The 121,694-nt window shown below is 32.9% G+C and overlaps 5 protein-coding genes and 1 long non-coding RNA gene across 32 annotated transcripts; 4 read left to right on the top strand and 2 right to left on the bottom strand.

Moving 5' to 3' along the window:
• The first annotated feature begins 5,143 nt into the window (after window positions 1-5,143).
• LOC126721256 (uncharacterized) lies at window positions 5,144-5,718 on the top strand. Its single transcript, XM_050424310.1, has 2 exons — window positions 5,144-5,486; window positions 5,564-5,718. Exons 1-2 carry the CDS (start codon window positions 5,144-5,146, stop codon window positions 5,716-5,718), a joined length of 498 nt encoding a protein of 165 aa, XP_050280267.1.
• Window positions 5,719-11,887: 6,169 nt separating this feature from the next.
• Window positions 11,888-12,772, top strand: LOC126720446 (uncharacterized). The gene is made up of 2 exons (XM_050422963.1): window positions 11,888-12,159; window positions 12,571-12,772. The coding sequence occupies exons 1-2, from the start codon at window positions 11,899-11,901 to the stop codon at window positions 12,667-12,669; spliced, it is 360 nt and encodes a 119-aa protein (XP_050278920.1). The 5' UTR covers window positions 11,888-11,898; the 3' UTR covers window positions 12,670-12,772.
• Window positions 12,773-25,834: 13,062 nt separating this feature from the next.
• Window positions 25,835-100,432, bottom strand: LOC126720422 (TMV resistance protein N-like). Of its 27 annotated transcripts, XM_050422890.1 has the most exons (11): window positions 44,808-44,964; window positions 43,789-43,885; window positions 37,184-37,871; window positions 34,331-34,867; window positions 33,013-34,102; window positions 32,474-32,689; window positions 32,199-32,373; window positions 30,405-31,988; window positions 27,767-28,066; window positions 26,474-26,529; window positions 25,835-26,357 (listed from the first exon to the last, which is right to left on the bottom strand). In XM_050422890.1, exons 3-8 carry the CDS (start codon window positions 37,225-37,227, stop codon window positions 30,427-30,429), a joined length of 3,624 nt encoding a protein of 1,207 aa, XP_050278847.1. In that variant the 5' UTR covers window positions 37,228-37,871; window positions 43,789-43,885; window positions 44,808-44,964; the 3' UTR covers window positions 25,835-26,357; window positions 26,474-26,529; window positions 27,767-28,066; window positions 30,405-30,426. The 27 variants fall into 27 exon arrangements, with proteins under 27 accessions (XP_050278847.1, XP_050278826.1, XP_050278827.1 ...); XM_050422869.1 differs by lacking the exon at window positions 44,808-44,964 and adding an exon at window positions 100,148-100,432 and having other exon boundaries at window positions 30,405-32,373; XM_050422870.1 differs by lacking the exon at window positions 44,808-44,964 and adding an exon at window positions 100,148-100,432 and having other exon boundaries at window positions 30,405-32,373; window positions 43,789-43,905.
• LOC126720430 (TMV resistance protein N-like) lies at window positions 30,447-96,122 on the bottom strand. The gene is made up of 7 exons (XM_050422910.1): window positions 95,464-96,122; window positions 94,356-94,443; window positions 90,959-91,495; window positions 89,628-90,729; window positions 89,089-89,304; window positions 87,455-88,987; window positions 30,447-30,593 (listed from the first exon to the last, which is right to left on the bottom strand). Exons 2-6 carry the CDS (start codon window positions 94,367-94,369, stop codon window positions 87,755-87,757), a joined length of 3,102 nt encoding a protein of 1,033 aa, XP_050278867.1. The 5' UTR covers window positions 94,370-94,443; window positions 95,464-96,122; the 3' UTR covers window positions 30,447-30,593; window positions 87,455-87,754.
• Window positions 34,533-91,454, top strand: LOC126720462 (uncharacterized). The gene is made up of 2 exons (XR_007653417.1): window positions 34,533-34,681; window positions 91,310-91,454. It is a non-coding gene; the product is annotated as an uncharacterized LOC126720462 (long non-coding RNA).
• LOC126720445 (uncharacterized) lies at window positions 62,308-64,028 on the top strand. Its single transcript, XM_050422962.1, has 3 exons — window positions 62,308-62,411; window positions 62,945-63,214; window positions 63,720-64,028. The coding sequence occupies exons 1-3, from the start codon at window positions 62,328-62,330 to the stop codon at window positions 63,816-63,818; spliced, it is 453 nt and encodes a 150-aa protein (XP_050278919.1). The 5' UTR covers window positions 62,308-62,327; the 3' UTR covers window positions 63,819-64,028.
• Window positions 100,433-121,694: the final 21,262 nt, after the last annotated feature.

Raw genomic sequence — 121,694 nt, forward strand, 5'->3', positions numbered from 1 at the left:
ATGACAGTGCACAGGACCCACTATTTTTAAAAGAAGTTTATGTACTTTTTCATCTCTAAGTAGTATGTACTTAAACTGCAAGCCAATCTTTGATATAAAACAAAGAGTACCGTCCATGGCATATTTCAGTTTCAGGAAAAAAAAAAAAAAGTGGAACTTAACAAACAAGTTTATCTCCATGGCTCATATCAGTCTTCATTATATATAAGAGAAGCATGTATTGTACTAATATTGAAGTGATCATTTGTTTATAGTAGTAGTAGAAGTTCATAAGTATTGATGGCTTACATTCCTCCACACAAGCGTCACTCATACGAAGCTGCTAGTAGTAGTGAATCTAGTGATATGCATAATAGACCCTCACCAATCCCATAATCCCTTGTTCCTCAATTCAGAAGAAATCTTACTTTGAGGTTGCCACCCAAAACCTTTTCACAAAGATGTGGGAAGATCGTTTATAATTATGCAAAGCAGGCTATTTCCACATGGTTTCCTGTTGGTTTGGATCACAATCACCAGTTTCCATCTTCTGTACATGTTACCCCAGTTCCCTTGCAACTTTTTGGGAGAACAACAGGAACAAATCCACTAGTTTTGTTCAATAACAACAACAATCATCCAGGTAAATGTTATTATTTTTCTGCTCAGATTTTTTGTTTGTAACTAATTATTAATAATGGGTTTGTTGGTTTTGGTTAGTTGAGCAAGTGAGGAGTCCATGGGTGTATATAGCAGAAAATGTTGTGTCAGACTTGCTTTCTTCTTTCGAGAATGTTAAGGATGAAAAGTTGGACTTGGAAGACGTCAAGCCAAAGTTGGTTGCTAGATTTGGAAAAATTCTTTTTCATGAGTAAGTCAGCTTCTATTCTATTCTATGAGTCATTGTTTTTGTTAATAGTTCTTAACTGTTAGCCACCTTGCACATTGAAATAAAACTTTTACTATGCATGACCACATTAGTGGCAGGCAAAGGATCTCCCTTGGCTACTTTTAAGTTCTTTAAATTTCCCCTGATATCCTTCAGCCAGCTCTTGATCCATGCCTGAATTGAGCAGGCCGAATGAAATCAGCTCTAATGGACAGATCAAACCAAAAAAAAAAAAAAAAAAGCCTTTTAACAGTTCCAAACAAATAAAACCCCTATGCGTACTTAAACATAAAGCAACCATATTATATGGAAAGGACAAGAAGGAAATATATAAGAATTAGAATTCTAGTTTTATTCATTTTGAACTACTTGTCAATGTGTCATGTCTTTTATCAATGGGCTTGTACTCATGGACTTCTAAATAAGGACAACCCAGAAGCCTGATTTCGAATGTAAGAAAAGAACATGGGATAGAACAATAAATCTATATACCTTTGGCAGTAAAAGCTTCCAGTTTCAATGTTTACTTGCTTTCCAGCACATGAAGTGCTTTGTCTTGCCATTCTTTTTTCGTACATTGTAAATAATATATATATAACTGTTAGGTATGCAAGTGGTAATTTTTCTCTTCCTGACGTCTTCTAGGAATAAGCCACTGAAAATGAAAGCTAGATAAAAGAACATTTATAGAAAGCCTCTTTTTGACATCAATTTTACCAACACAAACTAACAACTAAGCCTCTTTAACAATTATAATTTTTATATAGAAACAGAATTGAAAGTTTGGAATTTTATTGAGTCTTAAAAAAAAAAAAAATTTATTTTATTTTAGTGAAATATTTTTTATTTGATAATCACAACCGCTACAAGAGGAAAAATTCAGAAATAAAACAGGAAAACACAAAAAACCCAGAAATAAATTTGACCTTTCTCTTCCTGTTCCACTGTTTTACCATCAATCAAACAGAAAATTGAACACAAACCAAAATTTAATAAATAAATAAACAAAAAACAGAGAATTCACACAAAGTATTAAATAAGACAAGAGAGAGGACCTTGAGGATGCGGTTCACGTTGTCAAGGTCGATGAGATGAAGAGAGAGAGAAAGACACAGTCCGTTGAAGAGGAAAACAGAGTCCACTGAGAAATTGTGGCGACTGGAGTAGTGTGAACATGACAATTACCCAACAACAAGTGGACTAGAAAAGAAGAACAGTGAAAAGAAAGAGGAAATGAGGGAATATTATTGGTGGGACCACCAAAGACAACGAGGTTGACCAAAAAAACCCATTTGCGTGGCTTTTTTTTTTTTCAATTATTCTCATTTGTTTTGGATCCTTTGGCTTGTATTTCTTTTAATATTTTATAAATTGCAGAACCCACCCTTAAGTTTCGGCATAATTCATTTTAATCCTCTAACATAGTTTCATTTTAGTCCTTTAAATTTTGGATTTATTCAATTAAGGTTTTTCCGTCAACTTTTGTAAAAGTTTTTGATAAAAACAAATTTGTAAAATATTTTTCAATTACTAATTGAATTTTTTTTATAAAAATTTAAAGATTGAAAAAATAGCTACAACATATAATAAAAGTTTATGAAAAAAATCTTAATTAAATAAATTTTAAAGTTTGAGGACCGAAATAAAAGAAAACAAAGTTAAAGAACTGAAATGAATTTTGCTTACATTGTATAGATTTGCGGCATCACACAATTTTTATAAATAAAATTACATATATTCAATTTACATGGAAGAATAAAATCATGAATTGAGGATACTGAACTTCCCACAACCATGGTTTTCCTCAACATCAACAGCCGAGAGTGCCCTAGGACCTAGCCCCATGATTAATGTACAATTTATACATGTTACCAAACCCACCATCACCAATTTCCTCACAAATAAACTTATCAAGCATTGCTTTGCATCATGCATTCTCTGTTATGAGCTCATGTAGTTACTCAAACCCAACTACACTACTAATGAAAACATTATCAAGATTTGTTTGTTTTCTAAATTTATGTAATTAGTTATTCTTCTTTAATTCACTTTGATGGAAGCACGTTATATATATAGTTAAAATGGTTGTGGGAATTTAAAAATCATATGTTGGAAACCTCACGATTTTCCAATTAAGCTGCAAAGCTATTAAATATATAAAATCTAGAAGAATTCATCAATTGAAGATACCCAATGAGTGTAGGGCACCCAAGCTATTTACTTGTGGAACACAGAAGGAAAAGCAACCTTGAATGAGAGAAAAGATTTTCTAAACAAGAGAGACTTTCAAATGTACACTAGGGAAAAAGTAGACCTCAAATTTGTGGTGTGAATTTAAATAGCTGAGATTTGGTTGATAAAAATCTCTTTTGTGTTTGTTTGTTTGTTTATTAACAAGCCAAACTTAAATTTTATTTTTAGACTTATTTGATAAACTAGTGAGGGGAACTTTTGAATCTACACTAAAGAAAAAGTAGACCCCAAAATTGTTGGGGAAAAATAGGAATTTGCTCTTAATTTACAAACCATGCAGCAAAATTATCCTGTTTTGAAACTATTTAACAAAATGCCCCTATTTTTTAAACTCAATTTTAACAAAATTGAATTATAGGTGAAACTCGACATTAGCAATGTCAAGTTCCATGCATATTTTGCCACTTAAATTTTTTTAAAGATATCAAGTTTTACACCAAATTTCAAAATAGGAGCATTTTGGTAAATAATTTCAAAACATGTGCATTTTACTACATACTTTTCAAATTAAGGGTAAATGGCTATTTTCCCCAAATTGTTGTGAGGGTAAGTAGTTGGGATTTGATTGATAAAAATATCTTTTTTATGTCTATTTATTTATTAACGAGCCCAGCTTAAATTTTATTTTTGGGCTTTTTTGAGAAACAAGCTCAGTACCAAAAATGGGCTTGATAAAGCTTGAAAATAGGCTTGAATAATAAGCCCAAACAATCTTTCTGCCGTGCCCCTATGATTTCCATGGTGGTACACATGGCCCACTTATATCCATTTATCTCATTTTCCATGTCTAAAAAGAATATATATATATATATATATATATATATCAAAGTATTAGAATTCTTAGATTTGGGAACCTAGAAGCAGGAGGAAGATTGAGAAAAATTATTACCTATCAAACTCAAAGACACTAACGTTGTAGAAAAGAAGAGACAGAAGGGCATCCCCACCAAAGGTTTAGTAATGGTTAGACCGAGCTTTTGCAAAACATGTGGAATGGTGTCAATGTAGAAGGGAAGACATTTGGTGAAGCAAAAGATGAACAATATGTGTGTATGGGCCCATAGAATGGGGACAAGAGTTTAGCGTGTGTGTGTAATTCAGTTTGCGGAGTTTCTATGCTTAATGAAAATTAGAGGGAGTGAGAAGTATAATTTTAAATGGAAGAAAACAACATATTATTGTGGAAAATTTACAATGGGTAAAGCAAAATTTACCCATGGAAAATTCACACACTTTCTGTCTCCTCTAGTCATGGGAGTGCTCTTAAGTCGAAAACTGGTCAAAACTCTTGTTGTTGATTCATGCTTTTTTCAATTTCTATGGTGTTGAGGTTTTTTTTTCTAGGGCCCAAACCCATTAGGAGACAACCCCAAGTCAAAGTACTTAATGTACTTGGGGCTTACAAAACAATCTTTGCGCTTCGGGACAACCATCAAACCTCATTTTTGTGAATGACCCCCTTAATGGAAAAGTTTATGTACTTTTTCATCTCTAAGTAACAATTACTTTGTACTTAGAATCTGTTTGAATACCGTTTATTGTTGAAAACTGAAGACTGAAAATTGAAAATATTATAATAAAATAATTTTTAAATGTGTAAATAGTACTGTGAGACCCAGTTATAAAGTTGATTTTTTGGAAAAAGTAGTTTGTAGGTTCTGTGAACAGTACACAGAACCCACTATTTTTAAAAGAAGTTTATGTACTTTTTCATCTCTAAGTAGTATGTACTTAAACTGCAAGCCAATCTTTGATATAAAACAAAAAGTACCGCCCATGACTGATCATAACAAAATGTTTTTTTCTTTGGATAAAAGGTAAGAAAACCAAATTTGGGAACTTAAGAAATAAGTTGAATTCCATGGCATATTTCAGTTTCAGGAAAAAAAAAAAGTGGAACTTAACAAACAAGTTTATCTCCATGGCTCATATTAGTCTTCATTATATATAAGAGAAGCATGTATTGTACTAATATTGAAGTGATCGTTTGTTTGTAGTAGTAGTAGAAGTTCATAAGTATTGATGGCTTACATTCCTCCACACAAGCGTCACTCATACGAAGCTGCTAGTAGTAGTGAATCTAGTGATATGCATAATAGACCCTCACCAATCCCACAATCCCTTATTCCTCAATTCAGAAGAAATCTTAATTTGAGGTTGCCACACAAAACCTTTTCACAAAGAAGTGGAAAGATTGTTTATAATTATGCAGAGCAGGCTATTTCCACATGGTTTCCTGTTGGTTTGGATCACAATCACCAGTTTCCATCTTCTGTACATGTTACCCCAGTTCCCTTGCAACTTTTTGGGAGAACAACAGGAACAAATCCACTAGTTTTGTTCAATAACAACAACAATCATCCAGGTAAATGTTATTATTTTTCAGCTCATATTTTTTGTTTGTAACTAATTATTAATAATGGGTTTGTTGGTTTTGGTTAGTTGAGCAAGTGAGGAGTCCATGGGTGTATATAGCAGAAAATGTTGTGTCAGACTTGCTTTCTTCTTTCGAGAATGTCAGGAATGAAAAGTTGGACTTGGAAGACGTCAAGCCAAAGTTGGTTGCTAGATTCGGAAAGATTCTTTTTCATGAGTAAGTCATGCTTCTATTCTATTCTTCTTTTTTTTTTTTTTGGGGGGGGGGGGGGGGGGGGGGGGACACCCTATGAAAATCTAATTCAGTATAATGAAAAAAAGTGAAATTATGAGGTTGGCACGAAGAAGTGAGTGAGATAAATCCAAAGCATGAGTATTAGGATGACACTTATTTGTTATGCACTTTGCTACCTCAAACCTAAGCAAGGTTGTCAACTGTCAATTCATCTTTATCTTCTGACGAAGAAAATAACTTAAACTTCATTAATCCAAAACTTTAACGATACACTCAGTCAGTTAGAGTAACAATATGATATGAAGTCTGTTGCTGGTGTTGCTACTTAGCACCTTCTCACCTTAGAAGTTCTACGTAGAGGGTGAGGTCATGAGTTTATGACTTACTGGATGCCTGTATAACTTTCAAAAAAAAAAAAAAAAAGTAAAAAAGAAAGGCATGTCTGGTGTCATTTATTACTAGATATTTGTCTCAACATTACTGAATCTTGTCATATAAAGTTATTACTGTAAAAGCACAAAGTCACACAGAGAAGTTGTCAATAAAACTCGGGCAATTTGTATCTAATGCAATTGTGCAGAAAACTTGCTTATGTAGATATGTGCCCTTCATTGTCATTCACCAAATTATAAAGGGTCTTAGTATAAACTTGTAGACAGCACTAAAAATCTAACAGTGGTGATACAGATAGCTATTCATTTCTTTCATTTCTCACCATAACCAAAATGGTCCAGTATGTAAAAAAGACAATTCTAATTCACATGATCATAGGCTTTCTCAATATCAAGACATTCATTGCCTATGGAATTGAGTCTAATCTTTATCTCCCTTCCACAAAAGCAATTTGGTACTTGGGCATTATTTTTCCTAACAGTGGTTTTAATCTATTGGCTAATACCTTTGCCAAAATTTTATACCTACAACTAACCAAATTAATTGGTTGAAAATATCTTATACTTCTAAACTCCCAAATTCTTCGGCATTAGAGTTTTAGCATTGAGAGGTTTCCAATGCTATTTTTACTGTATTGGCTAATACATTTGCCAAAAGTTTATACGCATGATTGAGCAAACCATTTTAATGAGAATCTCTTATACATCTAAATCCCATTTTCTTTGGTGCTTGAGTTTTAGCATTGAAAGGTTTTTTAAAACAGTAAAGAGGCATAAACTTCCTGGAAAAAAATTTAAAAAATCCTTCCTTCTCCACAATTCCCCAAAATGTTGGAAATATGCCATAGTGAAGTCATCCTGGCCTAGAGCTTTATCTCTAGTGATTTGTAAATGATAGTTATAAACGCAATGATGGTGATTTGTAAATGCCATTATTTAGTAGGTGTATTAGCTAGCTAGCAGTTAGTGATAAATAGGTGTATTGACTTCCTTTATTGGATTTTTGGTTTTTTATCGGTAAGTGAACATAAGCACTTAATGGGTCTTGAACCCATGAACTTGGCCCTTCACCCGATTCTTATGGCGAGAGCATCTAAGCCAGAGCTCATTGGCAACTTCTCTAATAGATTTGATGCCCTAGATTTTGGCTAAGTAGCAATTTGAGCCCTTTGGTTTCAGCCTTCTACAAGAATCCATGTGCTTGCACAAATTAGTCCAATGCCACATCTGAGTGTCAATAGATTGACAGATCAAACGATTCATTTGTTTTGGCAACAACATCTGGAACATTTCATATCCCATTTAATAAATTGTACTAAATTGTTTGAAGTAATGAATGTATTAATATTGATGTTTTGTAACTTCGAAGATTTCACATATCAAATTTGTAATAAGAGAACCCTTTAATATACTTGGAAGAGTTAAGTAGCTACAACTTTCTCATGTAGGAGTCCTTCAATTAGCGAAGAAACTACAAGAGTAGGTTTGGCTGCAGAAACTACATTGAGTCAATTGAGGAGATCATTTTACACAAATATTCCTAATTCATATATGGAAAACATTATGGGAGAAGTTGCCCAAAAGATTAAAGTTGATTTTGAAGAGGAGAAAGATTTATACCATGTACAGGTATTTCTTTTGCTGAATACCTCTGCTTATTATATTCACAATTATGCCTTTTGATTTAGTTGGCCACTGACTTCTCCAATTTACTTTCTCATTTTGTATAGTTGTCTGATGCCACACTACCAGATTCAACTATTTCTTGCAAATGCAGTGTGATAAAAGAAGACAAAAGACTTCAACTTTGTAAGGCAAGTTTTCTGCTCAATATTGGTGCACACTGCATTCAAATCATGCTTAGGTCTGAACTTGTTACCTGGGGCGCTGATGATTTGTTTTCTTCCTGTTTTATTAATTTTATGTGACAAATACATCAATTTAACATGAAATGTATAGAGTAAAAAAGATGATGAGATTAAGTATCTCCTAATTGCTGCCATTGTTTTTGGACAAATGGAATTTTTCTTACTATTTAAGGTTTGGGATTTGATTCATATGGAGAGAGAGAGAGAGAGAGAGAGAGAGAGGGATTTGGGACTAGCATTGGTGAAAAAGAAAAAGAATCTCTGATTTTTTTTTCCTTTTTCTAGTTATATTTGACTTTCCTTCCAATTGTTTATTATGTGTGATTTGAGACTTATGTTCAAATGTCACTATTCTTGTAGATTGAACTACACCAATTGCGTCATATGGTCATAGACATATCGTGCCTTGATAAAAACTTAGACCTAAGGCTGATGCTATCCACCAAGAGGACCTTAACAGCTTTCACTGTAAGTTTCATATCTATATTTGCTGCCATCTACGTTATTTTACATTATTTCAAAAAAAAAAAAAAAAAATGGTCATTTTCATCCCAAAATCTTAAAGAAAACTACACAAGGAGAAATCTCTATGCTGGAGCTTTTATGCATCTGAATCCCCCAGTTCTGGAGGAGAAAATATGTGGTATAATTTTTAATTGTCATGCATAGACGCGTGTCTCTTCAGGCAAGAAACTTACCGACATCCACCTGAGTTTCCAGCAAAAAGTTTCCTCTAGACGAACATGAATTTGGTATTTGCAATTAGAAGAAGGTTTCTATAAATTAAGTTTTAGTTTTGACTTCTAAAAGAGTTTGTTTTATGAGGTAACAGATTTGGACATGAACATTTTGGTCAGGAAATGGTTTCGCCTAACCTAAAGATTTAATTTTGACTCATTTTCTATTTGTTTATTTATTTACTAGGCTTTTAATCACAAGCTTTGCACGTGAGAAATTGAGCGTTTGATAGAAAAATAATAATAATAGTTGTGTGTTCAAAAGCTTTATACAATTATATAGGATGAAATAAGTAGTAATAATCCTTCAAATTTTTTTTAACATTATTCAAAGTGTGTAAAAAAAACAAAGCAAATATATATATACACACACACGGGAAAACAACAATAGACAAGATATAAGGATGGCACCTTTTCTTTTTCCTTTCTCGGACTTCTTGAGCAGAGGTGAAGCAAAACCTGGCCTAATTGTCTCCCAACCTTTATTTTATGGCAAACTAGAAGATGCTAGTAAGTAAGAGCAAGAGGCGTGCATTAAAAAAATCTAGTTAGATTTAAAATTATATTGGTTGAGTTAATTGCATATAATTTTTACTACAAAATGGATTATTTATATTACAAATAAATTAAAAATAATAACTTCATATCTTATGAACTTATTTACAAACTAACACAATCCAATCTCAAGTCTGTATAATTATAATGTTTTTATATATAACTAGCCGCGAACCTGTGCATTGCACATGATAATTATTTTTATGGTGATTTTATTAAATTTTTTTATATAATTTAAACTAATTTAATAAAGAGTAATGTATTTTGTAATTATTATTTTTATTTATTATAAGAATAATCATAAATGTAATATAGGAACAATCATAAATCATAAATTTAATAATTTTTATCGTACTAAAATGAAAAAAAATACAATTTTTCTCAAAAATTCAAAAGGCAAGTTAATGAAAAAATATTTTTTTTTATAAAGGTTACTTATAACATTTTGTGAATCATTAAAAAGAATATAAAATTTGGAAATTATTCTTTTAGTTTTAAACAAACTTTCTCAAACTTATTTTTTCTACCTACAATCCAAAACCCAGAAAAAAGTAACTAAAAAAATTAATAAAACTTAACTATGATTAATTGGACCAATGAGGAAAAAAATTTGTTGTTTATAATCTACTAAAGTTATTTTCTTTGCAGAAATTGTAATTTCGTCCACCCAAAACATATTATCAAATAAAAAATTATTAGCAAAATCTAAGAATTAAATTTCTATATATGCATTGTTATAAAATAATAATAATAATTAAAGTAAAATTGCGAAAGATAAAATTTGTCTCTCATCCAATAATTTTTGTTTAGTCAACCTTTATTTTTCTTTAAATAAATGGCATTATAGAGTACTTCTAATATAATTATTAAGAGTACTTTATCCACCACAAAGGATTAAAAAATAAACAAAAATGATTAAAGTCTCATAGTTTAACATCTAAATTAAGCACTATAAAAATCATGCTATCAAATTACAATAACTACCAAATTAAATTATCCAAATCATGCTATGTAGTAGAATAATATTAAATTTATATATGCTATATTTAATCCTTTATAATGCAATAGGATAACATTTAACCAAAAATAAAAACACACACACACACACACACAACAATTAAAAAAATAGATAAATAACTGAATCGCATTAACCTAAAATAGATTAAAGAATATAAAAAATTATCAATCTAAAGTGAAGATGCAAGAAAAATAAAAAATAAAAATCCACCCAAAAATTGTGTGTGTGTGTGTGTGTGTGTGTGTGTGAGAGAGAGAGAGAGAGAGAGAGAGAGATAGAAACACAAAAATTAAAAAAAACATAACCGAATCGCATTAACCTGAAGTAGATTAAAAAATAAAAGAAAATTATCAACCTAAAGCGAAGATGCATGAAAAAAAAAAATCCACCCAAAAATTTTTTGTGTGTGTGAGAGAGAGAGAGAGAGAGAGAGAGAGAGAGAACCTTTTTTTTTTTGTAAGGGAAAACTATACATAGAATCAAAGAGATAGTGACAAATTTATAGTAAGAGGGTGTGAATAAGAAGAGACAAAAATAGAAGAAGATGAAGAGAAAGATGAAGAATGATATTAATGTAGAAGGTAATGGGGAGATGAGAAGGTTAGGGAAGCAGAAAGCTGGTTGGAGAAGTATTGAGAGATGAAGAGGTAAGGGAGGGAGAAAGGTTGGAGAAGTGTAAATATGAAATAAAAAAATATTAAAAATAATTATAAAAAAATGGAAAGAAAAAAGATAATGATGTGGATGCTGACGTGGCTCAATATGAGTGCAGCAGCATTAAACGCTACGCTTCAGCTTTTAGTAATATATAGATTATATAAGTACACTTTTATACATATATACACATGAACATATAATATTATGTATACTTAAATCAATGATTGTACTCACAAGTTTGTTCATAAACACATTATTATGTTTGAGCTGACTTATTTAATAGTTGAGAGTACTTAAGCTTGAACTTGCTTCATTTACTAAATAAACAAACACAAACAAGAAATTTTCCAAATCGAGCTTGAACTGTTTATAAATTATATATAACTTGGTTCATCTACAGCCATAGTACATTTGTGTGTGCATTCAAATGCCTATGTATACATGTGAAAACAAATTATAAAAAAAACATATTTTTATCATGCTGAAGTTAAGTTTAGGTTAAAGTTTTTTGGTCCTTATTGATAGAAAATTTAAGATTCAATATATTAATTTCTTCCCTCTGCATATTTTAGTAGGAAGGATTAATTATCATCATCAATATATATATATATATATATATATATATATATATATGATAACTTGTTATTAGAAGTGGGAGAGGGGGGGATTTGAACCTTAGTTCTCCTCATAAAGGAGACCAGTTAGGCACTAAGCTACAAGGATCTTGAAATTATTATCTTCTTTTGTATGAAGAAATTGGACTAAAAAAGAAAAATAGAAGAAAAAATAGAAAAAGAAAAAAGTTGAAAACAGGGGGGGGGGGGGGATTGGACTAATCTTTACCATATGGGATAGTTTTAGCATGGTATTTCTTTCTCCTAAGAGTCTAAGACTTAAATTTGTGACCAAACTAATTTATGTACTCTCCAGGATGATGAGATGCAAAGCATTAGAAGTCTTATTAATTCTGCAATTCTAGATCAAGATGTGAAGGGTGGGTTGAGATGGCCCTTGGGGAAGGCATCTTCTGGAGGTAGATATTGTGTGGTGGGGGTTTGGCACACAATAGCTAAAGATTATAAAAGTTCATCATTGAGCCTGAAAGTGAGACATGCTGATCGATATGATTTTAGAACTTCAACTGGGGAAGCTACAAGGGAGATAAATCTGAAGCTGAAAAACATTGTCTCATTATTACAGGTAAGAAACTTATATAACTGAGATGCTTATTATAAGTGAATAAGGAGCTTAGTCCATGTAATCTAATTGAGGAACAAATGTCCAACTAGATTTGTTTTGTTACATTCTTTCGTGTAAGGACCATTCCATAACTTTACTTCAAATTAAATTTTGCCATCACATCATTAGATTATGTGTTCTATTTCATATGACTTAGATGTCATTTGCTATCAAATCCATAAATTCATACATTTAATGTTTTGTGATTTAGTTAAGTGTACTAGCATTTCATAGGAGTCCGACTTCAAAATTGCTTATGCTTCTGGTCTTTTGTTGCTTACTACAGCATATAGATACAAATTGTGATGAGTATCTTTTTCTCTTTCCTTTATTTCTTCATTATGTGTTATGAACTCCTCTTTCAATTTTCAGGATCAGGAGGTTGAGGTTAGTTCGGTTGCTGAGATGCTTAAAGACAACTTGAAATTGATATGGGATCATTTCTTATGCTGTGAACATTTTTTGACATGAAATAGCAAAAAAGGTGTTGAAAAGATAAAAACAGAAGGGACACCATCCGGAAAAGGGCAGTTTGAATATTTTTGATATGTTTATGGTGTATTTGCTTACATTTTATGGCAATTTTAAGGCAATGGGCATTGATTCAGGACTGTGGTTTTTAGTATAAGATGATATGTCATCTTGTATTGGTTAGAAAACTATTAAATCATAGGGTCTTGTTATCAATTATTATAAAAATCCAATAAACTTTGATAAAGAAAACAATTAAACCCACTTCCAAAGACACCAAATATAATCCAATTGAATATTAAACATAATTAGTTGCATTAATCTATGGGAGAAAACATTGGTATACTTTTGAAAGCTAGAAAGTATTCCAACATGACATAGGTTGAGTCCAACTCTAAGTGACAGAATGACCCCTTGTTAGTAGGATTTCGCACAATAACTTAGTTCGGTTCTACTCATTCAGTTTTTCAATCACCACTGCAGTCCAACAATCAATAGCAAAGACACATTTCACTCATAGTTAAAGCTACAAAATAGCATGCCCAAGTAAGGAGACAAAACCAAAGAGCTTTATTACCAACATTACAACAAATAAGTCCTAACAAAATAAATTGTTGTTGCCACCCAATTAGAGACCTCCCTAATTCATTCCAAAGTGCTAAATCTACTGATTGATCAACCTAGAAGGTAACATTATCCTCCTTTCCATGCACTCTTTAGATTAAGATATGTTGTCCACCAATTCCAACCATAATGGAGATGAGATCATTCATAGCAAACTAGTTGTCATATCTAAAACCTACTTAAAATTCCCAACATTTCTACAAGATTATGAAATTTGAGACAATCTATCAGCAAAAATTTAAAAAAGAAAACATTTAAAAAGTAATGGTATGTTCAAAGGACCTTGAACCTACGACTATCAGCAAATTCAAATCCAATTCAAAACTTCCTGCTCTATGAAATTGTGGATGGCATAAGCATATGGTCATGCCTACTGAAGTTTGGATTTTCAAAATTGGTGCTGACAAGTAATAGACTTTAAAAAAAAGTCCCCAGTCCACAAAGCTCCCACTTTCATGGGGTCTAGAAAAGGAGATTGGTAGGCAAATTTACTCCTAAATTTTTTTTTTTTTTTGGAGAGGCTGATTCTGGCCCAGTGACTAGTAACATACAAATGGACCAAAATCCTAATACTCACATATTATAACAAAATTAAATGATATGGCCTGCAACAATGGATTAGAACTAAAAATTTAAATCCATCAAGAAGCATGAGTAACTTAATTATCAGAGTGATAGAGATAGATTATGCAATGAAGTGATGAACATGTAAAGGCTTATTTTTATAATTTGTCTTACAATTGGAAGACCTCATCTTCCATATTGTAATTATGTGGAAGGAGGTTCCATTGGGTCTGTAACTTGTTGGTTTCATTTTTAACAATACATTTTAGGCCCAAATCCAAATCTTTGTATGGTTACTAGCTATTAATATTTTACTTGTCCACTGCCTTCTACAACTTTTTTGATTTTTTAAAAGAATAATTTTGGGAAACAACTTTTACCCTTAAAAGACATAGAATTTAGCAACAAATCAGATGATTAATTTCTTTCATCAATTCTACGTTTTCTTTGTGTTAGTTCCTATTCAAATTAGGTTGGTATCCAGTCCAATGAACGAGCATCCAAAGATGCAAATGAAACAATGCAACTTAAAAAGGAGACATACCTTGGCATCAAATGCAAAAGAAATCAAATGGAAACAGTGAAGAAGAAACTTCTTTCAAGGTTGTTTTTAGATGGAGGAATATTTCTTCCAAGTTCGATCAAGATGTTCTCATTTTCTTCGATGGTGGATGCTAATTGAAGTCAAAAGAATCATCATCATTGACAAAGTTCTGGGCCATTGAAGAATAACCCAAATCAAACCCATCACTAAAAGTTGAGCCAATTCCCAAATCTGGCAGACCCAAGTGTAAATCGGACCCATATGATGTCATATTATTTGGAAGCTCCATACTAGATGGCAAAGAAATGTGGCTTGTGTCATCAAGGACAAGGACTTGAGGAGGCTGATATTTTCTTACCATATGGTGACAGTCCATCAACATGAAAGCCCTTCAAAGGAGAGACAAACTCATTACTTGTTGTTTTAATACTTTATGAGCTGATTCATTTCTTTTCACAAGCATTTTATTAATTTTTATGAAATGCTATAAACTTTTTTGATAGGTATGAAATGCTATAAACTTTGATAAAGGAAATAATTAAATCCACTTCCAAAGACACCAGACATAATCCAATTGAATTTTGAAAAAAAACAAATGTATTGCATTAATTTTATGGAAGAGAAATGTTGTATACTTTTGCAAGACTTCCACAATTACATGGGCCGTAGTATAACTCAAAGTGATTGCATAAACCCTTGTCAATAGGATTTCGCACATCAACTTAGCTAGGTAGGATTTGGTAGTGTATTAATAATCTGACTTTTCTTTTTAAAAATTATAGTTGATTTTTCAAAGATAACTGGATTACATGTCATATGCTTTCTAATTATTAAAGCAAATCGAATAAACAAAAGTAATGAATAAATGGTCTAGAGCTTGCAAGATTTTAGAACATTGAACACTACATGATTCAGCTTGCCTTGATAGATCTAAGGCATTTTGTTCTTTAAGAGTTTAACTTAAAACACCTAAACCTATTTCAAATTTAATTTAATAGCATTACAATAGGAAAAACTAAAAGATTTACAAAAAAAAAAAAAAAGGAAAGCAAATATAGAAATTGTCAAAACAAAAAAGATGTAATTGCACAGAACAAAGAAATCTCAATGATCTTTAGCTTTTAGCAGTGGTGGTAATGCTCAAAAGCTGCTTGAAACAACTTGGCCTTCTAACCTTTTCTTTATCCCTTACTATCCCAGACTGATTATTCTTCAACAATTGTCAAAACAATGAATGAAAATTATTTTTAACTATAATGATTATACATAGGCATTGGGTTAAATTTAATGCATATAAGCAAACAACTATATTTACTAATGGCAGTATTCTAGAGAATTCTGAGTGCAAAACACTGCAGTCCAAAAGGTTTAGTTGTGTATCAGAGAGTTGCATCAATAGCAAGGAACTTTTAAGCTAGGAACTCATGGGTTCAGCGGGACAAACTCAATTCCTAAAATATATTCTTTGTATTATTTAAAAATATAAATGCTCTAAGAGAATGACAATGATTCATATGAATAAACATTTTTTTTTTTTTGGGTACAATGACACAAAGAACAAAAACAGCACTAGAATGATGATGACAACAATGAGGCTTCATGAGTACTCATTGAACCCATTGGAAATATGTCGGTAAAGTGATAACTTACTTCAAAAGCTGCCTGAAACAACTTGGCCTTCCAACCTTTACTTTTTCCCTTACTATCCCAGACTGATTATTCTTCAATCAACTGGCAAAACAACAAATGAAAATTATTTTTAACTGGATATACCCTTCCCCATGTAATTGGTTGTTTAGATGTTATGGTTCAAGTCAAAAATCCTTTTTTTTTTTTTTTTTCACTCAAAAGTTATCAAATTTATTTATAAAAAAATAAATAAATAAAAGGAAAGAAAAAAGACCCAAGAAAATTTTTATTCTTTTGGAGAAACAGGGCTAACTCTCTCATCCTGGTATCTTCTAGGAATAGAACATTCAAGAAAGCCTCTTTTTGACATCAATTATACCAATTCAAACTAACAACTATGCCTCCTTATCAATTATAATTTTTATATAGAAACAGAACTGAAAGTTTGGAATTTTATTAAGTCTTTAAAAATAAAAATAAAAAATCTATTGTCTAAAAATTATGATTTCCACACAGAAATCAAGAAACAAGCTATTGCTACAAGAGGAAAAATTCAAACATAAAAACAGGAAAACACAAAAAACCCAGAAATTAATATTACTTTTCTTCCCCTTTTCCATTGTTTTCCCATCACTCAAACACAAATTGAACACAAACCAAATATAAATTTAATATTAAAAAAAGAAAAAAAGAAACTGTGGGGTCACGTTTTTAGGCCAAGCCCAAAATGAATGGGACTTTAGACCTGTGAGCTCGATACAATGAATTTGTAGAGAGTGGACCAAAGAACTAGGCTTTAGCATATGAACAACGGTCATCATGGTACTATTTACGATCAGGTTGAGGCAGATCGGATTCTTCAGAGAGGATCGGTCCTTGCCACGGTCTAGGGAGCCTTTTCTTTTCGGTGCCTCTGGTGTGTTGGGGGTCCCCACCCTGCCCTTTCTGTCTCACTTTACTCCCTTTTTATAGTAGTTTCCTTCCTCTTGAATGGGGCCCCTAGGATAAGTACTTGTCCTATTAGCCCTTCCTTCCAGTTGTTGGGAGTAGTTGTAAGGACAGAGAGGTATGGCCGTATCAAGCACAAGGCACTGAATGTGATAATGACAGCCTTTCCTTTCAACACTTTCATTGTCCTTTTCTGCTTTAGTACTTTTCTCGCTCCGTGAGATGATAGGGAGTGTCACTACCGGTGGCAGGTTACCTCCTCCATCCTCGGCTACATTGTGCCGAGGAGGACTCTCCCCGCGGCCGAGGAGAGATTTTTCCCTTGGGCCGGGCCTTTGGCCCAATGTAGTCATCGACATAGGCCTACTGGTCTTTTACCCCACACAGAAACAGATAATTCACAAAGAGTATTGATTAACAGAAGAGTGAGGATGTGGATGGATGACGTTGTCAAGGTCGATGAGATAAAGAGAGAGAGAGGGACAGTCGGTTGAAGAGGAAAACAGAGAAAGAAATTATTTAAGGAAAGCTGAAACTGAACTTACAATTACCCAACAAGTGGACTTTTACTATTGATGATGCCATAAAAATCACCAGTGAGCTACACAATCCTCGCATGCTTGAAATAGCGACCTGCAAGAAGAAAGAAGTGACCTAACAGAGAGCACCAATGTGGTGCCGGCCAAATACCCTTCGAAGATCAAGTTAGAACTATTCTCAACTCTAGAGTGCTAGAGAGGGGTTAATTATGCATACCTTGATTTATGAGGGCATTGGGGCTTTTATAGTAGTAAAAGGTTAGCACCTCTTTCTTGGTGTAGAAGTCTTTTCCTTATAGGAATCTAGTAGTCCCAAACGTGAGGAACAAGACCTTTCCTTGTAGAGAAGATCTTCATTTATGCATGTATCTTCCAGAATCCTAGTCGCACTAGGATTCCATTTACCTTAGGATTCCATAGCGTGTGTCTCAAGTATTTTCCATCTAGGGTTTTTGCTGTATCTATCCATAATGGGCCTTTGCATAAGTTGGGCTTGCTCTTTATTGGCCCACGGACCTGGATCCGTCAGGCCCATTTAATAAGGCCCGTTAGGCTATATTTTTATCCCCTTCAACTATTATTACGAAACTTCTTATAAATTGAACTTACCAACAGAAGCCTACACTTCAATTAAAGGAATTTAGTTTTCTTTCGTTGATTTTGGTTGGGAGAAAAGTGAAAGTGATGACTCATTTGCTTTGTTAAAAAAATGAGAAGATATATATATATATATATATATATATATATATTTTTTTTTTATAATAGAAAATATTGTTTATATAAACATACTCACAACTCACAAGCCTTGCTCACACAACATAAGAAATATTTTTTTGGGACAAAATACCTTAGATGTTATTTCTTAAGTTTTTCATCTTAAAATTTATCAATGCGGTTACTTAATTAAAAAAATACACTTCCGTCCTAAGTGAAAAAATGCATTTGACAAAATTTTAAGAAAACAACCTAAGAAACAACACTTAAGTATGTACCTAAATCTTGTCCTTTTTCTATAAATGGTAAAGAATAAAAAAATTTCCAATATATATATATATATATATATATATTATAGGTAACATAAACCAAACCCATTTAACAATAATATCTCACAAACATATAAAATTAATTCAAGTGCAAATGAACAACTAAATAGGACTAAATTATCCAACCCCCCTACTCTTTTTTTTACTACATTTAACGTTTATATAAAAAAAAATTTAAGAAAGCAAAACAACCAGGAGTTTAAGAGTAGTAATAGAAAAACAAACATACAAAAGAACAAATTTACAGAAATTATTATCAATACTTACATCAAGAAGATTATAAGTTTTGACTTCAAAACACACCTAGCTAGGGAAGTTTTATAGTTAGCCTTAATCAAAAATTCGTAAAGCTAAGTCCATGTGAAATAGGATTGTTATGACATTGTACCAAAAAGAAGAAATACCTTCTCCAACACACACACACAAAAAAGATTTATATGTTTTCTTTCTCTTTTATCTAACCTGTTTTCTCTTTTTCTTTTTAATCTTATTTTATCTATGTCTAAACTTTTATATTAACATTACCTTTCCTAAACATGCTATACTAAAATTATATTTTCTCATTTATTAATTAGATTTCTTTATCCCATTTATATTTCTTTATACATTTCGTTTATTCATTTTTCAGCAATTTTTTTAATATTAGAATATGATGCAACAGATAACATAATTTTTGTTAATTTTAATTATCATGGGCCTCTAGTGCAAGATATCTTTCATTTCCTCTTAAAAAGTTGGTCTATTCCCAAGGTTCACTAGTACACCAATGGCCTCTTAATATTAAAAAAAAAAGAAAAAAAAAGTGATAAGATAGTGGCAGAGTGAACATAGATCAATGCTAATTATGTCATAATATTCAATAAAAAATCACATTATTTTATTTGTGATTATATTATGCTTTGTTACATAGGAGGAATGATTATAATTAATTGGCTTTCTTTTATTATCTTTTACTAGTTAAAGGCACGGTTTACTTAAAAAAAATATATGTAAATAAATTAAAAGATTCAAAACTATATTAATAATTAGTTAGTCACATTATAAAACATATTAATGTTATGACATATAATTAATACATACATTTGAGTAACTTTTTATGAGCACGGTGTGTAATATATAAATTTTACATATTAAAACATAAAATAATGATATACAATCAAAATAAATATGAAATTTATTTTAAATTATATACTTGAAACTTTTGCTAATAGAATTTTAGATGAAGTAAAATTTTTAATTTCTTATAGTTTAGAAAATAGATTGTTATTCATAATAAATTATTGGTAGAAGAGTTTGATCTACTTAACTATCTATTGTCACTATATTAATAATTAATGACAATTAACTATCTTTATGCATTTCGTAGTATAACCTATTACCAAAACACTTTAATTTTGAAAGGAAAAAATTGAAAAGGAATGGGCATTTTGAGGAGATAAAACATGGCATTTGACTTTCCTAATGCATAATGTAGACAAAGAAAGAATAAGTGTTAACCTTATGTGTGGAGTAAAGTTACTTGAGATGATTATATATGAGATCTTCACATGCTTTGTAACCAAATTGACAAACAAACTCTTCATAAGAGTGTCATTAAAAAGTAAAATAAATACTAAACTATAACTCTTAACTCATGAAAAAAAAAAAAAAAAAAAAAAAAAAAAAAAAACTGAAATTTGTAAACTTTTTCAAGTGCGTGGATTGAAAGTTTTAAAAGTAGATAAATTAACACTTAAATTAAAATTGATGAAAGAAAAACGTGTATTGACAAAATAAAAATTGTAGATAATTCTGTTAGGACATATGTGAATCATTTTAGGAACATATGTCAATTTAGAATTGGCTAATTCTTTGACAAAACATACTTTACTTGTAATTGGATAGATTTAAGATGTGTTTAATGCTTCAAGGAACGAGGTTTCAAGTTCAAGTGTTAAAGCCATGCAAATCTGTCTAAGAATTAAGTGACGAAGTGCTGGATTTTAAATCTTGACAGCTAGCTCAACAGATAGCATTTATCGAGGTTTAAAAGGCAGCCTTTGCCCAATGCTCGACAGCTGCTCGATAGATACCCTATCTATTGAGATTTAAGAAAATCAGTTTTTCAGATCTGATTTCACTCTAATCCGTGTATACATGTTTAAGCTTTCTTTTCTCACAACCCTAAACATATATAAGGATTATTTTAAGGGCCGTAAGAGATGATGCACTTAGATGAAAAGTTTTTTCACAAGCATATTGTGAACTGGAAACATATGCTCAAGTTCATTTTTCTCTTCAAGAAGCTACTGCGTTTGTATGCCGTAGGGTTTTGTAACCAAGGAGATTCGTGATCTTCATCGTGTGATGAACTGAAGAACTTTGCAGCCAACATCCTTCTGAAGTTGGTGTTAGTCACGTACTGAGATTCATGCAAAGGAGTAAGCCGCGTATTGAGATCCGCACATCGATTGGTTAGTCACGTACTGGAAGCCGTGCATTAAAAGGAGTAATTGTCACTACAAAACAAGTCCAATTGGGCATTGGGGTAAATGTTCAATTGTAGGTTGGTATGAGGTACTAGGACTCCTTTACTTGTAACCGCTTGTTGTGATAATAGTAGATTCTCGAGAGTGATGACCTTAAATTCACCCGATGGGATTTTGCCTCGGTGGTTTTCCCCATTCATAAATAAATCACACATGTCAAATTTATTTTCCGCTGCATTTAGTTTAATTGGTGATTTGTTTGTGCTACCACGTTTATTGCATGCTAATTGAAATTAATTAATGAACTTGGCTAATTAATTGGTTAAGTCATCACTAGGGGTCAATACATTCTTGGCCTATCAAATTTATATAGTGATGAAGAGGAAAAAAAGTTGATATCAACAATTAAGCATTTGTATCTATCCAAAAATTAATGTAGCAATAGTTTAAAAGTTGTAAACTTACTGGATTTAGTTGAAATTGCACATTAGTGGAAATAGAACTTTATATTGTTAAAATTTTAGCTAATAGAGTTTAATCTCAAGCAAACTATCTTCATAAGAGTTTCATTAAAAAGTAAAACCAATACTAAACTTAAACTCTCTTAATTCAAGGGAAATAAAAAGTGAATTCGTAAAACTTGAACCTTTTCAAGTTTCTAAGCACGATTGATGAAGATAAATAAAATAATATATTTATCTAAAAAATCATAATAATAGAAAATTTAATGATTGATAAAAATCATGTCTAACCATATTTAATGAACAGTTAATATGAACAAAAATATAATGTTAGTCTAATTTGTGGAGGTGTAAAGCTGAAATCTAAATCTTTAAAACATCATGATATTGCTTAATTATTCTCCTTTTTATTAATTAAAATTATACTACTCAAGAAAATTAATTTAATCTAATAACGCACATATAAACATAACATAAATACAAATGAAACCCTTGTTGTAGGAGAGAATACAAAATTTGATAATTCTTTAATAATTAATAGATAAAGCGTATATATTTATAGAGGTTTATATAATGGATTTTATGGATTTAAAATTGCATTTATGACTCATAAGCAAAACTTAAAAAAACAAAAAAAACAAAAACACAAAAACAAAGTAGAGAAATACATACCTGAAATAGTTTGGATTGTAGGTTTGATAAAGACTTCTACTATGGATTTCAAAAACATCAAATAGCCTAAGTAATAAGGAAAAAAAAAAAAAAAAAAAAAAAAAAAAAAAAAAAAAAAAAAAAAAAAACAAACAAACAAACAAAGGAGAGTTAGATTTCTAAACAACATAAAAATTGTAAGAGAATGAGAATTGTTGATAATGGGGAGAAAAGAAGAAGAGGAAGAAGTTTTGCCTAAGAATATATAAGAATACACGGTAAAACAATATATATATATATATATATATATAGAGAGAGAGAGAGAGAGAGAATTTTGAATTGTGAGGAAATTAGATTTCTAATCATTCTAGAAATTATAAGAGAAGAATAATTAACTTAGGATGTATGTTTATCCAAAAAAAAAAAAGTCATATAGATTGAATAAAAAAAATTAGAAGTAATTATCTATAAAAAAAATGTCAAATAGATTGATTACATTGAATATGTAGTTGAATATGTTGCTTTTTTTATTCATGTACTATGTTGTTTTTTTCACACGTAGTAATATAATTTAAATAAAAATAAAGGATTAGATGAAGATAGTTGCAGATTTTTTAATTTTATTTTTACATGTATTATGTTGTTTTTTTTACATGTGATAATATAATTTAAATAAAAAAATGATTAGATGAAGAGTTTGAATTGTAATTAAATTAATATTTTTATCAACTTAGAAATTATAGGAGAAGAAAATAAGAACAAATTTTTTTTTTAAATCTAATTTTTTTTTTTTTTTTTTTTATAATTTGGTAAAGCCACTTGGCATAACTATGGCTTCTAAACCCAACTTTTATTATATAGTATATGATATTAACTTGTGTGTAGCTTTGTACATATGCACGGGTAAAATTATTAAACGGTTCAAATTATACACTTTTTTAGAAGAAGTTCAAATTATATGTGGTATTAGCTTTTTTTTTTTTTTTTTTTTTTTTTTAAACCATACATTACACGTGACTGTTTAAATATATATATATATATATATATATATATATATTAAATTAAATTCAAATTTTATCTTATATTTAAATTCTCTATTAAAATCTTGGCTTATCATATTTTTTAATTGAATTTTAAATTTTTATTCCATAATTAAATTCCCCTTTATATATGATTATATTTTTTATAGTTTATTTATATTCAATTCTTCATTTTTTACACTAAATTAATTCATTTGGCACAAAAATTAAAAAAAAAAAAAACTTAGATTAGATAAATATATGTCGCAAAATTAAACTCCAATTGAAATCCGATTTTTACATTGAATTAACTCACTTTGCACAAAAAATAAAAAAACTTAAATTAAATGGGACATGTGGCGCAAAATTAGACTCTAATTAAATTCTAATTTGAAATCTAATTAGATTTTCTCCAGTTTTACCTATTAATATATATATATATATATAGATAATTCATAAATCTTAATAAAGATTTTATTAGTTAATTTAACTAATTTCATTCAAAAAATCAGATTCTTAGCTATAGTTAATTGGCCACTTGAATATTTTAGTATTTTAATCACTTTTGCTTCAAAATTACAGGGGCTTTGTTGAGTAATATTTCAAAGGCAAGAAGAAAGGTACCTAAGCTCCCCCCCCCCCCCCCCCCCTTTTTTTGCTTTTGTTTTCATCTTTCCATTTTTTTTTCTTTTTTTTTTGAATGAAATTTGTTAAATTCCGTTTTTTTTTTCTTTTTTGAAACATAAATATTAGATTGAAAAGGAAAGTGGATTACTTTCACCATCATGATTCTCTTTCATAACTTTATAATAAGATCATTATTGTTGTTGTCAAAAAAAATTAAGAAATAAAAAATAAAAAATGAGAATAAAAAAGAAGAAAAAGAAGAAGGAAGAAGGAATCTATGTGCTTTAAGAAATATTATCATCTCCTGTATTCAAAGACACTAAGAAAAAAAATAAAGGAAAAAGGAAAAAAAATTAAAAAGTAATCTATGCTCTTTAAGAAATCTTTCCATCTCTTCAATTCATTTCTAATAACCAAGAAAAGAAGAAATAAAATCTAGACAAAGACACTTTGAAGAGGTACACTTTTGTTCTTTTTCGTAGCATCTGAATTATTTTTTAAAATAACTATCCCCTGAATTGAATGTTATATTTTGTGTGCCTTAATCGTGTCAAATATTGCTATTAAAATTTATTACATCTAGTAAGCATAAAATGTCAATTTTTCCATTATATTTTAGTTCATCATCACTTTGTGTCCTAAAAAAATAAAATGGTGATTGTGTGTGTGTATATATTGTAAAATGGTGTTTGTGTGTGTGTGTATATATATTAAATGTAAAGGGAGGTAAAATATATATATATATATATATATATATATATATATATATATATTAGCAAAATATACTTTGAAAAGTCAGAGTCATTGCTGACTCCCTCGGTCCCTACTCCCTCAAACTAGGAGGAAACAAAATGTTTGAGACCCAAAGGCACACTCGGCCCAACCAAGAGCAGTCCCTTATAATCACCCCAATACTGCCAAGGCCATGAAAGCCCTCCAACAAAAAAACCACCCCATCCAGCCACAACTTGATAAAGCCTTGATTAGCACCAAAAAAAAGGTTGCTGAAACCTTTAGCAATCTATTATAATTTTTATGTTGACTAATTCCAAGATGGAAGTTTCATTTTAATGGTTTAAGAATTTATATTTCTTATGCAATCTATAGAATCCCTTCTATTTTGGCAAGAATTTACATTTTCTAGCGCCAGCAACTCCCTGTACATATGGGATTGCTTGCCAGACCAATTGGACTTAGTGAATTCTCTTTTACTAACCATACATGCCCATAGCTCTTGTCCATCTTTTCAAAATAAGAAGAGTCTAGCATACTCTTGAGCCCATGTGTATCTTTTCACCAGGCATCTACCTGCATTGATATGGTTGTGTTCCATGTAAACCAATTTGCACCAAAATTTTTGATAATCTGATATGGCTAAGCTATCTTGAAAACTTAGAAGGAAAGTGGATAGAAAATCTCGGACATGTTGGGTTATTGAGGAGTAAGGCAAGAACATAAACATTATACAAAGTCTAACAACTACATTAGCTTAAACTGAAGCAGCATTTGAAACTAATTTAACTATCCATTCCAGTACCCTATATTTACGTATTTAAGTATGTTACCAAAATTCCTCCTTAATACCCATATATCTTCAAAAACAGGTTCCAGTCTCCAATATATGCAATCATCTTTGAGGAGCTTTTGCAAATGTTTTTTTTCTCCATCAGCACAATGACACTGTGAATCATTTCTCTTGACTGCCATCTTCTAATACTTCCATGCAGTTAAACATTCACTTTCAGTTAAATTCTACAATGAATTTAGGTTGAACTTGAACATACAGCCTTCAAAATCAAACTTGCTCCTAAAAACCATATAAATCATAAAATATCCACTGCCACAGCCACAATAACTGCATTATGAGATTTATTTTCCGACAGAACATTCAACCATCATTCTAATCACACCCTCTTTGATTGGGGTTGCTAAGAATCAAACCAAAGTGCTCATGCAATTTGACAAGAGAAAAACAAATATGACACTTAAAAAGCATTATTAGTTTCTTCATATTAGCGTGGAGCCAATGAGGCATTGACAACTGGAAAGGACCAACAGCTATCAAGCGAAAACTATCAAATTAATGAAAGGGCGTCACTCTACTGTCGTGGCATTTAATTAGTAAAAACAGTGCCGTTTAAAGAAAGCAGAATCATCAACAACTATTGTACTATTCTATTCAACAACTGTGTTATCGAAGCTAAAGTTCATAAAGAAGTTAGGAGCAATGGTTGCTGGAGATTGAGGCTCTGTCAGAAGACGTCTGAACTCCTCTCCGGACACGAAACATCTGTCAACTGGTTCCTAAACATCTGAATGTCCTTCATCAGCTCGATCTGCCACCTCTGTGTTATTTCTATTCCACCCTCCCTAGTCCAGCTCAAACAACCAAAAATGGACCCATCTTTATGTTTACAATCAAAACTGAATGAATCCCCTCCATTTTGTTCTTCTACCCTTGCAGCTCTCCTCAAGCAGGATTGGTTGCCAGTTGGAAGATTCTATAAAGGTCTGGACTTTGCTTATTTTACTACTGTGGATGCAATCCTTTAGTTCTTAACTGTTAGCTACCTTGCACATAGAAATCAAGTTTTTACTATGCATGACCACATTTGTGGCAGGGAAAGGATCTCCCTTGCCTTGTTCCTACAAGACCAAATAGACCATAAAATAAAGACAAACGATACCTAGAAGAACTTAAGTTCTTTAAATTTCCATTGATCAGCCAGCTCTTGATCCATGCCTGAATTTAGTAGGCTGAATGAAATCAGTTCTAATGGACAGATCAAACCAAAAAAAAAAAGCCTGTTAACAATTCCAAACAAACAAAACCCCTTTGCATACTTTAACATAAAGCAAACCATATTATATGGAAAGGACAAGAAGGAAATATATAAGAATTAGAACTCTAGTTTATTCAGTTTGAACTACCCGTCAATGTGTCATGCCTGTACTAATGAGCTTGTACTTATGGACTTTTAAATAAGGACAACCCAGAAACCTAGTTCTGAATGTAAGAAAAGAACATGGGATAGAACAATAAATCTATATACCTTTGGCAGTAAAAGCTTCCAGTTTCAATGTTTACTTGCTTTCCAACACATGATTTCTACTGCATTCAAAACACCACAAAGTTCTTTGTCTTGCCTTTCTTTTTTCGTACATTTTGAAACGAAGGAACCAAAACAACACAAGCATCAAAGAGTATAAGATTCAAAGTTTGCTGCATGTTATCCAAGCTAATGTTCATAAAGAATTTAGGGGCAAGGGTTGCTAGGGATCAAAACATTTGTAAACTGTTCAATGTCCTTCACCACAGCCTTTCAATTGACCAACTCTGCCACCTATTTGTAAATTCTCATAATACTAACAAAGAGAAATCTCAAAGCTTGAAGATGCTATGAAGAAAATGCAGGACAAACTAGAAGATGCTATGTAATAGCCAATAGGGAACATTTGGAAAGCTGGAATATATATTTTTGTTGTTTAGTTTATATGTATCATTCTCATGACCCCATTTCTGATTTTTCCTTCATTTTTTTTTTTTTTAAATTGATTTTTTAAATACAAAAACATACACATTTTATTAAGAAGATGCTGTCATTTCGACCATCCAAATGGTTTGAAGTTAGAGAATGTATGGTATGTCAAGGAGGCTTTCCTGGAGTTTCTAGATCAATAATAGATTCTTTTGCTTATCAATTTATATGTAAATAGCATTCATTTTACAATGCTATGAAAAGGTACAAAGTCACTTTTCTTGGTGTTAGGACTTAGGAGCTTCAATATCTACATTAAGCTTCTGTTCATGTATAATATGTAATGGCTTGCATGCATGCACATACAGTTAATGGAATTTAATCATGAAAATCTATGGCAATATCTACCAGAGGCAGCGCCATGTTTAATTTGTGAATATCCAGAAAAAGATTAAAAAGGAAGAAAAAGCTCAGCTGAAACAACCGGCCATGGATATGCACCTTCTCTATTTTTTTCAAAAGAAGCTTGGATCCCCTACATTTCCTTCTCTCTAAAGGTCTACACTTGCTTATCTTGCTACTATCAAGACTTTTCTTTGTTTTTTGAACTGTAAGTTACCCTGCACATTGAAATCAAACTTTTACAATACAAGACCACATTAATGGCAGAGAAAGGCTCTTTCTTCAAGGTTTTCCTTGTTCCTGCAAGTCCAAATATACCATAAAATAGAGAAAAAGGACAATGAGAAGTGCTTTAAGATCCCCAAAACTCCCTCCCTTCGTCCAGCTCTTCATCCATGCCTGAATCAGGTAAGGCTGAATGAAATTAGTTCTAATGTACAGATCAAACCAAACCAGATTTCTCCAGATAAAAAGAAAAAGACAAAGAAAAATAAAAAAATTCTTTCAGTATCTTTGACTCAAAGGACCAAGTCCTCAAATGCCTTCTCAATTCTGCCATCACAAGAAGAAAATTCATATTATAACAATCATTTTAGAAGGTAATTGTAACCTACATAATTGGTTCCAAAGCTCAAGGTCTTCACTTATGGATGTGCCAGTAAAGATTAATAAAGGGCCTTCCAACTTGGTTTCGACAATTTCTAGTATGCAGCAACCATTATCCTTTTTCAACCAAATAAGCCCTAGATTTGGAATGAGGCCTTACGAGCTTGTCAGCAACACAAACAAGAATTTGTAAAATTCTCTCATAATCATTTTGGCTATAGAGTTTTCAAACTAATTCAGAATTCCACCTGAAAGTATCTTTGATTTGCCACAACATGTACAAAAGCTAAGCAATTTCATTTGACATGCCTTTGCCTTTGGGTACATACAATAAAATAAAAACCCTATATATATACTTGGATGTCTATGAAGGTGTATTATCAATTCACTATGAAATGTATTTCATCAGGCTAAAATGACAGAACAACAATGAAAATGTGACAAAACATAAATTTAGACTTAATGCACCAACAACGATAACAAGTAGCGTAGGGTTTACAAATCTAAGCAGGCTACCTTCTCCAATTTTCAACCTTGTCTACGCAATTGTTTGCCTGCATGAGTCTAATTACTAAAAAGACAAACATGTGAACTGAGTATGGATGGTTTCCCTTGGTAATGATTTGAAATAAGTCAGGAAAATTTCAAGAATATCAAGACCCCAAAGCACAAAAGTCATATGGTAAAAATTTCCATAATTAACGAGCAATGTTATGTATAAAATGAGTTTAAACTGTTAATATTATAGATCAACGGGGCAATGCAAGTGATAGGCTGATACCAGCCTTTCCATTAAGAATCGACATTACATATATTTTATTAAATTCCTGAATGTCGGAAAAAAAAAAAAAAAAAGAAATTAGGTGGAATCCAAATAAAGAAAAGAACAAAAAATCTAATTTACTAAAAGATGTGTCACTTTTAAGTGAGATTCAAATATTATTAAGATCTCACCCATGCCTTTGCACAAGCGTCACATGTGATGATGGGGTGTAAGACGTTTTCCTAACATTGGAAAACAATGGAAGCACATGGCTAAGGCCACTTTGGAACAATAAGTGTTCAATACTATCTATTATTCACAGTATTTGTCAATTTCCATTAGTGACATTGCTACCTTTTTGAACTTCTTCTTCAATCGCAATTATTAATTCATGGTGCGTATCTCTTGCATCTTCACCATTTGTTGATGACAGTGAGTAACATTATTAACTTTACGAATTTTTTCCTCAATCACAATCATAAATTCATGGAATTCTCCTTTATTCAACTTGAAAAACCTGTCATGCAAACAAAATGAGGCTGCGCTTGTGGAAGGCAGTGATGAGGGTGGGGAGGGATTCAGAGGTTGCATACTCTACAGATCAAAGTACTAGAATCCTTAGATTTGGGAAACTATTGGGAAACTAGAAGCAGAAGGAGGGTTGAGAAAAATTATTACCTACCAAACTCAAAGACACCAACATTGTAGAAAAGAAGACACAGAAAGGCAGCCCCACCAAAGGTTAGACCGAGCTTTACCAAAACATGTGGAATTGTGGGAAGACATTTGGTGAAGCAACAGATGTACAATAGGCATAGGGTACAGGATTGGAAACGGCATAGTGAAGAGTCCAAATTCTAGACATTATATCCACAAAACTAAGATTTTGATCCTACCACCCAAAGTATGGGCCCAAGTCAAGAATGGGGACAAGAGTTCAGAGATGCCCCCACCCGCTTGACAGAACACTTGGGTTAGTATCACTGAGGTCATTTTTTCAAGCAAAGGAGAGGAAACTCTGCAAGACCTCACTCTCGAATTTCTCTGCCTCTCTCTCCTCTCTGCACTCGTGGCTTCTCTCTCCTTTCCACACATTTTGCTACTGATTCCAAGCTCTGACTCAGTGTGTGTGTGTGTGTGTTTCACTTTGTGGAGTTTCTATGCTTAATGAAAATTTGAGGGAGTGAGAAGTATTGTTTTAAACGGAAGAAAACAACAATAAACCAGTACAACAAGAAGCTTTTTGTTGCATTTCTTTGTTTGTTCTAGTCAAATTGCTAGGAGTCTCATTGACAACTCTAATCAAATATATGGTGGGCAATCCATTAATATTTGTACACATGAAAAAGAAGAAAGACAGTGACTTACAGAGAAAAAAGTTGATTAACCTTCAATCACCTAGCTCTTCAGCACATTCCTTGTTCTCACTTGATTCCTCACAGTTAGAGTTACCCTCACCTATAAATTTTGTGACTCTTTCAATCCTTTTTTGGTGAGGTTCGTAATTAGAGCTTCCAGCCCCATCATAGTCATCACGAGTTCGCTTGGCTTTGTAACCTTCCGCCGCCGCCGCCGCCGCCGCCGTCGAATCGTCGAAATTAAGACCTTCGAAAATACAATTGTTTTTCTTGTATAACATTCGCAACCCGCACTTCTTTACCATTATTACTGGGACCTTCGAAAATACAATTGATTCCTCGGATTCAATTTTAATTCCAATCTGACTGAATCCATTTGCATCGCATTCGCACAATGATTTCTTCATTTCTTCCTCCCCGTAGTCTTGAGGATGAAAATAAAGTAGCCAAGTGTGATCCGATAAAGGAACAAATTTGTGCGTGGCTGGTGCGCGAGTCATTTGTTTTCCATTGACTCTCAACCAACAGGTAAGTGAACCTTCTTCGGGGATTTGGTGATGTGGATGAGAACAAAATACAGCGCAAACAGCAATCCCGATCCACTCATTACACAAAAGAGAATTAGGTTCTTGAATACTAACCTCATCCCCAATACTTTGATGCGTAAACCAGTTTGGAATTTCACTTCCAGTGATAACACTGTTATATCTGTAGGAATGGGTATCAGAGCGAGGGCACCGAAGGGAGCTTATTATCGCTGCAAAAAACTGCAATCCATTGTCAATGTAGCCTTGATTCTCAGCCAATTTACTGCAATTTTTAAGGTAGAGGAAACGCCCAAATGGAGAATTTGGTGGTGATTGATCTGGTAGCGTTTCTAGTGAGGTACAACCCTCTCCCCAAATATAATAAATATTTAATGGAAGCTTTGGCAATGATAGAAGACTCGTACAATTGTTCACATCCAACCTACACAACCTAGATAGTTGAGCGATGTTTTCCGGAAGGCAACTAAAATTATTGCCGCTTAGACATAAATATTGTAAAGAGAATAAGCGACAAATATCATTGGGGATTGCATTGAGATTGCAATAACTTAGATCCAGATCGGTCAAAGAACACAAACCCCATAAAGAAGTCGTTAACAAGCCCATGCGATTGGGACTTCTCGGCTTAAATCCACCCAAAGCTAGTGTTTTAAGAGTTTGAAAAAGAGTATTGGAATAAGCCATAAGTCCTGTGGCAGTTCCACTCACATCAACCTCTTCTACCCCTTTCTCAGTCACCAAGTTTTCTAGTAGTTTTGAGCATCCAGAAAGATTGAGATCTTCGAGCCACTTCATATTTAAAAAGGTGCTAGGAAGAGACATTAGATTTTTGCAATCTTTTAAATCCAATGAAGCAAGGCCAGTCAAATTCCCAATTGATGTGGGTAATTTTGTAATAGCAGTGCCATCTAAGTAAAGTTTTGATACATTTCTCATATTTTCTCCAAACTCTGGAATTCTTTTTAAATTTGAGCAACCAGAAAGAATAAGGATCTCAAGAAACTCCATTTCAAACTTGCTTGGAAGACTTCTGAGGTTTTTGCAATCTGTTAGATTCAATGAAGCAAGGCTAGTCAAATTCCCAATTGATGTGGTTAATTTTGTAATAGTAGTGCCATCTAAGCAAAGCCTTGATACACTTTCCATATTTTCTCCAAACTCCGGAATTCTTTGTAAATTTGAACAACCAGAAAGAATAAGGATCTCAAGAGACTCCATTTCAAACTTGCTTGGAAGCCTTCTGAGGTTTTTGCAACCTTTTAGGTTAAGAAAAGTGAGCTTTTGATGAACTCCAATTGATGGGTGCAAGGAACGTAAATTTATACAACCCTCAAGATCCAATTTCTCAAGATTTGGGATTTCATTGAAGTCAGGAGTTTCAATCAATTTTAGTGATTTCTTCAATTTGATGAACTTCAAACTATCAAAAGACTGTAAAAATCCAAAAAGGAAAATAAAAAAATTAGCTTCTACAAAATCATACGGTTTAATGAAAACTTAAAATTAAAGTTGTAAAAGGTACCTAAATTACCTTTTGTTGGAAACTTGGTGGAAAATATTTTGAAGGGTATTCACTCCAGTCAAGAAATCTCAAGGCATTAGGAAGATATTTGGGCTCATGCAAAACGTGAACGTTATCAATTATGAGCAATTTAAGATCATGAACCTTTGAAAAGGATTCAGGATTCCAATATGCTTCTTTTTGTTTATGCAACTTTAAGACTATGCCTTGAATTGCTTTTGTTCCCTAGTAATCATGAATAGAATAGATTAGTGAATTGCAAGATGTAAGATTACTAAAGCTACTCTAAGTTTACTCTTTTAAAGCTTAGGTACAAATAAAATACTTTAGGTGCAGTTCATTAGATTTCCCAAAAAAATTCGAACTCATAGTTGAATTTAATTTAATTATCCTTGAAAATGATGACATTGTATTTTATTGGTCAATCCAAGCAAGCGAGTGAATTTCATTTGGGAAACTAAAATATAGAACCTAAAGTATTGTATCTAAGTTTTCACCTTGAATAATATAATAGGATACATGATCTAGTTTTCTAAATAACTGCTTACCGAATTTTCTGTCAGTACATCATTAATGTCCTTAAACAGCCACAGTTTGCCACGTTTTCCCGGCTCTTTAGGACACTCTTCATAAACTATGTTCTTGCCCATTTCTTGAAGCAAATCATGCATCCACAAGGTAAAACCATCAAATTTAACAAGAGATTTATCAAAAAGAACCCCCAATCCAATATCTGGAAAAAGGTCAAGATAATTTAGTATTTCTACTACATCTTTTTTCTCCTTATGATTAAAGAAACAAGCAATATTTAGGAATATTTCCTTCTCTGTTTCATGTAGTCCTTCAAAACTTATTCTAAGTACTTTGAGAATATCTTTTTCAGGAAACTGTTTTAGTCTATTTAATGTACTTTTCCATTGATTGATACCTCTACCAAACAAAAAAGAACCCAAAATCTCAATAGCTAAAGGAAGGTCATTAGCATAATATACAAAACCTCTGGACAACTCTAGATATTCTTTGGGTGGATGATCTTCTTTAAATGCTTTCAAACTCAAAAGATGAAGAGATTCATCATGAGTCAATCCATTAGCCTCATATATTTCATCTACTCCAAGGGTCTGTAGCAAATGCTTATCTCTTGTTGTTATGATAACTCTACTACCTAAACCAAACCATATATGATCCCCTACTAACTTGTTTAATTGGTCTAATTGATCTACATCATCAAGAACGAGAAGAATTTTTTTATGACGTAACCTGTTCTTGATCACAAAAACTCCTTCATTAACATCTTCTACACCCATATTTTCATTCAAAATTTGAAGAATGAGTTGTTGTTGTAATCGAACTAAACCATCTTTTTCACAAACTTCCCTAACATTAGCAAGAAAACAACAACCTTCAAACTTATTTGAAATCTTACGAAAAACAACTCTAGCAAGAGTTGTTTTACCTATTCCTCCCATCCCCCAAATACCCACCATGCGAATATTGTTTGACCCTAAATCCAAACATGACTCCAATTTCTCCACTCGAGAAATTATTCCTACTAGGTTTTCGGTACATTCTGAGAATGCATAACTTAATTTATGCCACAATTTTCCCACAATGCTCTGGATAATTTGTGACTCAGGCCTGCAATGAAGAAAAAAAATATGTAGTTAGTATAAACCACAATAAATACGTTAATAAAGGGTAGAAAAGCCAATTTTCTATTATGCTGATTGAAAATTAATTGGCTCAAGACAGAACTTGAAAGAACTACAGACATGTATTTAGGTCTACATAAGGTTCAAAACAATGCTATATATGAGGTGGGTGTTATGTGAATATTTGAAAGAAAGAAATGACAAAGTGGATAACCTATCTTCTACATGCCATCCTTTGAGATTGGCTACTTCTCTTAAAGCAGTTCTCCATGCTTGCACCTTGTCCATGCAGTCCTTGAAATTTTCTTCATGTTTAGCAAAGGCTTGGGCAAAAGTACCCATTTGTTTTCGTATAGTAGATGGATCCACATCATAAAAAATTGGTAGAACCATCATCTTCATTTCTTTCATGCACCTAATGATCTTTACAAGTTCATCCAAACACCATGTAGAAGATGCATAGTTTCTTGAAAGAATGACAATTGCAAACCTTGATTTTTCTATTGCTTTCAAAAGCTCTGATGAAATAGATTTTCCCGTCTCAAGTTTTTCCTCGTCTCTAAAGGTGAGAATGCCCTTTTGTTTTAAGGCAACATATAGATGGTCTGTAAATCTATTGCGTGTGTCCTCACCTCTAAAGCTGAGAAAGACATCGTATTTCCATTGTGGTGTTGACGAAGAAATTGATGACGAAAATGAGGCAGATGGAGTGCTAATGGCAGCCATTAGAAATATATTGGCAAATCTTGAACTACAATAAAGATTAAGAAAAAAGTACATTCAATTAAGTTTAAAAGAGAAATTAAAAGGAAAAAAATGAGAAGAAGAGAACGATTTGATGTGGAGGAATACATCCTCTGTTTTCAGTTAAGTAAACAACTCTTTTTTCTTTTTTAAACAAAGTAGGCATGCAAGTGCCCTTTACATCCAAGAATCGACCTTGCAAACTTAAAATTATATAATTGTATTTATCACTACAAAATAAATGCTATGCTTTTAATAAATTTTTTCTAAGTATCAAACCTCTTGATCTTCATATATAGGATAAACCCTTCCCCATGTCAATGCATGTTGCATGCACTCATTGTATCCTCACACCATTGATCAATCACAGCTAAAATGACGCATCCTTTTAGTTTTCCCAAAAAGAATACTTCATCTATTCCAAATTCTTGGCCCTTTATTAGTCCCATAAGGTTGTCCTTTATTTTAAAGTCAATAAATAAATTTCTCAACTTTCCCTTTATTTTACCTTTATAATTAAAGACAATGCATTATTCTCTGTAAAAAAAAAAAAAAAAAAATACATAGCATTAAATGTTGTTCCCTTTAAAAGTCGGATTTTTTAATAGAACCAGTGACATTGAATGGAGGTAATAGTAATTTGATCCATTTCACAATGATTCCCTAATATGCCAACAATTAGATGTAACATAATAATAAAAATATTAAGAGAAAAACGTTTGTAATTTAATATTTGGTATAAGAGGAGAATAAGTATGGACTCATTTTTATTGTGTTGTTTGTTACATTATAGTGGTCAAATAAGTAATAATAGTCACTAAAGATTTACCATTAATGGATGACATTATCTCTTACTACAAACATACTTTTTTATGGGGAAAAAATGGAAAAGAAACCAAACCGACCAGTTTTAGAGATAGCGAGGATGTCTCAAGCTAGTAACTCATGGGTTCAGTCAGACAAAGTCAGATCATTGGTCCATTAATATGAACAAACATTTTAACCATTATGGTTATATATATATATATATATATATACTAGTCGCTAACCCGTGCGATGCACGAGAATAACTACTGAATGAGTTTCAGCGGGGGAAAAAACATCATTTTTTAGTTGCAGTAGTAAGCAAAACTACATGATTTTTTTTTTTTAAATGATATTAAAAGAAATAGCACAAAGTGTTATTAGTTCTACAAAAGAAAGAAATGATGTTTTATTTATTAGTTTTTTGTGGGAATAAATAAGAGACAGAATATTGCGTCTCTAGTTTAATTAGATATATATATATATATATATATATATATAAAAGATAGGTTGTAATATATATACCAAAAGTTGCCTATTGAAAAGTCATAACCATTCAAATTAGATATATCGAAAGTTGCTTATTGAAAAGTTATAACCCTTCATATTGGATATACCAAAATGTGTCTATTGACCGAAAATGTTCCTATTGAATGAAAAGGTGCCTATTGACCTGAAATGAACATATTGAATAAAAATGTATCTGTTAACTGAAAATGTGTTTATTACGGTGTTTTTAAATATATAACTAGCATAAATTTATATAGTCGCATGGTGCAATAAGAAGTGGTCGACAAAAAGTCTAACCTTTTGCTTTTATATTATACAAGCCCCATCAGTGTACAATCCGCCTTTTTTTTTTTTTTTTTTCAAATTTGACACATCCAAATATTGGGCTTATACTCCAATTTTTTGAAATTACTAACAATAGCTCTCATAATGCTATTTTAATGAGTCCCTTGATGAATTAGTAAAGAGGCTAACCAATAACAAAATTGGCAGCCACGCCAAAATTGAGTCTAATAAAATAGATTCAAAATATTTGACTCTATTATATTGACCAAATTTTCTTTATTCATCAAACCCATACACCTTTGCACATAAAAGGCCAAAGCTAGGGTATTAGCATTAATGACATTTTTAACTGTCATTTACATCCATGCAATCTTTCATAACATATCCATCATGTATTGCCAAATACACAGCTAACGAATTTAACAAAAGATATCAACCGTGTTTATATATATATATATATATATAGAGGGTCATGCAAACGAGTGCCCTTAGGGCACTGGTTAAGAATCCATTTTAAGAAAGTTTTAACATTACTTTTATAGGAAATAAAAAAAATTGTCAAAATATTAATTGTTTTTTTTCTTTTCCTATAAAAACATTTTTTAACTGAATCCTTAACCAGTGCCCTAAGGGCACTCGTTAGCATTTCCCATACATATTACTCATAGATTGCATGCCATTAACTCTTGCCATTACAATCTTTCACATAAGTCAAGAATCATACCTTTTATAAATTATAATGAAACCTGTTTCTTTCTTTTCCACCATTAATTAACCCAAACCGGTACAAGGCTTAGGTCATCAAACCGTTCGTGGTTTCATGAAATAAAAAGAATTAATGGCTTCCAAATTAGACATGTATTCTCATCAAATACATATAGCCAATAAATCAATTAGGCGGTTTCACGCAATAAATAAATACATATAAGTCGCCCAAAGAATCCACCAAGTAGTAACTCAAAACCAATTTGATAGTTTCATATATACTTCTTTATATCAAACTCTATTTACTGTATTCGTTTTATTGTTGCATCATGAGATTGTCTAAGGTTGTTGTTTGAAAAAGGAATAATATTAGAAAAGAATAAACCAGTTACGTTACTATGTAATCCAACATCAAAATCAATATCACCACTGAAAGTAATATTAACGCAAATATGAAAATGAATCACACAATAACATATACTTAGAACTCACGCAAATCCTTTGAGTTTATGAAACATAGTATAATGAATCACACAATAACATATACTTAGAACTCACGCAAATCCTTTGAGTTTATGAAACAAATACTGTGCTACGTTAACCCACTTTTTATTTACCATACATTTGAGGAGAGGTATTTGACCTTTAAACTTGTTTTGGAACTTTGCTGGCTGGTGCTATCAAAAAGAGAAGTCCAGTTGCAAATACTAAATTTCGGATAGAGGGAGAGAGAGAAGGGAAAGAAGAATGTTCAGTGAGAAAAATATAAAAAAAGAAGTGATGTTTTATTTATAACTACTGCCCCAAGAGTTGTGTCTCTAGTTTATAATAATAGGTATTTTTTTTTATTATGGTAAACATTTAATTGAAAAGATACAATTGTGTTGTTTCTCAAAAAAAGAAAAGATACAATTGTTGTGTTTTTAGTCATAGACGTGGAATTAATTTATGTAACCACGTGGCGCAATGAGGAGAGGTTAACAAAAAGTCAAACGTTTCAACTATTAGTTATTATTATATAGATATATATATATATATATATATATATATATATATTTATATATATATATATATATATATATATAAAACTGTTGTGGGTCAAGTCAACAATTTTTTTTTAAAAGAAAAACTCAAAACTTAAAAGTAAGATTGGATGTTATCAAATTTATTTATTAAAAAAAAAATTAAGAAAATAACAAAGTCCCAAGAAATTTTTTTTTTCAGCAAAACAAAGTAGGTATACAAGTGGTATCTCTCTTTTCCTGACATTTTTTATGAAAAACCACTGAAAATGAGATTTGAGAGAAAAGACCCTTCATAGAAAGCCACTTTTTGACATCAATTATACAATTTTTTTACCAATTCAAACTAGCAACTATGCCTCTTTATCAATTATAATTTTTATAAGTTTGGAATTTTAGTGAGTCTTAATAAAATAAAAAATAAAAAAACTGCGTCCTAAAAATTATGATCACTGCACTGAAATCAAGAAAGAAGCTACTGCTACACAAACACTATTTTATCTGAGCCAAACATTTTTTTTTTTTTTTTTGACAATCTCACAACTACTACAAGAGGAAAAATTCAGATATAAAACAGGAAAACACAAAAAACCCAGAAATAAATTTTACTTTTCTCCACTTTTCCACTGTTTTCCCATCACTCAAACAGAAATTGAACACAAATCAAATATAAATTTAATTAAATAAAAACAGAGAATTCACATAGTGTATTGAATAAGAGAAGAGAGAGGACCTTAAGGATGCTGATCACTTTGTCAAGGTCGATGAGATGAAGAGAGAGAGAGAGAGAGAGAGAGAGAGAGAGAGACAATCGGTTGAAAGAACAGAGAATAGAAGAGAAATTGTGGAGAGTATAAAATGTTGATATAATTGAAGGAGTGGAGTATTAGGTAGAAAGATATTATTATGTAAGCAAAGTTGTGACCATGACAATTACCCAACAAGTGGACTAGTAGGTGGTCCAATTATGAAACTTCTTCTTATCTTAATTACTGAAGCAAGGCATAACTAAATTCCATGATGGAAATTTGATAATTACCCAACAAGTGGACTATCATGTTTGGACTTTTGTGAAGGCTAAATTCCAAGATGGAAATTTCTTTGTAATGAAAGTTTTGTTGCAAGTATTTGTCTAAGAACTTTTATTTGTAATCGTTCATTCGGTGTAATTGAGGATGAAGACAAAAGTTTGTTGTTCACTCAACTTCACTCTACACGTTTACAAATTTTGGTCCAATGCACTTATGATCTGTCAAGCGAATATAAGAAAAAATTTCCAAGTTTGGACAAAACTCAATATTCAGTTGAGGAACAAAGTCATCAATAAGCTCATGGTGAAATTAGCTAACATTTTTGCATGAAACCACAAACCTAAATAGGAATTAGACTAAAGGCCATAATTCATTAAAAATTAATAATTTAATATACAATCAAAACTAAAACTAAAAAATAAATCTAACAAGAAAGACTGGATAAGCGAATTAAAGAAAGCCATTGGGGTCATGCAACACTTTACTTCTCCATCAATGAGCCTATAGAATTAGAGTCCCACCTATATTGGCAAGAATTTATGTTTTCTAGTGCTAGCAACTCCCTGGACATGTGGGATTGCTTGCCAGACCAATTCTCCTATTGGGTATTCTCTATTTCTAACCAAATGATTCTAGCTCTTAACCATCTTTTCAAGATGTCTAGCACAAGGTTAACCGGGTACTTACAGGCTCAGCCATTGTTAAAGCTTCAACCTTAGACCTTGAGATCGCCCCAACATTTCTTCTTATTCTTCTTCTCAGTCTCGCTCGCCCCTTCTCCCTCTGCATTTTTGCCGACTGCTGCTTTTGCATTTTCTCTTTCTCTCTGAGTTTTTTCCTTTGCACTCTAGAGTCTTCTAGTCTAATTTGAAGATGATTCACAAGTTGCTTTCTGTCACTCCCTAAATACATGCTGTCAGCCACTCTTTTTTTTTTATTTTTTATTGGGTTTAATCAATTTTTTAATGCTTTGTATGGCCACTCTTCTAGTTTTTTTTTTATTTATTTTTTTTAAATTTTCATAAATGGTTGAATATTCAAACGGGCTTTAGAATAAAACGATTTAGTGGGTAGTCAAATGGGCTTAAGCATGACTTAAGATAATTTAGACATAAGCTGTCATAAAAAGATTAAAAGAGTAAAATATTGAGCTTTAACAAAAAAATTATTTAGGTTTTCTTAAGATTTAGTATTTCTTATTTTGCCTTATGAAAGTTATGATATAAAAAAGACATTTGAAAAATATATCTCTATATTTATTTGGACTATTTAAGTTCATTTTTCTACTTTTATTAATTTAATATATTTATTTATATTTTAAATAATTATTAAATTAATTATGACATTATCACGGTTTGACTTCAATTCAACCTTAAAAACCTTAAACATCTCCCTCTTATGGTTCATTGAACGATCCGGATTTCAAAACCATAAAATGTATAACCTACCTTCTATCATTAAATTTTCTCCAAAAAAAAAAAAAAAACCTTTTGTCATTAAAAAAAAGGGTAAGTTAGATGATGAAAGTTTTTTTTTTTTTTTTTTTTTTTTTAAATCAAGAAATTTATTTTAAAAAAATTTCAATAGTAATACTAATTTTTTTTAGGAGAAGATATTAGTTTTGTTTAAGTAGGTTTTCATGTCCAATGGACTCTTAGCTCTTCGCCCTTTCATGGGCTGAAGTGAGAGTTTAAGGTGGTGGATCCTATTTTGATTTAGAGCCGTTGATAATGGACTAATCTACCCTGGATCATAGCACAAGACCGGGGGTGACTAAAAGGGGTAAAATGGAAAATCGGCACATTAATTTTTTTTTTTTTTAAAGATTTCTGAACTAAAGTACCATGTAAATTAATACAGGCCACAATCACATTACTTTTCTTTATCCCCTCCCTTTTCTCTCTCTCTCACGCTTCAAAGCTCAAGTACGACAAATTTCTAGCTCTCACTCTCACACTAGCCCATCAACATTTGATTAATTTTGGTTACCCAGTTTATAAATTTTACTTTTCTCCCCTTTTTCAAATTTATAATGGAGATATAATTATAAATTTATACTAATTTTATTTTCCATCTTTTCATTTTTCTTCTCAACCAAACAAATGAGTTTTCTATCTCTTTACCTTTTCATCCCCCAACTAAACACACATAAGAGAACACTCAAATATCTTCTATACTCTCATTTTTTATCACATTTTTATTTTAAATCCTCCTACTTTTCTAACCCTTGATTCAAATGTACCCGAGAGATAGACAACTTTTTCTTACTGTTGTGCTAAGCCTATATTATGGGCTATTATTGGAACCACCCAAACCATTTGTTTGATTGGCATTGTGCCACTGTCTTCTTAGATGGACAACATAGACTCTCAAACCATGGAAAAAACAAAAGATTTGAGATCCAAAGCACACTCGGCCCAACTAACACCCAATCACTTACAACTTAAAACCCACCCAATACTGACAAACAAACAAAGGCCATGAAAGCTCTCTAACTAAAACCATCGCACAAGCGATCCAAGGTCCAAATCCATACTCACAAATCAACCTACAACAAAACCACTCCATTTAGCCACAAGTTGTTAAAGCCTTAAAAAATCTATTAGGATTTTTGTTAAGGCTAATTCCAAGATAGATGTTTCCTTGTAATGAAAAATTTCATTGCATTTGTTAAAAACTTTTACTCATAATCATTCCGTGTAATTGAGGAACAAAGTCATCAATAAGCTCAAAATGAAATTAGCTAAACTTCAGTCTCTCTTTGGCTCATTTCTCTCATTTGGACCATTTTGCATGAGACCTCAAACCCTAATACAAATTAGACTCCAAGCCATAATTTTCTAAAAAATACAATCTTAGTACTAAATTTAAACTTAAACTTAAAAACTAACCAAACTTTAATAATGGAAACCATATTTCCAATCATAACTAAAAAAGTGATGTTCTCCAATACTAATAGAAATTGCATAAGAAATAAAGTTCAAAAATTTAAAATCTTTTTTTGACATTTCATTTAACCTTATATAAATTTTAAAATCTTCAAACACTGTTACTTTTTGAAAATCTAATGAACAATGTTATCTCTCATTTAACGTCTTTGTTATGCAAATCATTGGTTAGTAAATATATAATGGTAAGAAGCATTATAAATGAGATCATTAAAAAATAAAAGATAAAATTAGTTAGCAATTATCATTATGGAGTAGTAGTCTATGGTTTAGCACATCTAATGAAGTGGAATATATATATATATATATATATATATATAGTTTACTTAAAGGTATATGTAAAGATTCACATTTTAGGTGCGTGTGTGTGTGTGTAAAGGTTTAAAAAAAAAAGTTAAATGTAAGGTTCTAAATATATATATATATATATATATATATAATGAGATCACCAAAAAAATATTATCACGCGCAACATGTGGGTTTGCGACTAGTTAAATAATAATCACAAGAGCGAATATTTAATATAACATAGTTGGGCCCAAACTATAAGTTTATGCTTTTGGATTAAATGGTATCCCAACACCTTTCAATTGGAGTCTCCGTATTACGTAATTGCTTCTTAACTTTTGAGATTGGGTATTGGAAGCAAAGTGACATAGTCACATGCAAGCTTGCACGTATATAATACGGGGTTTCTCTCTAAACAACTTGATTGTTCTTTCACAATTTGAAGATGCCAAGAACTGTTTTGCACTATTTATTATATAATCAGATTGAAAATGTAATCTTAAAATTCAATGGATTTCTATTGTGTTATAAATAAATTACGACTTTGCAAATGGATTTGCACCATGAGTTGAGCTATGCATAGAAAGGGTTTCTGTAAGTTCACTAGTGATTTTGCTTAGTACTTGCTCAAAATCATTTTTCCATTGGTGTGCATAAACAGAATGAAAGTATGCTAAATTAAACCTCTAGTAATACATGGGTTAGCCCTGGAAAAATTGGACTCTTGGCCCATCAATCGAACTATCAAATAGTTGGATCTAGGTCCATGGTGTGAACTAAATAGTAAACAGTTTGTGGAAGTAGGCAGAACGTCGGAAACCAAACCGATCAGGTCTAGACATTATATGCATTGGGTTAAATTTAATGCATAGAAGCAAACAACTATATTTACTAATGGCAGCATTCTAGAGACTTCTGAATGCAAAACACTGCAGTCCAAAAGGTTTAGTTCTGCATCAGAGAGTTGCATCAACAGCAAGGAAGTTTTAAGCTAGGAACTCAATGGGTTCAGCCAGACAAACTCAATTCCTAAAATATATTCTTTGTATTATTTTAAAATATAAATGCTCTGAGAGAACGACAGTGATTCATATGAACAAACTTTTTCTTTTTTTGGTTCAGTGACACAAAGGAACAAAACCAGCACTAGAACGATGATGACAACAATGAGGCTCCTTGATTACTCATTGAAGCCATTGGAAATATGTTGGTAAATTGATAACTAGGGAAATAACTAGGGAAGAAGAATATATTTTGAAGTGGATTTTTTCCTTCAAAGAGGAAGTAAAAGAGAGAAATAAAAGAGATAGATGTGTTTGAAAAGTAATAACTTACAGAATTGAGGACTTGCAGCAGTAGTGGTAAAGCCCAAAAGCTGCTTGAAACAACCTGGCCTTCCAACCTTTTCTTTTCCCAGACTGATTATTCTTGACTGCAAGTAATCATAATTTCCTACTAAGAAAAGAAGATAATCTAGTATTTTTACTGCACTCTTCTAGGATAAACCCTTCCCCATGTAATTGGTTGTTTAAATGTTATGGGCCAAATCAACAAAAAAAAAAAAAAATTTCACTCAAAAGTAAGATCTGTGAAAATTTTAATTCTTTAGGTCATCACTCTCTTGCTGGCATCTTTTAGAAAAAACCATTAAATATGAGAGCTGAGAAAAAAGAAAGGAAAAAAAAAAAAAAAAGCCTGTTTTTGACATCAATTATATACATATACATACATATAAATAAATAAATATATATATATATATATATATATATAATGAGATTATTAACAAAACAATTAGAGATAATGATTGCAAGATTGGCTGTGGAACTTGATCAAACATGCAATTGAGATTATTAAGAGATATGAAATTGTGATGGGGGGGCATAAGGCTTAGTAACGTTCATGTACTAATTATCTATTGGAAAAAGAAAAAAAAATTGATTAATAATTTAGAAAGAAATAGAATTGAAAATTTGGAATTTTAGTTAGTCTTTCAAAAAGCTGGTCTCTAAAAATTATGATTATCACACAGAAATCAAGAAAGAAGCTACTGTTATCCAAACATTATTATTATTATTATTATTATTATTATTATTATTATTATTATTATTTTCACTTTTCGCATTATAATAGTAAGGGAAACAGTTTTTATTTGACAATCTCACAACTGCTACAAGAGGAAAAATTCAGATATAAAACAGAGAAACACAAAAAACCCAAAAATAAAATTTACGTTTCTCCTCCTTTTCCACTGTTTTCTCATCACTCAAACAGAAATTGAACACCAACCAAATATAAATTTAATAAATAAATAAACAGAGAATTCACAGAGTATTGAATAAGAGAAGAGAGAGGACCTTGAGGATTCGGATGGATCACGTTGTCAAGGTTGATGAGATGAAGAGAGAGACAGACAGAGAGAGAGTCGGTAGGAGTGGAAAACAGAGAATAGAAGAGAAATTGTGGAGAGTATAAAATGTTGATATAATTGTAAGAGTGGAGTTGCTAGAGCCTAGAGAGATATTATTTAAAGCAAAGCTGTGAACATGACAATTACCTACCAAGTGGACTAGTAGGTGGTCCAAATACGAAACTTCCTCTTATCTTAATTATTTAAGCAAAGCAGAACATGATAATTTTACCCAACAAGTGGACTAGTAGGAGGTCCAATCTATGTGGACTTTTGTGAAGGCTAAATTCCAAGATAGAAATTTCTTTGTAATGAGAAGTTTCCTTCCAAGATAGAAATTTCAGTTGAAATTGTGTGGCACAGATCTTCCATGCCATAATTGCTCTCAACTGCTTGACTTGAGAAGAGGCCAAAAAGAGAGAGTCTAGGCAAATTGTCACGCATGCTTCAGAGCTAAGGCAGCATATTATTCTTTACTCTTCAGAATGTGACATATACATTAGAATAGTCGGTGGAATGGTTGAACGCATGAGCTCGTTAAACAAAGTAACAGGGACCACTAGTTCACTACAACCAAATCAGTAAGACAATTTGAACCGTGGAGCTTGTAATGAACTGACCAAAAGCTTGTAGTTTTTCATACTTTGAAAATGTGATTATTTGGATAAACTCATCTTTATTTGTGGGTGCTCTAACAAAAATCCTTACTAATGATTGTAGACTTCCTTTAACAAAAGTAATGTTACATCAATAATATTTTTGTAACAAATCTTAGGTAGCAGACTGCTATTGGTAGGTAAAAAAATGATATGAACGGTGAATCCATATTAGAATCAATCACAATCGATAAATTATGACATGTTGTGAAAATATTATGGACATAAAATTACTCTTAAAAATTAACCTTAATTTAAGTTCAGATGAGAGATCTCTATCACATAAATAAAGAGTGGGGCTATTATTAAATAAAAAAGAAAAGAAGAAGAAGGTAGCTATGTTTCATTGATTTGAAATATTTGTTACATAAAAAATGACTCTTGATGAGAGGAAAGAAAAATAATATCAATTTATATTAGTTATAGCTTTTGATAGCATAAATCTTAAATATAATAAAGTAAACAATATATATCAATTTCTATACTACAACTTTTGGAAAAGTAATTCCTAGTTAAAGTTAATTGTTTATATATTTTTCATAGCTCTCAATCATCTGTTCAAGATTTTGTCTAGCATGCTCTTGAGTCCATCTATACCTTTTTTTCACTAGGCCTAAAGTACCAATAGTAACATGGTTGGGTCATTTGCATTAATATCGTTGAGTTCCACGAATACCAAATAGTTCCAAAACATTCTATAATTTGTTGTAGCTGAGTTATCTTGAAAAACTTAAGAGGGTAAAGTAGGTGGAAAATCTCGGATATGTTGGGTTATTGAGGAGTAAGGCTACAACAATTATTTTTTTATTAGCTATTTATTTTTAAGACTGACGAAACTGACTTGCAGGCTGCAGCAGTGGTTGTAAAGCACAAAAGCTGTTTGAAACGTGGCCTTCCTCCCAGAGGATTATTTTTGGGGTCTGTTTGGGTTGAATTTATTGTTACTGAAACTGAAAACTGAAAATTGAAAACACTGTAGTAAAATAATTTTTAAATGTGTAAATAATACCGTGGGACCCATTTTTAATATTTTTTAATGAATAAAGTGGTTGTGGGTCCCATAAACAGTACTGCTATAGTACCGCTACATTGTTATTTGTCCCCCTTTTCTGCAAAACGCGTGAAATGTAAAAAAAGAAGAAACGCAGACGCCAAACGCAGTTTCAGCCGAATCCAAACGGCACCTTGATCGCTAATTTTCCTCTAGGAAAAGAAGATAATCTAGTATTCTATAACACTCTTCCAAGAATCGTCGATCCTGGCAAAGCATTGAATGAAAATTATTTTTAACTATAATGAAAGTTTTTTTAAGAGAATATCAACCTATGACGTCCGCTCCTAATGATAGCTCTTTATCATCATACCAAAACACCAATCAGTTTTTAGTATAGGCGGGGATTGAACTCCAGATTTCATATACAACCATCAGAGACTTTACCAGTTGAGCTAACTCTAGTGAAAGTTATATATATATATATATATATATATATATAACTTGTAAAAGTCAAGTCAATAAATCATTTTTTTTTTTCACTCAAAAGTGTGATTGGAAGTAATCAATTTTTTTTTTTAAAGGAAAGAACAAAGAACCAAGAAATTTTTTATTATTTGACGGAATAGAAATGCAAGTGGTCATTTCTTTCTTCTTAGCATCTTCTAGAAAAAATCATTGTAAATGAGAGCTGGTAGAAAAGAACATTCATAAAAAGCCTTTTTTTGACATCAATTATACAATGTTTTTACCAATTCAAACTAACAACTATGCATCTTTAACTTCATTCAACTTTACTGAACTCATCAATAGAGAGCTACTCTTCCATTTAAAGTTGTAACCTTTTTGGTATGGGATGGAAAAGCGGGAGGATAGAAGAAATTTAATTTTATCTCATAGTTGGAAGAATGGAAAAGCAGAAAAAAGAAAAACTTTGTTTGATTGGGGGGATAAAAAGGTGGAGAGATGGAAAACTAATTTGTTTGATTAAAAAGAAAAATAAGAAGATAGAAAATATTACTGTTATAAACTCTAATGCTCCTTTCTCTTATGGTTTTGTCTTTTTTTATTATACCCATCTGTTTCAAGTTTTTTTTTTTTTTTTTGACAAAACAAAATAGGAATGCAAGTGGTCATTTCTCTCTTTCTGGCATCTTCTAGGAACAATCACTGAAAACGAGAGCTAGGAGATCAATTTTACAATGTTTTTACCAATTCAATGTATTTTCCACTGAAAATGAGAGTTGTGGCATCTTCTAGGAAAAACCACTGAAAAACCTCTTTTTGACATCAATTATACAATGTTTTTACCGGTTCAAACTAACAACTATGCTTCTTTAACTATAGGAAACAGATCAAGCAAAAGGGGATCAGTCTCCAAACACCCTTTTGTTCTTTAAAAAATTTGAACAAGCCAAATTAAGTTTAGCTAGTAATTCCAACTTAATTGTTAACTTATCATCTCAAAAAGTAATAAGTTTATGGTTCCTAATCTTCCAATTCTTCACTCGTGATCATCAATTTATTTCTCAATCTTTAAAGCTAAACTTCTAGATTTCTTATGAATTAAAAAGTGAACAAGATAAGATTGTATTGGATTTGCCAATTTGGTTGTTTACAGAGTCTGTACAACTGCATCAATCTTTGACCTTTTGTACAAATGCCAAAACAAGTATGTACACACTAATTAAGTTCATCCCAAGTAACACGTCTAAAGAAACTAAAAAGTAAAGTCAAGAGTCTATTTGCTTTTGCCTTTTTGGTTTCTCTAGACGTGTTATATGGGACGAACTAAAAAAAAAAAAAGAACAAGCAAATAGACTCTTGACTTTGCTTTTTTTGGTTTCTTTAAACGTGTTATATGGGAAGAACTTAAAAAAGAAAAAGAAAAAAGCAAATAGACTCTTGGCTTAGCTTTTTTGTTTCTTTAGATGTGTTATATGGGACGAACTTAAAAATAAAATAAAAAAATAAAAAGCAAATAGACTCTTGACTTTGCTTTTTTTTGGTTTCTTTAAACGTGTTATATGGGATGAACTTTTAAAAAAAAAATGCATATAGCCTCTTGATTTAGCATTTTTGGTTTCTTTAAACGTGTTACACTTACATGGGATGAACTTAATTAGTGCTATATTAACAAAATAGAGGAGGGCTATTATTAATGCAGCACCCGCATAGATTGAATATTTATTAGTGATGTACCGTTTTTCTTAGCATCTTCTAGGAAAAACCACTATAAATGAGAGCTAGTAGAAAAAAACTTTCATAAAAAGCCTTTTTTTGACATTAATTATACAATGTTTTTACCAATTCAAACTAACAACTATGCATCTTTAACTTCATTCAACTTTACTGAACTCATCAATAGAGAGCTACTCTTCCATTTAAAGTTGTAACCTTTTTGGTATGGGATGGAAAAGCGGGAGGATAGAAGAAATTTAATTTTATCTCATAGTTGGAAGAATGGAAAAGCAGAAAAAAGAAAAACTTTGTTTGATTGGGGGGATAAAAAGGTGGAGAGATGGAAAACTAATTTGTTTGATTAAAATGAAAAATAAGAAGATAGAAAATATTACTGTTATAAACTCTAATGCTCCTTTCTCTTATGGTTTTGTCTTTTTTTATTATACCCATCTGTTTCAAGTTTTTTTTTTTTTTTTTTTTTTGACAAAACAAAATAGGAATGCAAGTGGTCATTTCTCTCTTTCTGGCATCTTTTAGGAAAAATCACTGAAAACGAGAGCTGGGAGATCAATTTTACAATGTTTTTACCAATTCAATGTATTTTCCACTGAAAATGAGAGTTGTGGTATCTTCTAGGAAAAACCACTGAAAAACCTCTTTTTGACATCAATTATACAATGTTTTTACCGGTTCAAACTAACAACTATGCTTCTTTAACTATAGGAAACAGATCAAGCAAAAGGGGATCAGTCTCCAAACACCCTTTTGTTCTTTAAAAAATTTGAACAAGCCAAATTAAGTTTAGCCAGTAATTCCAGCTTAATTGTTAACTTATCATCTCAAAAAGTAATAAGTTTATGGTTCCTAATCTTCCAATTCTTCACCCGTGATCATCAATTTATTTCTCAATCTTTAAAGCTAAACTTCTAGATTTCTTATGAATTAAAAAGTGAACAAGATAAGATTGTATTGGATTTGCCAATTTGGTTGTTTACAAAGTCTGTACACAACTGCATCAATCTTTGACCTTTTGTACAAATGCCAAACCAAGTATGTACACACTAATTAAGTCCATCCCAAGTAACACGTCTAAAGAAACTAAAAAGCAAAGACAAAGAGTCTATTTCCTTTTGCCTTTTTGGTTTCTTTAGACGTGTTATATGGGACGAACTAAAAAAAAAAAAAAAAAAAAAAGAACAAGCAAATAGGCTCTTGACTTTGCTTTTTTTGGTTTCTTTAAACGTGTTATATGGGAAGAACTTAAAAAAGAAAAAGAAAAAAGCAAATAGACTCTTGGCTTAGCTTTTTTGTTTCTTTAGACGTGTTATATGGGACGAACTTAAAAATAAAATAAAAAAATAAAAAACAAATAGACTCTTGACTTTGCTTTTTTTTGGTTTCTTTAAACGTGTTATATGGGATGAACTTTTAAAAAAAAAATGCATATAGACTCTTGATTTAGCCTTTTTGGTTTCTTTAAACGTGTTACACTTACATGGGATGAACTTAATTAGTGCTATATTAACAAAATAGAGGAGGGCTATTATTAATGCAACACCCGCTTAGATTGAATATTTATTAGTGATGTACCGTTTTTCTTAGCATCTTCTAGGAAAAACCACTATAAATGAGAGCTGGTAGAAAAAAACATTCATAAAAAGCCTTTTTTTGACATTAATTATACAATGTTTTTACCAATTCAAACTAACAACTATGCATCTTTAACTCCATTCAACTTTACCGAACTCATCAATAGAGAGCTACTCTTCCATTTAAAGTTGCAACCTTTTTGGTATGGGATGGAAAAGCGGGAGGATAGAAGAAATTTAATTTTATCTCATAGTTGGAAGAATGGAAAAGCAGAAAAAAGAAAAACTTTGTTTGATTGGGGGATAGAAATGTGGAGAGATGGAAAACTAATTTGTTTGATTAAAACGAAAAATAAGAAGATAGAAAATATTACTGTTATAAACTCTAATGCTCCTTTCTCTTATGGTTTTGTCATTTTTTATTATAGCCATCTATTTCGATTTTTTTTTTTTTTTTTTGACGAAACAGAATAGGAATGCAAGCGGCCATTTCTCTCTTCCTGGCATATTCTAGGAAAAATCACTGAAAACAAGAGCTGGGAGATCAATTTTACAATGTTTTTACCAATTCAATGTATTTTCCACTAAAAATGAGAGTTGTGGCATCTTCTAGGAAAAACCATTGAAAAACCTCTTTTTGACATCAATTATACAATGTTTTTACTGGTTCAAACTAACAACTATGCTTCTTTAACTATGGGAAACAGATCAAGCAAAAGGGGATCAGTCTCCAAACACCCTTTTGTTCTTTAAAAAATTTGAACAAGCCAAATTAAGTTTAGCTAGTAATTCCAGCTTAATTGTTAACTTACCATCTCAAAAAGTAATAAGTTTATGGTTCCTAATCTTCCAATTCTTCACCCGTGATCATCAATTTATTTCTCAATCTTTAAAGCTAAACTTCTAGATTTCTTATGAATTAAAAAGTGAACAAGATAAGATTGTATTGGATTTGCCAATTTGGTTGTTTACAAAGTCTGTACACAACTGCATCAATCTTTGACCTTTTGTACAAATGCCAAACCAAGTATGTACACACTAATTAAGTCCATCCCAAGTAACACGTCTAAAGAAACTAAAAAGCAAAGACAAAGAGTCTATTTGCTTTTGCCTTTTTGGTTTCTTTAGACGTGTTATATGGGACGAACTAAAAAAAAAAAAAAAAAAAAAAAGAACAAGTAAATAGACTCTTGACTTTGCTTTTTTTGGTTTCTTTAAACGTGTTATATGGGATGAACTTAAAAAAGAAAAAGAAAAAAGCAAATAGACTCTTGGCTTAGCTTTTTTTTGTTTCTTTAGACGTGTTATATGGGATGAACTTGAAAATAAAATAAAAAAATAAAAAGCAAATAGACTCTTGCCTTTGCTTTTTTTGGTTTCTTTAAACGTGTTATATGGGATGAACTTTAAAAAAAAAAATGTATATAGACTCTTGATTTAGCTTTTTTGGTTTCTTTAAACGTGTTACACTTACATGGGATGAACTTAATTAGTGCTATATTAACAAAATAGAGGAGGGCTATTATTAACGCTGCACCAGCTTAGATTGAATATTTATTAGTGATGTACCGTTGCTTTTTATTTATTTATTTTTTTTTTTTGAGAAAGTACGGTTGCTACTTTGGAAGTAATAAAAAGCATGTAAAAAATGAGTAATCTATATATATATATATATATATATATATATATATAATCAAAACCTCTAAAACTCTCACAATTTTCCATGTCAGCACAATATTTAAATAAAATTATTTTTGTTTAGTACAAACTTATCTCTCTAACAAGTCTAACTTAAACTCAAATTCATCATTATCATTTTTTTCAAACGTCTCACAATTTTTCACCTCAACATAATGTTTAAATAAAATTATTATTTTATTTAAATTAAATTATTTTTGATTAGTCCAAACTTATCTCTCTAACAAGTCCAACTTAAACTCAAACTCATCATTATCATTTTTTTTTAAACAAAATTATTTTTCTTTAATCAAAACTTAATAAGGAGTGAAATTCTATCTCTCTAATAAGTCCAACTTAAGCAGTATTTAAAAAAAAAAAAATCTGATTTTATATTTCTAAAACTCTCCTTCTATTTGAATTTTATGAATTTGAATACTAGAAGCCGTGACATATGAAATCTAATTATCTTGTATTAGGACATATGTGAATCATGTTAGGAACATATGTTAATATAGAATTAGCTAATCCTTTGATAAAACACACTTTACTTGTAATTGGGTAGATCTAGGATGTGTTCAATACTTCAAGGAACAAGATTTAAGTTCAAGTGTTAAAGCGATGCAAGTCTATCCAAGAATCAAGTGAAGAAGTGCTTACTTGTAATTGGGTAGATCTAGGATGTGTTCAATACTTCAAGGAACAAGATTTAAGTTCAAGTGTTAAAGCGATACAAGTCTATCCAAGAATCAAGTGAAGAAGTGCTAGATTTTAAAGCTTGACAGCTAGTATCTATCGAGGTTAAAAAGGTTGCTGTAACCAATGCTTGACAGCTGCTTGATAAATATGGTATCTATTGAGATTTAAGAAAATTAGTTTTTCAGATTTAATTTCACTCCAATCTGTGTATAGATGTTCGAGCTTTCTTTTCTCACAACCCTAAACATATATAAAGATTGTTTTAAGGGTCGTCACAGTGATGCAACTCAATGCAAAAGTTTTTCACAAGCATATTATGAACTGGAGACATATGCCCTAATTCATCTTTCTTTTCAAGAAGCTGCTGCGTTTGTACGCCGTAGGGTTTTGTAACCAAGGAGCTTTGTGATTTTCATCGTATTGATGAATTGAAGAACTTTGCAACCAACATTCTTCTCAAGTTGGTGTGTAAGCTACTTACTGGGATCCGCACATCAAATTGGTTAGTCACGTACTGGAAGCCATGTATTGAAAGGAGAGATTGTCACTACAGAACAAGTCCAATTGGGTATTGGGATAAGGGTTCAACTGTTGATTGGTATAAGGTACTGGGATTCCTTTACTTGTAACCGCTTGTTGTGATAATATTGAATTCTCGGAAGTAGTAACCTTAAAATCACCCCGGTGGAGTTTTTGCCATGGAAGTTTTCCCCATTCGAAAACAAATTATTGTGTCAACTTTATTTTCCACTACATATTTATTTAGTTGGTGATTTATTTGTGCTACCGTACTTATTGCATGAAAATTGAATTAATTAATTAACTTGACTAATTAATTGATTAATTTATTACAAGGAGTTAATATATTGTTGGCCTATCATCTTGCCATCAAATTTTTACCACCTATCAATTTTTTGATAACATATTTTTAATTTTATTATAATAATATTACTACTTATTTCCTCTTATTTATTGTTGAATAATAGTTCTTCCCAAGTCTCTTTCCTCCTCACATGGCACAAGGTTTTTTAAGTTAGAAGTTTTACAAAACAAAAGACTACCAATGGCATCTCTTATTAACGTAAATTCTTGATTCTTTTTTGTTCTTACGAACAAGTTTACTTGGGATACAATACATATTATACATCATCAAATAAGTTTTAGTGGGAATCTAATTCAATTGTTTAGATTATAAAAAATAAAAATCTCTTTGGATATTTTTAAATTTTAAATCAAGATCGTTAATTTTTTGTATATATTTATTTTATTTTATAAATTTACAAAGCCATGATACTACTAAATTCTATTAGCTCGGAGATCTAAGCTTATCATACTCCTTTGTAATATATTATATATATAATTTCGATCTCAAGTCTCAACAACTAGCTATTATCCTAGGGTAAACTTGGTGCTAGATTCAATCCACCAAGAGATTGGTTTATCTTTTTGGTTAATTTTTTGTAACATTTGAAATTTTCATGTAGATTTCAACAATTATTAACATTGGATTATTCTTTTGAGGGTGGAACATTTTTTTTTTTTTTTTTTAATTTCTCTATGTGTAGTTACATTTTTTTTTTTGTTTATATTTTGTTTCAATAATTTTTAAGCACCGAATTTTCTAATTCTTTAGTTTCATCTAAATTTTTGAGTTTATTTTTTGCATTATCTAAAACTATTTGGCATATTTCAACATCATCTTTCTCTTATATATCTCTTTTGTGTGTAGTGACTGTAGTCATATATTTTTTCTATTGTTTCAATAATTCTAGGTTTAGAATCTTCTAATTTTTTTTTTTTTTTGGCATTAAGTTTAGAATCTTCTGATTTTTTTTTTTGGCATTAAGTTTAGAATCTTCTGACTTTTTGCATTAGTTTTAGCAATATCTGAACATGTTTGGTAGATTTCAACAACCATACTATGAGTTATTCTTTTGAAGATAACTAATTTTTCTCTTATATTTCTCTATTGTGTAGCCATCTATATTTTGTTTTGTTTTAACAATACTTAGGCAATGAATCTTCCGATTCACTAATATTTTAAGCTTTATCTTCTTTATCAAATTGTAACACAAATTCAAGCCAGATAGGAGAAATTTATGCAATAGTATAGTTTTATAATCAATTTAATATTTCATAAAATTGTTTTAGTCTACCATACAAACAAGTAAGTTCCCGTGCATTGCATGGGTTAGCGGCTAGTTATAGAATATTCTCAGAGTACTATAAATGTATACTTCTCTCTTTTTCATCCATGGTAGACCCTACCATGAATGTGAAGGGAGAGTACCATTTTCCGAACTTTAGGGGTACCTAATAATTTCTCCTCTCAAAATAGTGGGATCCATTAATTAAATGCATGATAGGACCTATAGTTGTCAACACGTTATGATGGTGGCAATAGAGATGGAGGATAGTCCATTTTCATTGATTTTTTGGTCAGATTATCATATGTTGTTGTTGTGGTGGTGGTAGTTGGATGGTGTTGGGTTGCAGTGGTGGTTGTACGGTGGTGGGTGGACAGTTGATCAGCTCTCTTGTTTAGAGAGAGAGAGAGAGAGAGAGAGAGAGAGAGCTAGAAAATAAGAGAGTGAGGGGAGGAGAGATAGATGGCTGACTTTGAGAAAAAAAAAATATATATATATATATATATATATTGATTTACACCGCTATAGTAACCATATATGTTTACACGGTTGCTAATTGCTATAGCAAACTAGTCATAGACCCGCGCAAAACATATTATATGGATTGGGTTAAATTTAATGCATATAAGTAAACAACTACATTTACTATGGACAGTCCTAAAGGTTTAGTTGTGCATAAGGAAGTTGCATCAACAAGAAGGAAACTTTAAGTTAAGACCCATGGGTTCAGCCAAACAAACTCAATTCCTAGAATATATTCTTTGTATTATTTAAAGATATATATGCTCCAAGAGAATGACAATGATTCATATGAATAAACATTGTTTTTTTGTACAGTGACAGAACCGAACAAAAACAACACTAGAATGATGATGACAATAATGAGGCTCCTTGAGTACCCATTGAAGCGATTGACAATATTTTGATAAAGTGATTACTAGGGAAATAACTAGGAAAGCAAGAATATGATTTGATGTGGATTTTTTAAGCAAAGCTGAAACCTTTGACAGTTCAATTACCCAACAAGTGGACCAGTAGGAGGTCCAATAATTACGAAACTGAGGTTTGTTTTCTAAATTTCAATAATTAATTATTTTGCATATATATATATATATAATGATTGTGAGAATTTAAACCATGTGTTAAAAACCTCACGATTTGCAAGTTAACCTGTAAGGTTATTATTAAGCACATTATCAATTTATTAAATAAATAAATAAGGAACAATTTGTTAAGCACATCATCAAATGAAAATAATCCAAGATTGTAGGGCACCCAATCTATTTACTAGTGGAACACACAGAAAGAACGAGTAGATCCCAAAATTGTGATACGTGTAAATAGCTATTCCATGTTTGTTTATTTATTAATTAGACAAGCTTAAATTTTTTTTAAGCATATTTAATAAACGAGCTCAATATAAATAATGGGTTTGATAAAGCTTGAAAATAGTCTTGAATTATAAGCCCAAACTATCTTTCTGCTGTGCCCCTATTACTTCCATAGTGGTACACATGGCCCATTTGTATCCATTTATCCCATTTGCCATGTCTTAAAAAAAAAATTTAATTTCTATAGTGATTCACATTTTCTGCGCTATCAGAAAATTGAAATTTCCCATCCATGTGAATCTATGGGATAAGAGAAGAAGTCAAGTTTTCATGTGAGTACAATTTTTGAATTCGTAATATTCATGAAGATATTATAACCTGCAAAAATAACAAAAAATTAAAATAAAAGAAAATAAAAAAAACCTAGTATATACCAGACAAAATACGTCCTACCCAGATCATAAAAAGACCTATGCAACTATTTTCCTTTTACATGTTTATTGTCTTGGTCCTCTTGGACTCAGATTACCTCTAGTTTACCGAAATTGACACAATTACAAATAAGAAATGATATGTCTACAACATTTTTACAACAAATCCTAAGTGGAAGGTTGTTACTGGTTGTTATTATTGGGGCAAAAAAGTAATCTTAGTGTTAGTTTCAAATTTGAATCAATAACAACTAACCATCTGTGATTTGTTGTAAAAATGTTGTAGATGTAGCATCTCTTGTTACAAATACATGTTTAATTTTTGTTACATGTTCAAATTGTTTTAGTTCCAATGCACTGGTGGAGCCAAATGTTACCTAATTGTCTTATGGTGAAAATTGATAACTCCAAAATAAATCATCTAAGGCAAAAAGGCATTGTACAGAGGCAGCATTCATTACCAATACAAACAGTTGGATATCGACATTCATTACCAGGATCTACAGTTACTACAAGCAACAAACAAATAGCTTTTACCTCACTTAATGTGCCAAACGTTACACTTAACTCATAAATGCACACCATTTATGGAAATAAACAAGCTAACGACTACAAAGACTCTCTTATAAAAGGAGAAACCACTCCACATGGAAAGGTACACTTTTACACAACTCACAATATACTTTACTCTCTTTCTCAGCCTCTCAAATACTGACACAAAGGCATCGGAGGGCTTTTGGCCAACACCCCATTGATATTCAAGCCATAGCCTCTTAGCTGTTCTCTTTTGCAAGATTTGTCCATCTGGTGCCTAGCTAGACAAAGAAAGCATATTGTAGATTTTAACTCTAACAAAAACAATATTCTACACGTGATGCTCTCCATGTCAATCATGTTTTGTTTATAAAACCAATATGTATTGCCATTCTTCTAATACATCACTCAACCAACCAACTCTCATCTTTACACTGAGTAAAAAACAAAATCCCCTAGCTAAAATTTTTTTTAGCATAACTGATACCTCATAAATCTTGGTGTTTCCAAACAGGTACCTCAGTCCAGATCCTCTTTCTCCAATTGTATATATGAAATTTTAAATAAAAACAAAAAAACAAAACAAAGCAAACCCCACTAAAATCCCACACACACAAAAAATTGCATAAAAAGCAAATTAACAACTAAATATACCTCAAATTTTACTGCATCTAACATCTATATGAAAAATCTTAAGCACGCAAAGCAACCTACCATTTAAGATTAGTAATATAAAGACACATATGCATATAAACAAATTTAAAGAAGCCATTATCAATATTTATAGCAAGAAAATGAAGTTTATGTGGAATTGGATTATCATACCTTCTCCAACACAAAAGAAAATGAAACAGAGAAAGAACAAAAGAAGCAAGTAAGCAAAGGATTTATGCTTCTTGCCAACTTAAATTTATATACTTTTCTTTCTCTTTTATATAACCACTTTAAAGGAAAAATGTTTTTTTAAGTAAATCTTTGTGTTCTAATGTTTATTTTATATTTTCTATTGTCTTGGTAATTTTTTGTTATAATATTTTAGGGATAAAAAAAAAAATTTATTTGTTGGATTTTCATAAATCATATAAGAATAGATTGCGGCCTAATAGGCAATAGCTCCCAAGTCCCACCCAAGGAGTTTACACATGGTTTTCTACTTACTTCTTATATGAGGTAGAGAATGCAACATATCAATTGAGTGTTTTGATTCTATTCCAAATGGTATTAGGTTAAAAGGTTTGTTCTTCCATTACTTTTTAGCAACGAGCACATCTTTCCAAAGTATTAGGATAATGGCAAGCTATTTAATCTAACCCCTAAAACTGAAATCGTGGTTCTATCAAAATTGTCTAATCTCTGCCAATGAAAAGTAACGACACAAATCAGACCGGTCTTTGTCGTAGACTTGTAGTCACGTCCACAAAAGTCTGAAGGAGTCCCATATAATAATACAAATTTCTGTATCTAGCTCTGCTTCACACTAACATTTCACCAGCTTCCAGCTGCTTGCTTGTCCAAACCAATAAAGCTTCTCGACCCCAATAGTCTTCATGTGATTCTACTCTTTACTATAAGGCGTTTTGCATATTAGATGCTTATGGATGCCCAATGGCAAGATGTGATAGGCAAGAACTTACACTCAATCATACAGCCTAACACTTGGAGTGGCATGGAAGCTTATGGCTCCAAGCAAACTTAAAAATTTCATTGCAGATGCTATGATTTATGGGTGCAGACAAGGTCAGCTTCAATCAATGGATCCCAGTTTATCTTGTATTGGTGGTGGATGACTTGAAAAATTGAGTGTTCAATTGAATGGTCACTTAAGTGTTCCAATAGGGTTGTGGTCATTTGTTAGCTAGAGGCAAACAAATGCCATGCTAGTTGGATTTGGCTGGAGGATACTCCTCCATGTTTCCAAAATTAATGGTACATGCTTTCAATAAAATTACCAACTTGTCATTCAAAGAAAGAAAAAAAAAAAAAAAAAAAAGGGTTTACCATTTGAAGCTAATTTAACCATCCATTCCAATATTCTCTATCTACATATTTAAGTACATTACCAAAATCCTTCCTTAATACCCTTTTATCTTCAAAAACAGGTTCCAGTCTCCAATATATGCAATTATCTTTGAGGAGCCTTTGCAAGAAATTTTTATTCTCCATCCACAATGACACTATGAACCCCTTTCTCTTGACTGCCATCTCCGCATCTCTAAGTGAAATGAAAGTTGCTTCCCTTTTAGATGACACATCTATTGTAGCAACCCATAATCTGCTTATTCCAGGACCTGACCCTGCACCCAAAAGCACATCCACCAAACTTTTTCCTTTTAGAATAGACACCTGTCAGATAACAAAATTACTTGCCATCCTACACGGTGACCAAAATTGCTAAAATCTCTCACTAATAACTGCTTTTTCTTGAACTCTACAATTCATCATCAAAATCCTAAAAACCATATAAATCATAAAATACCCACTACCATAGCCACAATAACTGCATTATGAGATTTATTTGCAGAGAGAACATACAACCATCATTCTAATCACACTCTCTGTGATTGGGGTTGATAAGAATCCATTCTAATACCACACACTGAAGCAAACCAAATTGCTCTTGCAACTGGACAAGAGAGAACAAATGATCCACAATTTGCTCATATTCACCACACATCAAACATGAATCAGAAACAAAAACTTTTCTTTTAATTAGTTCTGACTTCACAGGAAAAGCATTGTTAATTATTTTCCACAGAAAAATATGACATTAATCAAGTGTGCAAACAAATGAAGTCATCAGCATGTAGGCAGATTGGTAGAACTGTTAAGTGTCCTCTTTGGTTCCCTGGCATGTTAGTAGACATCAATTGAAAATAAGTAATTTTCCACTAGCCACAAAACTTGTTAGTCTACCATAATGAAAAAGCCAAAGTGCAACTAGAAATTGACAAAAACCTTAAAAATGAATAAATATACATGCATGAAATGCATCTTACTTATCTTTCTCAGTATGCAGCTGCACCATTGGCTGCTTTGTCAAGTAAAACTAGACCCTCAACATAAGAATCAGCAACAGAATACTTATATCCAACAATCCCAACAATGGCACAAGGTGGCCACCATCCATTTCCCTACCATTCATTTAAAACACAATCTCACGATTTCTCCTAAATCCTATTGGCCTTGGTATTGTTTCTGTTGCATTAGTCTTACTGAAACTGAAAACTTTTGTCCATGACGACTCAACACCATACTCTTTCATCACCCAAATATGGAAATGGCCTCTTTGGTAAACATAATGAAACAAGGCTATGGAATTCCCATATACCAAAACTGAGACAGAAGCACGCAGGCGCAGCCCAATTGCAATTTGACGGTTATAAAATGGAAGTTCTGGCTGCAGTATTTCACGGAACACCTCTTCCTCCAAATCAAACGCCAAAATAAAAGTAGGTGATTTTTCTATATGATCATTACTATTAGTGCTCTGGAAAGCAACCCAATCGACAGCCCCATTGACAAAAGCCGGTGGCTCAAGATCACGTATAGTGCAGCACATGGGTGTATATAGCAGAAAATGTTGTGTCAGACTTGCTTTCTTCTTTCGAGAATGTCAAGAATGAAAAGTTGGACTTGAAAGATGTCAAGCCAAAGTTGGTTGCTAGATTTGGGAAAATTCTTTTTCATAAGTAAGCCATGCTTCTATTCTATTCTATTCTATGAGTCCTTGTTTTAGTCAATAGTTTTTTTTTTTTTGGGACGCCCTATGAAAATTTAAATCAGTATAATGAAAAAATGTGAAATTATGAGGTTGGCATGAAGAAGTGAGTGAGATAAATCCAAAACACTTATTTTTTATGCACTTTGTTACCTCAAACCTAAGCAAAGTTGTCAACTGTCACTTCATCCTTATCTTCTAACCAAGAAAATAACTTAAAACTTCATTAACCAAAACTTTAATGATACACTCAGTCAGTTAGAGTAACAATATGATATGAAGTCTATTGTTGGGGTTGCTATTGATCTCTAGCTCAATTAGCACCTCCTCTCCTTACAAGTTCTAGGTAGAGGGTGAGGTCATGGATTTAAGACATACTAGATGCCTGTGTAACTTTCAAAAAAAAAAAATAAAGGAAAAAAGAAAAAGAAAAAGAAAAAGAAAGGTCTATCTAGTGTAATTTATTACTAGATATTTGTCTCAACATTACTGAATCTTGTCATATAAAGTAATTACCGCAAAAGCACAAGGTCACACAGGGAAGTTGTCAATAAAACACGGGCAATTTGTTTCTAATGCAATTGTGCAGCAAACTTGCTTATGCAGATATGTACCCTTCACCATGATTTATCAATTATAGTTATCTCTACTCTTTCTATCTAGTTCTCTGTCTATTGGTTGCTAGATTGATTGATGAAACAATTCATTTGTTTTGGCAACAACATCCTGATCATTTCATATCCCATTTAATAAAATGTACTAAATTTTTTGAAGTAATGAATGTATTGATATTGATGTTTTGTAACTTCAAAGATTTCACATTCAGATTTGTAATAAGAGAACCTGTTAACATACTTGGAAGAGTTAAGTAGCTACAACTTTCTCATGTAGGAGCCCTTCAATCAGTGAAGAAACTAGGAGAGTAGGTTTGGCTACAGAAACTACATTGAGTCAATTGAGAAGATCATTTTACACAAATATTCCTAATTCATACATGGCAAATATTAAGGGGGAAGTCACCCAAAAGATTAAACTTGATTTTGAAGAGGAGAAAGATTTATACCATGTAAAGGTATTTCTTTTGCTGAATACCTCTGCTTATATATATTCACAATTATGCCTTTTGATTTAGTTGGTCACTGACTTCCCCAATTTACTTTCTCATTTTGTATAGTTGTCTGATGCCACACTACCAGATTCAACTATTTCTTGCAAATGCAGTGTGATAAAAGAAGATAAAAGGCTTCAACTTTATAAGGCAAGTTTTTTGCTTAATATTGATGCACATTGCATTCAAATCATGCTTAGGTCTGAACTTGTTTCGTGGGGTGCTGATGATTTGTTTTCTTCCTGTTTTATTAATTTTACATGACAAATACATCAATTTAACGTGAAAAGTATAGAGTAAAAAAGATGATGAGGTTTAGTGTATCCTGTTTTATGTGTGATTTGAGACTTATGTTCAAATGTCTCACTGTTCTTGTAGATTGAACTACACCAAGTGCGTCATATGGTCATAGACATATCATGCCTTGATAAAAACTTAGACCTAAGGCTGATGCTATCCACCAAGAGGATCTTAACAGCTCTCACTGTAAGTTTCATGTCTGTACAGCCTTAGTACATGTGTGTGTGCATTCAAATTCCAATGCATATATGTGAAAAGAAATAAAAAGCATATTTTTATCATACTGAAGTTAAGTTTAGGTTAAAGTTTTATGGTCCTTATTGACAGAAAATTTAATATTCAATATTTTAGTTTCTTCCCTCTACATATTTTAGTAGGAAGGATTAATTATCATCATCATCATCATCATCATCATGTATATATATATGATAAATTGTTACTAGAAGTGGGAGAGGGGGGAATTGAACCTTAGTTCTCCTTAAAAATGAGACCAGTCAATGGCACTAAGCTACAAGGATCCTAACATTATCATCTTCTCTTGTATGAAGCAATTGGACTAAAAAAGAAAAATAGAAGAAAAAAGTAGAAAAAGAAAAAATTAAAAACAGGGGTGGGATTGGACTAATCTTTACCATATGGGATAGTTTTAGCATGGTATTTCTTTCTTGTGAGAGTCTAAGACTTAAATTTCTGACCAAACTAATTTATGTGCTCTCCAGGATGATGAGATGCAAAGCATTAGAAGTCTTATTAATTCTGCAGTTCTAGATCCAGATGTGAAGGGTGGGTTGAGATGGCCCTTGGGGAGGACATCTTCTGGAGGTAGATATTGTGTGGTGGGGGTTTGGCACACAATAGCTAAAGATTATAAAAGTTCATCATTGAGGCTGAAAGTGAGACATGCTGATCGATATAATTTTAAAACTTCAACTGGGGAAGCTACAAGAGAGATAAATCTGAAGCTGAAAAACATTGTCTCATTATTACAAGTAAGTAACGTATGTAACTGGATGCTTATTATAAGTGAATAAGGAGCTTAGTCCATGTAATCTAATAGAGGAACAAATGTCAAACCAGATTTGTTACATTCTTTCCCATAAGGACCATTCCATAACTTTACTTCAAATTAAATATTGCCATCACATCATTAGATTATGTGTTCTATTTCATATGACTCAGATGTCATTTGCTATCAAATCCATAAATTCATACATTTAATGTCTTTGTGATTTAGTTAAGTTTACTAGCATTTTATAGGAGATCCTAAGTATTTTAGGTTTTATTTTCTTTGATTCCGAGATAGTGTTTTATCAGTTATTATTTTATTAGATTTTTAGTTTACTAGTCAAACTAGGAGTCCGACTTCAATATTGCTTATGCATCTGGTCTTTTGTTGCTTACTACAGCATATAGATACAAATTGTGATGAGTATCTTTTTCTCTTTCCTTTATTTCTTCATTATGTGTTATGAACTCCTCTTTTTCAATTTTCAGGAACAGGAGGTGCAGGTTAGTTTGGTTTCTGAGATGCTTAAAGACCACTTGAGATTGATATGGGATCATTTCTTATGCTGTGAACATTTTTTGTCATGAAATAGCAAAAAAGGTGGCGAAAAGATAAAAACAGAAGGGATACCATAATGGCAGTTTGAATATTTTTGACATGTTTATTGTGTATTTGCTTACATCTTATGGAAATTTCAAGGAAATGGGCATTGATTTAGGATTGTAGTTTTTAGTATAAGATGATATGTAATCCTGTATACCAATGTTTTTTTCCCATAGATTAATGCAACTACTTATGTTTAAAGACACATTTCGCTCATAGTCAAAGCTACAAAATAGCATGCCCAAGTAAGAAGACAAAACAAAAGAGCTTTATTAACAACATAATAACGAATAAATCTAACAAAATAAATTGTTGTTGCCACCCGATTATAGACCTCCCTAAATCATTCCAAAGTGCTAAATCCACTAATTGATCAACCTAGAAGGTAACATTATCCACCTTTCCATGCACTCTTTAGATTAAGATATGTCGTCCACCAATTCCAACCATAATGGAGATGAGATCATTCATAGCAAACTAGATGTAATATCTGAAATCTACTTAAAATTCCCAACATTTTTACAAGATTATGAAATTTGAGACAATCTATCAGCAACAATTTCAAAAAGAAAGCATTTAAAATGTAATGGTGCGTTTAGAGGACCTTGAACCTACGACTATTGGCAAATTCAAATCCATTTCAAAAACTTCTTGCTCTATGAAATTGAGGATGGCATAAGCATATGGTCATGCCTACTGAAGTTTGAATTTTAGAATTGCTGCTGACTAGTAACAGACTTTATTAAAAAAAAAAAAAAAAAAAAAAAAAAAAAAAAAAAAAAAAGGTCCCCAGTCCACAAAGCTCCCACTTTCATGGGTTCTAGAAGAGGTGATTCGTAGGCAGCTTTTTTTTTACTCCTAATGTTTTTTTTTTTTTTTTTGGAGAGGCCGATTCCCGGTGACTAGTAACAGACTAATGGACCCAAATCATAATACTCACATATTATACCAAAATTAAATGATACGACCTCCAACAATGGAGTAATGGATTAGAACTAAAAATTCAAATCCATCAAGTATGAGTAACTTCATTATCAGTGTGATAGAGATAGATTATGCAATGAACATGTAAAGGCTTATTTTTATAATTTGTCTAACAATTGAAAGACCTCATCTTCAATATTGTAATTATGTGGAAGGAGGTTCCATTGGGTCTGTAACCTATTGGTTTCATTTTTAACAATACATTTTAGGCCCAAATCCAAATCTTTGTATGGTTAGTAGCTATTAATATTTTACTTGTCCACTGTCTTCTACAAATTCATTGATTTTTTTATAGAATAATTTTGGGAAACAACTTTTACCCTTAAAAGACATAGAATTTAGCAACAAATCACATGATTAATTTCTTTCATCAATTCTGCATTTTCTTTGTGTTAGTTTTTATTCAAATTAGGTTGGTATCCAATCCAATGAACAAGTATCCAAATATGCAAATGAAACAATGCAACATAAAAAAGAGACATACCTTGGCATCAAATGCAAAAGAAATCAAATGGAAATAGTGAAGAAACTTGTTTCAAGGTTGTTTTCAGGTGGAGGCATATTTCTTCCAAGTTCGATCAAGATGTTCTCATTTTCTTTGATGGTGGATACAAATTGAAGTCAGAAGAATTATCATCATTGACAAAGTTCTGGGCCATTGAAGAAGAACCCCAATCAAACCCATCACTAAAAGTTGAGCCAATTCCCAAATCTGGCAGACCCAAGCATAAATCGGACCCGTATGATGTCATATTATTTGGATGCTCCATACTAGATGGCAAAGAAATGTGGCCTGTGTCATAAGGACAAGGACCTGAGGAGGCTGATATTTTTTTACCATAGGAAAAGTACTAGGTGACAGCCCATCAACATGAAAGCCCTTCAAAGGAGAGTTAAACTCATTACTTGTTGCTATAAACTTTGATAAAGGAAATAATTAAATCCACTTCCAAAGACACCAGACATAATCCAATTGAATTTTGAAAAAAAAAAATGTATTGCATCAATTTTATGGAAGAGAAAATGTTGTATACTTTTGCCAGATTTCCACAATTACATAGGCTGTAGTATAACTCAAAGTGATTGCATAAACCCTTGTCAATAGGATTTCGCACAGCAACTTAGCTAGGTAGGATTTGGCAGTGTATGTTATGTCTGCTAGCAAGAGGAGTTGCTGTATTCACGAGGCAGAGGAGTAAGCAGAGGAGTTGCTGAGTAGGATTATGTATGTTAGGATTGTTTTATTTTTTATTTGAATTTGTTTTAGGATAATAATAGCAATCTGAATTGTTATCGGATTGAAGTATGAAGAGTTTGGCTAGGAATAGAGTTTATCTTTATCTAGATGTTGAGTGATTTAAGGATGTTGGAGTTGTTTTATTTTATAAAGCTATTTATATAGCTGCACGGCAAATCAATAAAGATTCAATCAGAATATTATACAGCAATTTGCTATTGGGAGGTCTGGTTTTTCCTCGAATTAAAACCATATTTACCCTCTTGATCAGGTCTGTTATAACCAAGAATCACCATAGCTCCTCGCGGCAGACGTGGTGGAAGTCGTGGTCGAGGTGGTCGTAACAACTTGGTATCAGAGCAGGTCATGGAGGAATCACGCATCGATCGTTTGGAGGCAGAGATAGGCTCTTTAGCAGCAGGACAAGACAGGAAGTTCCGCGAGTTACAGGAAACATTGATGCAGGCGATAACGTCCATGAATACCCGATTAGATCAAATATCGGGCAGCCAAAGTTTGGAACGAGGACAGAGTTCACACGATGGTGGGGGGTCTCGGCGATTCAATTATAGAGGCCCTCGTGACTCCACCGAGTCTTATGGCGCGGTAATTCCGAGAGTCACTAAACTTGACTTTCCTCGCTTCAATGGCAGTGAAGACCCAACGAGTTGGATTTGTCGAGTGGAGCAATTCTTTGAATTTCAGAAAATTGCCGAGGAAGAGAAGGTTCCGTTAGCGACGTATCATCTAGAAGGCGAGGCACAATTGTGGTATCAGATACTAAAGGAAGAAGAAGGGGAAGTTACATGGCTCACACTCAAGGAAGGGCTGAATTCAAGGTATGGACCAACGAAATTTGATGATTTCTTTGGAGATCTTACAAGGCTCAAACAGGTTGGTTCGGTGCGAGAGTACCAAAGCCAATTTGAGAAACTCCTCAGCCGAGTGGGGAAGTTGAATCAATCTCAACAGGTTGCTTGTTTCATTGGTGGTCTGAAGGAAGGTGTGAGGATAGATGTTCAAGCCATGAAGCCACCAACGTTGTCTGCAGCAGTAGGTTTGGCTCGGCTCTATGAGGTTAAATATCAGAAGCGATCCAGTTTCAACCTTGAGCCAAAATAGGCTGTATCAACAAACTCAACAGTCACTAGTCGCCCACCTTCATCTACTCCCACAATTCGAAGGCTGTCACCAATGGAGATGAAAGAACGTCGAGATAAGGGCCTTTGCTTCAATTGTGACGAGAAGTTTGCTCCTGGGCATCGGTGTAAGAAGCTTTTTTTGATTGAAGGGTGCTGGCCAGAGGAGGATAGCAGTGACGGAATTGGAGATATCGAAGAAAAAGAAGACAGCGACGAATTGGAGATTTCCCTGCATGCCATGGCTGGTTCCTCGGCTCCTCAAACCATGCAAATCCATGGGGTCATTAACCAACAATCACTAGTTGTACTGATAGACTCAGGGAGCACCCACAACTTTATTGAAGAGAGGTTAGCGGAAAAATTGGGATTGACATGTAACATGGAAGAACGGTTTAAAGTAAAGGTGGTGTGTGGTGAACGGATCTCATGCAAAGGAAGGTGCATTGGAGTGCAAGTTCGGATACAAGGGGTTACTCTTGATATAGATTTCTATCTCTTACCGTTAGAAGGATATGAGGTGGTTTTGGGAGCACAATGGCTTCGAACCTTGGGGATGATTGAGTGGGACTTCTCTAAATTACTCATGAGATTCCAATATGGTGGGAAAAGAATCTCTTTGCAGGGGATGACTAACCCACACAAGCAGGTTGATGGGAACAAGGTGGAAAGAATACTTAAAGGGAGCAAGCATGGCGCTTTCATACAATTTCATGCCATTGCTATGGGGGAGAAGGGAAAAATGGCTGACACCCTCACGGATCAGAATCTCATTAGCCTCATCAATTCTTTTCAGGATCTTTTTAAGGAGCCCAAGGGTCTACCACCATCACGAGCTCATGATCACTGCATTCCATTGGTACCCGGAAGCGGACCGATTAGTGTAAGGCCATATCGGTATCCTCACTTTCAAAAAACAGAGATAGAACAGCAAGTGGAAGAGATGCTCAAGTCTGGTATCGTGAGGCCAAGTAACAGCCCATATTCATCACCCGTCTTGCTTGTCAAAAAAAGCGACGGTTCATGGAGAATGTGTGTTGATTACCGAGCACTCAATCGCATCACAGTGAAGGATAAATTCCCAATTCCGGTTATTGATGAACTCCTAGATGAGTTGCATGCTGCAACGTATTTTTCTAAATTGGATTTGCGCTCCGGTTATCATCAAATACGGGTCCATCCTCCTGACATTTTGAAAACTGCCTTCCACACTCATCATGGGCATTATGAGTTTCTTGTGATGCCATTTGGACTGACCAATGCGCCATCCACCTTCCAATCCTTGATGAACGACATTTTTAAAAGGTACCTTCGAAAATTTGTATTGGTGTTTCTCGATGACATTTTGATATATAGCAGTTCTTGGAAAGATCATCTGCAACATGTCAAATTCGTTTTAGACATCTTGCGGAGTCATAATTTGTTCTTAAAGAGGGAAAAATGTCAGTTTGGGCAAACACAAATCAAGTATCTGGGACATTTGATAGATGTAGAAGGGGTATCGGTGGATCCGCAAAAGGTGGCTGCCATGATGGAGTGGCCGAAACCTAAGACTCCAAAGGCCCTTCGAGGATTTTTGGGGCTTACAGGTTACTATCGAAAATTCATTCGCGATTATGGGAAAATTGCATCACCACTGACCAACATGTTAAAAAAGGATTCTTTCGCATGGTCTTCTGCATCGGAAAGGGCCTTCCAAGATCTTAAGGAGGCGATGACTCAAGCGCCGGTGTTGGCTCTTCCTAATTTCGCAAACGCATTTGTGGTAGAATGCGATGCTTCAGGGAGCGGTGTTGGCGGGGTTCTAATGCAAGAGAGACGACCCATTGCTTTTTTCAGTCAAGCACTGCAGGGGAGGAACTTATTACTCTCTACGTATGAAAAAGAAATGTTAGCCTTGGTGTTGGCTGTTCAGAAGTGGCGGCCATACCTCCTTGGTCAAACCTTTATAGTGAGAACTGATCACCGTAGTCTTAAATTTCTATGGGAGCAGAGGATCACAACGTACGCTCAACAAAAATGGCTGTCCAAGTTGATGGGATATGATTTTCAGGTCGAATACCGAAAAGGAGTAGAGAACGTAGTGGCTGACGCACTCTCAAGAAAGGAAGAAAAGGCAGAGTTGGCGGCAATCTCCACCCCCGTTCCGAGATGGCTTGATACCATTAAGGAAGAGGTGCTCACTAACTCGAAATTGCAGCACCTTGTCAAACTTGTTCAAGAAGGGGAGGCGGTTGGTCCATGGGAATTTAAGGAAGGAGTGTTATTTTTTAAGAGTCGGATTTATCTCAACCCAGATTCTCTGTTACTTCCGGTTATCATCCAAGAGTTTCATTCAAGTACTCATGAGGGCATACACAAAACATTACAGAGGATCCGATCAGTCTTCTATTGGGTGGGAATGAAGAAGCAAATACAAGACTATATTCGCCATTGCGATGTGTGCCAGAGACATAAGACGGACTGTACCAGCCCAGCCGGTCTTCTCCAACCTTTGCCGATTCCCACTAAGGTGTGGTCTAATATCTCAATGGATTTCGTGGATGGGTTGCCCACTTCAATGGATAAATCAACCATTTTTGTGGTTGTGGATCGGCTTTCCAAGTACGCCCATTTTATTCCCATTTCTCATCCATACACAGCTCAAAGTGTAGCCAAAGAATTTTTTGAACATGTTTTTCGATTGCATGGGCTGCCTGAATCAATAGTCTGTGATCGTGACCCTGCATTTACAAGTAAGTTTTGGGAAGAGTTGTTTCGCCTTAATGGAACTAGCTTCAATTTCAATTCTGCGTATCACCCGCAAACAGATGGGCAAACGGAGGTAGTGAATCGCACGTTGGAGATGTACTTGAGGTGTTTCTCTAGCCCTCGACCCAAGGAGTGGGCTAAATGGATTGCGTGGGCTGAATATTGCTACAATACAAGCATTCACACGACCACCAAAAAGACCCCATTTGAGATAGTGTATGGCAGGCCTCCACCGAGTTTACTGTCATATGTTGCAGGAACAGCTCGAAATGAGGCAGTGGAGAAGGAATTGGTAGCATGAGATGAGGTTTTGAAGGAGCTTCGTGAGAATATTCGGTTAGCACAGTCAAGGATGATGCTTTATGCAGATAGGAAGCGCAAGGAAAGATCATTTGAGGTAGGGGAGTGGGTGTACTTGAGGTTACAGCCTTACCGCCATTCATCTGTGGCTTTACGTCGGAATTTGAAGCTTTCTCCCCGGTTCTTTGGCCCTTTTCAAATCATACAAAGAGTTGGTGAGGTTGCCTATAAGCTTAAATTGCCGGAAACTTCCAAGATTCATCCGGTGTTTCATGTTTCCAACCTCAAGCAGGCACTTGGAGGTAATGACCAACAGGGTACTTCCTTGCCAAAAATTGATGGGAGCAGTGGTGTTGTGGGTCCTCTCCCACAAGCTGTTCTGGATAGGCGAACTCGGCGAAACAAAGAGGAAGTTTTGATCCATTGGCAAGGGCTGTCACCAGCAGAGGCTACTTGGGAGGATGCTCGCACAATGAGGCTTCGTTTTCCTGATATCACCCTTGAGGACAAGGGTCGAATTTAAGGGGGAAGGAATGTTATGTCTGCTAGCAAGAGGAGTTGCTGTATTCACGAGGCAGAGGAGTAAGCAGAGGAGTTGCTGAGTAGGATTATGTATGTTAGGATTGTTTTATTTTTTATTTGAATTTGTTTTAGGATAATAATAGCAATCTGAATTGTTATCGGATTGAAGTATGAAGAGTTTGGCTAGGAATAGAGTTTATCTTTATCTAGATGTTGAGTGGTTTAAGGATGTTGGAGTTGTTTTATTTTATAAAGCTATTTATATAGCTGCACGGCAAATCAATAAAGATTCAATCAGAATATTATACAGCAATTTGCTATTGGGAGGTCTGGTTTTTCCTCGAATTAAAACCATATTTACCCTCTTGATCAGGTCTGTTATAACCAAGAATCACCATAGCTCCTCGCGGCAGACGTGGTGGAAGTCGTGGTCGAGGTGGTCGTAACAGTGTACTAATAATCTGACTTTTCTTTTTAAAAATTATAGTTTTTTTTTTCAAATATAACTAGATTACGTGTCATATGCTTTCTAATACATATTAAAGCAAATCAGATAAACAAAAGTAATGAATAAATGGTCTAGAGCTTGCAAGATTTTAGCACATTGAACACTACATGATTCAGCTTCCCTTGATAGATCTAAGGCATTTTGTTCTTTAAGAGTTTAACTTAAAACACCTAAACCTGTTTCAAATTTAATTTAATATCATTACAATAGGAAACACTAAAAGATTTACAAAGAAAAGGAAAGCAAATATAGAAATTGTCAAAACAAAAAAGATGCAATTGCACAGAACAAAGAAATCTCAAGATCTTTAGCTTTTAGCAGTGGTGGTAATGCTCAAAAGCTGGTTGAAACAACTTGGCAGTATTCTAGAGACTTCTGAGTGCAAAACACTGCAGTCCAAAAGGTTTAGTTGTGTATCAAAGAATTGCATCAACAGCAAGGAACTTTTAAGCTAGGAACTCATGGGTTCAGCCAGACAAACTCAATTCCAAAAATACATTCTTTGTATTATTTAAAAATATAAATGCTCTGAGAGAATGACAACGATTCTTACGAATAAACATTTTTTTTTTTGTACAATGACACAAAGAACAAAAACAGCACTAGAATGATGATGACAACAATGAGGCTTCTTGAGTACTCATTGAACCCATTGGAAATATGTCGGTAAAGTGATAACTTACTTCAAAAGCTGCTTGAAACAACTTGGCCTTCCAACCTTCACTGTTTCCCTTACTAACCCAGACTGATTACTCTTCAATCAACTGGCAAAACAACAAATGAAAATTATTTTTAACGGGATATACCTTTCCCCATGTAATTGGTTGTTTAGATGTTATGGTTCAAGTCAAAAATTCTTTCTTTCTTTTTTTCACTCAAAAGTAAGACCAGAAGTTATCAAATTTATTTATTAAAAAAATAAATAAATAAAAGGAAAGAAAAAAGACCCAAGAAAAAATTTATTCTTTTGGAGAAACAGGGCTAACTCTCTCATCCTGGCATCTTCTAGGAATAAAGCACTGAAAATGAGAGCTGGGAGAATAGAACATTCATAGAAAGCTTCTAAAAATTATGATTTCCACACAGAAATCAAGAAACAAGCTACTGCTACAAGAGGAAAAAATCAGACATAAAAACAGGAAAACACAAAAAACCCAGAAATTAATATTACTTTTCTTCCCCTTTTCCACTGCTTTCCCATCACTCAAACACAAATTGAACACAAACCAAATATAAATTTAATATTAAAAGAAAAAAAAAAGGAAACAGAGAATTCACAGAGAGTATTGAATAACAGAAGAGTGAGGACCTTGAGGATCACGTGGTCATGGTCGATGAGATGAAGAGAGAGAGGGACAGTCAGTTGAAGAGGAAAACAGAGAAAGAAATTATTTAAGGAAAGCTGAAACGTTTGACAATTACCCAACAGAAACCTACACTTCAATAAAAGGAATTTAGTTTTCTTTCGTTGATTTTAGTTGGGAGGAAAGTGAAAGAGATGACTAACTTGCTTTGTTAAAAAAATGAGAAAGATAAATTTCTTTTTAACAATAGAAAAAAATAACCTGTAATAATGAGAGGAGCTTTAAGAAGAATGAGGAAGAAAGAAAAAAAAAAAAAAAAAAAAGAAAGGGGGAGAGAATAATGGACACTGCGACTGACCTGTGAAGAGGAAATAGAAAAAAGACAAGGGAGAGGGAAAATATTATTTAATTAAGTTAGGAGAGAATGAATAAAATAGTATTTTTTTGCTTTAATTTCTTGCTATAGTTCAAATTGATGACGTGACAGGTCAGCACCGACACGCCTTAAACACACTTTTACACCAGTTTCTGACCCAATTTATTCTAAAAAAAAAAAAGGTAGAAAATGTTGTTTATATAAACTTAATCACAACTCACAAGCTTGGTCACACAAACATAAGAAATATCATTTTTGAAATAAAATATTTTAGATGTTATTTTTTAGATTTTTCATCTTAAAATTTATTAATGTGATTACTTAATTAAAAAATATACTTCTAGAGAAAAAATGTATATAACAAAATTTTAAGAAAACAACCTAAAAAACAACATTTAAATACTATACTTAAATCTTACAATTTTTTCTGTAATTAGTAAAGAATAAAAAAATTTCCAATATATATTGTAGGTAACATAAACCAAACCCATTTATCAATAATATCTCATAAACATATAAAATTAATTCAAGTGCAAATGAACAACTGAATAGGACTAAATTATCCAACTCTCCTACTTTTTTCTACATTTAACATCTATATGAAATATTTTAAGAAAGCAAAACAACCTGGAATTTAAGAGCAGTAATAGAAAAACACACATACAAAAGAACAAATTTACAGAAATAATTATCAATACTTACATCAAAAAGATTCTAAGTTTTGACTTCAAAACACACCTAGGAAGTTTTCAAGTTAGCCTTAGTCAAAAATTGGTAAAGCTAAGTACATGTGAAATAGGATTGTTATACCATTGTACCAAAAAGGGGAAATACCTTCTCCAGGCCACAAAAAAAATTAAAAAAAAAAAAAAAAAAAAAAAAAAAAAAGAAGGAAAAAAGAAGCAAGTAAAGAAGGGATTTATGCTTGCTTGCCAACATAGATGTATAAGTTTTCTTTCTCTTTTATCTAACCTCTTTTTCTTTTCTTTTTAAATCTTATTTTATCTATGTGCAGACTTTTATATTAACATTACCTTTCCTAAACATGCTCATACTAAAATTTTATTTTCTCATTCATTAATTAGATTTCTTTATGTGTCCCCGTTTATATTTCTTTACACATTTCATTTATTTATTTTTTAGCCATTTTTTTAATATTAGAATATGATAAAACAGATAACACAACATAATTTTCGTTAATTTTAATTATCATGGGCCTCTAGTGCAAGTAGGGATGTGCAGTCAACCCGCCAAAACCAACCTAACCCAACCCAACCCACCAGATTGGGTCTATTTTTAGAGCTTGGTAGGTTGGGTTGGGTTACAAAAAAAATTTTTGATAGTGGGTTGGGTTGGGTTCAGGTCATAAAATTCCAAACCCGACCCGACCCGACCCACTCATATATTTAATATATATTTAAAATATATTATATAATTAATAAAATTTTTAAAATAACCAACTCTTCCTATCCTATATAAAATCCAATTAGTTCACACAAACTCTAGCAAATTATTCTTGTTGTTTAGTCATTATTGTTGTTTGCCTTTAAGAAGTTATATTGATACTAATCTTTGGGTTTTTTTAATATATTTATATATATATATATATATATATATATTTTGCTCAATTTAATAATAATAGTAATAAAAAAATTGTCCAACCCACAAGTTCAACCCGATCTAACTCATGTGGGTTGGGTTGGACTTATGTGATGGGTTGGGTTGAATTTTTTTTAACCCACCATAGTGGGTTGGGTCAAAAAATCTTCTTAACTCGACCCAACCCGACCCATGCACGCCCCTAAGTGCAAGATATCTTTCATTTCCTCTTAAAAAGTTGGTCTATTCCCAAGGTTCACTAGTACACCAATGGCCTCTTAATATTTAAAACAAAAACAAAACAAAACAAAAACAAAAAAAGGTGATAAAATAGTGACAAAATGAACATAGATCAATGCTAATTATGTCATAATATTCAATAAAAAATCACATTATTTTATTTGTGATTATATTATGCTTTGTTACATAGGAGGAATGATATTGTGGGGCCGGAGAATTTGTGGTCCCAGCCCACTTCACAATAGGGCCCAAAGACCCAAGCCAAGGAGAATAATTTCCGAGGATGCGTAGTAAGAGTCCAAAAAAAAGACCTAAGAATATGGCCGAGGACGATCTTATGCTTGGCACCTCACAGAATGCCTAAAGAAAATGACAAACTCAATACATGGGCAGGATAAGGGAGAAAGCTGCCAATACTGTAGTATAGAACCTTGCATCTGACAGGCCCATACTCCTCACCATACTATTTAGCTTTTACAACCACCCCCAACCACTCTAGGTATGGACTGATGGGACAGGTCTACACCCCAGAAAGTAAAACTTACATGTGGACACTGAAAGGAAAGTAAATACTAGTATAAAAGGGAAAGAGAGCCAAGGGGAAAGGGGATCCCCAAGAAAAGGAGTCCTACAAAAGGGAGAATGAGAAGAGTACTACGCTCCTCTGACCATGTCCGAGGACTTAAATCCTACAAACCGCATCGACGGAAGGTTTAGCTAGGTCCACTCTCATATAAACCTCCATAAAAACCACGATCAAACCGTTGTCCGGTGACTAATGCTTAGCCTTTCAACCCCACGCTCTACAAATTGTATTGTTTGGGCCCTTTGCGTATGAGCCCACTATCATGTGTGGGTCGTTACAAATTGTGTCCCTACAGATATAATTAATTGGTTTTCTTTTATTATCTTTTACTAGTTAAAGGCATGTGCATTGCACGGTTTACTTAAAAATATATATGTAAATAAATTAAAAGATTCAAAACTATATTAATAATTAGTTAGTCACATTATAAAACATATAAAAAATATTAATGTTATGACATATAATTAATACATACATTAGAGTCACTATTTATGAGCATGGTGTGTAATATATAAATTTTACATATTAAAACATAAAATAATGATATATAATCAAAATAAATATTAAATTTATTTTAAATTATATACTTGAAACTTTTGCTAATAGAATTTTAGATGAAGTAGAATTTTTAATTTCTTATAGTTTAGAAAATAAATTGTTATTCATAGTAAATTGTTGGTAAAAGAGTTTCATCTACTTAACTATCTATTGTCACTATATTAATAATTAATGACAATTAACTGTCTTTATGCATTTCGTAGTATAACCTATTACCAAAACAATTTAATTTTGAAAGGAAAAAATTGAAAAGGAATGGGCATTTTGAGGATATAAAACATGGCATTTGACTTTCCTGATGCATAATGTAAACAAAGAAAGAATAAGTGTTAACCTTACGTGTGTCACATGCTTTGTAACCAAATTGACAAACAAACTCTTCATAAGAGTGTCATTAAAAAGTAAATTAAATACTAAACTATAACTCTTAACTCACGGAAAAAAAACTGAAATTTGTAAAACTTAAACTTTTTCAAGTCCTTGGATTGAAAATTTTAAAAGTAGATAAACTAACACTTAAATTAAAATTGATGACAGAAAAACGTGTATTGACAAAATAAAAATTGTAGATGATTCATATAGTGATGAAGAGGAAAAAAAGTTGATATCAACTGTGGAGGGACGAATCTCTCCCTTAGAAGGTATGGTCTGCTTTGGGAATGGGCCGAGGAGACCGATGCCACCCTCATGGATTTGCTCAATCCCATATCGGGGAGAGACACCTCCCACCCGCAGCTTATAAGCATGAGCTCACAAATGGGGTGAACCCATCAAGTAGTATGGCCCATTCCCAAAGCGAACAATACCTTCTAAGGGAGAGATTCATCCCTCCACAAAAATGCGTCTTTTGGGGTTTAAGGGGAAACCCCCCCCCCCCCCCCTAACTTGAAGAAGTAGGGGAGTACCATCAAAGCAGCACCAAGTGCAGTTTTTAGGACTTGCCCATCAAGTAGTACTACTTGATGTGTACACCCCACTTGTGAGCTCATGCTTATAAGCTGCGGGTGGGAGGCATCTCTCCCTAATGTGAGATTGAGAAAATCCGTGAGGGTGGCATCAGTCTCCTCGACCCATTTCCAAAACGGACAATACCTTCTAAGGGAGAGGTTCGTCCCTGCACATCAACAATTAAGCATTTGTATCTGTCCAAAAATTAATGTAGCAATAGTTTAAAAGTGGTAAACTTACTGGATTTAGTTGAAATTGAATATTAGTGGAAATCGAATTTTATATTGTTAAAATTTTAGCTAATAGAGTTTAATCTCAAACAAACTATCTTCATAAGAGTTTCATTAAAAAGTAAAACCAATACTAAACTTAAACTCAAACTTTCTTAATTCAAGGGAAATAAAAAGTGAATTCGTAAAACTTGAACCTTTTCAAGTTTCTAAGCACGATTGATGAAGAAAAATAAAATAATATATTTATCTAAAAAACCATAATAATAGAAAATTTAATGATTGATAAAAATCATGTCTAATCATATTTAATGAAGAGTTGATATGAACAAAAATATAATGTTAGCCTAATTTGTGGAGTTAATGTTAGTCTAATTTGTTGAGGTGTGAAGCTGAAATCTAAATCTTTAAAATATCATGATATTGCTCAATTATTCTCCTTTTTATTAATAAACATTATACTACTCAAGAAAATTAATTTAATCTAATAACGCACATATAAACATAACACAAATACAAATGGAACCCTTGTTGTAGGAGAGAATACAAAATTTGAAAATTCTTAAATAATTAATAGATAAAGCATATATATTTATAGAAGTTTATATAATGGATTTCATGTATTTAAAATTGCATTTATGACTCATAAGCAAAACTTAAAACAAAAAAAAAAAAAAAAAAAAAAACACAAAAACACAAATACAAAGTAGAGAGATACATATTTGGAATAGTTTGGATTGTAGTTTGATAAAGACTTCTACTATGGATTTCAAAAACATCAAATAGGCTAAGTAATAAGGAAAAAAAAAACAAAACAAAGGAGAGTTAGATTTCTGAACAACATTAAAATTGTAAGAGAATGAGAATTATTGATAATGAGGAGAGAAAAGAAGAAGAAGAAGAAGTTGTGCCTAAGAATATATAAGAATACACGGTAAAACAATATATATATATATATATATATATATAGAGAGAGAGAGAGAGAGAGAGAGAGAGAGAGAGAGAGAGAGAGAGAGAGAGAGAGAGAGAGAGAGAGAGAGAGTTGTCAATTGTGAGGAAATTAGATTTCTAATCATTCTAGGAATTATAAGAGAAGAAGAATTAACTTAGAATGTATGTTTATCCAAAAAAAAAAAAGCCATACAGATTGAATAAAAAAAATTAGAAGTAATTATCTAAAAACAACAAAAACAAAAATGTCAAATAGATTGATTACATTGAATATTTAGTTGAATACGTTGCTTTTTTTTTTTTTTTTTTTTTTTACTTGTGTACTTTTTTTTTTTTTTTTTTTTTTTACATGTAGTAATATAATTTAAATAAAAATAAAGGATTGGATGAAGATTGTTGTAGATTTTTTAATTTTATTTTTACTTGTTCTTTTTTTTTTTTTACATGTGATAATATAATTTAAATAAAAAAAATGATTAGATAAAGAGTTTGGATTGTAATTAAATTAATATTTTTATTAACTTAGAAATTATAGGAGAAGAAGATAAGAAAAAAAAATTATATATATATACTTTTTTTTAAATCTAAAAAAATTTCAGCAATTTAGTAAAGCCATTGGGCGCAACCACGGCTTTTAAGCCCAACTTTATTATACAGTATATGTAGGGTCACAATTTGTGGCCCAAGCCCAAAATGTATGGAATTTTGGCCTAATGATCACTATTGGATATCCGAATGATTTAAATTGCTATAATATTTTTTCTCTCTATTTTTCGATCCCCTTCTCATGGAGGGTTTCTCACATTATATAGCTCCTTTTGGGCAATCTTGATCCTACACTTGTTGATCATCTAAGTCCCTACTTGAGTGCCCGTCCCATCAGACAACCCTTTTAGCTTTCTGTGAGTTGTGGTAACCAAGGCAACACTGTTCAAAGGTCTTCTCCATATAAATGCGGCAAGAAAAGTAGCTACAATGCATTTAATGCGATGGTAGCAGTTTTTCTTTAGATATTTTAAGTTTCCTTCTATCTCGTGTGTTCATGAGGCACATTCCTATCGCTAGAGCCTTTTGGAGGGTCACTCTAATTGCTAGAGTACACACTTGAGCTACATTCGTCGTATCCGAGGAGGTATTCCTATTTGGATCATCTTCCATTCATTCCCTACTTATGAGACTTTAACTGGGGATCCTTTAACAACTATTTGCCTCTCCTCGAACTTGTCAATTGTCCCGGGTGAAACCCAAAGCCCAATATATGATCTTGGGCCCTCACTCCCACAATATATGATATTAACTAGGGTGTAGCTCTATACATATGCACGGGTAAAATTATCATACGGTTCAAATTATACATTTTTTTTAGAAGAAATTCAAATGATACACGATATTAGTTTATATTTTTTTTAAACCATACATTACACGTGATTGTTTAAATATAAATATATATATATATATATATATATTAAATAAATTCAAATTTTATTTTATATTTAAATTCTCTTTTAAAATCTTGGCTTATCATATTTTTTAATTGAATTTAAAATTTTATTCCATAATTAAATTCCCCATTATATATGATTATGTTTTTTTATGGTTTATTTATATTGAATTCCTTGTTTTCTACACTAAATTAATTCATTTGGTACAAAAATTTTTTTAAAAAAAAACTTAGATTAGATAAATATATGGTGCAAAATTAAACTCCAATTGAAATCCAATTTTTACACTGAATTAACTCACTTTGCACAAAAAATTAAAAACTTAGATTAAATGGGACATGTGGTACAAAATTAGACTCTAATTGAATTCCAATTTGAAATTTAATTGGATTTTCTCTTTACTTTACCTATTATTATATATATAGACTAGCTTGTAACCCTATACATATGCATAGATACACTTAAAGATATACAATAAGATGTATAATATAATTTTTATATATAATTTAAATACTATTAATAGTCATTTTTATATTTTCTTAACTCTTTAAAAAATTTTGTAAGGATATAATTAGGTATAAAATGTAAATTGTTCATTTTTTTTTAATATTATTGTGAAACACTTTTTCTTACTATTCATTTATTCTAGACTTTTTGATTTTTGTATTTAATAACACACTTTAATGAATATTTATGATGTGGTCTCACATTTGATTCTAAAATTAAGAAATAAAAATCTTTAAGAATAAATAATTTAGCACACATGGTGCAAAATTGGAACTCTAATTTGAAATTCTAATTTGAGTTTGATTCTCTTTCCTAAAATTATTATAAGATCATTATTGTTGTCGTCAAAAATATTAAGAAATAAAATATGAGAATAAAAAAGAAGAAAAAGAAGAAGGAAGAAGGAATCTATGTGCTTTAAGAAATTTTATCATCTCCTGTATTCAAAGACACTGAGAAAAAAAAAAAAAAAAGGAAAAAGCAAAAAAAATTAAAAAGTAATCTATGCTCTTTAAGAAATCTTTCCATCTCTTCAATTCATTTCTAATAATCAAGAAAAGAAGAAATAAAATCAAGACAAAAACACTTTGAAGAGGTATGTTTCAATTCCTTTTTGTAGAATCTGAATTATTTTTTTAATTAATTATCCCCTGAATTGAATGTTATATTTTGTGTGCCTTAATCATGTCAAATATTGCTATTAAAATTTATTACATCTAGTAAGCATAAAATGTCAATTTTTCCATTATATTGTAGTTCATCATCACTTTGTGTCCTAAAAAAATAAAATGGTGATTATATATATATATATATATATATATATATATATATATTGTAAAATGGTGTTTGTAGAAATTAAAAATAAAATAAAATGGTGTTTGTAGATATTAAAAAAAATAAAATGAGACATTAATACATCAAAAGGTGTTTGTGTGTGTGTGTATATTAAATGTAAAGGGAGGTTAAAAAAAAAATTATTAGTAGAATATACTTTGAAAAGTCGGGGTCATTGCTGGCTCCCTCGGTCCAACCAATACCAGTCCCTTATAACCCACCCAATACTGCCAAGGCCATGAAAGCCCTCCAACAACAAAACCACCCCATCCAGCCACAACTTGATAAAGCCTTTATTAGCACCAAAATAGAAAGTAGCTAAACCTTAAACAATCTATTATAATTTTTATGTTGACTAATTCCAAGATGGAAGTTTCATTTTAATTGTTTAAGAATTAAAATTTCTTAAGCAATTTATAGAGTCCCTTCTACTTTGGCAAGAATTTATGTTTTCTAGCGCTAGCAACTCCCTATGCATATGGGATTGCTTGCCAAAACAATTAGACTAGTGAATTATGTTTTTCTAATCACATATGCCCATAGCTCTCATCCATCTTTACAAGATAAGAATAGTCTAGCATGCTCTTGAGCCCATGTGTACGTTTTCACTAGGCCCGAGTTTCTAATGGTAACATGGTTCGGATATCTGAGATTTTGAATTGATATTATTGTGTTTCGTGTAAACCAATTTGCACCAACATTTTTGATAATCTAATATAGCTAAGCTATCTTGGAAACTTAGAAGGAAAGTGGATAGAAAATTTAGGACATGTTGGGTTATTGAGGAGTAAGGCAACAACATAAACATTATACAAAGTCTGACAACTACATAAACATTACAGCCTATGCCCCGACCAGGCTACATTAGCTTAATCCGAAGCAGCATTTGAAACTAATTTAACTATCCATTCCAGTATCCTATATTTACGTATTTAAGTACGTTACCAAAATTCCTCCTTAATACCCATGCATCTTCAAAAACAGTTTCCAGACTCTAATATATGCAATCATCTTTGAGGAGCTTTTGCAACAACTTTTTATTCTCCATCAGCACCAATGACACTGTGTATCCATTTCTCTTGACTGCCATCTTCTAATACTTCCATAGAATTAAACATTCACTTTCAGCTAAATTCTACAATGAATTTAGGTTGAACTTGAACATACAGCCTTCAAAATCGACCTTGCTCCTAAAAACCATATAAATCATAAAATATCCACTACCACAACCACAATAACTACATTATGAGATTTATTTTCAGATAGAACATTCAACCATCATTTTAATCACACCCTCTTTGATTGGGGTTGCTAAGAATCAAAGCAAATTGCTCATGCAATTTGACAAGAGAAAAACAAATATGACACATAAAAGCATTATTAGTTTCCTCATATTCACCACACATCACACGTAAAAAGCATTACTAATTATTTTCCACAAAAAAAGAAAAAATTGACACTTAAAAGTTTCCAAATGAGAGGATACTTCCAACAAAATCTATCATGATCACTTAGATCTACAACAATTTGCACAGAAACTCTCATTGAATTTCACGGTAACAAAGTAAATCAAAAAAGAGGTAAAACAGAGAGAGAAAGCAACAGAAAATTGATTGAGGAAATGAAGTTCACTCAATGATAATTAGAAATAGAGATCTGTTTACAACTAGGGCACTGAATCTATTGTGATGGTAACATGTGTTTCAGTTTTGACCACGTGTTGTCATTGCAATAGATCGGGTGCACTCTAGGCACTCGACCCAAACTTTACTTGTTTATATATGCAATTATGTACAAAATAGAGGCTACGTGATTACCCAAAAATTAACTTCCCGAAAACTGCCCAAACTGATCTACCAGACTAATTAACTAACAAACTTTACAAATAACGTGGAGCCAACGAGGCATTGACAACTGGAAAGGACCAACAGCTATCAAGCGAAAACTATCAAATTAATGAAAGGGCGTCACTCTACTGTCGTGGCATTTAATTAGTAAAAACTGTGCCGTTTAAAGAAAGCAGAATCATCAACAACTATTGTACAATTCTATTCAACAACTTTGTTATCGAAGCTAAAGTTCATAAAGAAGTTAGAAGCAATGGTTGCTGGAGATTGAAGCTCTGTCAGAAGACGTCTGAACTCCTCTCCAAACCCAAAACATCTGTCAACTGGTTCCTAAATATCTGAATGTCCTTCATCAGCTCGATCTGCCACCTCTGTGTTACTTCTATTCCAGACTCCCTAGTCCAGTTCAAACAACCAGAAATGGAACCATCTTTATGTTTACAATCAAAACTAAATGAATCCCCTCCATTTTGTTCTTCTACCCTTGCAGCTCTCCTCAAGCAGGATTGGTTGCCAGTTGGAAGATTCTATAAAGGTCTGGACTTTGCGTATTTTACTACTATGGATGCTATCCTTTAGTTCTTAACTGTTAGCTACCTTGCACACAGAAATCAAATTTTTACTATGCATGACCACATTTGTGGCAGGGAAAGGATCTCCCTTGCCTTGTTCCTACAAGACCAAATAGACCATAAAATAAAGACAAACAATGCCTAGAAGAACTTTAAGTTCTTTAAATTTCCCCTGGTCAGCCAGCTCTTGATCCATGCCTGAATTTAGTTGGCTGAATGAAATCAGTTCTAATGGACAGATCAAACCAAAAAAAAAAAAAAAAGCCTGTTAATAATTCCAAACAAACAAAACCCCTTTGCATACTTTAACATAAAGCAAACCATAATATATGGAAAGGACAAGAAGGAAATATATAAGAATTAGACTTCTAGTTTATTCAGTTTGAACTACCTGCCAATGTGTCATGCCTGTACTAATGAGCTAGTACTTATGGACTTTTAAATAAGGACAACCCAGAAACCTAGTTCTGAATGTAAGAAAAGAACATCGGATAGAACAATAAATCTATATACCTTTGGCTGTAAAAGCTTCCAGTTTCAATGTTTACTTGCTTTCCAACACATGATTTCTACTGCATTCAAAACACCACAAAGTTCTTTGTCTTGCCTTTCTTTTTTCATATATTTTGAAACGAAGGAACCAAAACAGCACAAGCATCAAAGAGTATAAGATTCAAAGTTTGCTGCATGTTATCCAAGCTAATGTTCATAAAGAATTTAGGGGCAAGGGTTGCTAGGGATCAAGACTCTGCAGGGAATCCTTCCACCTGTCAAACACAAACATTTGTAAACCGTTCAATGTCCTTCACCACAGCCTCTCAATTGACCAACTCTGCCACCTATTTGTAAATTCTCATAATACTAACAAAGAGAAATCTCAAAGCTTGAAGATGCTATGAAGAAAATGCAGGACAAACTAGAAGATGCTATGTAATAGCCAATAGGGAACATTTGGAAAGCTGGAATATATATTTTTGTTGTTTAGTTGATATGTGTCATTCTCATGATCCCCATTTCTGATTTTTCCTTCATTTTTTTTTTAAATTGATTTTTTAAATACAAAAACATACACATTTTACTAAGAAGAGGCTGTCATTTTGACCATCCAAATAATTTGAAGTTACAGAATGTATGGTATGTCAAGGAGGCTTTCTTGGAGTTTCTAGATCAATAATAGATTCTTTTGCTTATCAATTTATATGTAAATAGCATTCATTTTACAATGCTATGAAAAGGTACAAAGTCACTTTTCTTGGTGTTAGGAGTTAGGAGCTTCAATATCTACATTAAGTTTTTGTTCATGTATAATATGTAATGGCTTGCATGCATGCACATACAGTTAATGGAATTTAATCAATAAAATCTATGGCAATATCTACTAGAGGCAATGTCATGTTTAATTTGTGAATATCCACAAAAAGATTAAAAAGGAAGAAACAGCTCAGCTGAAACAACCAGCCATGGACATGCACCTTCTCTATTTTTTCAAAAGAAGCTTGGATCCCCTGCATTTCCTTCTCTCTAAAGGTCTACACTTGCTTATCTTGCAACAATCAAGACTTTTCTTTGTTTTTTGAACTGTAAGTTACCCTGCACATTGAAATCAAACTTTTACAATACAAGACCACATTAATGGCAGAGAAAGGCTCTTTCTTCACGGTTTTCCTTGTTCTTGCAAGTCCAAATATATCATAAAATAGAGAAAAAGGACAATGAGAAGTGCTTTAAGATCCCCAAAACTCCCTCCCTTTGTCCAGCTCTTCATCCATGCTTGAATCAAGTAAGGCTGAATGAAATTAGTTCTAATGTACAGATCAAACCAAACCAGATTTCTCTAGATAAAAAGAAAAAGAAAAAGAAAAAAATTCTTTCAATATCTTTGACTCAAAGGACCAAGTCCTTAGATGCCTTCTCAATTCTGCCATCACAAGAAGAAAATTCATATTATGACAATCATTTTAGAAGGTAATTGTAACCTACATAATTGGTTCCAAAGCTCAGGGTCTTCACTTATGGTTGTGCCAGTAAAGATTAATAAAGGGCCTTCCAACTTGGTTTCGACAATTTCTAGTATGCAACAACCAATATCCTTTTTCAACCAAATAAGCCCTAGATTTGGAATGAGGCCGTATGAGTTTGTCAGCAACACAAACAAGAATTTGTAAAATTCTCTCATAATCATTTTGGCTATAGAGTTTTCAAACTAATTCAGAATTCCACCTGAAAGTATCTTTGATTTGCCACAACATGTACAAAAGCTAAGCAATTTCATTTAACATGCCTTTGCCTTTGGGGACATACAATAAAATAAAAACCCTATATATATACTTGGATGTCTATGAAGGTGTATTATCAATTCACTATGAAATGTATTTCATCAAGCTAAAATGACAGAACAACAATGAAAATGTGACAAAACATAAATTTTAGACTTAATGCACCAACAACGATAACAAGTAGCGCAGGGTTTACAAATCTAAGCAAGCTACCTTCTCCAATTTTCAACCTTGTCTACGCAGTTGTTTGCCTACATGAGTCTAATTACTAAAAAGACAAACATGTGAACTGAGTATGGATGGTTTGCCTTGGTAATGATTTGAAATAAGTCAGGAAAATTTCAAGAATATCAAGAGCCCAAAGCACAAAAGTCATATGGTAAAAATTTCCATAATTAACGAGAAATGTTATGTATAAAATGAGTTTAAACTATTAATATTATAGATCAACAGGGCAATGCAAGTGATAGGCTGATACCAGCCTTTCCATTCAAAATCGACATTACATATATTTTATTAAATTCATGAATGTCGGAAAAAAAAAAAAAAAAATTAGGTGGAATCCAAATAAAGAAAAGAACAAAAAATCTAATTTACTAAAAGATGTGTCACTTTTAAGTGAGATTCAAATATTATTAAGATCTCACCCATGCTTGTGCACAAGCGTCACATGTGATGATGGGGTGTAAGACGTTTTCCTAACATTGGAAAACAATGGAAGCACATGGCTAAGGTGACTTTGGAACAATAAGTGTTCAATACTATCTATTATTCGTAGTATTTGTTGATTTCCATTAGTGACATTGCTACCTTTTTGAACTTCTTCTTCAATCGCAATTATTAATTCATGGTGCGTATCTCTTGCATCTTCACCATTTGTTGATGACAGTTAGTGACATTATTAACTTTAGGAATTTTTTACTCAATCACAATCATAAATTCATGGAATTCTACTTTATTCATTTTGAAAAACCTGTCATGCAAACAAAATGAGACTGCGCTTGTGGATTTCTAAAATGAGGACAGGGAAGGCAATGAGGAGGGTGGGGAAGGATTCAGAGTTTGCATACTCTACAGATCAAATACTAGAATCCTTAGATTTAGGAAACTAGAAGCAGAAGGAGGATTCAAAGACACTAACATTGTAGAAAAGAAGAGACAGAAAGGCAGCCCCACCAAAGGTTAGACCGAGCTTTACCAAAACATGTGGAATTGTGGGAAGACATTTGGTGAAGCAACAGATGCACAATAGGCATAGTGAAGAGTCCAAATTCTAGACATTATATCCACAAAACTAAGATTTTGATCCTACCACCCAAAGTATGGGCCCAAGTCAAGAATGGGGACAAGAGTTCAGAGATGCCCCCACCCGCTTGACAGAACACTTGGGTTAGTATCACTGAGGGCATTTTTTCAAGCAAAGGAGAGGAAACTCTGCAAGACCTCACTCTCAAATTTCTCTGCCTCTCTCTCCTCTCCACACATTTTGCTACTGATTCCAAGCTCTGACTCAGTGTGTGTGTGTGTGTGTTTCACTTTGTGGAGTTTCTATGCTTAATGAAAATTTAACGGAGTGAGAAGTATTGTTTTAACGGAAGAAAACAACAATAAACCAGTACAACAAGAAGCTTTTTGTTGCATTTCTTTGTTTGTTCTAGCCAAATTGCTAGGAGTCTCATTGACAACTCTAATCAAATATATGGTGGGCAATCCATTAATATTTGTACACATGAAAAAGAAGAAAGACAGTGACTTACAGAGAAAAAAGTTGATTAACCTTCAATCTGCCGCCAGTTAGAGTTACCCTCACCCATAAATTTTGTGACTCTTTCGATCCTTTTTGGGTGAGGTTCGTAATTAGAGCTTCCAGCCCCATCATACTCATCACGAGTTCGCTTGGCTTTGTAACCTTCCGCTGCCGCCGCCGTCGAAATGTTGAAATTAAGTTCAATGTCTTTCTTGTATACCATTCGCAACCCACACTTCTTTACCATTAATGGGACCTTAAATTCACGAGTATTTTTAATTTTAATTCCAATCTCACTAAATCCATTTGCATCGCATTCGCACAATGATTTCTTCATTTCTTCCTCCTCATAGAATTGAGGAAGCCAAGTGTGATCCGATAAAGGAACAAAGTTGAGCGTGCCTGGTGCGTTACTCATTTGTTTTCCGTTGACTATCAACCAACAGCTAAGTAAACCTTCTTTTAGGATTTGGTGATGTGGATGAGAACAAAATACAGCGCAAACAACAATCCCGATCCACTCATTACACAAAAGAGAATTAGGTTCTTGAATACTAACCTCATCCCCAATACTTTGATGCGTAATTGCGTAAACCACTTTGGAATTTCACTTCCAGGGATAACACCGTTATATCTGTAGTAACGGGAATCAGAGTGAGGGCACTGAAGGGAACTTATTATCGCTGCAAAAAACAGCAATCCATTGTCAATGAAGCCTTGATTCTCAGCCAATTTACTGCGATTTGTAAGGTAGAGGTAACGCTTAAATGGAGAATTTGGTGGTAATAGATCTGGTAGCGTTTCTAGTGAGGTACAACCCTTTCCCAAAATAAAACAAATATTTAATGGAAGCTTTGGCAATGATAGAAGACTTGTACAATTGTTCACCTCCAACCGATACAGCCTAGATAGTTGAGCAATGTTTTCCGGAAGACAACTAAAATTATTGCCGCTTAGATATAAATATTTTAAAGAGAATAAGCAACAAATATCATTGGGGATTGCATTGAGATTGCAATAACTTAGATTTAGACAGGTCAAAGAACACAAGCCCCATAAAGAAGCCGTTAACAAGCCCATGCGATTGGAACTTCTCGGCTTAAATCCACCCATAGCTAGTGTTTTAAGAGTTTGAAAAAGAGTATTGGAATAAGCCATAAGTCCTGTGGCAGTTCCACTCACATCAACCTCTTCTACCCTTTTCTCAGTCACCAAGTTTTCCTGTACTTTTGAGCATCCAGAAAGATTGAGATCTTCGAGCCACTTCATATTAAAAAAGGTGCTAGGAAGAGACATGAGATTTTTGCAATCTTTTACATTCAATGAAACAAGCCCAGCCAAATTTTCAATTGATGTTGGTAATTTTGTAATAGCAGTGCCATCCAAGTAAAGCTTTGATACATTTTTCATATTTTCTCCAAACTCCGGAATTCTTTTTAAATTTGAGCAACCAGAAAGAATAAGGATCTCAAGAGACTCAATTTCAAACTTGCTTGGAAGACTTCTGAGGTTTTTGCAACCTTCTAGGTTAAGAAAAGTGAGTTTTTGATGAACTCCAATTGATGGGTGCAAGGAACGTAAATTTATACAACCCTCAAGATCCAATTTCTCAAGATTTGGGATTTCGTTGAAGTCAGGAGTTTCAATCAATTTTAGTGATTTCTTCAATTTGATGAACTTCAAACTATCAAAAGACTGTAAAAATACAAAAAGGAAAATAAAAAAAAATTAGCTTCTACAAAATCATACGGTTTAATGAAAACTTAAAATTAAAGTTGTAAAGGTACATAAATTACCTTTTGTTGGAAACTTGGTGGAAAATATTTTGAAGGGTATTCACTCCAATCAAGAAATCTCAAGGCATTAGGAAGATATTTGGGCTCGTGTAAAAGGTGAACATTATCAATTATGAGCAATTTAAGATCATGAACCTTTGAAAAGGATTCAGGATTCCAATATACCTCTTTTTGTTTATGCAACTTTAAGACTATGCCTTGAATTGCTTTTGTTCCCTAGTAATCATGAAGAGAACAAATTAGTGAATTGTAAAATGTAAGATTACTAAAGCTACTCTAAGTTTACTCTTTTAAAGCTTAGGTACAAATACAATACCTTAGATGCAGTTCATTAGGTTTCCCAATAAAATTCGAACTCATAGTTGAATTTAATTTAATCATCCTTGAAAATGATAACACTGTATTTTATTGGTCAATCCAAGCAAGCGAGTGAATTTCATTTGGGAAACTAATATATTGAACCTAAAGTATTGTATTGAAGTTTTCACCTTGAATAATATAATAGGATACATGATCTAGTTTTCTAAATAACTGCTTACCGTATTTTTTGTCAGTACATCGTTAATCTCCTTAAACAGCCACAATTTGCCACGTTTTCCAGGCTCTTTAGGACACTCTTCATAAACTATGTTCTTGCCCATTTCTTGAAGCAAATCATGCATCCACAAGGTAGAACCCCGAAATTTAACAAGAGATTTATCAAAAAGAACCCCTAATCCAACATCTGGAAAAAGGTCAAGATAATTTAGTATTTCTACTACATCATTTTTCCCCTCATGATTAAAGAAACAAGCAATATTTAGGAATATTTCCTTCTCTGTTTCATGTAGTCCTTCAAAACTTATTCTAAGTACTTGGAGAATATCTTTTTCAGGAAACTGTTTTAGCCTATTTAATGTACTTTTCCATTGATGGATACTTCTACCAAACAAAAAAGAACCCAAAATCTCAATAGCTAAAGGAAGGTTATTAGCATAATATACAAAATCCCTGGACAACTTTAGATAATCTTCGGGTGGATGATCTTTTTTAAATGCTTTCAAACTCAAAAGATGAAGAGATTCATCATGAGTCAATCCATTAGCCTCATATATTTCATCTACTCCAAGAGTCTGTAGCAAATGCTTATCTCTTGTTGTTATGATAACTCTACTACCTAAACCAAACCAATTATGATCCCCTGCTAACTTGTTTAATTGGTCTAATTGATCTACATCATCAAGAACAAGAAGAATTTTTTTATGACGTAACCTGTTCTTGATCACAAAAACTCCTTCATTAACATCTTCTACACCCATATTTTCATTCAAAATTTGAAGAATGAGTTGTTTTTGTAATCGAACTAAACCAACTTTTTCACAAACTCCCCTAACATTAGCAAGAAAACAACAACCTTCAAACTTATCTTCAAACTTATTTGAAACCATACGAAACACAACTCTAGCAAGAGTTGTTTTACCTATTCCTCCCATCCCCCAAATCCCTACCATGCGAACATTGTTTGACCCTAAATCCAAACATGACTCCAATTTCTCTGCTTGACAAATTATTCCTACTAGGTTTTCGGTACATTCTGAGAATGCATAACTTAATTTATGCCACAATTCTCCCACAATGTTCTGGATAATTTGTGACTCAGGCCTGCAATGAAGAAAAAAAAATATGTAGTTAGTGTAAACCGCAATAAACACATTAGTAAAAGGTAAGAAATCCAATTTGCTATTATGCTAATTGAAAATTGATTCGCTCAAGACAAAACTTGAAAGAACTATAGACATGTATATAGGTCTACATAAGGTTCAAAACAATGCTATATATGAGGTGGGTGTTATGTGAATATTTGAAAGAAAGAAATGACAAATTGGATTACCTATCTTGTACATGCCATCCTTTGATATTGGCTACTTCTCTCAAAGCAGTTCTCCATGCTTGCACCTTGTCTATGCAGTCCTTGAAATTTTCTTCATGTTTAGCAAAGGCTTGGGCAAAAATACCCATTTGCTTTCGTATAGTAGATGGATCCACATCATAAAAAATTGGTAGAACCATCATCTTCATCTCTTTCATGCACCTAATGATCTTTACAAGTTCATCCAAACACCATGTAGAAGATGCATAGTTTCTTGAAAGAATGACAATTGCAAACCTTGATTTTTCTATTGCTTTCAAAAGTTTTGATGAAATAGATTTTCCTGTCTCAAGTTTTTCCTCGTCTCTAAAGGTGAGAATGCCCTTTTGTTTTAAGGCAACATATAGATGGTCAGTAAATCTATTGCGTGTGTCCTCACCTCTAAAGCTGAGAAAGACATCGTATTTCCATTGTGGTGTTGAAGAAGAAATTGATGACAAAGATGAGGCAGATTGAGTGCTAATGGCAGCCATTAGAAATATATTGGCAAATCTTGAACTACAATAAAGATTAAGAAAAAAGTACATTCAATTAAGTTTAAAAGAGAAATTAAAAGGAAAAAAAATGAGAAGAAGAGAACGATTTGATGTGGAGGAATACATCCTCTGTTTTCAGTTAAGTCAACAAGTCTTTTTTCTTTTATAAACAAAGTAGGCATGGAAGTGCCCTTTACATCCAAGAATCGACCTTGCAAACTTAAAATTATATAATTGTATTTATCACTACAAAATAAACGTTGTGCTTTTAATAAATTTTTTCTACGTATCAAACCTCTTGATCTTTATATATAGGATAAACCCTTCCCCATGTCAATGCATGCTGCATGCACTCATTATATCCTCACACCGTTGATCAATCACAGCTAAAATGACACATCCTTTTAGTTTTCCCAAAAAGAATACTTCATCTATTCCAAATTCTTGGCCCTCTAGTAGTCCCATAAGATTGTCCTCTATTTTAAAGTCAATAAATAAATTTCTCAACTTTCCCTTTATTTTACCTTTATAATTAAAGACAATGCATTATTCTCTGTAAAAACAAAAAAAACATAGCATTAAATGTTGTTCCCTTAAAAAGTCGGATTTTTTAATAGGACCAGCGACATTGAATGGAGGTAATAGTAATTTGATCCATTTCACAATGATTCCCTAACATGCCAACAATTAGATGTAACATAATAATAAAAATATTAAGAGAAAAACATTTGTAATTTAATATTTGGTATAAGAGGAGAATAAGTATGGACTCATTTTTATTGTGTTGTTTGTTACATTATAGTGGTCAAATAAGTAATAATAGTCACTAGAGATTTACCATTAATGGATGACATTATCTCTTACTACAAACATACTTTTTTTTTATGGGGAAAAAAAGAAAGAAACCAAACCGACTAGTTTTAGAGATAGCAAGGATGTCTCAAGCTAGGAACTCATTGGTTTAGTCAGACAAAGTCAGATCATTGGTCCATTAATATGAATAAACATTTTAACCGTAATGATTATATATATATATATATATATATATACTAGTCGCTAACCCGTGCGATGCACGGGAATAACTACTGAATGAGTTTCAAGGGGAAAAAAAACATCATTTTTGAGTTGCAGTAGTAAGCAAAAATACATAATTTAAAAAAAAAATGATATTAAAAGAAATAGCACAAAGTGTTATTAGTTATACAAAAGAAAGAAATGATGTTTTATTTATTAGTTTTTTGTGGGAATAAATAAGAGACAGAATATTGCGTCTCTAGCTTAATTAGATATATATATATATATAGATATATATATATATATATATATATAAAAGATAGGTTGTAATATATATACCAAAAGTTGCCTATTGAAAAGTTATAACCATTCAAATTTGATATACCGAAAGTTGCTTATTGAAAAGTTATAACCCTTCATATTGGATATACCAAAATGTGTCTATTGACCAAAAATGTTCCTATTGAATGAAAATGTGCCTATTGACCTAAAATGAGCATATTGAATAAAAATGTGTTTGTTAACTGAAAATGTGTTTATTATAGTGTTTTTAAATATATACATGACATAAATTTATATAGCCACATGGTGCAATAAGAAGTGATCAACAAAAAGTCTAACATTTTGCTTTTATATTATACAAGCCCCATCAGTGTGCAATCCGCCTTTTTTTTTTTTCAAATTCGACGCATCCAAATATTGGGCTTATACTCCAATTTTTTGAAATTACTAACAATAGCTCTCATCATGCTATTTTAACGAGTCCCTTGATGAATTAGTAAAAAGGCAAACCAATAACAAAATTGGTAGTCACACCAAAATTGAGTCTAATAAAATAGATTCAAAATATTTGACTCTATTATATTGACCAAATTTTCTTTATTCATCAAACCCATACACCTTTGCACATAAAAGGCCAAAGCTAAGGTATTAGCATTAATGACATGTTTAACTGTCATTTACATCCATGCAATCTTTCATAACATATCCATCATATATTGCCAAATACACAGCTAACGAATTTAACAAAAGATATCAACCGTGTGTATATATACATATATATATATATATATATTGGGTCATGCAAATGAGTGTCCTTAGGACATTGGTTAAGAATTCATTTTAAGAAAGTTTTAACATCACTTTTATAGGAAATAAAAAAAAAAAAAAAAAAAACTGTCAAAACATTACTTGTTTTTTTTTTTTTTCTTATAAAAACTTTTTTTAACTGAATCCTTAACTAGTGTCCTAAGGGCACTTGTTAGCATTTCCCATATATATCACTCATAGATTGCATGCCATTAACTCTTGCCATTACAATCTTGCACATAAGTCAAGCATCATACCTTTTATAAAATTATAATGAAACCTGTTTCTTTCTTTTCCACCATTAATTAACCCAAACCGGTACAAGGCTTGGGTCATCAAACCATTCGTGGTTTCATGAAATAAAAAGAATTAATGGCTTCCAACTTAGACATGTATTCTCATCAAATACATATAGCCAATAAATCAATTAGGCGGTTTCACGCAATAAATAAATACATATAAGTCACCCAAAGAATCCCCCAAATAGTAACTCAAAACCAATTTGATAGTTTCATATATACTTCTCTATATCAAACTCTATTTACTGTATTCATTTTATTGTTGCACTGTGAGATTGTCTAAGGTTGTTGTTTGAAAAAGGAATAATATTAGAAAAGAATAAACCAGTTATGTTACTATGTAATCCAACATCAAAATCAATATCACCACCGAAAGTAATATTAACGCAAATATGAAAATAAATCGCACAATAACATATACTTAAAACTCACGCAAATCCTTTGAGTTTATGAAACAAATACTATGCTATGTTAACCCACTTTTTATTTACCATACATTTGAGGAGAGGTATTTGACCTTTAAACTTATTTTGGAACTTGCTGGCTGGTGCTATCAAAAAGAGAAGTCCTGTTGCAAATACTAAATTTCAAATAGAAGGAGAGAGAGAAAGGAAAGAAGAATGTTCAATGAGAAAAATATAAAAAAAGAAGTGATGTTTTATTTATAACTACTGGCCCAGGAGTTGTGTCTCTAGTTTATAATAATAAGCTGTTTTTTTTTTTTTTTTTAATGTAAACGTTTAATTGAAAAGATACAATTGTGTTGTTTCTTAAAAAAAGAAAAGATACAATTGTTGTGTTTTTAATCATAGATGTGGAATTAATTTATGTAGCCACGTGGTACAATGAGGAGAGGTTAACAAAAAGTCAAACGTTTCGACTATTAGTTATTATATATATATATATATATATATATATATAAAACTGTTATGGGTCAAGTCAACAATTTTTTTTTTTCTTTTAAAGCTCAAAACTTAAAAGTAAGATTGGATGTTATCAAATTTATTTATTAAAGAAAAAAATTAAGGAAATAACAAAGACCCAAGAAAATTTTTATTTTTTCAGCAAAACAAAGTAGGTATACAAGTGGTATCTCTCTTTTCCTGACATTTTTTTATGAAAAACCACTGAAAATGAGATTTGAGAGAAAAGAACCTTCATAGAAAGTCACTTTTTGACATCAATTATACAATTTTTTTACCAATTCAAACTAGCAACTATGCCTCTTTATCAATTATAATTTTTATAAGTTTGGAATTTTAGTGAGTCTTAAAAAAAAAAAAAAAATTGCGTCCTAAAAATTATTATTACTGCATTGAAATCAAGAAAGAAGCTACTGCTACACAAACACTATTTTATCTTAGCGAAACATTTTTTTTTTTTTTGACAATCTCACAACTACTACAAGAGGATAAATTCAGATATAAAACAGGAAAACACAAAAAACCCAGAAATAAATTTTACTTTTCTCCCCTTTTCCGCTGTTTTCCCATCACTCAAAGAAAAATTGAACACAAATCAAATATAAATTTAATTAAATAAAACCAGAGAATTCACATAGAGTATTGAATAAGAGAAGAGAGAGGACCTTAAGGATGCTGATCACTTTGTCAAGGTCGATGAGATGAAGAGAGAGAGACAGTCGGTTGAAGAGGAGAACAGAGAATAGAAGAGAAATTGTAGAGAGTATAAAATGTTGATATAATTGTAGGAGTGGAGTATTAGGTAGAAAGATATTATTATGTAAGCAAAGTTGTGAACATGACAATTACCCAACAAGTGGACTAGTAGGTGGTCCAATTATGAAACTTCTTCTTATCTTTTTTTTTTTTTTTTTTTGATGAAATTCTTCTTCTTATCTTAATTATTGAAGCAAGGCATAACTAAATTCCATGATGGAAATTTGATAATTACCCAACAAGTGGACTATCATGTTTGGACTTTTGTGAAGGCTAAATTCCAAGATGGAAATTTCTTTGTAATGAAAGTTTTGTTGCAAGTATTTGTCTTAGAACTTTTATTTGTAATTGTTCATTCGGTGTAATTGAGGATGAAGACAAAATTTTGTTGTTCACTCAACTTCACTCTACACATTTAGAAATTTTGGTCAAATGCGCTTATGATCTGTCAAGCGAATATAAGAAAAAATTTACAAGTTTGGACAAAACTCAATATTCAATTGAGGAACAAAGTCATCAATAAGCTCATGGTGAAATTAGCTAACATTTTTGCATGAAACTTCAAACCTAATAGGAATTAGACTAAAGGCCATAATTCATTAAAAATTAATAATTAATAATTTCAACAGTAATACTAATTTTTTTTAGGAGAAGATATTAGTTTTGTTTAAGTAGGTTTTCATGTCCAATGGACTCTCAGCTCTCCTCCCTTTCATGGGTTGAAGTGAGAGTTTAAGGTGGTGGAGGCTATTTTGATTTAGAGCCGTTGGTAATGGACAAATTTGCCCTGGATCATAGCACAGGACTAGGGGGTGACTAAAAGGGGTAAAATGGAAAATCAGCACATAAATTTTTTTTTTTTTTTTAAGATTTCTGAACTAAAGTACCGTGTAAATTAATACAAGTCACAATCACATTACTTTGCTTTATCCCCTCCCTTTTCTCTCTCTCTCATGCTTCAAAGCTCAAGTATGACAGATTTCTGGCTCTCACTCTCACACTCTAGCCCATCAACATTTGATTAATTTTGGTTACCCAGTTTATAAATTTTACTTTTCTCCCCTTTTTCAAATTTATAATGGAGATATAATTATAAATTTATACTAATTTTATTTTCCATTTTTTCATTTTTCTTCTCAACCAAACAAATGAGTTTTCTATCTCTTTACCTTTTCATCCTCCCAACTAAACACACATAAGAGAAAACTCAAATCTCTTCAATACTCTCATTTTTTCTCACTTTTTTATTTTAAATCCTCCTACTTTTCTAACCCTCGATTCAAATGTACCCGAGAGATAGACAACTTTTTCTTACTGTTGTGCTAAGCCTATATTATGGGCTATCATTGGAACCACCCAAACCATTTGTTTGATTGGCATTGTGCCACTGTGTTCTTAGATGGACAACATAGACTCTCAAATCATGGAAAAAACAAAAGATTTGAGATCCAATGCACACTCGGCCTAACTAACACCCAGTCCCTTACAACTTAAAACCTACCCAATACTGACAAACAGACAAAGGCCATGAAAGCTCTCTAACCAAAACCATCACACAAGCGATCCAAGCTCCAAATCCATACTCACAACTCAACCTACAACAAAACCACTCCATTTAGCCACAAGTTGTTAAAGCCTTAAACAATCTATTAGGATTTTTGTTAAGGCTAATTCCAAGATAGATGTTTCCTTGTAATGAAAAATTTCATTGTATTTGTTAAAAACTTTTATTCGTAATCATTCTGTGTAATTGAGGAACAAAGTCATCAATAAGCTCAATATGAAATTAGCTAAACTTCAGTCTCTCTTTGGCTCATTTCTCTCATTTGGACCATTTTGCATGAGACCTCAAACCTTAATACAAATTAGACTCCAAGCCATAATTTTCTAAAAAAATACAATCATAGTACTAAATTTAAACTTAAAAACTAACCAAACTTTAATCATGGAAACCATATTTCCAATCATAACTAAAAAGGTGATGTTCTCCAATACTAATAGAAATTGCATAAGAAATAAAGTTAGGAAATTTAAAATCTTTTTTTGACATTTCATTTAACCTTATATAAATTTTAAAATCTTCAAACATTGTTACTTTTTGAAAATCTAATGAACGATGTTATCCTCATTTAACGTCTTTGTTATGCAAATCATTGGTTAGTAAATATATAATGGTAAGAAGCGTTATAAATGAGATAATTAAAAAATAAAAGATAAAATTAGTTAGCAATTATCATTAGGAGTAGTAGTCTATGGTTTAGCACATCTAATGAAGTGGAATATATATATAGTTTACTTAAAGGTATATGTAAAGATTCACATTTTAGATGTGTGTGTGTGCAAAGGTTTAAAAAAAAGTCATATGTAAGGTTTTAAATATATATATATATATATATATATATAATGAGATCACCAAAAAAATATTATCACGCGCAACATGTGGGTTTGTGACTAGTTAAATAATAATAACAAGAGCGAATATTTAATATAACATAGTTGGGCCCAAACTCATAAGTTTATTCTTTTGGATTAAATGGTATCCCAACACATTTCAATTGGAGTCTCCAAGGTGTTGTATCATGTAATTGCTTCTTAACTTTTAAGATTGGGTATTGGAAGCAAAGAGACATGGTCACATTCAAGCTTGCACATATATAATAAGGGGTTTCTCTCTAAACAACTTGATTGTTCTTTCACAATTGAAGATGCCAAGAACTGTTTTGCACTATTTATTATATCATCAGATTGAAAATGTAATCTTAAAATTCAATGGATTACTATTGTGTTATAAATAAATTATGACTTTGCTAATGGATTTGCACCATGAGTTGAGCTATGCCCAGAAAGGGTTTCGGTAAGTTCACTAGCTATTTTGCTTAGTACTTGCTCAAAATCATTTTTCCATTGGATTGCATAAACAGAATGAAAGTATGCAGAATTAAACCTCTAGTAACACATGGGTTAGCTCTAGAAAAATTGGATTCATAGCCCATCAATCGAACTATCAAATAGTTGGATCTAGGTCCATGGTGTGAAGAAATGAATAAACCCTTGAACTAAATAGTAAATAGTTTGAGGAAGTAGGCAGAATGTCGGAAACCAAACCGATCAGGTCTAGACATTATATGCATTGGGTTAAATTTAATACATATAAGCAAACAACTATATTTACTAATGGCAGCATTCTAGAGACTTCTGAATGCAAAACACTGTAGTCCAAAAGGTTTAGTTCTACATTAGAGAGTTGCATCAACGGCAAGGAAGTTTTAAGCTAGGAACTCAATGGGTTCAGCCAGACAAACTCAATTCCTAAAATATATTCTTTGTATTATTTTAAAATATAAATGCTCTGAGAGAACGACAGTGATTCATATGAACAAACTTTTTCTTTTTTTGGTTCAGTGACACAAAGGAACAAAACCAGCACTAGAACGATGATGACAACAATGAGTCTCCTTGATTACTCATTGAAGCCATTGGAAATATGTTGGTAAAGTGATAACTAGGGAAATAACTAGGGAAGAAGAATATATTTTGAAGTGGATTTTTTCCTTCAAAGAGGAAGTAAAAGAGAGAAATAAAAGAGATAGATGTGTTTGAAAAGTAATAACTTACAGAATTGAGGACTTGCAGCAGTGGTGGTAAAGCCCAAAAGCTGCTTGAAACAACCTGGCCTTCCAACCTTTTCTTTTCCCAGACTGATTATTCTTGACTGCAAGTAATCATAATTTCCTACTAAGAAAAGAAGATAATCTAGTATTTTTACTGCACTCTTCTAGGATAAACCCTTCCCCATGTAATTGGTTGTTTAAATGTTATGGGTCAAATCAACAAATTTTTTTTTTCACTCAAAAGTAAAACCTATGAAAATTTTAATTCTTTAGGTCATCACTCTTTTGCTGGCATCTTTTAGAAAAAAACCATTAAAAATGAGAGCTGAGAAAAAAAAAAAAAACATTCATAAAAAGCCTATTTTTGACATCAATTATATACATATACATACATATATATATGTATAATGAGATTATTAACAAAACAATTAGAGATAATGATTGCAAGATTGGCTGTGAAACTTAATCAAACATGCAATTGAGATTATTAAGAGATATGAAGTTGTGATTGGGGGGCATAAGGCTTAGTAACGTTCATGTACTAATTATCTATAGGAAAAAGAAAAAAAAAAACAATTGATTAATAATTTAGAAAGAAATAGAATTGAAAATTTGGAATTTTAGTTAGTCTTTCAAAAAGCTGGTCTCTAAAAATTATGATTATTGCACAGAAATCAAGAAAGAAGCTACTGTTATCCAAACATTATTTTTTTATTTTATTTTTTTTTTCACTTTCGCATTATAATAGTAAGGGAAACAGTTTTTATTTGACAATCTCACAACTGCTACAAGAGGAAAAATTCAAATATAAAACAGAGAAACACAAAAAACCCAAAAATAAAATTTATGTTTCTCCTCCTTTTCCACTGTTTTCTCATCACTCAAACAGAAATTGAACACCAACCAAATGTAAATTTAATAAATAAATAAATAAAAAAACAGAGAATTCACAGAGAGTATTGAATAAGAGAAGAGAGAGGACCTTGAGGATTCGGATGGATCACGTTGTCAAGGTTGATGAGAGAGAGAGAGAGAGAGAGAGAGAGAGAGAGAGAGTCGGTTGAAGTGGAAAACAGAGAATAGAAGAGAAATTGTGGAGAGTATAAAATGTTGATATAATTGCAAGAGTGGAGTTGCTAGAGCCTAGAGAGATACTATTTAAAGCAAAGCTGTGAACATAAGCAGAACATGATAATTACCCAACAAGTGGACTGGTAGGAGGTCCAATCTGTGTGGACTTTTGTGAAGGCTAAATTCCAAAGATAGAAATTTCTTTGTAATGAGAAGTTTCATTGCAAGTATTTGGTCAAATGATCGGTTGAGCTAATATAAGAAAAAATTTACAAGTTTGGACAAAACTCAACATTATACGAATTAGACTCAAGGCCTTAATAATTCATTAAAAACTAATAATCAGTCAGTCTAATACTACAAAAGCATTTTAAATTACAACAATGTTTCTAAATAGAATGTTATATTTAAAGTAAAATATGCACATGTTTCTTTTTTCTTTTTTCTTTTTTTGTGTGATAAAAGTGCAAATTACACTCCTAAGATTTGAGAGTTTTTGGATTTTACACTCTAAAAATTTCAGAATTTAGATTTTACCTCTTAACATTATATTTTATTTGCATTAATAGCTCATCCCTCCATATTTTCAATTACGTCATGCTATCATGCGTGTTTAATTCGTCTAATAAAATAATGTCATATAACATAATAAAAATGACATAACATTAGTTTATTAAATGAATTAAACATATGTGATAAGCTTATGTACACTTAATAGAAAATATGAATAAAATGACTACTGATGTAATGTAACTTCAAAAAAACAAAATTCAAATTCTAAATATTTAGGATGTAAAATTCAAAAACCCCTAGAACTCTAGGGGGTTTAGTTTGCAATTTATTCAATTTTTTTTCCCATCACCAATCATCTTTGTTGAGATGCAATTCTTGTTCATTGAATTATTAGTTGAGACTTAAATTTGCAAAGTGGAGTATGCTAATAAACGGCATGTCTCTATCTAAGTTTAAATCATACTGACAATGCATGTGAATGCAAGATTTAGAAATTTTCTTAAGGACACGGCCTGTGTCCAGTGGAAACTTCCACTGGACACAAGCCACAACCTTACCTCTAATAATGCATTGGTTGCTTTCAGCAAGGCAATGCGTGCAATAAATGCCTAGGAGTGTACCTTCCTGCTTCAGCTGAAGTTGTGTGGCACAGATCTTCCATGCCATAATTGCTCTCAAGCTTGAGTTGGGAAGAGGCCAAAAAGAGAGTCTAGGCAAATTGTCACGCTTGCTTCAGAGCTAAGGCAGCATATTACTCTTTACTCTTCAGAATGTGACATAGACATTAGAATAGTCGGTGGAATGGTTGAACGCATGAGCTCGTTAAACAAAGTAACAGGGACCACTAGTTCACTACACAACCAAATCACTGAAATCAGTAAGAGTGTGAATTTGAACCGTGGAGCTTTTAATGAACTAACCAAAAGCTTGTAGTTTTTCATACTTTGATAATGTGATTATTTGGATAGACTCATCTTTATTTGTGGTGCTCTATGTCTATGCACAAAAATCCTTATGAATTTGATGTTTTTCCTAATGATTGTAGACTTACATCAATAATATTTTCGCAACAAATTTTAGGCAGTAGAATGTTATTAGTAGGTAAAAAAAATAATGTCAACAATGAGCCCAAATTAGAATCAATCACAATCGATAACTTGGGATCTATTGTGAAAATATTGCAGACATAAAATTACTCTTAAAAATTAACCTTAATTTAAGTTCAGATGAAAGATCTCTTTCACATAAATAAAGAGTGGGGCTATTATTTTTTTTTAAAAAAAGGTAGCTATGTTTCATTGATTTGAAATATTTGTTACATAAAAAGTGACTCTCGATAAGAGGAAAGAAAAAAAATATCAATTTATATTAGTTACAGCTTTTCATAGCATAAATCTTAAATATAATAAAGTAAACAATATATATATATATATATATATATCAATTTCTATACTACAACTTTTGGAAAAGTAATTCCCAGTTAAAGTTAATTGTTTATATATTTTTCATAGCTCTCGATCATCTATTCAAGATTTTTTCTAGCATGCTCTTGAGTCCATCTGTACCTTTTTTATGCTAGGCCTAAAGTGCCAATAGTAACATGTTTGGGTCATCTCCATTGATATCGTTGAGTTCCACGTATACCAAATAGTTCCAAAACATTCTATAATTTGATGTAGCTGAGCTATCTTGAAAAACTTGGGTGGAAAATCTCGGATATGTTGGGTTATTGAGGAGTAAGGCTACAACAATTTTTTTTTATTAGCTATTTATTTTTAAGACTGACGAAACTGACTTGCAGCAGTGGTTGTAAAGCACAAAAGCTGTTTGAGACGTGGCCTTCCTTCCATAAGATTATTCCGTTTGGATACAACTTAAAACTGAAAATTGAAAACATTGGAGTTAAATAATTTTTTAATGCATGAATAGTATTGTGGGACCCATAAATAGTATATGAACAGTACATAAATAGTTTCTGAACAGTAAAATTTGTCTCTTGCACAGTTTATCCATGTGATTTTACTGTTCATGCACTAAAATGAAAAAAAAAAATGAAAAAAAAAAGAAGAAAAGGCAGAAAACGTGAACGTGGATCTGCGAACGCTCACTAATTTTCCTCTAAGAAAAGAAGATAATCTAGTATTCTATAACACTCTTCCAAGAATCGTCGATCCTGGCAAAACATTGAATGAAAATTATTTTTAACTGTACTGATTACATATATATATATATATATATATATATATATATATAACTTGTTAAAGTCAAGTCAATAAATCATTTTTTTTCACTCAAAAGAATGACTGGAAGTAATCAATTTTTTAAAAAAAAAGAAAAAAGAAAAAAAGGAAAGAACAAAGAACCAAGAAAAATTTTATTCTTTGACAGAGTAGAAATGCAAGTGGCCATCTTTCTCTTCCTAGCATCTTCTAGGAAAAACTTCTGTAAATGAGAGCTGGTAGCAAAAAACATTCATAGAAAGCCTCTTTTTGACATCAATTATATAATGTTTTTACCAATTCAAACTAACAACTATGCCTTTTTAACTTCATTCAACTTTACTGAACTCATCAATAGAGAGCTACTCTTCCATTTAAAGTTGTAACATTTTTAAAATTGGATGGAAAAGTGGGAGGATAGAAGAAATTTAATTTTATCTCATAGTTGGAAGAATGGAAAAGTGGAAAAAAGAAAAACTTTGTTTGATTGGGGGATAGATAGGTGGAGAGATGAAAAACTAATTTGTTTGATTAAAAATAAAATGAGAAGATTGAAAATATTGTTGTTATAAACTCTAATGCTCCTTTCTCTTATGGTTTTGTCTTTTTTTTATTATACCCAATTCTTCACCCGTGATCATCAGTTGATTTCTCAATCTTTAAAGCTAAACTCCTAGATTTCTTATGAATTAAAAAGTGAACAAGATAAGATTGCATTGGATTTGCCGATTTGGTTCTTTTCAAAGTCTGTACATGACTGCATCAATCTTTGACCTTTTGTACAAATGCCAAACCAAGTATGTACACACTAATTAAGTTCATCCCAAATAACACGTCTAAAGAAACCAAAAAAAGCTACTTTTGCCTTTTTTTTTTTATAAGAACTATTGCTTTTTTGGTTTCTCTAGACGTGTTATATGGGACGAACTTAAAAAAAAGAAAAAAAAAAAAGAGATTTCTTTAAACGTGTTATATGGGATGAACTTAAAAAAAAAAAAAAAGGGGCATATATAGACTCTTGACTTAGCTTTTTTGGTTTCTTTAAACATGTTACATGGGATGAACTTAATTAGTGCTATAGTAACAAAAAATAAAAGAGGCCTATTATTAATGCAGCACCCGTTTAGATTGAATATTTACTAATGATGTACCTTGCTACTTCTTTTTTTTTTAGAAGGTACGGTTGCTACTTTGGGAGTAATAAAAAGCTTGTTAAAAATGAGTAATTATAGAATATTCCTAGGGTACTATAAATACATACTCATCTCTTTCTCATCCATGGTAAACAATACCATGAATGTGAGAGGAATGAGTACCATTTTCCGAGTTTTAGAAGTACCTAAGAATTTCTCCTCTCAAAATAGTGGAATCCAATAATTAAATTCATGGTGAGACCAATAGTTGTCAAAACGTGGTGATGGTGGCAATAGAGATGGAGGATAGTCTATTTTTGTTGATTTTTTTGTCGGATTATCATATGTTGTGGTGGTGGTGGTGGTGATGGTGGTAGTTGGGTGGTGTTGGGTTGCAGTGGTGGTTGTACGGTGGTGGGTGGACAGTTGATCAGCTCTCTTGTTTAGAGAGAGAGAGAGAGAGAGAGAGAGCTGGAAAATAAGAGAGTGAGGGAAGGAGAGATAGATGGTTGACTTTGAGAAAAAATAAAAAATAAAATATTGATTTACACAGTTACAGTAACCATAAATGTTTACATGGTTACTATAGCAAACTAGTCATAGACCCGCTCAAAACATATTATATGGATTGGGTTAAATTTAATGCATATAAGTAAACTACTACATTTACTAAGGGTAGTCCAAAAGGTTTAGTTGTGCATCAGAAAGTTGCATCAACAGCAAGGAAACTTTAAGCTAAGAACCCATAGGTTCAGCTAGACAAACTCAATTCCTAAAATATATTCTTTGTATTATTTAAAGATATATATGCTCTAAGAGAATGACAATGATTCTTATGGATAAACATTTTTTTTTTGTACAGTGACACAACCGAACAAAAACAACACTAAAATGATGATGACAATAATGAGGCTCCTTGAAGCCATTGAAAATATGTTGATAAAGTGATAACTAGGAAAGAAAGAATATGATTTGATGTGGATTTTTTAAGCAAAGCTGAAACCTTTGACAATTCAGTTACCCAACAAGTGGACCAGTAGGAAGTCCAATAATTACGAAATTGAGGTTTGTTTTCTAAATTTCAATAATTAATTATTCTGCACATATATATATATATATATATATATATATATATATATGTATATAATGATTGTGAGAATTTAAACCATGTGTTAAAAACCTCATGATTTGCAAGTTAACCTGTAAGGCTATTATTAAGCACATTATCAATTTATTAAATAAATAAATAAGGAACAATTTGTTAAGCACATCATCAACTGAAAATAATCCAAGATTGTAGAGCACCCAATCTATTTACTAGTGGAACACACAGAAAGAACGAGTAGATCCCAAAATTGTGATACGTGTAAATAGCTCTTCCATGTTTGTTTATTTATTAATTAGCCAAGCTTAAATTTTTTTAAGCCTATTTAATAAATGAGCTCAATATAAATAATGGGCTTGATAAAGCTTGAAAATAGTCTTGAATTATAAGCCCAAACTATCTTTCTGCTATGCCCCCATTACTTCCATAGTGGTACACATGGCCCATTTGTATCCATTTATCCCATTTGCCATGTCTTAAAAAAAAAAAAAAATCTTAATTTCTATAGTGATTCACATTTTCTACGTTATTAGAAAATTGAAATTTCCCATCCATGTGAATCTATGGGATAAGAGAATAAGTCAGGTTTTCATGTGAGTTCAATTTTTGAATTCGTAATATTCATGAATATATTAAAACCTGCGAAAATAATAAACACTTAAAAAAAAAAGAAAAACTTGGTATATACCTGGCAAAATACGTCCTACCCAGATCATAAAAATACCTGTGCAACTATTTTCCTTTTACATGTTTATTGTCATGGTCCTCTTGGACTCAGTTTACCTCTAGTTTACTGAAATTGACACAATTACAAATACATGTTTAATTTCTGTTACATGTTCAAATTGTTTTAGTTCCAATGCACTGGTGAAGCCAAACCTTACCCAATTGTCTTATGGTGAAAATTGATAACTCCAAAATTAATCGTCTAAAGGCCAAAAGGCATTGTCCAGAGGCAACATTCATTACCAACACAAACAGTTGGATATCAACATTCATTACCAAGATCTATAGTTACTACAAGCAACAAACAAATAGCTTTTACCTCACTTAATGTGCCAAACGCTGAACTCATAAATGCACACCATTTATGGAAATAAACAAGCTAACGACTACAAAGGCTCTCCTATAAAAGGAGAGGCCACTCCACATGGAAAGGTATGCTTTTATACAGCTCACAATATACTTTACTCTCTTTCTCAGCCTCTCAAATGCTGACAAAGGCATCGGAGGGCTTTTGGCCAACACCCCATTGATATTCAAGCCATAGCCTCTTAGCTGTTCTCTTTTGCAAGATTCATCCATCTGGTGCCTAGCTAGACGAAGAAAGCATATTTTAGATTTTAACTCTAACAAAAACAATATTCTACACGTGATGCTCTCCATGTCAATAATGTTTTGTTTATAAAACCAATAACCAACTCTCATCTTTACACTGAGTATAAAAAATAAAAAAAAATAAAAAAATCCCCTAGCTAAAAAATTTTGTAGCATAACTGATACCTCATAAATCTTGGTGTTTCCAAACAAATACCTCAGTCCAAATCCTCTTTCTCCAATTGTATATATGAAATTTTAAATAAAAACAAAAAAGCAAAACAAAGCAACCCACTAAAATCCCACACACACAAAAAAGTGCATCAAAAGCAAATTAACAACTAAATATACCTCAAATTTTACTGCATCTAACGTCTATATGAAAAATCTTAAGCAAGCAAAGCAACCTACCATTTAAGATTAGTAATATAAAGACACACATGCATATAAACAAATTTAAAGAAGCCATTATCAATATTTATAGCAAGAAAATGAAGTTTATGTGGAATTGGATTATCATACATTCTCCAACACAAAAGAAAATGATACAAAGAAAGAACAAAAGAAACAAGTAAGCAAGGGATTCATGCTTCTTGCCAACTTAGATTTATATACTTTTCTTTCTCTTTTATATAACCACTATTCATTTTTAAGGAGAAAATGTTTTTTTAAGTAAATCTTTGTGTTCTAATGTTTATTTTATATTTTCTATTGTCTTGGTAATTTTTTGTTATAATATTTTAGGGATTTAAAAAAAAATTATTTTTTGGATTTTCATAAATCATATAAGAATAGATTGCGGCCTAATAGGCAATAGCTCCCTAGTCCCACCCAAGGAGTTTACCCATGGTTTTCTACTTGCTTCATATATGGGGCAGAGAATGCAACATATGAATTGTGAGTGTTTTGATTCTATTCTAAATGGTATTGGGATAAAAGGTTTGGTCTTCCATTACTTTTTAGCAATGAGCACATCTTTCCAAAGTATGTGGTAGACTATAAGTGCTTTGTCTTGCCATTCTTTTTTCATACATTGAAATGAAGGAACCAAAACAGCACAAGAAGAAAAGAGTATAAGATTCATAGTTCACTGTTTGTTATCCAAGCTAATGTTCGCAAAGAACTTAGGGGCAAGGGTTGCTAGGGATCAAGACTCTGCACGGACATCCATACACCTGTCAAACCCAAACATTTGTAAACTGTTTAATGTCCTTCACCACAGCCTCTCTATTGGCCAACTCTGCCACCTGCTTGCAAATTCTAAGATTACTAATAGAGGGAAATCTCAAAGCTTGAAGATGCTATGAAGTAAGACTTGGACAAACTAGAAGATGCTATGTAATAGTCAATGTGGAACATCTGGAAAGCTGGAATATATATTTTTGTCATTTAGTTGATATGTGCCATTCCCATGATCCCCATTTATGATTTTATTTATTTATTTATTTTTCCTTTTAAAAAAAATGATTTATTAAAAACAAAGACCTTCACATTTTATTAAGGGGAGGTTGTCATTTTGAATAGTTTGAAGTTAGAGAATGAATGGTATGTCATTTTATTAAGGGGAGGCTTTCCTGGAGCTTCTAGATCAATAATAGATTCTTTTGCTTAAAATTTTTATGTTTATTTATTTATTTTTATGTTATTTATGATCCTCTTTTGATATTATAGCAATGGGATCACTTCTAGGTGTGATGCCTATCAATTTATATGTGAATAGCATTCATTTTACAAGCAGTCAAAAGGTACAATGTCACTTTGCTTGGTGTTAGGACTTAGGAGATTCAAAGGGGAATGCAATATCTACAAAGAGCTTCTACTCATGTATAAAATGTATTTGACTTGAATGCATGCACATACAATTAATGGAAATTATTCTTGAAAATCTGTGGAAATTTCTATTTGTGGCAGTGTCATGTTTATTTTGTGAATGTCGACAAAAAAGATTTAAAAAGGAAGAAAAAGCTCATCTGAAACAACCAACCATGGACACGCACCTTCTCTATTTTTTTAGAAGAAGCTTGGATCCCCTGTATTTATTTCTCCTACCCTTGCAGCTTGAGTCCAACAGGATTGGTTGCCGATTGGGACACTCTTTCTACACTTGCTTATCTTGCTGCTATCAAGGCTTCTCTTTGTTTTTTGAACTGTTAGTTACCCTGCACATTGAAACCAAACTTTTACAATACAAGACCACATTAGTGGCAGAGAAATGCTATTTCTTCACAGTTTTCTTGTTCCTTTAAGTCCAAATAGACCATAAAATGGAGAAAAAAGACTATAAGAAGTACTTTAAGATCCCCAAAACTCAGTCCCAAAACCAGATTTCTCTAGATGAAAAGGGAAAAATAAAAAAAATGGTCGTTCAATATCTTTGACTCAAAGGACTAAGTACTCAGATGCTTTCTCAATTCTGCCCTCACAAGAATAAAATTCTCCAAAGAATGACAATCATTTTAGAAGGTAATTGAAACCTATAGTTTTGACAATCATTTTCCGGGACTTCACTTATGGTTGTGCTAGTAAGATTAATAAAGGACCTGCCAGCTTGATTTTGATAATTCCTAGTATGCAACAACCACTATCCTTTTTCAACCAAATAAGCCCTAGATTTGGAATGATGCCTAATGAGCTTGTCATTAACAAAAACAGGAATTTGTAAAATCCTCTGAGAATCATTTTGGCCAAAGAGCTTTCAACCTAATTCAGAATTCCACCTGAAAGACTAGCACATATGCCTCAACATGTAGAGAACCTAAACAATTTCATTTGACATCCCTTTGCCTTTGGGGACATCCAATAAAACTAAAACTCTATATATATATATATATACACACACACACACACATACTTTAATGTCTATGAAGGTAGGTGTAATGGTGTATTATCAATTGACTATGAAATGTATATCATCAGGCTAAAGTGACAAACCAACAATGAAAATGTGACAACTTATTCTAGACATAATGCATGAACAAAGATAACTAGTAGAGCAGGGTTTACCTTCTCCAATTTTCAAACTTGTCTTCCTACATGAGTCTAATTACTAAAAAAACAAATATGTGAAATGAGCATGGATGGTTTGGCTTGGTTTTGATTTTAAATTAGTCTGGAAAATTTCAAAAATATCAAGAGCCCAAAGCACAAAAGTCATATATGGTAAAAATTTCCATAATTAATGAGCAGTGTTACGTATGAAAGGAGCTTAAATTATTAATATTACAGATCAACTAGGCAATGCAAGTGATAGGCAAATACCAGCCTTTCCATTCAAGATTGATATTACATGTATTTTATTAAAATCCTAAATGTCGGAAAAAAAGAAATTAGGTGGAAACAAAATAAAGAAAAGGATAAAAAATCTAATTTACTAAAAGATATGTCACTTTTAAATGAGATTCAAATATTATTGAGGTCTCACCCATGCCTCTGCACAAGCATCACTATGATGATGAGGTGTAAGTATGGACCCAAGTCAGCCCATGAGGGCATTTTGTCAAGCAAAGGAGAGGGAACTCTGCAAGACCTCACTCTTAAATTTCTCTTGTTCTCTCTCTTCTCCACACATTTTGCTTCCAATTCCATGCTCTGATTCAGTGTGTGTTTCACTTTGTGGAGTTTCTATGATTAATGAAAATTTGAAATGGAAGAAAACAAAATGAAATAGAACAATAAACCAGTACGTTTGGCAACAAAAGCTTTCCAGTTTTCAAGCAGATTATTTCTTCTGCTTTTAAATCGACAACAAGAAGCTTTTTGTTGCAATTGTTTGTTCATCCTAGTCAAATTGCTAGGAGTCTCATTGACAACTCTAATCAAACATATGGTGGAAAATCCATTAATATTTGTACACAAGAAAAAGATATTGTAGCAACCAACAAAACTTGAATTAAGAAGAAAGATAGTGACTTACAGAGAAAAAAAGTTGATTAACCTTCAAGGTCACTGTCACTAGATTCTTGCCAATCACCTAGCTCTTCAGCACATTCCTTGTACTCACTTGACTCCTCCCAGTTAGAGTTACCCTGGGCCATAAATTCTGTCAGCCTTTCCTTTTTGGGTGAGGTTCGTAATTAGAGCTTCTAGCCCCATCACAGTCATCACGGGTTCGCTTGGCTTTTTAACCTTCTACTGCCACTGCCATCAAATTATCAAAATTATGATGGGGAACATCTAAGCCCTCATAAGGAGTGATGTTTTTATTGCCTTTCTCAGCCATAGTTCAGTTAAGATCTTTGATGTCTTTCATGCATACCATTTGCAACCCGTATTTGTTTACCATGATTGGGATTAATTCCTCCCTAAAGCCCTAACTCTGGGTTTCAATTTTAATTCCAATCTGACTGAATCCATTTGCATTGCATTCCCACAATGCTTTTATGTCTTTCTTCCTGTAGAATTGAGGAAGCAAATAAATTAGCCAAATGTGATCTGATAAAGGAACAATTTCGCCAATGTTTGGTGCTACATACATTTCTTTTCCATTGGCTATCAAATGACAGCTTAGTGAACAGTCTTTGAGGATTTGGTTATGTGAATATGAACAAAATACAATGCAAATAGCAATCCCCATCCACTCATTACACAAAAGAGAATAAGGTTCTTGTATACTAACTTTAGCCCCAATACTTTGATGCCTAAACCACTTTGGAATTTCACTTCCAAGAAAAACAACGCCATAACTGTAGTAAAAAAAGTATCCCCGAAACCCATGTATGTTATTTAGAACAGAGCAAGAGAGAGGGAGCCGAAGAGATTTTATTATCATTGTGAAAAACATGTCAATGAAGCCTTGATTCTCAGCCAGTTTACTGCTGAAAGTTCAAAAACGTGTACAAAACACCTTTGAACGTTTAGACCCCCAAAATACAACTTAACCAATACAAGCAATATGTCAAACAACTAGTGTGCGGAAACTTAACACATGCTATAATACGAAATTGGTTAAAGACTATCTAAGCCATAACAAAATAAAACCACAGCAGATAATAAAAGGCAAAGATAGAGAGGAAGGAAGATGCAAACACAAAGACAACACGCGATGTGTTATCGAAGAGGAAACCGAAGTCCTCGGCGAAAAACCTCTCCGCTGCCCTCCAAGCGGTAATCAATCCACTAGAAAATACAGTTGGGATACAAGGACAGCAATAGACCCTCCAAGCCTAATCTACCCAGTGCACCTAAGCCCTCTAAGCTTCTTACTCCAACGAGGTTGCGCCGAACCTTTTTCTTTTCTAGCTTCCCGGATTCCACTACTAGACCGTAGCATCAACCAATGAAGATTGGTTCCTTCCTAACTGCTTCCCAAAACTCCAAACAACTATCTCACAGTGATGATGATGGTGAGAACCAGGTTTGGTATAATGCCTCTCAAGGATTTGACAATGGAGAGGAAGGAGAGTTGAGGAATTTGAAGAGACTCTAAGGTAGGGATTGTGGGTGAAACAATCTTGTTTTTCTTTAGGGTTTCTCTCTCAAAATTCTCTCTGGAAGCTCTCTTTCAATCGTGGGTAAAAGGGGTATTTATACTGGAGTGGGAGAGGAATGCGAAACGTCAGGTTTTACAAAACAGGGGTGGCTCGCGGCTTGACTAAGTCGCGAGATCCAGTCGCGAGTTAACCGTATGGCCAGTTGTCCTGTTTTGTCCTGTAGTGCTCCAGCTAGCATGACTGTTCATCTTCCAGCATGCTTGGCACGTGTGCAGCTTCTGGCGGCTTGCAGCCGCGAGTCACCCGCGAGTCCTAGCCGCGAGTCTCTGTTTTCTTGCACACTCTTGAGCAAACTTCACTCTATCTCACTCACTACCCTTACAACAAACCCACCTAAATACAGGGTTACTAAATGCTGAATTACAAGCAAATTTGTCACGGAATAAAGCCAATTAGATGGTTGAATAAATTCAACCTTACAATCTCCCCCTTTGGCTATTCCGTGACAAAACCCTAAAACAGACTCTAGACTTAACATGTGAGTTGGGAACAGTTGAACAAAACTCACTCATACCTAACTCTAGAAGCTGTGAAGCACTTGAATCATATGAACATAATACTCCTGAAACACAACAATACACCATGATCATTGTAAACAGAAAATTATAAATGCATATGAAACAGGCAATATGTGATCAAGCATAGATGGAGTTAATAAACAAACCATGGCTTGATCAACCAAGTGAACACCACAAGGTAGTGATCACAGTGCTCATTCACACTTGGAATGAACACAAGGACATACAAGTTAACAAGCACAAGGCAAGACACTTGTATGCTCAACACTCAACCAATGCATAACACACAAGGCATATGCATCTAGGAACAATCCTACAAGGGCACAAGAGTGACAGTACATAAACCAAAATGCAGAATATTTAGATTAAAGTACTGATTTCAACATAGCATAAAGGCTGCATTAAGCAAGGTACATACCATAAAGCCTACAAACTATGCATAAAACATTAACCCTAAAAGCTTACAAAAGCACATGGGTACAAACCACAAAAACATCCTGAATAACAGTTTACAAAACACAATATATCAACTTAAAGAAAAAATTGAAACTGAAGAAGAATGTAAAGACACTCCCCCTTAGGTAATATTCTCCCCCTCTGATCATGCCTATCACTCCCCCTTTTTGTCATGGAATAGGCTAATCATCCTCTTCCTTCAAAACAGCTGGGAATAAAGGTTTGTCTTAAGTCCTCCAAATCTACAAATCTTTCTTGAATAATTCCTGCATGCAAGAAGTTATCCTTGTATCTCTCAAAGTGATGAACTGACCTAAACAGTTTAGAATCCATTTTTAATCTTTTGTCAGCCTTCTTTGCAGTAGATTTCTTCTTCGGAGGTGTGGGAGCCATTTGTGAACAATCAGAAAAGGCCATAACAGCATAGAACAATATATGTGCAGAACCAGTCAGTACCAAGTAATTAACAAAGAGATATCAGCCATACAGATGAACTTTGAACACTTAAACAATAAGCTACTTAGATCAATCACATGGATAAACCAAGCCTAAGATAGGAAACACATGAACAACATGGAGAAACTATCATAAAGGCAGATATATGTCATTGAGACATATAGTGGAAAAATGGATATGACACACAATCAGTATTTTGAGACTAACAGAAGCTCCCAACAGATTAACACAATAGAACATGCATATTTAGCACAGTAAAACTCACAGCCTTAAAAGGAACAATTTGAAACAACTCAACAGCTCAAAGTTCAGATAAAATAAAAGAAACACTTAGCTAAGCACAGGATGAAGAGCAATAAGGAAACAACTAAGATCAAAACAAATTCTAGCAGCAGCATGCGCAAGCTAAGCATGAACAAGGAGCAAAATCCGAAACACGAACCAATTTCTAAATCACAATCATATGCGAAAAATCAAAGGGAAAAGCACAAAATCAAGTAGAAAAGAGTGCAAAACTGAAAACCCATACCTGTGACTTGAAGATTTTGAGCTACAAGAATGCAACAATGGAGATTGGAAATGGGAGCACGGAGTGTTAGGGAGGAGGAAAGTTTAGAGAGAAGATGAACAGTCACAAAAGTTCGAGGGAAAACTGAAAAGAGGTTTAAAAACTACTCCTGTTTCTGCAAAACACGCGATTTTCGCGACTTGATTAAGTCGCCACACAGTCGCCAGCTCAAGCCGCCAAAGCACTCAAGAACAAAAATTTGAAAATTTTTTCTAAGTGTTTTTCGCGACTGGAGGGTCTACCCGCGAGTGAGTCGCGAGCTAAGCCGCGAAAATCTCTGAGTGAACCTCGCAACTAGACCTTCCACTCGCGAACAAGTCGCCAAAAATGACCCGCAAGGATGCGACTGAGGCACGCGACTTGACACACCCGCGACTGAGCCGCCAAAACAAGGCAAAACAGGTTTTTTGAAATTTTCAGATTTTTCAAACAAAATACTTTCCAAAAACACCTAAAACACTCAAAAATTTTTTTGTGCTTGAATTAACAAAGATTGAGCATGTGAAAACACATTTCATCAAGTACAATCACACAAATGAATATGGCATTTATTGAACATAAACTTGTGTGTTGTGTGTGGATATCAACAATGAGATAGTCCTTCGTCTAGTGTGAAGTTTCAATGATCAATTCAACCAAGGCATACACAATTAGCACAAGATCATGTGACCCATCTCAATTATAGAAATATGTATATATAACCTCCCACACAACTTGATAACATAACTTGGAGCTTAACATTTGACTCCACTTTCACTCATATTATTTGATCTTTTTTGATCTTTTGAGGCAATCATCTCTCATTGTGAGAGTGATATATGACATTTCACTTTAAAGAACAGGCCTTTGGCCTTTTTGAATAAACATTCACTTTAATATAAGGTCGCTTATCCTTTTTCCTAGTCAAATACTAGAATGTGCGACAGGCTTTTGCAGCTCAATATCTCTTTTCATTTGGAGATTTACATTTGGTGAGCTCTTTTTAGCAAAACAAAAATAAAGAGTGGGAAGATATATAGACACAAGTCTATGCATGTCTCAAGATCAACATAACCATTCACTAATCATTCATGACAAGTTTGAAAATCTATTTACAACAATCACATAGATTTCAAGATTTTTCCCACAGTGATATAGGTGCATGAAAACAAGCAATGCTCGAAAATGCACAAAGCCATTAGCACAAAAGTACAAGGCAAAATAAGTTTTGAGACAAAACTCAACAAAGTCAATCAAGTTTTTTGATTTTCTAATTTTTATGTGTTTTTTGGATTTTTGACACAAGAAACAAAAAGATTGATAAAACAAAATTAAAAATATTCACAAGTAAACAAGCAGACAACCAACATAAAAAAAAAAACAGCAAGCAAACCAAACAAACATTGTCACAAAGCATAGGAAGTACTAATGCATGGACATGTTGTAATGCTTATGCATGAGTACCCTTTTTCACCCACACGTCACTTGCGTTTGGGGTGATTTCCTTATAGGATTGGGTACGGGAGTTAGGGCTTTCAAACCTTCGTGAGAAGCTTTCCAAGCAGTTGGTGAATGCACCAATCATCTTCATCACGTTCATCATTCCGGGATCTCCATTTTGATCTCTAGATTGATCACCTGCCCAAATTCTCCTATCATTTCTGGGTCCTCCTGACCTTTGAGGAGTTGCACTGTTCTTTGCTCTCAGCTTTTGGCAATTTGGTCGAGTATGCCCTTGAAGTCCGCAATAATGGCACACATAAGTTCCTCTAGGACCTCTTTGTGGTCGTGGACGTGACTTGGCACGAGATTCAGACCTGCCCACAGACTGATTACGGGGATTCAGCATCCGTTGGTTCACCACATTCTTCTTCTCCTCCACCTCGAGCTTCTCACCAGTAAGGTCAGCTACAACTGGATCTTTGGCCTTTACAAACTTCACTTTTTTAGTGACATTTCCAGATGAACTACTTCCTCTGGTATATCCCAATCCGGATTTGTCTGAAAAGCTCTTTTGAGATGATATAACATCATCTAGCTTCTTGGTGGTGACCCTCTCTATTTTAGCATTCGCTTGCACAACCTCATTCTCAAGAAATCTCACTTTTGTGTAAGCTTCGGACAACTCACCATTCAGTGTTTCTATCTCACATTTGGCCTCCCTATATCGAATTAGGAGACTTTTGTAGTCCTCCTCAGCCTTCTTTATTTTTCTCACAGCAGCCTTGGCCACCCTTGTGTACTCACCCGACTTCTCCAAGAGTGAGTTATAATTCTCTTGAAGATTTGCTGTGCTTTCATCTTCTTTAGCATCTAATTCTTCAACGATTCCTAGTGATTCATCATCACTATGTTCTCCAAGGTCTCGTACAAGCAGATTCAACTCATCCGAAGACTCAACATGAGCAATAGTCATAAAAGCTGAATAGTTCCCCTCTCCATCACAGCTCTCTTCAGATTCTGAGTCAGACGAATCCGAGTCACTCAAGGTCGTGGCATACACTTTACCTTTCGATTTCAAATAATTCGGACATTCCTTCTTAAAGTGTCCATGCCCGTTACATTCGAAACAAGTGACACCTTGTGTGGGTTGAGATTCTTTTCCATCTTTCGTTTTGAAATCCCTCTTCTCCCTTCTAGAACTTTGGAATTTTCTTTTATCATCAAATTTGCCATTATTTTTGAATTTCAAGAACTTTCTGAAATTTTTGACAAGGTAAGCTACATCTTTGTCAACCACATCTTCTCCCGATGAGTCTTGATCTTCCACCTTCTCATTAATGGTCTTTAGAGCAAGGGATTTACTCTTCCGTTGATTGGGCAGCGACATCTCATAAGTCTGCAGAGAACCAACCAGCTCCTGTACTTTGATGTCATCAAGATCCTTGCTCTCTTCAATTGCTGTCACTTTAGCACGAAAACTTTCCGGTAATGATCAAAGGATCTTCCTTACAATCTTTGAGTCCTCCGTTTTGTCCCCCAAGTTGAACTTACTGACAACCACCTCATTTAGCTTCCCATAGAAAGAGTCAAAAGACTCATCCTCACTCATTTTGAGCTCCTCAAACCGAGTGGTCAGCATTTGTAACTTGGTGTCTTTCACTTTCTTCGTGCCTTCATAAGTGGTTTCCAGAATCTCCCATGCTTCTTTGGCAATGGTAATGTGAGAAATCCTGTAAAATTCATCTGGAGACACACCACAGAAAATAGCATTGAGTGCTTTACTGTTAGCATTAGATGCAGCAAGTGCTGCCTTATCCCATGTGGATTTGGCTGCCTCAGGTTTGGTCCAACCAATCTCAACAGCATCCCAAACGGATTCATCAATAGAACACAGAAAAGCTCTCATGCGAACCTTCCAAAAAGCATAATTATTACCATCAAAATATGGAGGTGCATTTAGGGATTGAGACCTATCCATCTCAAAAGGGAGTCAAGGATCACACAATGGTAATGAAACCAATAGCAGTGTACCCGCTCTGATACCAATTGAAAGTTCAAAAACGTGTACAAAACACCTTTGAACGTTTAGACCCCCAAAATACAACTTAACCAATACAAACAATATGTCAAACAACTAGTGTGCGGAAACTTAACACATGCTATAATACGAAATTGGTTAAAGACTATCTAAGCCATAACAAAATAAAACCACAGCAGATAATAAAAGTCAAAGATAGAGAGGAAGGAAGATGCAAACACAAAGACAACACGCGATGTGTTATCGAAGAGGAAACCGAAGTCCTCGGCGAAAAACCTCTCCGCTGCCCTCCAAGCGGTAATCAATCCACTAGAAAATACAGTTGGGATACAAGGACAGCAATAGACCCTCCAAGCCTAATCTACCCAGTGCACCTAAGCCCTCTAAGCTTCTTACTCCAACGAGGTTGCGCCGAACCTTTTTCTTTTCTAGCTTCCCGGATTCCGCTACTAGACCGTAGCATCAACCAATGAAGATTGGTTCCTTCCTAACTGCTTCCCAGAACTCCAAACAACTGTCTCACAGTGATGATGATGGTGAGAACCAGGTTTGGTATAATGCCTCTCAAGGATTTGACAATGGAGAGGAAGAGAGTTGAGGAATTTGAAGAGACTCTAAGGTAGGGATTGTGGGTGAAACAATCTTGTTTTTCTTTAGGGTTTCTCTCTCAAAATTCTCTCTGGAAGCTCTCTTTCAATCGTGGGTAAAAGGGGTATTTATACTGGAGTGGGAGAGGAATGCGAAACGTCAGGTTTTACAAAACAGGGGTGGCTCGCGGCTTGACTAAGTCGCGAGATCCAGTCGCGAGTTAACCGTATGGCCAGTTGTCCTGTTTTGTCCTGTAGTGCTCCAGCTAGCATGACTGTTCATCTTCCAGCATGCTTGGCACGTGTGCAGCTTCTGGCGGCTTGCAACCGCAAGTCACCCGCGAGTCCCAGCCGCGAGTCTCTGTTTTCTTGCACACTCTTGAGCAAACTTCACTCTATCTCACTCACTACCCTTACAACAAACCCACCTAAATACAGGGTTACTAAATGCTGAATTACAAGCAAATTTGGCACGGAATAAAGCCAATTAGATGGTTGAATAAATTCAACCTTACAACTGCAATTTGAAAGGAAGAGGCCTCTCCCAGATAAAGAATTTGTTTGAAATAGATCTGGTAGCGTTTCTAGCAAGGTACAACCATATCCCGAAATATAAAAAATATTTAATGGAAGCTTTGGCCAAGATCGAAGGCTCATGCAATTGTCCGCCTCCAAGCTTTTTAGAATAGATAGTTGAGCAATGTTTTCCGGAAGGCAACTAAAATGATTTCCACTTAGAAATAAATATTTTAAAGAGAATAAGTAGCAAATTGTAAGGTTGAATTTAATCAACCATAAAATTGGCTTTATTCCGTGCCAATTTTGCTTGTATTTCAGCATTTAGTAACCCTGTATTTAGGTGGGTTTGTTGTAAGGGTAGTGAGTGAGATAGAGTGTTGATTGTTCAAGAGTGTGCAAGAAAACAGAGACTCGCAGCTTGTTCTCACGGGTGGCTTGCGGCTTCAAGCCACTAGACGCAACACACGTGCCAAGCGTCCAGAAGGTGAACAGTCATACTAGCTGAAGCACTACAGGACAAAATAGGACAACTGGCCATACAGTTATCTCGCGACTCAGTCAAGTCGCGAGGTCAAGCCGCGAGCCACCCCTGTTTTGTAAAACCTAACGTTTCACATTCCTCACTCACTCCATTATAAATACCCTTTATACCCACAAATGAAAGGGAGCTTCCAGAGAGAATTTTGAGAGAGAAACCCTAAAGAAAAACAAGATTGATTCACCTACAATCTATACATTAGAGTCTCTTCAAATTCCTCAACTCTCTTCCTCTCCATTGTTAAATCCTTGAGAGGCTTTTTACCAAAACCTTGTTCTCACCATATTCATCACTGTGAGAGGGCTGTTTGGTTTTCTAGGAAGCAGTTAGGAAGGAACCAATCTACATTGGTTGATGCTACGGTCTAGTAGCGGAATTCGGGAAGCTAGAAAAGAAAAAGGTTCGGCACAACCTCGTTGGAGCAAGAAGCTTGGAGGGCTTAGGTGCACTGGGTAGATTAGGCTTGGAAGGTCTATCGCTGTTCATGTATCCCAACTACATTTTCTAGTGGATTGTTTACCGCTTGGAGGGCGGCGAAGAGGTTTTACGCTGAGGGCTTCGGTTTCCTCTTCGATAAAATATCGCGTGTTGTCTTTGTGTTTGCATCTTCCTTCCCTTTTATCTTTGCCTTTTATTATCTGCTGTGGATTGTGATTTTAATTTGGCTTAGATAGTTTATCCTATTCTATATTATAGCTTGTGTTCATTTTCCGCACACTAGTTGTTTGACATAAAGCTTGAATTGGTTAATTTGTAAATTGGGAGTCTAAACGTTCAAGGGTGTTTATACATATATTTGAACTTTCAATTGGTATCAGAGCAGGTACACTTCTAGTGGTTTCATTACCATTGTGTGATCCTTGACTCTTTATTGAGATGGATCGGTCTCAATCCCTAAATGCACCTCCATATTTTGATGGTGGTAATTATGCTTTTTGGAAGGTTCGCATGAGAGCTTTTCTATGTTCTATTGATGAATCTGTTTGGGATGCTGTTGAGATAGGTTGGACCAGGCCTGAGGAAGCTAAATCTACATGGGATAAGGCAACACTTGTTGCATCTAATGCTAACAGTAAAGCACTCAATGTTATTTTCTGTGGTGTGTCTCCAGATGAATTTCACAGGATCTCTCACATTACCGTTGCTAAAGAAGCATGGGAGATATTGGAGACTACTTACGAAGGCACGAAGAAGGTAAAAGACACCAAGCTGCAGATGCTAACCACTCAGTTTGAGGAATTAAAAATGAGTGAGGATGAGTCCTTTGACTCTTTCTATAGCAAGCTGAATGAGGTGATTGTCAGCAAGTTCAATTTGGGAGAAAAAACGGAGGACTCTAAAATTGTGAGGAAGATCCTTCGATCATTGCCGGAAAGTTTTCGTGCTAAAGTGACAGCGATTGAAGAGAGCAAGGACCTTGATGACATCAAAGTCCAGGAGCTGGTTGGTTCTCTTCAGACCTATGAGATGTCACTGCCCAATCAATGGAAGAGTAAATCTCTTGCTCTTAAGACCATTAATGAGAAGGTGGAAGATCATGACTCATCGGGAGAAGATGTGATTGACAAAGATGTTACTTACCTGGTAAAAAATTTCAGAAAATTCTTGAAATTCAAAAATAATGGCAAATTTGGTGATAAAGGAAAATTCCAAAGTTCAAGAAGGGAGAAAAGGGAATTCAAAAAGAAAGATGGAAAAGAATCCCAACCTACACAAGGTGTCACTTGTTTCGAATGTAACGGACATGGACACTTTAAGAAAGAATGTCCGAATTATTTGAAATCGAAAGGCAAAGTGTATGCCACGACATTGAGTGACTCGGATTCATCCGACTCAAAATCTGAAGAAAGTTGTGATGGAGAGGAGAACTACTCAGCTTTTATGACTATTGCTCATGTTGAGTCTTCAGACGAGTTGAATCTGCTTATACGAGACCTTGGAGAACATAGTGATGAAGAATCACTGGGAATTGTTGAAGAATCAGATGCTGAAGAAGATGAAAGCACAGCCAATCTTCAAGAGAATTATAACTCACTCCTGGAGAAGTCGGGTGAGTACACAAGGGTGGCCAAGGCAGTTGTGAGAAAAATGAAGAAAGCAGAGGAGGATTATAGAAGTCTCCTAATCCGATATAGGGAGGCCAAATGTGAGATAGAAACACTGAATGGTGAGCTGTCAGAAGCTTATACAAAAGTGAGATTTCTTAAGCAAGAGGTTGTGCAAGCAAATGCTAAAATTGAGAGGGTCACCACCAAGAAGCTAGATGATGTTATTTCATCTCAAAAGTGCTTTTCAGACAAATCCGGGTTGGGATATACCGGAGGAAGTAGCTCATCTGGAAATGTCACTAAAGAAGTGAAGTTTATAAAGGCCAAAGAATCAGCTGATGTTGGTCCTACTGCTGAGAAGCCCAAGATAGAGGAGAAGAGAAATGTGGGGAACGAACGGTTGTTGAATTCCCGTAATCAATCTGTGGGCAGGTCTGAATCTCGTGCCAAGTCTCATCCACGACCACAAAGAGGTCCTAGATCAACTTATATGTGTCATCATTGCGGACTTCAAGGGCATACTCAACCAAAT

Source organism: Quercus robur, chromosome 4, assembly GCF_932294415.1.
Source record: "Quercus robur chromosome 4, dhQueRobu3.1, whole genome shotgun sequence".
NCBI classification, from domain to species: Eukaryota; Viridiplantae; Streptophyta; class Magnoliopsida; order Fagales; family Fagaceae; genus Quercus; species Quercus robur.

What these genes read in the sequence shown, in the direction of transcription:
- LOC126720445 (XM_050422962.1), top strand. Translation starts at nt 62,328, where the DNA reads ATGGTCATAGACATATCATGCCTTGATAAAAACTTAGACCTAAGGCTG. An exon ending in GGATCTTAACAGCTCTCACT is followed by an intron (nt 62,412 to 62,944) that starts GTAAGTTTCATG and finishes TGTGCTCTCCAG; the next exon opens with GATGATGAGATGCAAAGCAT. An exon ending in ACATTGTCTCATTATTACAA is followed by an intron (nt 63,215 to 63,719) that starts GTAAGTAACGTA and finishes TTCAATTTTCAG; the next exon opens with GAACAGGAGGTGCAGGTTAG.
- LOC126720446 (XM_050422963.1), top strand. Translation starts at nt 11,899, where the DNA reads ATGCAAAGCATTAGAAGTCTTATTAATTCTGCAATTCTAGATCAAGAT. An exon ending in ACATTGTCTCATTATTACAG is followed by an intron (nt 12,160 to 12,570) that starts GTAAGAAACTTA and finishes TTCAATTTTCAG; the next exon opens with GATCAGGAGGTTGAGGTTAG.
- LOC126720422 (XM_050422869.1), bottom strand. Translation starts at nt 37,227, where the DNA reads ATGGTGGAAAAGAAAGAAACAGGTTTCATTATAATTTATAAAAG. An exon ending in TTCATTATAATTTATAAAAG is followed by an intron (nt 34,868 to 37,183) that starts GTATGATTCTTG and finishes TCTTTATTGTAG; the next exon opens with TTCAAGATTTGCCAATATAT. An exon ending in CACCAAGTTTCCAACAAAAG is followed by an intron (nt 32,374 to 32,473) that starts GTAATTTAGGTA and finishes GGATTTTTACAG; the next exon opens with TCTTTTGATAGTTTGAAGTT.
- LOC126721256 (XM_050424310.1), top strand. Translation starts at nt 5,144, where the DNA reads ATGGCTTACATTCCTCCACACAAGCGTCACTCATACGAAGCTGCTAGT. An exon ending in TAACAACAACAATCATCCAG is followed by an intron (nt 5,487 to 5,563) that starts GTAAATGTTATT and finishes GGTTTTGGTTAG; the next exon opens with TTGAGCAAGTGAGGAGTCCA.
- LOC126720430 (XM_050422910.1), bottom strand. An exon ending in ATGTACTGACAAAAAATACG is followed by an intron (nt 89,305 to 89,627) that starts GTAAGCAGTTAT and finishes CATGATTACTAG; the next exon opens with GGAACAAAAGCAATTCAAGG. An exon ending in CACCAAGTTTCCAACAAAAG is followed by an intron (nt 88,988 to 89,088) that starts GTAATTTATGTA and finishes GTATTTTTACAG; the next exon opens with TCTTTTGATAGTTTGAAGTT.